At 37.1% G+C, this 144,179-nt stretch overlaps 11 protein-coding genes, 1 long non-coding RNA gene and 1 pseudogene across 21 annotated transcripts; 10 read left to right on the top strand and 3 right to left on the bottom strand.

The window, feature by feature from the left end:
- Positions 1-45,868: 45,868 nt before the first annotated feature.
- On the top strand, positions 45,869-50,060 carry LOC113358819. The gene is made up of 3 exons (XM_026602526.1): positions 45,869-46,820; positions 46,924-47,069; positions 47,127-50,060. The coding sequence occupies exons 1-3, from the start codon at positions 45,869-45,871 to the stop codon at positions 50,058-50,060; spliced, it is 4,032 nt and encodes a 1,343-aa protein (XP_026458311.1).
- A 1,129-nt stretch (positions 50,061-51,189) lies between these two features.
- LOC113335759 (cysteine-rich and transmembrane domain-containing protein WIH1-like) lies at positions 51,190-52,107 on the bottom strand. The gene is made up of 3 exons (XM_026581783.1): positions 51,924-52,107; positions 51,648-51,828; positions 51,190-51,548 (listed from the first exon to the last, which is right to left on the bottom strand). The coding sequence occupies exons 1-3, from the start codon at positions 51,937-51,939 to the stop codon at positions 51,503-51,505; spliced, it is 243 nt and encodes an 80-aa protein (XP_026437568.1). The 5' UTR covers positions 51,940-52,107; the 3' UTR covers positions 51,190-51,502.
- A 190-nt stretch (positions 52,108-52,297) lies between these two features.
- Positions 52,298-58,096, top strand: LOC113313283 (protein AE7-like). Of its 10 annotated transcripts, none has more exons than XM_026562056.1 (9): positions 52,298-52,636; positions 53,677-53,810; positions 54,439-54,491; positions 55,782-56,015; positions 56,576-56,750; positions 57,126-57,234; positions 57,332-57,431; positions 57,637-57,682; positions 57,775-58,096. In XM_026562056.1, the coding sequence occupies exons 5-9, from the start codon at positions 56,621-56,623 to the stop codon at positions 57,873-57,875; spliced, it is 486 nt and encodes a 161-aa protein (XP_026417841.1). In that variant the 5' UTR covers positions 52,298-52,636; positions 53,677-53,810; positions 54,439-54,491; positions 55,782-56,015; positions 56,576-56,620; the 3' UTR covers positions 57,876-58,096. The 10 variants fall into 10 exon arrangements, with proteins under 10 accessions (XP_026417841.1, XP_026417835.1, XP_026417827.1 ...); XM_026562050.1 differs by adding an exon at positions 54,599-54,697 and having other exon boundaries at positions 55,785-56,750; XM_026562042.1 differs by adding an exon at positions 54,599-54,697 and having other exon boundaries at positions 55,782-56,750.
- On the bottom strand, positions 58,023-61,386 carry LOC113313273. Its single transcript, XM_026562026.1, has 7 exons — positions 61,242-61,386; positions 60,817-61,011; positions 60,243-60,733; positions 59,574-59,774; positions 59,278-59,460; positions 58,947-59,126; positions 58,023-58,693 (listed from the first exon to the last, which is right to left on the bottom strand). Exons 2-7 carry the CDS (start codon positions 60,995-60,997, stop codon positions 58,439-58,441), a joined length of 1,491 nt encoding a protein of 496 aa, XP_026417811.1. The 5' UTR covers positions 60,998-61,011; positions 61,242-61,386; the 3' UTR covers positions 58,023-58,438.
- A 10,060-nt stretch (positions 61,387-71,446) lies between these two features.
- Positions 71,447-78,502, top strand: LOC113313256 (phosphatase IMPL1, chloroplastic-like). Its single transcript, XM_026562005.1, has 10 exons — positions 71,447-71,843; positions 73,239-73,306; positions 73,690-73,823; positions 74,248-74,336; positions 74,562-74,619; positions 74,712-74,764; positions 74,902-75,000; positions 77,558-77,671; positions 77,780-77,881; positions 78,256-78,502. Exons 1-10 carry the CDS (start codon positions 71,553-71,555, stop codon positions 78,352-78,354), a joined length of 1,107 nt encoding a protein of 368 aa, XP_026417790.1. The 5' UTR covers positions 71,447-71,552; the 3' UTR covers positions 78,355-78,502.
- On the bottom strand, positions 78,407-79,554 carry LOC113313266 (protein PHLOEM PROTEIN 2-LIKE A9-like). Its single transcript, XM_026562016.1, has 3 exons — positions 79,363-79,554; positions 79,179-79,270; positions 78,407-79,099 (listed from the first exon to the last, which is right to left on the bottom strand). Exons 1-3 carry the CDS (start codon positions 79,411-79,413, stop codon positions 78,685-78,687), a joined length of 558 nt encoding a protein of 185 aa, XP_026417801.1. The 5' UTR covers positions 79,414-79,554; the 3' UTR covers positions 78,407-78,684.
- A 654-nt stretch (positions 79,555-80,208) lies between these two features.
- LOC113313248 (protein PHLOEM PROTEIN 2-LIKE A2-like) lies at positions 80,209-81,097 on the top strand. Its single transcript, XM_026561993.1, has 2 exons — positions 80,209-80,369; positions 80,464-81,097. The coding sequence occupies exons 1-2, from the start codon at positions 80,313-80,315 to the stop codon at positions 80,947-80,949; spliced, it is 543 nt and encodes a 180-aa protein (XP_026417778.1). The 5' UTR covers positions 80,209-80,312; the 3' UTR covers positions 80,950-81,097.
- Positions 81,098-83,087: 1,990 nt separating this feature from the next.
- On the top strand, positions 83,088-85,884 carry LOC113313222 (annotated as a pseudogene).
- An 86-nt stretch (positions 85,885-85,970) lies between these two features.
- On the top strand, positions 85,971-87,201 carry LOC113313239 (peptidyl-prolyl cis-trans isomerase FKBP17-1, chloroplastic-like). The gene is made up of 4 exons (XM_026561983.1): positions 85,971-86,396; positions 86,576-86,701; positions 86,791-86,907; positions 87,005-87,201. The coding sequence occupies exons 1-4, from the start codon at positions 86,088-86,090 to the stop codon at positions 87,125-87,127; spliced, it is 675 nt and encodes a 224-aa protein (XP_026417768.1). The 5' UTR covers positions 85,971-86,087; the 3' UTR covers positions 87,128-87,201.
- Positions 87,202-87,343: 142 nt separating this feature from the next.
- Positions 87,344-89,025, top strand: LOC113313232 (zinc transporter 5-like). The gene is made up of 2 exons (XM_026561975.1): positions 87,344-88,336; positions 88,450-89,025. Exons 1-2 carry the CDS (start codon positions 87,695-87,697, stop codon positions 88,903-88,905), a joined length of 1,098 nt encoding a protein of 365 aa, XP_026417760.1. The 5' UTR covers positions 87,344-87,694; the 3' UTR covers positions 88,906-89,025.
- Positions 89,026-102,874: 13,849 nt separating this feature from the next.
- LOC113358815 (zinc transporter 5-like) lies at positions 102,875-104,628 on the top strand. Its single transcript, XM_026602515.1, has 3 exons — positions 102,875-102,896; positions 103,031-103,806; positions 103,907-104,628. Exons 1-3 carry the CDS (start codon positions 102,875-102,877, stop codon positions 104,360-104,362), a joined length of 1,254 nt encoding a protein of 417 aa, XP_026458300.1. The 3' UTR covers positions 104,363-104,628.
- Positions 104,629-129,267: 24,639 nt separating this feature from the next.
- On the top strand, positions 129,268-130,020 carry LOC113358808. Its single transcript, XM_026602500.1, has one exon. The coding sequence runs from the start codon at positions 129,268-129,270 to the stop codon at positions 130,018-130,020; it is 753 nt and encodes a 250-aa protein (XP_026458285.1).
- A 13,261-nt stretch (positions 130,021-143,281) lies between these two features.
- LOC113335756 lies at positions 143,282-144,120 on the top strand. Its single transcript, XR_003353468.1, has 3 exons — positions 143,282-143,487; positions 143,831-143,892; positions 143,989-144,120. It is a non-coding gene; the product is annotated as an uncharacterized LOC113335756 (long non-coding RNA).
- The last annotated feature ends 59 nt before the right edge of the window (positions 144,121-144,179 follow it).

Here is a 144,179-nt window from a genome sequence, read left to right as displayed (position 1 = left end):
TACTAGATGGACTTTAAAGATGTGCATTTCTCAAGTTTCTAACTTCATATCTTGATGTGTTTCTGTAAATATCTCATCATCAATTCCAACTGTAGAACCTCTCATCATCTTCTTCTTCATTGATCTCCATGTCTCTCTAATCATTTTCTCACTTACAATGACAAAACCAAAAACTTCTAGTGTTTTACCTATCATAATTGCAATCTTTTTTTTTTCCACTTTCCATCACTATAAAAGTTATCTCTACACCACCGGTACGCCTTGATGAAACGAAATATTACAACATACAAAAACATTTCTGAATATGTCACTGAAATCCATTAAACCATATATTATCGTTTCAAAAGATAGACGTGGTACTTTTACAACAATTGACGCGACAATTCAAGCAGCTCTTGATCTTAGTAATAAAAGTACTGTTGTTATTCTTGTTAAATATGGATGGTATGAGGAGGAGGATCTACAGGTGGGAAGTAAGAAGAAAAATCTATGGTTTATAGGAGATGGGATCGATAAAACGATAATATCCGGCGGAAAGAGTGTTGGCGGTGACAATATAACGAATTTTCACACTGCATCAGTTGGTAAGAAAATCATAAGATTGTTAATTGGGTGACTATTATTTTATTAGTGAGTGAATCAAAATTTTCACATTGCATCATTTAGTTAATATATGATCTTAAGTAGGTTATCATTAATTATTTTGTTTCGGATTGAGTGGAACTAAAGTTTATTCCTTCCTTACTCCAGTCCTAGAATTATAATTGTTTATGTTTATTTACGATTAATTATTTAAGTAGGATTATGATTGATAATCAAGTTTTTAGCTTCTTCTCCTTGTTTTGGTTTTTCTATTTAAGAGGATTAATTAAACATGTTATACATCATCTTAGAAACATGGTATTTTAACACGTGAGACACATTTTTATAATTATTTAGTATTTATGTAATTTCATAGTAAATACATTAATATAAGAATGGATTATCGAGTATAAATATTTTTTTTGTAATACTTATATGTTAATACACAAGGAATTAATAATGTATAACTCACACAACCAAAGATAACTAAAAAGTAACCACATAGTGATATATCTTTGGTTGCTAAAGGTGCATTGTTGATTAATATTTTCTTCTTGAATCTCTTGTAGTAGGCTCATCAAGCCCTTTCAAAGGTCTAGAATCATCTGAGAGCCTTGATGGGTATGCTCATTCTATATGTACATATAACTCCATTAAAAGTGCCGCTATTCCTAAACTATGATATATAAATTCTTGTAGGTCATCATGGATTATTGAACACCGGTTTTTTATAAATACAGAACTAATCACAATGGAAAAAAATAAACAAATGAAAATGCGGGAGTCTAACAACCACACTCAACAATTCGTTTGGAAATATGAGAGGACGTACTCCAATACACTTTCTACATAATCAACTAGACAGCCAGACTCAATCTAGAATAAAGTATATCAAAGAGTTTAATATCTCTATAACTCTTAATTCAATCCGCAATCATCAAATACAAAGCTGCGATCCCGGTTGAATAAGAGGAGCAACTTGAACGGTACCAAAGACCAATGTTCAAGTGTCAATCAATATAAATCAACAACCCAAGGTTGGATATTGTAATTGATTGATCTTAACGCACAACCTGTGATATTTCAATTATATAACAAAATATAATGCGGAAAAGAAATAACACAGAAACCATAATTTTGTTAACGAGGAAACCGCAAATGCAGAAAAACCTCGGAACCTAGTCCAGATTGAACACCACACTGTATTAAGCCGCTACAAACACTAGCCTACTACCAATTAACTTCGGACTGGACTGTAGTTGAACCTAATCAATATCACACTGATTCAAGGTACAATTGCGCTCCTTACAGCTCTGATCCTAGCAGGATACTACGCACTTGATTCCCTTAGCTGATCTCACCCACAACTAAGAGTTGCTACGACCCAAAGTCGATGACTTGATAGACAAATTTGTCTCACACTGAAAAGTCTATAGGATTGAATAAATCTGTCTCCCACAGAAATACCCAAGATTTTTTGTTCCGTATTTTGATAAATCAAGGTGAAAAGGAACCAATTGATAACCCGGACTCATATTCCCGAAGAACAGCCTAGAATTATCAATCACCTCATAATAAACTTAATCGACTAGAGAAACAAGTTATTGTGGAATCACAAACGATGAGACGAAGTTTGTTTATGATTACTTTTCTATCTTTCCTATCGGAGATATAAAATCTCGAGCCAATTATTTCAATTGCACTCAACACGATAGAAACAACAAGATCAGATCACGCAACTACAAAGATAATAGTTGGGTATGGATTCACAATCCCAATGAAGTCTTCAAGTCGTTAACCTACAGGGTCTCGAGAAGAAACCTAAGGTTAAATGAGAATCTACTCTAGTTATGCAACTAGTAACACACGGGAGGTGTGGGGATTAGGTTTCCCAGTTTCTAGAATTCTCCTTTATATAGTTTTCAAATCAGGATTTGAAATCCAAGTTACCTTGGTAACAAAGCATTCAATATTCACCGTTAGATGAAAAACCTAATTCAACCAAGCTAATATCTTTCAACCGTTAGATCGAACTTAGCTTGTTACACACAAATGAAATGTACCCTCATTTAGGTTTATGTAACCGTACCTAAACGTGTACACCAGGTTGGTTCACAAATAGTTAACCCAGGTTAGCCATATGATTAATCTCATATCAACCTTATTCATCTTAACCATAACCAGTTCAAATGACTCAAATGAAACTAGTTAAAGAGTTGTTCAATTGTATAAATAACACAATCGAAACCAAATCGGTTTGATTCACTTGAATCAATCATGAACATTATAGCCACGGTTTGCATTCCTTATGATTTAAATGTTTAAGTTCATGAACTGACCGATTTGACAAAGTAACCAGCTTAAGTATACGTACGGCTATGCATACTTAAGCAACCGGATTTTGAGTTTGTGAAGTTTCCAAACTACGCAGAAATTTTCGGTTCGAAAACTTCCGCCAGTATGCGTACGGGTACGAATACTTAAGGTGACTTGTTTAAGAGTTTGTAATTCCCAAACTTAGCAGATATTTTCGGTTCGAAAACTTCCGCCAGTATGCGTACGGGTACGCATACTTATCTTGACTCCTTCACCAATTTCGTATACACACATATGCATACTCTTGGTTCCAGGTTCATGGATTTATACACTAATGTGCAAACACACTATATATACTTATATCCAAAGATGGTTACATCCTCAACTCTTTATTTCAATCATTGAAACATTCTTCTATAATTACAATAGCCGTGTTCACACACTATTAGCATAAAAGCACCTTTCAAGATATTGAAATAATAATTATCGAAACATTCCAAGCCTACATCAAATGATTGTATCACACAAACCATGTAAGATGTTACTCGGAAATCTTATTATGATATAAGATAAACTTGGTCGAAGCGAAATCTTACCAACACATATTTCGAGAAATATGTAAGCGAGATATACTCAGCTCGAAATCCAAATGTGTACAGAGAACCATATCGTAACACGACTTATGTCTCAATATAGGAGATAGTAGAAATAGACTTTCCAAGTGATGCATGAGTTCAAGTCTCCACATACCTTTTTTCGAAGAAGTTCCACAAGCTCCCCTTAGTAGTTATTCGTCTTCAAGATATGAACGCCGAGAGATCTAAGCTCAACTACACTATCTATATCCTAGTCCGACATATCTATCAATAGGCTAGAAATCAAGACTTATAGTTTTGATCACTAACATTGACAAACATGCTTGAGATAGCAACGCATGCAAGTTCGACCAAGCAATGCTCTAATAATCTCCCCCTTTGTCAATTTTAGTGACAAAACTATCAATACATATGGATTACAAAATTGATAAAAATTGTAGCTTCCCATCCACATGATTGATCTCCTTGGCATCTTCAACGCGACTTGAAATCTTCGTCACTTCCAAGTACTCCATGATCCAAAAGGTTGTAAGTTCAGAATCATAGTTGTTGATGATCCGCAGCTATAACAATGAGAAAACAAAACACTCTCAATCATTGTTATACAGTGTCAGAGTATTATTACACAACATCAAAGTCCAATTGTATCACAACTTTGACGACAATACTATGGTGATATTCATCACTCCCCCTTAGTCAATACTTTATCTCAACATGAAAACCACTCCCCCTTACATAATGATCCGTAAACCATATGTATTTATAGTATCACACTACACATTAATTCTCCCCCTTTTAGTCAATATAAATTGGAAAAGGTACGAAAACTAGTGGGATCCTCATGAAATTTCCACGGAGATACTTCATGACTAAAAGAGAATACCATACCAACTTATTTAGATACAATCATAAATCTAAAGCTAAATGCATTCATCAAGGAGTTAATAAAGATACAAGATAACCCCTAAAATTCCACAACCGCACTCCCTACAAAGATTTGGCAGCTAAGCACAAGTTCAATATGAACTCTCCCCCATAAAATGTCATCCCCTAAGGAACAACAAAGGCGACCTTACTTTCACAAGAAAAGAAGGATTTCTTACAAACACTAGGATACTTGACATAAACATATCTACTAGAAACAAATGCAAACAAGACTTAACACTATTCTGGAGTTCTAAACTCAATTGCCCAAAAGATCAAGATAAAAGCAGGGGCAAGAGTTATGAAGATCTAATGAACTAGAACAACACCAATAGACTTCCGCAAGTGCTGAATCGTGGTAGTGTCTAATAGTTTGGTGAGAATATCAGCCAATTGTTGTTCGGAAGGCATAAATTCCATAGTGATAATACCATCTTCATAAAGATCTCGAATAAAATGGTACCTTATGTCTATGTGCTTAGTTCTTGAGCGCTCAACATGATTCTCAGTAATGCGAATCGCACTTGAGTTATCACAAAAGATCTTCATTATTCCAGAATCAATTCCATAATCGGTAAGCATTTGTTTCATCCATAGAAGTTGAGTACAACATGAACCAGCAGCAATGTATTCTGCTTCACATGTTGAAAGGGATTGTGAATTTTGTTTATTGCTATGCCAAGCTACAAGATTCATCCCTACATAGTAGAATCCCCCTGATGTACTCTTTCTGTGTTCCACACATCCTACCCAATCGGCATCTGAATAGGCAATAAAATCAGTTAGTATCAAAAGTGTAAGAAAGACCATACCCGACAGTGTGACTGATGTAACGTATGATCCTCTTTGTGGCGGCAAGATGAGATTCCTTTGGATTTGCTTGAAACCTAGCACAACAACCAACACTAAAACCAATATCAGGTATCGTAGCAGTGAGATACAAAAGACTTCCAATAATAGATCGATAAAGTTTTTGATCAACATTTACACCTTTCTCGTCTCTATGTAGTTTACCTGTGGTATGCATAGGAGTGAGTTTTGGAGTTGACTTATCAAGACCAAATCTTGAAACAAGATTTTTTGCATATTTTTCTTGATCCTTGTGTTGTTGAATTTGTAAACCTAAAAAGAATTTTAATTCACCAACATTGCTCATCTCAAACTCCTTACCAAGAGAAATTTGAAAATCTTTTGCAAGTTTCTCCGATGTTGATCCATAGATGATATCATCTACATACACTTGAGCAATAACAACATAAACAAAGTTTTATCAACTCCACCTCTTGAAAACCCTTTCCTAAGAAGAGAAGTAGTTAGTTTTTGAAACCAGGAACGAGGTGCTTGTTTTAACCCGTATAATGCCTTATTGAGTTTAAGAACATGATCAGGGAAATCAAGGTTTTCAAAACGTTTAGGTTGAGCGAGATAGACTTCTTCCTTTAAGTTTCCATTTAGGAAGGAGGATTTAATATCTATCTGAAACAGCTTAACCTTAAAGAAACAAGCATGAGATAATAACAAACGAATGGACTCAAGGCGTGCCACATGAGCAAAGGTTTCGTTAAAGTCGATTGCTTCAACCTGTGAATAACCCTGAGCGACAAGTCTAGCTTTGTTTCTGAGAATGGTTCCAAATTCATCAGACTTGTTCTTAAATATCCATTTGGAACCAACAATATTTATATTGGGGGAACAAGGTACGAGTTTTCATACGTCTTGTATTTACCCAAAAGGGATCACTAAGAGCTTCATCAATGTTCCTAGGTTCCACTTGCGATAGATAACAACCAAAATTGCAAATATTTTGAAGTTGACCTCTCGTCTTAGCAGTAGAGTCCTTACCACCAATAATATTTTTAGTATCATGATTACTTTGAACCCAAAGGTGTCGTGTGGAGACACGCTCTTGTTCAAGAGAAACCGCCTGACTAGAGATTTTCTCCTCATCACTAGAGACATCAAGATCAACAACCGTTGAAATAACTTCCTCTGATTTTGACGTTTCTTTGACATTCTCAATTGTCTCGGTTGGAGGCAATTCATTACGAGAGTCATCATGATGAAAGTTACTTAGATCATCAACGATAACATTAGATGATTTCATCATGACTTGGGTTCTGAGATTAATGACTCGGAAACCACAACTGTTAGATGCATAGCCGAGAAAAATACCCCATCGCTTTTTGTATCAAACTTCCCTTTCTGTTCTCGATCCTTTAGAATGTAGCACTTATTGTTGAACACTCTGAGATAGTGTAAGTTGGGTTTCCTACCGTACCACAACTCATAGGGAGTGTTTAAGGTCTTTGGCCATAAGTAAACACGATTGATCAAATAACAAGCCGTAAAAACAGCCTCACCCCAAAACCTTAATGGTAGGTTTTTGTTATGGAGCATTACCCTGGCCATTTACTGAATATTTCTATTCTTCCTTTCTGCAACTCCATTTTCTTGTGGAGTGATAGGTGGAGAATATTGTTGAATAAGAGTCACAATATTCAAATACCTTGGTATGTCTTTGAATTATGTGCCACGATCGCTTCTAATTTTCTTTAGTTTGCGACCTTCCTCATTATGGATTCTATTAACAACAATCTTGAACTCACTGAGAGTTTCATTCTTGTGAGCCAAAAATGCCACCCAGGTGAATCTATTATAATCATCTACCATAACCAAAGCATACTTCTTCCCAGCCATTGTAGATTGTTGAATTGGGCCAAAAAGATCTATATGAATTAAATCAAGTGGAGCTTTGGTGAGCATATTTCGGAATGATTTGTGTGGAACTTTCGTTTGTTTACCCTTTTGACAGGCACCACATACACCTACAACCTTAGCATTGATTTTGGGAACGCCTCTAACAAGTTATTTGTTAAGGATCTTAGTTAGAAGATGATAATTGATGTGACCAAAACGTTCATGCCAGAGGTGTGGAGATTCAACCTTAGTCAAATTACAACAGTTACTGAACTGAGTATCTAGAAGATAACAATTACTTTTGCCACGTGATCCTTGAAAAATCACTTTTCCATATTTGTCGACAATGTCACATCATTTATCATTGAAGACAACCTTATGGACCTTGTCACAAATTTGACTTATAGAAAGAAGATTAGCAGTCATACCTTTAACGTATACGACATCATGAATTTCAGGAACGCCAGGTAATTTGATCGTCCCTTTCTTGCTTATGTAACAGCAGCTTCCATCTCCAAAAGTTACGGATCCACCATCAAAATCACTTGAGTTGATGAACCATGAGAGATCTCCAGTCATGTGCCTGCTACATCCATTATCAAGGAACCATTGAAAGGGTGATGTTGGCTTTTGAGCAAAAACTTCCATACTAGCACTATTAACCATCTTAGGATTTCTTGTTAGTATTAAATGTCTTTTAAGAGATGACACAAGTTGAATAGCCTTTTTATGAAAACTACTAGCAACTTTTAGTCTTCTCTTGAAGGACAAGCACACATGTTGAAAGTGATTGTGAGAACCACAAAACAAACATGTACCAACATCATCAACCTTGTTTGAAGAGTTCTGAGCATTGTCAAATTTCACAAAGCCTAGACCTTTCTTATCACCTGACATACGGCAATTCTTCAAGGAAGAATTAGAGTTGTTATTTAAAACCTTTGAAAAAGACTTTACGGACTTCAAATCCTTAAGCTTTGTAATTTCTGCAACAAGATCAGAATTGATCTGGATTTGTTTATCTAACTTTTCTGGAGCTCAACAACAACTTCTGATCAATATTGAGAATTAGATTTTTTGATATAACCTTCGCAATGAGATTCATCAATTTCGTTTATCCATCGAAATTTTTTGAAACACAAGAACTTGATGAGTTTTTTTAAATCAGGATTCTCAACATTTTCGATGGTTTTTAGAACACACTCGATGTTGTGTTTATCCATTTATGGTGAAGCATTTTCAGAGACAATATCATCCATATCAGATCGCTACAAACACATACTTATGAGTTCTTTAGTGTGTTTGCCTGCTCTGATACCAATTGAAAGTGCGGGGGTCTAACAACCACACCCAACAATTCGTTTGGCAATCTGAGAGGACTTACTCCAATACACTTTCTAGAGAATCAAGTAGACATTCAGACTCAATCTAGAATAAATTATATCAATAAATTTAATATCTCTAACTCTTAATTCAATCCGCAATCAGCAAATAGAAATCTACGATCCCGATTGAATAAGAGGAGCAACTTGAATGGTACCAAAGACCAATGTTCAAGTGTCCATCAATGTAAATCAACAACCCAAGCTTATATATTCTAATTGATTGATCTTAACACACAACCTGTGATATTTCAATTATATAACAAAATATAATGCAGAAAAGAAATAACACATACACCAGAATTTTGTTAACGAGGAAACCGCAAATGCAGAAAAACCCCGGGACCTAGTCCAGATTGAACACCACACTGTATTAAGCCGCTACAGACACTAGCCTAATATCAATTAACTTCGGACTGGACTGTAGTTGAACCCTGATCAATCTCACACTGATTCAAGGTACAGTTGCGCTCCTTACGTATTTGATCCCAACAGGATACTACGCACTTGATTCCCTTAGCTGATTCACCCACTACTAAGAGTTTCTACGACCCAAAGTCGAAGACTTGATAGACAAACCTGTCTCACACAGAAAAGTCTATAAGATTGAATAAATCTGTCTCCCACATAAATACCCAAGAGTTTTTGTTTCGTATTTTGATAAATCAAGGTGAACAGGAACCAATTGATAACCCGGAATTATATTTCCAAAGAACAACCTAGAATTATCAATCACCTCACAATAAACTTAATCGACCAGCGAAACAAGTTATTGTGGAATCACAAACGATGAGACGAAGTATATTTGTGATTACTTTTCTATCTTGCCTATCGGAGATATAAAATCTCGAGCCAATTATTTCAATTGCACTCAACATGATAGAAACAACAAGATCAGATCACGCAACTACAAAGATAATAGTTGGGTCTGGCTTCACAATCCTAATGAAGTATTCAAGTCGTTAACCTACAGGGTCTCGAGAAGAAACCTAAAGATAAATGAGAATCGACTCTAGTTATGCAACTAGTAACAGACGGGAGGTGTGGGGATTAGGTTTCCCAGTTGCTAGAGTTCTCCTTTATATAGTTTTCAAATTAGGATTTGCAATCCAAGTTACCTTGGTAACAAAGCATTCAATATTCACCGTTAGATGAAAAACCTGATTCAACCAAGATAATATCTTTCAACCGTTAGATCGAACTTAGCTTGTCACACACAAATGAAATGTACCCTCTCATTTAGGTTTATGTAACCGTACCTAAACGTGTGCACCAGGTTGGTTCACAACTAGTTAACCGAGGTTAGCCATATGATTACTCTCATATCAACCTTATTCATCTTAACCATAACCAGTTCAAATGACTCAAATGAAACTATTTAAAGAGTTGTTCAATTGTATATAAAGTAAAACCGAAACCAAATCGGTTTGATTCACTTGAATCAATCATGAACATTATAGCCACGGTTTGCATTCCTTATGATTTAAATGTTTAAGTTTATGAACTGACCGATTTGACAAAGTAACCAGCTTAAGTATGCGTACGGGTATGCGTCCTTAAGCAACCAGATTTTGAGTTTGTTAAGTTTCCAAACTACGCAGAAATTTTCGGTTCAAAAACTTCCGCCAGTATGCGTATGGGTACGCATTCTTAAGGTGACTTGTTTAGGAGTTTGTAATTCCCAAACTCAGCAGATATTTTCGATTCGAAAACTTCCGCCAGTATGCGTACGGGTACGCATACTTATCTTGTCTCCTTCACCAATTTCGTATACACATATATGCATACTCTTGGTTCCCGGTTCATGGATTTATACACTAATGTGCGAACACACTATATATGCTTATATCCAAAGATGATTACATCCTCAACTATTTATTTCAATCATTGAAACATTCTTCTATAATGACAATAGCTATTTTCACACAATATTAGCATCAAAGCAATTTTCAAGATATTGAAATAATCATTATCGAAACATTCCAAGCCTACATCAAATGATTGTATCACACAAACCATGTAAGATGTTACTCGGAAATTTCGTTATGATATAAAATGAACTTGGTCGAAGCGAAATCTTACCAACACATATTTCGAGAAATATGTAAGCGAGATATGCTTAGCTCGAAATCCAAATGTGTATAGAGAAAATTATATCGTAACACGACTTATGTCTCAATATAGGAGATAGTAGAAATAGACTTTCCAAGTGATGGATGAGTTCAAGTCTCCATATACCTTTTGTCGAAGAAGTTCCACAAAATCCCCTTAGTAGTTATTCGTCTTCAAGAGATGAACGCCGAGAGATCTAAGATCAACTACACTATCTATATCCTAGTCCGAGACATCTATAAATAGGCTAGAAATCAAGACTTATAATTTTGATCACTAACATTGACAAACATGCTTGAGATAGCAACGCATGCGAGTTTGACCAAGCAATGCTCTAACAATAAATAGTATAAATAATAGGTATTCATGGATTATTGATTAATTAGTTATAGTTCGTCACTCAAACAAAAATTTTTGTACTGTGGTCCTCGTTTTCGAACATCAAGCCTAACAGAAAACAAACTTTTTTTTCTAATCAAATCCCGCCTCGTTTAAAAACTTAGCATAATACCAGTCCCAAGGCCTTCTGTAAAAGCGTGGGGTACAACAACCACACCCAAATTTCGATTAGCAATCTGTATGGACTAACTCAATTATACTTTTAAGAGAATCAACTAGACAGTCAGACTCAATCTTAATAAAAGTATATGAAGAGTTATATCTCACTTTATAGATTCAATACTTACTCAAGCAAATAGAAATCTTCGAGTCTAATTGAATACAAGAGAAATCACTTGAACGTTACCAAAGACCAATGTTCAAGGATCAATCAATTTCAATCAATAACCAAAGGTTGGATTTCCCAATTGATTGATTCAAGCGCACAACCTGTGATATTTCAATTATATAACAAAATATAATGCAGAAAAGAAATAACACAGACACCAGAAGTTTTGTTAATGAGGAAACCTCAAATGCAAAAAAACCCCGGGACCTAGTCCAGATTGAACACACACTGTATTAAGCCGTTACAGACACTAGCCTACTACAAACTAACTTCGGTCTGGACTGTAGTTCAACCCAAATCAATATCACACTGATCCAAGGTACAGTTGCGCTCCTTAGGTCTCTGATCCCAGCAGGATACTACAAACTTGATTCCCTTAGCTGATCTCACCCACAACTAAGAGTTGCTACGACCCAAAGTCGAAGACTTTAATAAACAAATTTGTATCACACAGAAAAGTCTACGATAATAGATAAATCTGTCTCCCACAGAAATACCTATGAGTTTTAGTTCTGTCTTTTGATAAATCAAGGTGAACATGAACCAATTGATAACCTGGACATATATTCCCGAAGAACATCCTAGTATTATCAATCACCTCACAATAATCTTAATCGACTAGCGAAAGAAGATATTTCGGAATCACAAACGATGAGACGAAGAGTTTGTGACTTATTTTATATCTTTCCTATTGGAGAAATCAATTCAAGCCAATCTTTACGATTGTACTTAGTACGATATAAACAGCAAGATCAGATCACACAACTACGAGAAAGTAGTATCGGTCTGGCTTCACAATTAATCCCAATGAAGTCTTCAAGTCGTTAACCTATAGGGTCTCGATAGAAACCTAAGGTTAAATGAGAATCGACTCTATCTTATACAACTAGTATCACACAGGAGGTGTAGGGATTAGGTTTCCCAGTTGCTAGAGTTCTCCCTTATATAGTCTTTCAAATCAGGGTTTGCAATCTAAGTTACCTTGGTAACAAAGCATCTAATATTCACCGTTAGATGAAAACCTGATTAGATTCAAGCTAATATCTTTCAACCGTTAGATCGGACTTAAGTACCCGGAATAAGTTTTTTTTTAGTTTACAAACTCCAGCAGAATTTCTCGGGATGAGACCTTCCGACAGTACGCGGACTCTAGTACCGATTTTTCTGAGCAGCAAAGTACGCATACTTTGGTTCAAGGAATAAGGACTTACACACATTTGTGTTACCACATAATGTTTATATCCTTCCATGGTTATATAATCTAAACTCTCATTTCAATCATTGAAACATTCTTAGAGGACGTTATATAGTTGTTATTCACAAACCATTTTTCGTCAAAGCCATTTTCAAGTGATTGAAACTTAACATGACTTTCGTCACTAGTAAAGATGAACTTGGCCAAAGCGAAAGCTTACCAACACATATTTCGAGAAATAGATAAGCAAGATAAACTCGGCTCAAAATAGAAAATGTGTATAATCATAGAATATATAGCAATACGACTTTTGTCTCAAGATAGGAGATAGAATAGATAGACTTTTGATTGATAGATAAGTTCAAGTATCCACATACCTTTTAGTCGATGAAGTTCCACCAGTTCCTTGAATAGTTCTTCGTCTTTTTATGATGATCACCATGGAGTCTTGAGCACAACTATACTTTCTATCCTAGTCCGAGACTTAGCTAATAGTAGACTAGAAATCAAGACTTATAGTTTTGATCACTAACATTGACAAACATGCTTGATATAGCAACACATGCGAGTTCGACCGAGCAGTGCTCTAACAATCTCCCCCTTTGTCAATTTTAATGACAAAACTATCAATACATATGGAATACAAAAATAGATAAATAAACTTTTGTAGCTTCTCTTCCACATGCCTGATCTTCTTGGTTCTTCAACATTACTCGAAATCTTCGTCACTTCCAAGTACTCCAATGATTCCAAAGGTTGTAAGTTTAGTATCATCGTTGTTGAAAATCCATAGTCATAACAATGAGAAAACAAGAATTCTCAATCATTGTTACACAGTGTCGTAGTATTATTACACAGCATCAAAGTTCAATTGCATCACAACTTCGACAACAATACTGTGGTGATATGTATCACTCCCCCTTAGTCAATACTCCATCTCACATGGAGACCACTTCCCCTTACATAATGATCCAAAACCATATGTATTTGTAGTGTGAACTACACATTAATTCTCCCCCTTTTTGTCAATAAAATTGGCAAAGGTACGAAAACTAGTGGGATCCTAATTAATGAAATTTCCATAGAGACATTTCATGACCAAAAGCAAGTACATATCAACTTTTTTTAGATGCAATCATATAGCCGAAGCTAAATGCTTTCATCAAGGAGTTTATAAAGATACAAGATAACTCCTATAATGTTCCACATCCGCACTCCCCACAAAGATTTGGCAATTAAGCAGAAGTTAAATTAAGAACTCTCCCCCATAAAATGTCATTCCCGAAAGAACAACAAGAGCGACCTTACGTTCACGAGAAAATAAGGATTTCTATGGACATGACAAATCACATGCGGATAATGAATTTTAATCGAAATAATCCTCAATTAAATTAACCACAAGAAAACCCATGATTAATCTAATCGGAAATGCTCAATATAAGAGAACTTACGGAGCTGCACAATATATACATAAAATATGGATCAGGGAAGATCAATACTGCGGAATAAACAAGGATTCATTCTATTTTCCATTACCAATTGCACAATGACATACAATAGACATAATCATTGTAAACAAAAGTTCATCCTATCTTCCATCAATATTTGCATAATGACATAATAAGCTTCAAACTTTTGTAATGTCAAAAGTTCATTCATTCTTTTATCAATACATGTATATCGACATACGAAAGACTTCACTTTTGACAAAGTATGGGACAATCATAGTTCACGGACGCAAACACACATATCCGATAAAAAATTGAAAAATATGAAACCATCAAGATTAATACTGCAAAAATCATCTTCCAAACAATTTTTTAGAATTTAAACAAATAAACCAAAAAACATGAAGATGAAAACGTTGGACATAGCTATGTGTAATAACAATAATGACTATTCCAAACTCTAGTTATTCTTCTAAATAAAACAAGAAAAGAAGATTTACTAGACAAATAAAATCAACAAGATAATAAACAAAAACAGACTCCTATGCCAAAGCCGAACACGAACTAAAGTCAAATAGACGGTTCAGTATCCTCATGAGTCTTGAGATCTTTGAGCTTGTGATTGACAGCATCCTCTGCATCTTCAGAGTGGATCTCCTCATTGAGAAGTTCTTTAACATGTGTTTTCATGAGAGCAAGGTCAGAATTAATCTCTTTCAACTCAGTTCTTACCACATCCAGACACTTCATTATATCAACAAGTTGATGTTTTGAATCCTCAAGGTTTTTGAGAAAGTCAAGAACCACTTCAGCCGAAATCTCTTCAACATCCTCAATATCCGAGTAGGAATCAGGAGATTGAGGAAAAGATCCTTCAACTTCAACAAAGTTCCCTTCTTTTCATCGAATTCGAAATATACCGCATTATCAACGAAGTCTTCAGGTAAATCCCAAGAGCAAGAAGAGGAAGCCATTGATAATAGGAATCCTAGAGTGAAATAATTCAACTCAATTCGAAAGGTATATAAACAAGTTCGGAAATATTTAGGGTTTACAAGAACAGTTTGTGGGAGAACCCCGAAACCCTACGTGTACCCGTAAGATTAGAGTCCACAAAAACCCAAAAAGGCTATTTTTGAAGAAGGTTTACACAACACCTTGTTTCTTGAAAAGGTCCATGCATCTTAGCTCTAGATTGAAAGCATAGCTAGGGCAAAAGTAAAACCAATAAAAAAAGAAAGAACAACCAGAAAATACTCATGTAAAAGTGCTAACTGACAATCCATCTAAGAACGATAAGAAATTAGCTATATAATAAAAGACACTTTGCCAATAAGTATACCTCACCAATTCACACTCAACCAGGATTTTCATAAGTGACATTTCAACCTTGTGATTAATTAACACAAGTATGAGCCTTTAGCTCATTAAATGAATTTTTTTCGGTTATCCTTCTTCCTTCGAGACTTTGGAGGAAAACCATTATAATGTGAAAAGTTGTCATAAAATTTATTGTTATCAAAATATGACTCATAGTATCGATTCTTACCTAAAGAATTTCGGCTAGATAAAGTTGACAGCCTGTTGAAGATTTCTTTATAACCTTCAATTAACTTCCTTAGGTTATTTCTTATATCATCATCTTTGCTCTTTTCTTATGATACCTTGTTCACATCAACTGAATCTGAAAAAGTGGGGGTACAACAACCACACCCAATATTTCGCTTAGCAATCTGTATGGACAAACTCCAATATACTTTCTAGAGAATCAACTAGACAGTCAGACTCAATCTAGACAAAAAGTATATCAAAGACTTTATATCTCAATCTCTCGATTTGATATATACTCAAGCAAATAGAAATCTGCGAGTTTTTATCAAATACTAGAGAGATAACTTGGATGGTACCAAAGAACAATATCCAAGTGTCAGTCAATTTAAATCAACAACCAAAAGTCCGAATATTCTAATTGATTGAACAACGCACAACCTGTGATATTTCAATTATATAAAAAAATATAATGCGGAAAAGAAATAACACATACACCAGAATTTTGTTAACGAGGAAACCATAAATGCAGAAAAACCCCGGGACCTAGTCCAGATTGAACATACACTGTATTAAGCCGCTACAGACACTAGCCTACTCCAAATTAATTTCGGTCTGGACTGTAGTTGAACCCCAATCAATCTCACACTGATCCAAGGTACAGTTATGCTCCTACGTCTCTGATCCCAGCAGAATACTACGTACTTGATTCCCTTAGCTGATCTCACCCACAACTAAGAGTTGCTATGACCCAAAGTCGAAGAATTTAATAGACAAATCTGTATCACACAGAAAAATCTACGTTAATAGATAAATTCGTCTCCCACGAATATACCTAAAAGTTTTGTTCTATCTTTTGATAAATCAAGGTGAATAGGAACCAATTGATAAACCGGACTTATATTCCCGAAGAACAGCCTAGTATTATTAATCACCTCACAATAATCCTAATCGACGTAGCGAAAAAAGATATTGTGGAATCACAAACGATGAGATGAAGTTTTTTTGATTTCTTTTATATCTTGCCTATCGGAGATATCAATCTCAAGCTAATTATTACAATTGTACTCGTACGATAGAAACATCAAGATTAGATCACACAACTACGAGAAAGTAGTATCAGTCTGGCTTCACAATCCCAATGAAGTCTTTAAGTCGTTAACCTGGTTTAGAAGAAGAAACCAAAGGTTAAAGGAGAATCGACTCTATCTTAGCAAAACTAGAATCACATAGAAGGTGTGGGGATTAGGTTTCCCAGTTGCTAGAGCTCTCCCTTATATAGTCTTTCAAATCAGGGTTTGCAATCAATGTTAGCTTGGTAACAAAGCATTCAATATTCACCGTTAGATGAAAACCTGATTTAGATTCAAGATAATATCTTTCTACCGTTAGATAGAAAACTAGCTTGTTACACACAAATGAAATGCACGTTTCTAGGCTTGTGTAACCTACCCAAACTTGTACATTTGTTGGTTCAACAATAGTCAATCAAATGGTTAGCCATATGATCACTTTCATATCAACCATATTCTTCTTCACCATAACTAGTTCAAGTGACTCAAATAAACTAGTTAGAGATTTGTTCAATTACAAGGAAATCTTATGTAACTACACAAGACACAATCAAAACAAAAATGATTTGATTCACTCGAATCAGCTCATGAACTATATATCCACGGTTTGCATTTGTATTCCTTAGTTTATATTAGAATAAGTTCACAAACATCGTGTTTAGATATAACCTACTCAAGTTCGCAGACTGGGTTCGCAGACTTAAGTTCCCGGACGAAGTTCAGAAACTCCAGCAGAAATTCTCGGGACGAGAACTTCCGCCAGTTCGCGGACTTGGCTCACGCCACCATGCCGGTTCTCTTGGTCAACAAAGTTCGCAAACTTCGGTTCAAGGAATAAGGACTTATACATATATGTGTTTCCACAAAAATTCTTATATCCTCCAATGGTTATATAATCTAAACTCTCATTTCAATCAGTGGAACATTCTTAGAGGACGTTGATATTCTATAGTTGTTATTCACAAACTATTTTTCGTCAAAGTAAGCAATTTCCAAAGTGATTGAAACTTGTCATGACTTTCGTCACTAGGTAAAGATGAACTTGGTTAAAGCGAAAGCTTACCAACACATATTTCGAGATATAGATAGGCGAGATAAACTCGGCTCAAAATAGCAAATGTGTATATTCTAAGTTTATATAGCAAAACGACTTTTTCACAAGATAAGAGATAAATAGACTTTTGAGTGATAGATAAGTTGAAGCCTCCACATACCTTTTAGTCGATGAAGATCCACCGGTTCCTTGAGTAGTCCTTCGTCTTGTATGATGATTGCCATGGAGTTCTTGAGCTTAACTACACTTTCTATCCTAGTCCGAGACTTTAGCTATAGTAGACTAGAAATCAAGACTTATAGTTTTGATCACTAACATTCACAAACATGCTTGAGATAGCAACGCATACGAGTTCGACCGAGCAATGCTCTAACAATCCCCCCCTTTGTCAATTTTAGTGACAAAACTATCAATACATATGGAATACAAAAAAAAAATAATAATAACTTTTGTAGCTCCTATTCCATACGCCTAATCTTCAACATTACTCGAAATCCTCGTCACTTCCAAGTACTCAATGATCCAAAATGTTTTAAGTTCAGCATCATCGTTGTTGAAAATCCGTAGCTATAACAATGAGAGAACAAAAGTTCTCACTCATTGTTATACAGTGTCATAATATCATTACACAACGTCAAAGTTCAATTGTATCACAACTTCAACAACAATACTATGGTGATATGTATCACTCCCCCTTAATCAATACTGCATCTCACATGGAAACCACCCCCCTTACATAATGATCAGAAAACCATATGTATTTGTAGTGTGAACTACATATTAATTCTCCCTATTTTTGTCAATAAAATTGGCAAAGGTACAAGAACGAGATCTTAATGAAATTTCCGAATGAGACATTTCTTGACCAAAAGAAAGCAAAAATATATCATCTTATTAGATGCGATTATAGAGCCAAAGCTAAATGCATTCATAAAGGAGTTTGTAAAGATACAAGATAACCCCTATAATATACCACAGCCACACTCTCCACAAAGATTTGGCAATTAAGCACAAGTTCAATTAAGAACTCTCCCCCATAAAATGTCATTCCCGAAAGAACAACACGAGCGACCTTAATTTCGAAACAAAAGAAGGATTTCTTTGGACATAACAAATCACATACAAGTATGAATTTGAATCCTAAAATATTCAATTAAACTAACCACAAGAGAACCCACGATTAATTTAATCGACAAATGCTCAACATAAGTGAACTTATGAAGACTGAAAAACATACAATTAGATTAATCACAAGAGAACCCATAATTAATCTAATCGAAATACACAAGCAAACTAATCACAAAAGTAATCAATTTAATTGGTCATGTGATCGAATTTTATATAGTGGTAAGAAGGTTTTCGTCCACTCAGACTTGTCATGTTGATTTTAAGTTTTAATAAAAGAAAATACTAAAAATAAGAAAATATATATATACAAAATAAAGTCACAGGATGAAGAGGGACCGGGACTCGGGATTTCACTGCTTTTCATGTTCATGGGATTCATAAATTTATCCTAGACATTTATAGATCAAAACAAAAGAAACAATGACTCTATTCTTTGCCAAAGTAGATTTCGTAAAACATCAATTGTAAATTACAAGCATAGTGTATCTAAAGCACCTAAGACTAAGCATACACTATCTAACAAGATAATAATTGATTAACAGAAATCATAAATCATTTAAAATTGGTGCAAAAAGTAAATAAGGAATTAATTAAATTACCCCAAGGATGAAATCCAGCTTCCTCCGTTGTCCCAGTGATGGGTTTTAGCTCATTAGGTTGGAAACACACTCAAAATATGGATTCATAACTCAAAAAGGTGTTACAAAGGTGAAAAGGATAAAAAGCAGCGAGTTTGCAACGCTGACAGACTGTTACAGACTCACTGTCACAACTGTTACAAAGAACTATTGCTTCTTGGGGTCGCAAAAGAACTATCGTTTAAAGATACAAAATGTGACGGTTAAGAACGACAGTCCCAGTTGGTTTAAAGTTCTTCGTTCTCTTCCTTCAATGGTGTAGGATCAGAATCTCACAGCAATAATCCCTCAGCGAAATTATAAGAACACAACACAACAGCGTCGCAGAACAATTTCAGAAATGACATAATAAACGACGTCAGCTAAATCATGAGAAAAATGTGACGGTCCTGCGAAAATTAGAGAGTTTGCGAGATTAACATTTATAAGGATGCGAGAATGTCGCAAGACATATCCGAAAATAAAGGACAGATTAGCTGTCATCCACTATGTAATTCCCTATAAATAGCCGCTCAGTTGTAAAGGAAAGGGAGAGATCTTTTCTGAGTGAGAAACAAGTAGATAGGAGAGAGAAAATCTAGAGCAATGGTTATTCTTGATTCCTTTATATTTTCTTGTAAGATTGATCAAAGATTGATCAATAAAATTAAGATTGTTAATCTAAAATGAGTTGAATGTTAATGAAATCTTGTGAGGGGTGTAGTGTAGGATTTCCTGCAGCTACATAATGGCGCTAGAAACAGCGACTGGTGATTGAAGATTGAAAATTGTTCTAGAAAAAAGTTGAAGATTAATATTGAGATTTGTGAAGATTTGGAGTGATTGATTAATAATTTTACATAATCTCTTGCAATTCATTAATATTGAAAAAATGGCTAGAAGAAGAAATACATCAGAACAACCAACTATTGTTAGAAGAAGCAAGAGAATTGCTGGAAGGGAAAGAAGTGAAATGGGAGAATCTACTAGAATGAGAAATAATATAGAAAATCAAATTCAACCACCAGTTCAAAAAACACTAGTACAAGGAAGGAATACAGATTATGATAGGGTGAGTATACACACTTGGCAATCAAATTCAGCAGAAGAAGTAGAAGAAGAGCAGCAAACCAGAAACCATAGACAGGTAGAGAGAAATCAAGAAGAATATGAAGGAATAATTCATGGAGATGAGGAAATTGGAGCGTTAGAAACGTTGAGACGAAGAATACATGAAGAAAGAAGAGCTGAGACAGAAGAACGTGCGAATTTAACAAGGCAAAATCACGAATTGAGGATGGAAAATATGAGACTACAGAGTAGAAGATCGTTAAGTATTACAAAATCATATTCAAGATCGAGTAGAAGAGAGATCAGGCGAAACTCACCCACAATTAATGCTAGAAATAACATTCAAGAAGAAATATCAAATCCTGATGAAGAACATCGCGAAAATAGAGAAAGGACTGATGATCGTTACGTTCCACAAAATGAAACTTTTGACGATAGGAAAAATGATAGAAATCAAGAGAATGGACAACGTCAGGGACAAAATAATCAAGATGGCGAAGGGAATCGAGAGGAAGGAAGGAGAATTTTACATGAGAGAGAAGCTCAAAGAAATCAACAAACAATCGAAGAAGAAATTGAAAGACATTATGCTGAACAAGCACGTTTAATTTGCGAACGTGAAAGATTGAGAGAGGAAATGGAAGAACAAGAGCTTAAGGAAACAATTCGCCAGAACAATCACGAAAATCGAGAAAGAAGATGAACACAAAACCGGAATAACGGTAATATCAATGAAGAGTATGATAGAGTACAGAGGATGGCTGAAAGACAACGAATGGAATTGATGAGAAATGAACAAAATCATGGAGGGGAAAATGAGAGACATCATCATATGTGAATTCAAGATAGAAATGAGGAAGAGAATCGCAGAAGAAGATGAGATGAAGATGATGAAGAAGAAATGCAAAATTTCGCGAGAGAAGAAAGACATGAACGCAAAAGAAGGGAGGCGAAATTAAAAAGACTAATGGATCAAAATTCAGGTGTAAACAAACAAATATTAAAAGAATTAGAAGAAATGAGAGGAATGCTAAATAATATAGCAGAAGTAGGCAGAAGACAATTGGATGAAGCTATAGAAGAATCTGCGAAAACTCCATTTACAAGGGAAGTACAACTAGGAGGAACACCACCAAAATGCAATTTGCCCGCATTAACCAGCATTTTTGATGGAACAACTTGTGCAATTCAACACATTAAAGCCTACGTGAGGTGCATGTTGCAATGGGAAAATCATGATGTTGTATTATGCAAGTATTTCGTATCCAGCTTAACAGGGGAGGCGTTAAAATGATTCGAAGGTCTACCAAAGAATACAATAACATCCTTCAATCATTTGCAGACTACATTCCTGAGGGCATATATAAGTAATAATTCTTCGCGACCTGGTATTGAAGACGTGTTTGGATTAAAACAAAGGATTGGCGAAAGTTTGAAGCACCTAACTAAAAGATGGAGGACTATGTGTAGCGAAATGGCTGGCCGTGTTGATGAGAGATATCTTATCTTATCATTTATCAATGCTATGTTTGCAACCAACCTATTGTATATCCAAATTTTCAGAGTCAAGAATACGATCACAATGACTGAATTGCGAGAACTTCAGGAAGAATTTATTGCTCTAGAGGAAAGGCAAAATTAAATGGAATCATACCCAGTTGCGAACCCCAGTTCACAAGAAGCGAATGCAAGCTTATTACCCAAACTAATAAACACAGTTGCGAGCACTTCGCAAATACAACAAGAGAAGGTGACGGACAACAATCAACAGAAACTGGTGGCTATGGGAAGCCGAGATCAAGAGGAGTATGAAAGAGAAAGAAATTTCTACAATCGTGGTGGAAATAACAAGATTCAAAGACTCGATCAACCGCAAGAAACTTATCGAGGTCAAAGACAAAACTATAATAGAGGACAAGGAGGTCACAAGGTAGTATGGGAAGAAATCAAGATGCCACCTTTAAATGCAAGTGTGGAGAAAATATGGGAAGCTATAATTTTGATGGAGAGTATACCAACACCATGGAACATGGGAACGGAACCACCTCCAAACCACATAAGTCATGAGTTCTGTTCTTATTATCCTTTTCATGGACACACTACAAATGATTGCAGAAATGTAAAAAGAATTATTCTGAGAATGATAGATCAAGGAAAACTAAACCACTTTTTGATAGGGAACCCACAATCTAAACCATTGCCACCACCACCAGAGCATCACAAAGTAAACACGATGAAAATGAAGGAAACATTCTTTATAGAAGTTGGTGCAAAAGCAAAGAATCTATTCTGTCACTCTATCGTACATTCATACAAGACAATTGAAGATTTTCATGACAATGTTTTGAGTAGAGTGTTCGCAAGAGATAATGATGGAAGAGAAATTATGAATATTGCGAAAATCTCGCTACTAGAGGAATGGCAGAAACAGATTATTTCTTTTACCTCAGAAGAAATCCACGAAGGTGAAGAGGTATATGATAATCCATTGGTAGTAAAATTAGAAATTAATCCAAAACTGAAAGAAATTGAGGATGATGAAGCTGAAGATTCATGGGCAATTAATAGGATTCTAATCGATACTGGAAGTTCTGTGAACATCTTATTTTATCATACTTATAAAACTATGGGAGGAAGAGATGATGATCTTATACCATCAACATATAAGATATATGGTTTTAATGGTACTGCCAACAAGCCTAAAGGGGAGGTTACTATGCGAACTCCATTGAAGGGAATATCTTCTGAAATCCTATTTGTGTCGTTGATGTAGAATCACCCTACAATGCATTAATTGGTCGACCTTGGCTACATGGGATTCTAGGTGTAGCTTCAACTTTCCACCAGTGCATCAAATTCCCTCACCCCAGCGGTGTAGGAATCATAAAGGGAGATTGGGTTGAAGGAAAGAGGTGTTACGAAACTGAGGTAGAATCCTGCGAAGGAAGAGCAAACAAGAAGGAAAATTGGCGACACAAAATCAAAGAGACACAAAGAAGTGAGAGGTTGATGGTGGATGCAATCGAAAAAAAAAGAAGAGATGTTGCGAAACTAATGCTAGCTCAGAATAAAAAATGGTGAACATACCACTACCAAGGAAAGTAGCAGAAAATAACAAAGAAGCAGAGGATGCAAAGGTAATGTATGAATGATTGATTTGTTGCGACACTCTCGCAATAAAAAAATTCTCAAAAATACATTTTATTGAATGACAAAATTGAGATTGCGAAATGCAAATACAATATGATGATGTGCAAGAATCTCGCAGAGATAATGAATTCTACAAAAGACAATCAGAGAACAATGACAAAAGAGAAAGGGGCGAACCTTTATGGCGTACACCCTAGTTCGCGAATACAATTTCGCAAGAGGCAAATGTAAGACCTAAAGTACGTCATATAAGGGGGTACCTGTTGCATGGCTCAGGGAAAGGCTACACCGCCACCGGAACCTGAGTCATGGAGATTTGGGGTCAATAAAGCCCATCCGGGAGAGGCACCTTGGATTCTCAGCTTAAGCATATGACTTAGGTTGGGCGACTAAGGTAATAAGGACTCTCCCAAGGAGTGCAGAATCTGATCAAGGCGCCGAGGTACACGGTTGAGTCAAGAGTGCCAGGGGCGTTGAGCGTACCTTGCCATTCTTGACAAGTCTTGGCTTATACTGCACTCGGCCCGAAGAAAACCCCACTTAGGGTGCAGTCTCGTAACCATAAACCCTATAGGTAAAAGGGATAAGAGGCTGCGAAAACAACTGGTTGTTGTTAAGACTGGATGGGAGGAGCTAACCTTGTATGGTAGAAGTACGCCTCCTTGAAGGGGCAACCAGGGGGAAGATAAGGGCGGCACCCTCCATTAGGGAGCTGATAAGTGTCTTAAGACGCAAATGTCATGAGGCTTTTTACTCGCAAGGGTATTAAGGCTTGTCATATTTGTGCACAATCCTGAAGAGGCAATAATACAAAGAAAAAGATAAGACGAGATCAATGGGTTTTCGCATGAAAGTGCGAAGACGTCCTGCGATTTCGTCGCAAGACGGCAATGTATGGGGCTTTATTTTCGCAAGAATATTTAGGCCTATATTGTCGCAACATTCCTGAAGAGGCCATAATACAAAAGAAAAAATTAAGGCAAGATCAATGGGTTTTTGCATGAAAGTGCAAGACGTCCTGCGATTTTGTCGCAATGACAAGAGGTGGCATAATAAGACCTTTAAGGAAGGCAAAATAAGACCACACAGGAATGAGATTTTGAAAAGAATCAAAATTCACTTCGCATATGATTGCGAAATTATACATAAACAACTGCGAAGTTGAGGCACAAAATAAGAAAAATCTGCAAAATCTCTCATTTGGATACAAATAACAGAGGCAAGTATGGGAATGAATGAAATTAGAAAATGTTATTTGTCTCCACATGATAGATTTACGCAAAAATTAAAAAATTAATGATTATATTGATTAACCATATTGCAAGGAAGAATTGTTTTAATGAATGCAGGTCAAAATGAAAGAAACTCATATATTAAGGAATATGGAGAACCAAAAGAATTCGCAAATATACAGAAAGGAGGAATAAATGTACAAGTATTACAGAAGATTAAAGAAAGAAACAAAGACTACTTCTTAGTTGATCCTTCATCATCTTCATCAGACTTGTTCCCTTCTTCGTCTGCATCAGAACTTTATCTCCATCAGAACCTTCATCACCATCAGATTCTTCATCATCAGCTTCGCTATCAGAAATAGTCAGACTGGAATGTTCTTTGGGATCTCCTCCAAGAGACAAGGATAATCAGAATGAGGAATACTATGGTCATCACAAACCATTTGAATAGTTTGATTGCGAAAATGCATAGCATCTTCTTAAAGTTCGCAACAGTGATCTTGATTTGATTCTTTAATCTAGAATACTTATCGTTGCGAGAAGAAAGATTCTTTGCGAGTTCCTCTTTTTCAGCTTCAAGTTCCCAATTCTTTCGCGATATCTACTTTCAGAATCTGCGAGCAAAAGGCAATCAATTAATAACTTGATGAAAATTCATAAGAAACAAAAGATTAGTGAAAAGAACAGTTAATAACCTTCTCTGTCAGAAATCATATCTCTAATCAAGGCTGTATGCTCAACTTGGAGACTAACATTTACACCTAAATCTTTTCTGGCATCGTCTAAGTTTTCGCAGCCCAAGCGAATTCATCCTCATTATTTATAAGAGACGAGAACGAATTTGGTTTTCTCTTTCAGAGCTCGGTATTCTTGCGGTTAGCTTCATCTCGTTCAAGTTGAACTTCAAGAAGGGTCTCTTGGAATTTCGCCAAAGCCTTAGCACCTTGATCAGAGATGCGATCCTTATCATCTATGAGACCGCTAATTTTGGTTCTTAGCTCATTGATTTTCTCTTTAGAATTAAGAAGAGACGCTTAAATCGGTTGGCTAAGCCTAAACTAGATCTATGGTCAATTCTAAGAGGCGAAATTTGGATCTCAGTTCATTCAGAGAAAGAGATGAAATTTTCATTTGAGAAACTATTTAAAGATTTATAAGACGCAAGAAGGGTATCATTATCCAAGGCATTAGGAAATGAACGAAGAATGGTAGCTTCATCAGAAAGACCATAAATGTCTGCAAAAAGGATCAATTAAATAAGATAAAACAACAGGATGAATGAATGAAGGGAAAGGAGAAAAGTAACATACCATAGAGTTGATTATTAGCTTGCTGAAGACTAGAGATTTTGTTCTTACGAAGAAGAATCAATTTCTAGTTGTTTGTTCTTCTCGCGAAGACATTTGACTTCAGCTTCCAGTTCCTCATTCTTTGTACGAAATTGAAGATTCTTCTTTTCAAGATTTCGCGTCTCCTCTCCAGATCTGAGGCAACAGCGAAAGAAGCTTTTCCAGCCTGCGAGAAAATATAAAAAGTATTAAAATAGAAAGAGATTTTGAGTTACAATAATGAAGAAGTAAAGGATGAAAGCATACCAGACTATTAAGAGAATGCAGGAAATTGGGAGTCACTGATCTAGAAACTCCACGAAGAGAATTATCACCATCCAATAAAGGAACATCGCAAATTGTAGCGAGAGCTTTGCAGGTATTAGCGAATTGACTATCTCCCATTCCTTGCAAAGAATCAGAAAAGAGGCCAGAGAGCTTAGCCATAGAAGATTCAGATGGAGAATCTTCATTTGCAGCAAGGTCATCATTATCCTCATCATCCTCATCACTCTCGGAGTTTTCATGAGAAGGAATATTTGAAGGAGAGGAAGAACGGACTTTTCTCTTCTTTGAAGGAGGAGCAGTTGGTTTTTCCTTGTGAAGATCACCTTTTCCTTTATCACCAGTCTTCACAACATTGGCAGACTCTTCTATTTCAGCAATAATCTTCACACACAGATAGAAATATGAAATAAAGTCAACAGTATACTGTTTAAAATCATAAGAGAATATTTCTTACCTCATCTGTGTATGAGCGAAGAGCTAACAAGGTACTAGCCTTCCCAGTCTTGTTATAATTATCTTTCAGTTTCTGGATCTGTAGAATGTCGCAAGAGTCAGCGAACAAAAGAATAAAGACAAATAAAGAAATATAAAGTGGGTAAAACTGGAAGATACATACCTCTTTCTCCTTCTCGGGCCAAGAGAATACCCAAGGTTGATATGAAGCGAGATTCTCAGGAAGAACATTTGACCCAAATGTAAGGTCCTTTCAGCATCAAGGGAAAAACACACCATTTATCATCTTTGGATTGGCGAGGAGTTGTGTTCTTACCAGAATGCCAATCAGTGTCTTGCATGAGTATTTTAGCTTCATCAATATTATCTTTCCTGCGGATACCCCAGCGAGTATTCTCTTTCTTCATGGAGATCAATTCATAATTTTCAAAGAAACTCGCTACTGTGTATTTTTCAGCAATTATCTCCAAGTCTGCGAATTTAGGATCCCTAAGTTCTTTGGAGTAAATAGATCCTTTACCAGCACCACGGTTAGCGAACTCTAGCATTAGACGGATGCAATCCCCACTCAATTGGAAGATAGCTCGCGAAAATCCCGAGTGAGCGAGAATTTCATAGAATAGAGGAATATCTGGGTCATAAAGAGGAATGGGGAGACCTGCGAGAATTTGACCTAGCAAAATTATGATTGATTGATCATCACAATGTTGATCAGAGAAAAGTTTGATAGAAAGAATTGACTTTACACTTTCACCAGGAATGGTAGAAAGTGTGAAACCTTTCTCAGCAAGATCTTTTTGGACGTCTTTTAAGTTTTTCTCTTGTTTATGGACACTTGGAGGCATATCTGAATATAGAGTATGGGAATGAATAAAAAGTAAGAAGATTGAAGAGGGAAGAATTACAGTAGCAGAAATTACGGAAGAACAATAGAGTTGCAGAGATGAGAGAATAAAAAGAGAAGAGAAAGTAAAAAGAAAATGGAAAGAAGAGTAAGAAGAATATATAAAGAAGATTTTTTTTACTCGAAGAAATAAACACCATTAATGCGAAAAGACGTGAGCGGTTGAAAAGCAGCGGTTACGGAAGACGTGTCAAGAAATAGATGGAAGAAAGAATACGTGTGATAATTGCAGAATATGAAGAGATGAACAGCTGCGGCATTTCTCACATCATTCTCTACTTCGCAGAAAAGATATGAGAAGAGTCAAGATGTAGGATCAGAATCTCGCAGCAATAATGCCTCACCGAAATTATCAGCAACACAACACAACAGCGTCGCAGCACAATTTCAGAAATGACATAATAAACGACGTCAGCTAAATCATGAGAAAAATGTGACGGTCCTGCGAAAATTAGAGAGTTTGCGAGATTAACATTTATAAGGATGCGAGAATGTCGCAAGCCATATCCGAAAATAAAGGACAGATTAGCTGTCATCCACTATGTAATTCCCTATAAATAGCCGCTCAGTTGTAAAGGAAAGGGAGAGATCTTTTCTGAGTGAGAAAAAAGTAGATAGGAGAGAGAAAATCTAGAGAAGTGGTTATTCTTGATTCCTTTATCTTTTCTTGTAAGATTGATCAAAGATTGATCAATAAAATTAAGATTGTTAATCTAAAATGAGTTGAATGTTAATGAAATCTTGTGAGGGGTGTAGTGTAGGATTTCCTGCAGCTACAAATGGCAGCAGCAGAGACAAGCTCTGCAACTTTAATTTTTCACCCTTTTTCGTCCCCTAACTCTCCATCCCTTCTTCTATTGCTTTTCAACAGTTTATATAGCCTTAAAGCACCGAAATATACCATCATAACTCCATATAATTCTCCATTTACTCGTTAGTAAAGAATATCTCCTTGGGAATATTTTCTTAACTTTCTTCTCTTCTCACGCTGTCAAACAGTGCTTAAACTTCCTTACTTAACTCCTTCACGCCTCTGCAGCGACCAAGCACTTTCCAAACATGAGAAACACACGAATTAGAGTCCCAGCAGTACACGAAATTCATAGCAAATCCCGTGAAAAACTCTCCCACGAACGTGTTGCGCTGTTTGTTTCAATCCCACGATGCAACCAACTTTAACCGAAACCATCGACCATACCATCCCTTTTTGGTCCAAACAGGCTCAAAGAAACCAAATCCAGTGCTCGAGTCTCATTCCAACGTGACCAAAATCTTAACAGAGTTTCCGCAGGAAGAAAACCCGGGAATATGTTCAACCCTTATATCCACCGTTCTAGCAAAATCTGGTATAAACGAAGATCATTACTATCTCTATTGGATCAAAATAGACAAGCCCAATGAGTTTCAGCCCTTGAATCTCCCTAGAACACGAATAAAACTTCAACCCTAATTTTGTCTGCGTCTGCACTATCTCCCGCCAAATTTGAAATTTGAAATGAAGAAGAAGATGTACCCTGATCCAAAACACGGGCGCCTTTAACAGCATGGGGTGCCTGGGGTGCCCTTATCCAAAATGAGGGTGCCTTTAATACTTTTCTCCGGGGGTCCAAATAGCACTTTTTGAACAACTTTTTCCACACAAATGTATTTCTCCAAAAATGCTTACAAACACATAAAACACCAAAATTAGTACAAAATCGAGTGCCAAAAATATATAGTATTGAGAACAAATTAGACACAAAATGTGTCTATCAAATACCTCCAAACTTATTATTTGCTAGTCCTCGAGCAAAACTAATAAAAAATAAAACCGAGTTAATCTCGGGAGGGTTTACCAGAGGTGTACCCACAAAACCATGACTTCTAATTGGTCACAAATATCCAAAGAGCTACGAGGACATACATATTCTCAACCTATCTCCAAGTAACTAGAATGCCATAGAAATTAAAGGTGCCAGCTCTAAAGCTGACTAAAGAAAATGGGAGACACATCCGCAACACTGCTAGATAAAGAGATATCTGCTACACAGCTAGATAAACATTATAAGATGCATCCTCTTTACAGCTGGATAAGATTAGGAGAGAGATAAAGATGAGAGGGACATCTGCTACACAGCTGGACTAATTACGTGTGATGAGTTGAACCAGTGCTAGAAAGATCTTGTGTCAGATTGAAAGCGTACTAACAAAGCAACCAAATGTATCTTTCTTCAACTCTCTCATAGTGCTCAGTAGAAACAACATTTTCTTCGGTCTTCAACTGTTGATGATAAAATATCGAACCTCATAGAACCTTGACAATTAACTCTTCTCTTCGATTTCTTGCTTGACTTAAAAATTTCTACTTCCCTATGGCCTTATTGAACAAAAAACTAATTATAGAACAAAAATAACGTAATGATGATTTTTTGTTTTTTTTTTGTTTCCTTTTTTTCATTCATTTTTTTTTGACACAAAAATTACAAGACAAAAAATTACATGGCCATGAGAGAAGGACTTTAAAAACTTGGATCTTCGCAACTTGTGATGTCTTGGTATCATGAATTTCAACAAATTATATCATTTGGTCTTATAACTTCTTGTAACTAAGTCTTCAACTTTGATTTTTGAATTATTCTTTTCTATTGTTGCTTCTAAACCTTAAACGTCTTCAACTTTCTTCATAGATTTTGATGTCGCTCCGCTTGTTGATGATGATAAGTTTCTACTGAGAGAGAGTCGTAATCCAGTAACTAAGACTACATTGTGAGGTTGTTTTGTCTTTCTGGCATTTTCTGACCTACTTGCCTTTCCATCATGGATGGTTAGGTCCATCACGGTTACCCTCTAAAAGGAATAAGTTCTCTCCTGAATTTCAAGGATCTCAATGTCTTTTTTCTAATGTCTCAATAGGTTGTTATCCCTAGCATTCCAATTTCTTTCTTTTCGGTGAGAAAAAATATGTAAACTTAGCTAACCGGATACTATGTGACGCTAGAAGTTTCAAAAATGCGACTAAAAAGTTTCTCCCATACTCCCAAACTTAAATCTAACATTGTCCTCAATGTTCTAAAGATGAAATTAAAAGCATGAACAAGGAGAAACTGTTACCAATTGAATCAAAAGAGATAAGGAAAGATATTACCGTGTCGCATGAATATTGGTTTACCTCCCAAGAAGTGCTAAGTTTAAAGTCTTCAGCCAGACTAAGAAAGGATTAGTCACCTTATAGAATCATAAAGTAATAGCCGGAATAACTGTGGATCACCAAAACCAAATAGGGCTATCACAAGTAAAAGGAATCTGCAACATGCAAAGAAAATTAACGGATAAAGAACGCCCTTGTATAGTTTCTTGTTTAAGACAACTACATCTAGCTGTGGTTCAGGTTCAAGTTCTATAACGATAAAATATTTTCATGGACTGCATTTCCTCGTAGCTAAGGTCCGATTCAGGTATTGGAGTCTGTAAAAACTCAAGTAAAAACTTGGAAGCACATAATAATAACCTAAATAATTGCAGATCCTTTAAGTCAATCAGTTGACCACGATGAAAGTAGTGGTCTTCCTTAAACAAATGTGTCGACCCTAATTTCCTAAAGTAATTAGGTTTAGTCTCAAAACTTAATAATTGACACATCTGAAACTTATACGTTCCCACAATTGGTTGAAAAATATTTGGTAGGAAAACAAAGTCAATTTGGGTACTATCGCCTGGGTAAACCACATCAACCATATGATGGGTTTCTAACAACTGAACTTCTTCCTGGACATTATTAGGTTTGGGAGATCTAGTATGAAGGTAATCTGACACAATGGTTGAGGCACATATATCAAGTCTCAAGTGAGGGACCTTTCTAAGAGTTAAAGCACATGGAGAATGATAATCACCCCCAAACTTAGAGTTTTCAGTGTCTCTAGAAAGACTAGTCACAACTTCCCTAATTTCTAGGTCATCAGATTCCTGGAAATGGTCAATTAATTCTTCTAAGTCAGGTTCATCCTCACTCATATCTACGAGTTCACTTCCTTTGTCTAAAACTATTGTTTCTAAATCGCTAGACTCAAAATAAACTCGTTCCTCTAAACCTTCGTTGGATTCGTGAAAAGGAAATACTACATCGTCTAAAACGGGGGTATTTCTAGTCAAATACTCATCCTTTTGAATAGGTAAATAATTATTAAAATTATTTGGATTTGTACTAGAAACAACACTATCATTATAAAGCTCAATCGGAGTAACAAATTCCTGATCACTATGCCTACATATTTTATGTTCTTCATCAATACCATCCTCATCATAATCATCATTATAATAACATGAAAATGATCGAACTTCATCTAAACAAGTAGTGTTACCAATTCTAACCTCGTCATCTTGATTATGTGAATAAAAACTATCCTTATTTTCAAGGGTGGTATTGGGAACACTACATTGGAAATTAAGACTATCCTGAGCAAGTTTTTCCACAATCCTATTTGCACTCTCAGTAAATCTCTTGAGGGACTCTTCTAGAGAAATCTTAGTTGACTGCTCTACGGACTCTTCTGGGAGAAGAATATTATAAGTCTCTTTCATAAATAACTTCCGTGTTGACTCATTGAAACTCTTGAGAGACTCTTCTAGAAAAATAGAAGGATTATTTTTCTCGTATGACCTGTGGGTATGTGGATAGTAATTGGGATCACAATGGTATGGACCATAACCTTCAAAAGTTTCGCGTTCCCAATCACTATTCACACTATGGTCATAAAAAGGATAATGTCCAAGCTGCTCAGTCGGATACTCGTTGTATTGGCTACTATAATACCAGTTTGACATCCTAACTGCAAGGGAATTCTAAACAAGCACAAAGAAGGTTGACTCGACCACAACAAGCCTATTTTATCTAGAAAACAAAAAGCATGATGGCTCCAATTAGATTGTTTCTAGACCAGCTTCTATTTTTTCGAAAAGGAATTCGTTACAATCTGAGCAAACCCCTCTGGAATCAATCCGAGTCAAAGTAAGTTGAATAAAGGCGAGGGAAGCTCGGTGGAGCTTTCATACACAAGGCCTCACCGGTATTACAAGGCCGCACAGTCACGCATTCAACTCACAGAAACCATCATGAACTTCGAAGTATGCTTAAAAGAGTAACCAATATATTTCGAATGACTTTCCTATTAAGCTCGTTACCCTATCAGTCTCGTTCTAGTCAGTATTTTAAGCTTACGTTAGCGTAGGTTACGTGTTCCTAAGGCGGGCAAGAAGGAAACGGTGATGAAATCCGAGTCCTTATCTTGATTTGGCCAAGCTTTGCCCTTTACTAGAAAATTAAATCCTATTTCAGGTCCTCAACATATATGCATACAAAATCATCCAGTCAACCCGCTGACAGGGGATTCGCGGGTGTTTAGAATTCTTACCTCCCGTTCCAGACGGGGGATGAACCGTTGAAGTCGACTCGGGCCACGACTCCTATGTCATGTACGAACCCGAGGAGCTGAGGGGATATCTTAATCGCCGTCCTTCTCTGCACACAATTTATATTTAAAACTACACTTTCGTAGGGTTTTAAAAAAAAAAAGTCCCAAAGTTCAATGTCCGAAAGAAAAGAAAAAATAAATGTCCAAAAATAAATTACAAAAATAAAAACCTTAATTACAGTTTCTAAAAAAATAAAATAATATACAAAATCTTCTTCTTCACTCCTTTTGGATTCCTCTTTTCTTTCCTTCTTTGGCTTCACTTTTGTTTTCAGCACTTTCTCCCTTTTTCTTTAGCTCAGCTCCAAATCTGAAAACAAATAAGAAATACCAAAAGGTGTCAAAAAGAACAAAAATAATAAAAATAAAAATAAAACCTAAAAACAAATCTGTACACAAGTCTGCGTCGGCGGCGCCAAAAATTGATCGAATTTTATATAGTGGTAAGAAGGTTGTCGTTCACTCAGACTTGTCGGATTGATTTTAAGTTTTAAGAAAAGAAAATACTAAAAATAAGAAAATATAAAGATACAAAATAAAGTCACAGGATGAAGAGGGACCGAGACTCGGGATTCCACTTCTTTTCATGTTCATGGGATTCATAAATTTATCCTAGACATTTATATCTCAAAACAAAAGAAACAATGACTCTATTCTTTGCCAAAGTAGATTTCGTAAAACATCAATTGTAAATTACAAGCATAGTGTATCTAAACCACCTAAGACTAAGCATACACTATCTAACAAGATAACAATTGATTAATAAAAATTATAAATCATTTAAAATCGGTGCAAAAAGTAAATAAGGAATTAATTAAATTACCCCAAGGATGAAATTCAGCTTCCTCCGTTGTCCCAGTGATGGGTTTTAGCTCATTAGGTTGGAAACACACTCAAAATATGGATTCATAGCTAAAGAAGGTGTTACAAAGGTGAAAAGGATAAAAAGCAGTGAGTTTGCAACGCCGACAGACTGTTACAGACTCACTGTCACAACTGTTACAAAGAACTATTGCTTCTTGGGGTCGTAGAAGAACTATCGTTTACAGATACAAAATGTGACGGTTAAGAACGACAGTCCTAGTTGGTTTAAAGTTCTTCGTTCTTTTCCTTCAATGGCAGCAGCAGAGACAAGCTCTGCAACTTTAATTTCTCACCATTTTTCGTCCCCTAACTCTCCATCCCTTCTTCTATTGCTCCTCAACAGTTTATATAGCCTCACAGCACCGAAATATCCCGTCATAACTCCATATAATTCTCCATTTACTCGGAAGTAAAGAATATCTCCTTGGGAATATTGTCTTCCCTTTATTCTCTTCTCACGCTGTCAAACAGTGCTGAAACTTCATTACTTAACTGCTTCACGTCTCTGCAGCGACCAAGCACTTTCCAAACATGAGAAACACACGAATTAGAGTCCCAGCAGCACACGAAATTCATAGCAAATCCCGTGAAAAACTTTCCTACGAACGTGCTACTCTGTTTGTTTCAATCCCACGATGCAGCCAACTCTAACCGAAACCATCGACCATACCATCCTTGTTTGGTCCAAACAGGCCCAAAGAAACCAAATCCAGTGCTCGAGTCTCATTCCAACGTGACCAAAATCTTAACAGAGTTTCCGCAGGAAGAAAACCTGGGAATATGTTCAACCCTTATATCCACCATTCTAGCCAATTCTGGTATAAAAGACGATCATTACTATCTCTATTGGATCAAAATAGACAAATCCAGTGAGTTTCAACCCTTGAATCTCCCTAGAACACGATCAAAACTTCAACCCTAATTCTGCCTGCGTATGCACTATCTCCCGCCAAATTTGAAATTTGAAATGAAGAAGAAGAGGTGCCCTTATCCAAAATGAAGGTGCCTTTAATATTTTTCTCCGGGGGTCCAAATAACACTTTTTGAGCAACTTTTTCCACACAAATGTATTTCTCCAAAAATGCCTACAAACACATAAAACACCAAAATTTGTACAAAATCGAGTGCCAACAATATATAGTATTGAGAACAAATTAGACACAAAATGTGTCTATCATCATGCTCGACATAAGAAAACTTACGGAGCAACAACTAAATAACCAAACAAGATGATTAATTTAGTTGAATATGCTCGACATAAAGTACCTCACGGAACAACAACATAGCTAATCATAAAAATAATCAACTTGGTCGTTTAATGCTCAACATAAGACACTTTACTGAGCCTCACAGTAATACATAAAATATGGATCAGGGAAGATCAATACTGCGGAATGCACAAGGATTCATTCTATTTTCTATCACTATTCTCAGCACGACATTCAATATATAATCCTTGCAAACAAAATATTTTAACCTATCTTCCATCAATAATTTACATAATAGGCTTAACTTTTGTATTTGTCAAAAGTCTATTCATTCTTTTATCAATACATGCATATCGACATACGAAAGACTTTATTTTTGACAAGGTATGGGACAATCATAGTTCACGGACGTAAACACACATATCCCATAACAAATTTGCAACATATAAAACCATAAAGATTAATACTACAAAAATCATCTTCTAAACACATTTAGAATTTAAACCAATAAATCTAAAAATATGAAGATGAAAACGTTGGACATAGCTGTGTGTAATCACAATAATGGCAATTCCAAACTCTAGTTATTCTTCTAACAAAAACAAGAAAATAGAAGATTTACTAGGCAATAAGACCTTTGAAGAATTCTTTATAGTCCCCGAACTCCTTGTCGTCAACAACCATTGGGACATAAGGTTCATTAAGGTAGGAGTTTATATCAATAAACCTTCTCGGCTGATGTTTTCGAACCAAGGCCTTCTGAATCTCATGAGTCTTATACACAAAAGCCTTTATTTGTTGAATCTCCTTTTGCATCTCCTTCAACTCTTCCAGAACACCAGAAAACTTCTGAGAGTTTGAAGGAACGGCTCTTGGCTTCCTCACATTCCTTCTTTTTCTTTTCAAGGTAGGAGGTAACGGAGATTTCTCTTTTTCCTTCATGATTGATGGCTTAAAAATCATATTAACATCTTTTTCATCAGAAGACATCATGCTTGGAGTATCCATACGAATGAGTTTGTGAGAGGAAATCACAAATTGAACTCAACAAGTAGTCTTGAGATAAAAGAGGTTTGGGGGAAGGAAAAAGAATGTAAGGTTTCGAAACCTTTAAACAGGTTTGTACACATCCAACTCACAACCCTATAAAGAGTAGAATTATCGATAATAACCCTCCTTTGTTGATAGACAGGGAAGAAGAAAAACTAAGAAAAGAAGAAAGAAAACTTTTCCTAAATCCTGAAAGGTACAAAATCATTGTCTCTTTTGATCAGGCACATGAGACAAGATTTTCAAAACAACACAATCAAGTTGCGTTGAGGTGAATAATGATTTATCCACCATTTTCCTCTTGAGAGGAATCCACAGACCTCTGTCTATCAAAACGACTCGACCATACCTTTTTCTCTAATGGTCTTGGTTTATCCTTGGAAACTAACTTCTTAGACGAAGATAAAATCCTACATACCTCAGCGGTCTTCTGAGAAAGTTTAAGCTTATTTGCTAGTTGATTTGCTCTTCGTTGAAGTTTGTTGACGTGCCTCAATTGGTGTTTGTACTTGTAACACCTTGAAAGTTCGTGACCCTTTAGAGAACAATACGAGAACGTCAAATTGGGATAAAAGTTAGGCTTCTGAGATGTGCACGCAGCTAGACACATGGTGGAACCTGAAACATTACAAACAGAGTTTCCAAGAAATGGGCCAATTTTTTCTTCCAGATTAGTTGGATTCTCTTATGAAAGAATATTGAGATTGATGTATGCATTGGTACAGTTATCAAAATCAATATTTTCACCAAGAAGTGCAACACTTGATTTCTCGTCTTCATTGGAATCATAGTTGTCAGACATTTCATCAAGAGTTGCAGCAAGACCTCTGTTCCCGGTGTATTTTCTACGATTTGGGCACTCGTTTGCAAAATGACCAAATCCCTTACACTTGAAGCACTGAGGCATATCCTCATCATCAATTTCATATGATTCCCTGTTTTTAGGAGGAATACGATTATGAGGTTTAACTGATGCTTTAGGCTTATCTCTAGAGAATCGTTTACTTCTCTTCAACAGAAGATCCCTAAACTGTCTTGTGATCATCGAGAATGACTTGTCAAGATCTTTATCTGATGAATCTGTCTCAGAGTGTTCATCGTCAGAGATATACACTTTTTTACTCTTATCAAGTAATTTAGTGTCCTTTTGTGCTTTGAACGCAACATCCTTAGTTTTGGATGAATGTTCGTGATCAAAGATCTTAAGCTTTCCAACCAGTGTATTTCTGGAGAGATTATCAAGGTTATTTCCCTCAACGATGGCATGCTTCTTATATTCGTATCTAGATGGCAGTGATCTGAGAATTTTCATCACAATGTCATTTTCAGGAATAGTCTTACCCAATGCAAAAGATGCATTAACAATTTCAGACACTTTGTGATTAAACTTATCAAATGTTTCTTCATCTGCCATACGAAGGTTTTCCCAATCGGAATTAAGGTTTTGAAGCCTAGCTTCCTTTTCACTGGAGTTACCTTCGAATACGGTTTCTAAGATATCCCACGCATCTTTAGACCTCGTGTAATTTGACACATGGTGCTGAAGATTTGGGGTAATGGCATGTATAATGGAACTCAAATCGTCGTAATTTTTCTTTGCAGCATTTATCTCGGCAGGGGTGTCCTCACCAATAGGCTTGGGAACGTTTACTTCTCCAACTGCCACGACGGGAGCATTATAGCCATTAACAACATATACCCATGATTGAAAATCACGTGCTTGAAGAAAAGCTCGCATAGCAATTTTCCATCATAAGTAATTAGAGCCATCGAAGACTGGTGGTACGTTAATTGAGATAGCACCTCTGTCCATAGACTCAGATCCCTACAAACACAGACTTGTGAGGTCTTGAACGTGTTTGCCTGATCTCATACCAATTGAAAAAGTGGGGGTACAACAACCAAACCCAATATTTCGCTTAGCAATCTGTATGGACAAACTCCAATATACTTTCTAGAGAATCAACTAGACAGTCAGACTCAATCTAGACAAAAAGTATATCAAAGAGTTTATATCTCAATCTCTCGATTTGATATATACTCAAGCAAAATAGAACTCTGTGAGTCTTTATCAAATACTAGAGAGATTATAACTTGGATGGTACCAAAGACCAATATCCAAGTGTCAATCAATTTAAATCAACAACCAAAAGGTCGGATATTCTGATTGAATGAACAACGCACAATCTGTGATATTTCAATTATATAACAAAATATAACGCGGAAAAGAAATAACACAGACACCATAATTTTGTTAACGAGGAAACCGCAAATGCAGAAAAACCCCGGGACCTAGTCCAGATTGAACACACACTGTATTAAGACGCTACAGATACTAGCCTACTCCAAATTAACCTCGGTCTGGATTGTAGTTGAACCCCAATGAATCTCACACTGATCCAAGGTACAGTTATGCTCCTACGTCTCTGATCCCAGCAGGATACTACGTACTTGATTCCCTTAGATGATCTCACCCACAACTAAGAGTTGCTACGACTCAAAGTCGAAGACTTTAATAAACAAATCTGTATCACACAGAAAAGTCGACGGTAATAGATAAATCCGTCTCCCACGAATATACCTACGAGTTTTGTTTCGTCTTTTGATAAATCAAGGTGAACATGAACCAATTAATAAACCGGACTTATATTCCCGAAGAACAGCCTAGTATTATCTATCACCTCACAATAATCCTAATCGACGCAGCGAAAAAAGATATTGTGAAATCACAAACGATGAGACGAAGTGTTTGTGATTTCTTTTATATCTTTCCTATCGGAGATATCAATCTCAAGCCAATTATTACAATTGTACTCGTACGATAGAAACAACAAGATCAGATCACACAACTACGAGAAAGTAGTATCAGTCTGGCTTCACAATCCCATTGAAGTCTTTAAGTCGTTAACCTGGTTTAGAAGAAGAAACCAAAGGTTAAAGGAGAATCGACTCTAGCTTAGCAAAACTAGAATCACATAGACGGTGTGGGGATTAGGTTTCCCAGTTGCTAGAGCTCTCCCTTATATAGTCTTTCAAATCAGGGTTTGCAATCAATGTTATCTTGGTAACAAAGCATTCAGTATTCACCGTTAGATGAAAACCTGATTTAGATTCAAGCTAATATCTTTCAACCGTTAGATCGAAAACTATCTTGTTACACACAAATGAAATGCACGTTTCTAGGCTTGTGTAACCTTACCCAAACTTGTACATTTGTTGGTTCAACAATAGTCAACCAAATGGTTAGCCATATCATAACTTTCATATCAACCATATTCTTCTTCACCATAACTAGTTCAAGTGACTCAAATGAACTAGTTAGAGAGTTTTTCAATTGCAAGGAAATCTTATGTAACTACACAAGACACAATCGAAGCAAAAACGATTTGATTCACTCGAATTGGTTCATGAACTATATAGCCACGGTTTGCATTTGCATTCCTTAGTTTATATTAGAATAAGTTCACAAACATCATGTTTAGATATAACCTACTCAAGTTCTCAGACTGGGTTCGCAGACTTAAGTTCCCGGACGAAGTTCACAAACTCCAGCAGAAATTCTCGGCACGAGAACTTCCGCCAGTTCGCGGACTTGGCTCACGCCACCATGCCGGTTCTCTTGATCAACAAAGTTCACAAACTTCGGTTCAAGGAATAAGGACTTTTACATATATGTGTTTCCACAAAAATGCTTATATCCTCCAATGGTTATATAATCTAAACTCTCATTTCAATCAGTGGAACATTCTTAGAGGACGTTGATATTCTATAGTTATTATTCACAAACTATTTTTCGTCAAAGTAAGCAATTTCCAAAGTGATTGAAACTTGTCATGACTTTCGTCACTAGGTAAAGATGAACTTGGTTAAAGCGAAATCTTACCAACAAATATTTCGAGAAATAGATAAGCGAGATAAACTCGGCTTGAAATAGCAAATGTGCATATTCTAAGTCTATATAGAAAAATGACTTTTGTCTCAAGATATGAGATAAATAGACTTTTGAGTGATAGATAAGTTCAAGTCTCCACATACCTTTTAGTCGATGAAGATCCACTGGTTCCTTGAGTAGTCTTTCGTCTTGTATGATGATTTCCATGGATTTCTTGAGCTCAACTACCCTTTCTATCCTAGTCCGAGACCTTAGCTAATAGTATACTATAAATCAAGACTTATAGTTTTGATCACCAACATTGACAAACATGCTTGAGATAGCAATGCATGCGAGTTCGACCGATCAATGCTCTAACAAAATCATTATCTTTCTTTTTGAAGAAGGAAAATTTCTGATCTTTTCTCAGACGGTTTTTTTTAAGACGTCTGTTATGCTTCTGAGCATTTGAGGAACTCATTGAACTGACTTGTGGTATAATACACAGGGTGAGTACTGAAACCACTTGGTTTAGACATACGAATGTCAGTTACACCTTTGAGAATTAAGTCTAAGGTGTGTTGAAATCGGACAAAGAGATTGTTATTCAACTTAGAGTTTCTCTTTTGCATAACAAGCCCTTTTGAATCACAAAAGAGACATACTTTCTTATCAAAAGAATGATTGGAAAGTTTCGTCTTAACATCATCGTTTGAGGATTTCTTCCTCTCATGTGATGTGCAACATCCTTGATTAATGGAGTTTGTAGGCACATCCTTTTTAATAGGAAGGGATTCCAGTTTTACTTCTGAAACTGGAACTCTTTTAGTTTCAATAGAAGTACATGGTATAGAGGATTTTTGAAACAATCCTTGAATCGAGAGTTTATTCAAGCGATGTTCAATTTCCAAAACATCATTTTCAAGGCGTGCCTCAAGTAGGATACGTGAAGACTGTACTTCAGTGTTTTTGGAATTGCAGTCTCTTACTACATCAAGAAGGACATTGACATGGTTTTTTAACCGATTAAATCTATCAGCTTGAATTCTAACAAGATTTAGAATCAGTTCACTCTCTTCAACTGTTTTCCTTTCATTAATAGATATAGACTCTTTTGAAGGGTAATCGGTATAACACATGTCAGTGTCAGTCTGTCTCGTCAGAACACTAGGTTCGTCTATATTTGAGATTGACGAATCTTTCTCTTTAATAGATACAGTCGAGACATGACTTTTATTTCTGGTGATGCGTTCATCAGAGATAGTAATCTTTTCCATAGAGTCAGATCGCTATAAACACAGACTTGTAAGGTCTTTAAATTTGTTTGCCTGCTCTGATACCAATTGAAAAAGCGGGGGGGTACAACAACCACACCCAATATTTCGATTAGCAATCTGTATGGATTCACTCCAATATACTTTTAAGATAATCAACTAGACAGTCAGACTCAATCTTACTATAAGTATATCAAGAGTTATATTTCACTTTCCCGATTCAATACTTACTCAAGCAAATAGAAATCTACGAGTCTAATTGAATACAAGAGACATCACTTGAACGGTACCAAAGACCAATGTTCAAGGATCAATCAATTTCAATCAACAATCAAAGGTTGTATTTCCCAATTGATCGATTCAAACAAACAACCTGTGATATTTCAATTGTATAACAAAATATAATGCGGAAAAGAAATAACACAGACACCAGAAGTTTTGTTAACAAGGAAACCGCAAATGCAGAAAAACCCCGGGACCTAGTCCAGATTAAACACACACTGTATTAAGCCGCTACAGACACTAGCCTACTACAAATTAACTTTAGACTAGACTGTATTTGAACCCTAATCAGTCTCACACTGATTCAAGGTACAGTTGCGCTCCTTACGTCTCTGATCCCAGCAAGATACTACGCACTTGATTCGCTTACCTGATCTCACCCACAACTAAGAGTTGCTACGACCAAAAGTCGAAGACTTTAATAAACAAATTTGTATCACACAGAAAATTCTATGGTAATAGATAAATATGTCTCCCACAGAAATACCTACGAGATTTTGTTCCGTGTTTTGATAAATCAAGGTGAACAGGAACTAATTGATAACCCAGACTTATATTCCCGAAGAACAGCCTAGTATTATCAATCACCTCACAATAATCTTAATCGACTAGTGAAAGAAGATATTGAGGAATCAAAAACGATGAGACGAAGAGTTTGTGACTTCCTTTATATCTTGCCTATCGGAGAAATCAATCACAAGCCAATCTTTACGATTGTACTTAGTACGATAGAAACAGCAAGATCAGATCACACAACTACGAGAAAGTAGTATCGGTCTGGCTTCACAATTAATCCCAATGAAGTCTTCAAGTCGTTAACCTACAGGGTCTCGATAGAAACCTAAGGTTAAATGAGAATCGACTCTAGCTTATACAACTAGTATCACACATGAGGTATGGGGATTAGGTTTCCCAGTTGCTAGAGTTCTCCCTTATATAGTCTTTCAAATCAGGGTTTGTAATCTAAGTTACCTTAGTAACAAAGCATCCAATATTCACTGTTAGATGAAAACCTGATTAGATTCAAGCTAATATCTTTCAACCTTTAGATCGAAACTTAGATTGTTACACACAAATGAAATGCACGTTTTTAGGTTTGTGTAACCGTACCCAAACATGTATATTTAGTTGGTTCAACATTAGTAAACCAAATGGTTAGCCATATAAGCACTTTCATATCAACCATATTCTTCTTTACCATAACTAGTTCAAATGACTCAAATGAGCTAGTTAGAGAGTTGTTCAATCTTTTAGATCTTTATAATAGACACAATTGAAGCAAAAACGATTTGATTCACTCGAATAAATTCATGAACTTTATAGCCAAGGTTTGCAATTATGCATTCCTTAGTTTATATAAGTTTAAGTTCACAAATAATCGTTTTTAGAAAATAACCAACTTAAGTACGCGAACTGGTACGCGGACTTAAGTACCCGGAATAAGTTTGTTTTTAGTTTACAAACTCCAGCAGAATTTCTCGGGATGATAACTTCCGACAGTACGGGGACTTGGTACGCGGACTCTAGTTCCGGTTTTCCTGAGCAGCAAAGTACGCATACTTTGGTTCAAGGAATAAGTACTTACACACATATATGTTACCACACAATGTTTATATCCTTCCATGGTTATATAATCTAAACTATCATTCCAATCATTGAAACATTCTTAGAGGACGTTATATAGTTGTTATTCACAAACCATTTTTCGTCAAAGCCATTTTCAAGTGATTGAAACTTAACATGACTTTCGTCACTAGTAAAGATGAACTTGGCCAAAGAGAAAGCTTACCAAAACATATTTCGAGAAATAGATAAGCGAGATAAACTCGGCTCGAAATAACAAATGTGTATAATCATAGTCTACATAGAAAAACGACTTTTGTCTCAAGATAGGAGATAGAGTAGATAGACTTTTAAGTGATAAATAAGTTCAAGTCTCCACATAACTTTTAGTCAATGAAGTTCCACCAGTTCCTTGAGTAGTTCTTTGTCTTTGTATGATAATCGCCATGGAGTCTTGAGCACAACTACACTTTCTATCCTAGTCCGTGACTTAGCTAATAGTATACTAGAAATCAAAACTTATAGTTTTGATCACTAACATTGACAAACATTCTTGAGATAGCAACGCATGCGAGTTCGATCGAGCAGTGCTCTAACACCTTCAATTACGAAGGCTATGGTTTTGCTATCTATCTTTCTAGAGAAGACAACCCTTACTAACTCAAATATTTGTTTTCCTCGACCCCTAAAGTAAAGGTCGATTTAGATAGATTCCTCTTTATGACCAGAAACCCCTAAAAAAACTCCCAAAGGAACAAGCTTTGTAACAACATATTCCGTTATGTAAGGCTTCACTCGGCTAAGATCACCCATATATAAACAACAAACATTTCTTTTTTATATTTTAGAAATAACATAGGTATATAATCAGAATTAACAGATTATTAGTTTCTTTTGTACTTTAAAAATAATATAAGTACGAATAGTATTTTCCAAGATCTTGAGTTTCTTGAAATATCTACCTGATGAAGAATGAGTATGAAGCAGGCTCAAGAGAAAAAATAAAGATAGATCAGAGATGGAGGAGGAGGAGGGGATATGAGATATATATACGATTAGGTTAGGGCAAAGCCAAGCCCTAGAGATTTCTTTTCTATTTGCAGCAAAAGTTATTAAATTTATCATATATATGAAACCATCACATTGAGAAGCTCACACACCATTTGCTAAAGTGATACTCCTACTATGTATTCCTAAGTGTTTGAGGAGGATATATTTTGTTTGTCTCTTGCATTCGACATGGCCATGTGTTACGAAGTATAACTTGGATTGATTAAGATAGATTTGCATGTATTAATCATTAATCATGTTTCCTTATTTTTAAACTGACAACAGATTGATCAGAACTTATCGACACTCGTTGTAATTAATTACTCATAGCTGATCATGTGATTGTTGGAATTACTCTCGCATAACCTAGGTCCTCTATGTTTATGAAGTAACTAAAAGTAAGATGCCATAAGTAAAAAGTTGGATACAAGAACGAGGAGTTTACCAAAATAAACACTTCTAAATAATTGGTTTTGTCTTGCTTAATTTTTATTTTTTGAAGGAATAAGGAGCATAAAATCCCCAGACTTATATTGATAACTAGATACAATTACATTATATTCAGCTACACTCATAAATTGAAATACATGATTAGTACAATAATCATGAACAAAAAAAATCAAAAACAAAATTCTGCACCAAATATATGTAGACCAAGGGAGAATTGAAATCTTCTATCGGTTTATCACCATTTTGTTGGATACTCTCTGAGAAGATATGATGCTTTCATAAAAGAAGTAATATGTCCAAATTTCATACCGAATTTTGTAATCTCTGGTCATCACATCCGTAAATGGTTGAATGAAATATTAAACGAAATAGAAATCCCTCCATGTGGTATGAGGAATCGTAATGACAGATACTTTCTATACGTATGAGAATTAAAATATATAATACAAACGTATTGATCATTGCTACAATGCAATTTATTTATTCAAAACATAAAAACAACTAACCTTCTCTACCCGAATCTTAACAAAAACAAGATCCGGGTAGATTTGGGAATAAATGAATGTAGAAGATGAAGGTGACATATTTTTGGACGAAGATAACTACCTAGTGAGATAATATAATTTTGATGTTCATGCTCATATAACCTACTTTGTATTCATTTTCAATATGTCATTTGTTTACATAAACCTTTGTGTCGTTTGGATATTATATCGAGTCTAGTGATCACTTAAACTTCAAGATTCAACGCAAAAGGTCGTGACGTATTTTTTCGATTCAACTTCTGATTCGTGGGAAACCTGAACCAGAAGTTAAAGAAAAATATAGGATAAATCAGATGCTCTTTGGAAGTTTATTGTTGAAGAAAAATATGGTTTTTCTAAACAGACAAATGGAACTTATGGATACTCAGTATGGAAAGTGTTATGCAGAGGGAAGATTTTTTTCATTCAAAATTTGCAATTTGAGGTGAATAATGGAATGAAAACTAGATTCTGGGAGGATAAGTGGATTCTTGATGAGGCATCATGCAATGTTTTTCCTCATCTCTATGCAGCTGCAAGATCCAAGTTTAAATCTGTAGCAGATATATGTGTTGGCAATCTTACATATTTTTTTCAAAAGATGCTACTTCCTAGAAGAATATATGTCCAAGCTAATATCATAGGCTTAAGGAGACCTAGATCCAAAGATAAATTAAGAAGTTTAGTTAAAAATTTTAGTCCTACATTAGTTTGGGTGGTGGAGCCAAAAGTGAAATGGAATTCTAATGACTGCAAAAGTCTTAAACTAGCAGGTATGAATCAAAAAGTAATTCGTAATTCAATAGATGGTATTAAAGGAAATATTTGGCTTTTCTGGAGTGCTTCTATAACTGAACCAAAGGTGATTTCAATAACTAGACAGGTGATTACTGTGAATGTTGGTGGTGTTCTAGTTTCTGGAATTCATGCAGCTTCACTTACAGTTGATAGAAGAGAATTATGGAATGAATTAATGGTAATAAATTCCATGGATTTACCTTGGATGTTAATTGGGGATTTTAACACAGTTTTAAGTGCAGATGAAAAAATAGGGGGAAGATCTCCTTTAAGAGCAGCTATGCAAGATTTCCATGCAGTGATCAATTTTTGTAGTTTAGTTCAATCTCCAAGTTCGGGTCTACAATTTACATGGAGTAATAATAGAGCAGGTGTAAAAAGAATTGTTTGTACTTTGGATAGGGCTTTGTATAATGTCAAGTGGATTGAGAAATATCCTACTTGGTGTTACAATGTTGTAATAAGAAATATATCTGATCATAGTCCGCTTTTGGGGTCTTGTGTAATGATGCCTAAACCTAAAAATATTCCTTTTAGAGTTCTAAAGATTTGGCTGGAGCATGAAGATTTCAAAAGACTAATCAATGAAGTTTGGAATGAAGATTTGCAAGGTAATCCTGTTTTTGTTTTTATGAAAAAAAATGAAGAATATGAAAGTAAGAATTAAGGAATGGAATTGGAGTGTCTTTGGGGATGTTAGATACAAATTGGCAGATGCTGAAAAAGAAGTTTTGAATTCTACAATTCTTTCAGACCAAGACCCAAGTAATATTTCACTTTTAAACAATCTGGTGGTGGCAAGAGGAAAACAAGAGATATTAACTAGGCAACATCATTCAATATTGCAACAGAAGCCAAGAGTGAGTTGGTTAAAATAGGGCGCAGATAATACTAGATTCTTTCATACTTCAATCAAGATTAGAAATGCTGCAAATACTATAATTGAAATTGAAGATGAAGATGGATCCATCATAAATGAACAGTTGTTGATTGCAAAATCTCTTGAGAATCATTTTAAGGAGAAATTCAAATTCAAGGAAGTTAACTTCATGGAAGGAATTTTTTATACAATCCCAGAGGTTATAAATGCAGAAGACAACATGATGTTAGAGAGCATTCCTTCAGGCCAGGAAATCAAAAATGCAATTTTTTCTCTAAATGCTGATAGTGCTCCTGGGCCTGATGGCTTTCCAAGTTTTTTCTACAAGTTTGATTGGGAAATAATTGGAGAAGGTGTTATAAAAGCTGTGCAATCCTGTTGGAGAAAAGGTATTATTCCAAGAGGACTCAACTCTAATTTTCTATTCCTATTACCTAAAGTAAAATGTGCTAGAAGACCAACTCAATTTAGGCCTATAGGATTGAGTAATTTCAGCTTCAAGATATTTACAAAGATAATGACATCAAGAATGAATGGGTTGATGGAGAAATTAGTGTCTGAACAACAAGGAGCCTTCATAAAAAACAGATGCATTCAAGAACAAATTGTTTTAGCATCTGAAATGATAAATGAATTAGATACCAAGAGGAGAGGTGGAAATGTAGGATTAAAATTGGACATAACACAAGCATATGATTCATTAAGATGGGAATTCTTATTTGAAGTTATGGTAAAATTTGGTTTCTCTCAAAAGTACATAAAATGGTTACATCAATTGTTCACTTCAGCTAGAGTTTCTGTCTTAGTGAATGGAGGTCCAGTTGGTTTTTTTGAAGTGAGTAGAGGGTTGAGACAAGGTGATCCATTATCACCAATTTTGTTTGTATTAGCTGAGGATGTTTTGAGCAGGAGTTTAAGCAAAATGGTTGAGGAAAATAGGATTGCTCCAATGGTTAACTACAAAGGAGTACACCCTACCCACATTCTATTTGCAGATGATGTCTTTCTTTTCTTCAATGGGCATAAAAGGAATATACAAAAGGTAATGAAATTATTAAGTGATTATCAATCATCCTCAGGCCAAGTCATAAATCAAATGAAGAGCAAGCTTTTTGTAGGAGGAATAACTGAAGCCAGGAAGTACCAAATTGCTAATGAGCTTCAAATGAATCTTTCTTCATTCCCAGACAAGTATTTGGGAGTAAACTTGAAACCAGGAGCTGTGAGGTCAAGTACAGTTTGGTGTGTGGTGGAAATGATACAAAACAAACTAACTGGTTGGATTGAGAAGATGTTATCATTCAAGGACATACTAACCCTTATCAAATCAATTTTGTGTAGCATTCCCATTTATAACATGTCAGTCTATAAGTGGCCTACAAGTGTAGTGAAAACTTGTGAGAAACTTATAAGAAACTTTCTATGGACAGGGGATCCATATGAGAGAAAATGTATAACTTTAAAGTGGAATGAAACATGTTCACCAATGGAGGAGGGTGGTTTGGGCATAAGGAGAATGGAAGTAATAAACAAGGCTTTACTGATGAAATTAGTATGGAAGATACAAAATTCTGAAGTTGAATGGGCAAGATTTATGAGAGCAAAGTATATAAAGGCAGATGGTGAATGGATTTCAGGTTATAAAAAGTCTTCAGTATGGCCAGGTTTGAAATGGGTACTAGATGAAGTAAAGTTACATACTAGATGGATCACTGGTTCAGGCGAGCAAATATCAGTATGGAGTGATGCTTGGATAAAAGATAAACCACTTAATGAGATATATGAAGAGGATGAATATATGATGCAGAACAAAAACATGAAAGTTGCAGAGTTGATTGTTGCTGGTGAGTGGCTGATTCCTTCTAGAATGCTTCAATATTTTCAAGTAGAAGAATTACCTGTTTTATCAAAAACAAAAGATACTAGGGTTTGGAATGGAACTATGTCAGGTGAATTCACAGTACACTCAGCTGTTGAATGTATTAGAGAGCATTATCAAAAGGTGACATGGGCAAGACATGTTTGGAATCCTATTCTTCATCCAACAACAGCAAGCAATGTATGGAAGATAGTGAGGGGTATCTGCTCAACTGATGAAAAAAGAAAAAGCAAGGGTTGCAGTTTAGCATCAAAGTGCTATATGTGTGGTGTTGATTCTGATAATCTTGAACATATATTATGGTTTTGTAATTTCAGTCAGATAATATGGAAATGGCTAGGTGGTATCTTCTTGTTCTGCAACCCTGAATCATATGAAGATGTTATGAACTTTGCAAAGAATAAAAGTGGAGCTGTAAAGGATATATGGTTACTGGTTGCTTCCATTACAATGATGGAGCTATGGTTCTTAAGGAATAGAATTTGCTTTGAAGAAGAGAAAGTAAACTTGGGTAATTTCAACAGAAGAATAAAACAGTATACAAAAGTCTGTGCAGTGAGAATAAAAATCTATATGTGGGAGTGTAGCTATGATTACATGGTCTTTAAGAATTTTGATCTTAAACATCAACCAATAAAGCCTCAAAGAATTATTGAAGTGAGTTTCTTCTTACCTGCAAGAGATCAGATACTCATATGTTTTGATGGGTCATCTAGGGGCAATCCAGGTGCAGCAGGATATGGTTTTGTGTGCAGAGATGAAATGGGAGGTTGTATATATGCTGAAGCTATTGGCTTGGGAATTGCAACTAATTACATTGCAGAATTAATGGCTATTACAGGCGCAGCTGAATGGGCTATACAGAACAACAAACTTGATATATGTATTAACTCTGATTCTAAAGCAGCAGTGAGTGCATACATATCAGGAAGACTGCCTTGGTTCATGCAGGTAAGATGGAAGAGATTAAAGGATCTATTGAATAATATCAAACTTGTACATAGCTTGAGAGAAGTAAATTTCTCTGCTGACTCCATGGCAAAGAAGGGTGCAGGATTGGTGAGAGGGGGAAAGATCATTTTCAATTCATAACCAAGTTTCATCCCAGTTTTGGAATCACCTGAGCAAATTTACTATAGGTTTTGCTAAAAAAATATTTTCTTATGTTTTTACAGTTGGGCTTTAGGAGTGAGTTTGCCTTATTTTTTCTTTTGATTTTTCCATTTTATTGGGCCTTGGTGGCTCTTTTTGATGTAAACTCTTTAGTTGGTTGTATTTGGCCATAATGAGTAATAAAATGGTTTTGATTGAGCAAAAAAAATACTAAATCATTCAAGACAGTTTATCTAATTTTAGTCTCAATCATGAAGTTGAAGAGAATTTACAATGGGCTTTGAAATTGCATTCTGTTAAAATCAAGTTATCATAAACCGATGCCATCAACTGCCAGACCAAGTCAAGACATTTTCACTTTCTTATGAGAACAAAATTATCCCCCTAAGGTTGGTCTTTTTATTTTGTCCATCAACCGCTTTAGAATTTCGACAAGAGATTCCTTAATTCGGAAAGGTATTTCAACTCCTGCTTCTTGTTTATTTTGCTATAAAGACGAATCTGCAGCTCATTTGTTTCTTTATTGTGAATTTGTTACTCATTTGTGGCAACACTTGATGGAGAAAATGAATTTTTCACTATGCGTTCAACTGTACCAGCTGCACTTCTGTTATGGCAGATGAATTTCGATACACTTCAAAAACGAAACCTATGAAATTTTTTGGCAACTGCAATCCTATGGCGTACCTGGAAGGAGCGTAATTCACGTGTATTTTCTACAAAACTGTAGACAACTCAACAAGTCATTCGTAAGGTAAAGTACTGCTTATTCAAATGGGTATTAGTCATCAAGGAGCTTGAAGAAGTGTCTTTTGATACTGTTGTACCTGGAAGGAGCGTAATTCACGTGTATTTATCGTGGTTCAAATATTTTTTTACCCTTTTCTCCGATCAATGAAATTTTTATTTATCGATCAAAACATAAAAGCGAAATGATATAGCCCAATATTTTGTTTTTGCTTTTACGCCAAAGCATTTATCGCAAGAAAATTCTTTTAGTGATTAGAGATCAATGTCTGGAATGCAGAGAGAAAAGCAGAAATCAATTCTATATATAATTGTTTTTGACCATTACATTCTTTTAGTGGTTAGAGACTAGTAGCCGGAATTTAGAAAGAAAAAACAGAAATCAATTCCGGAAATAAAAAGATTTTTCTTGACAAGAAGTGAAACTTAATATTTCGGAATATGTTTCTATGATAAAAATTAAAGTTTTAACCGATGACTATTACAATAACCAAGTACTGCCAGCACAACTGAATCATATCCCATAGGTGCTGGCTTTAGTATTCCAGTTTCGAACTACAAAAATTACACGTTTACCGACATTTCAAGTACAAAATTATAAATCAAGGAGTCAAAAGAATCCTAAAGGCTGCTGCTCCCGGCGGAGAGCATACCGTATATATGAATAAACTTGATTAAAAGCAAGCCTCGAACACACAACAACAGCAAAGGGCTGAACAACTGTAAAATATTTTAACCCAAGAAAATCAAATAAGATTAATTAGTAACTAAATCAAACAATATGAATTAGTAACTAATTAAATCATGAGAAATATTTACCATCCTTCCCAGAACCCTTGACCTGATCTGTTGGTGGTTGCTCCGGGAGCTTGAAATTGTCCCTGACCACCGGCATACTCAGCTACTGGATATCCGGCTGGAGGTGGTGCAGCGTAGGCACCAGGAGGTGGATATCCCTCCACCGTTGCTGCTGGGTAGGATCGAGGAGGAGGATATGCAGCTATAATTTCAAGAAGAAAGAACAGCACTGTTAAAAACTGTGAGATCATGGTAAAATTGAAGACATAGAAAAGATATAACAACAAGTTAACCAACCTTGAGCTTGAGCCATACAATCTTAAGGATCAAAAATATCAAACTTGTCGAGTGTTCTTAAGGATTAGATTTTTAAGAACTGGCTGAGGATATATTTAGAGTTGCTGTACTTCACTTCTTCAGCCTATATATGGAATTCAAGAGAGAATAGAATCGAAGAAGAAAGAAGGTGATACTTGGTAGGGAAGAAAAAAATGCAAAATATCTTAAAAGCCCATAAATGAAGAGGATGAGATCGAGAATTGGACCGTGTCGGTTGCCTGTCTCTGAATTTACCCTCTAGCTAGCTGACGCGTGTAGTCAAGGAAGGCTGCCTGAATCTTATCATGGGTGCCAAAATCATGTACCGTTTCCCTATCAAGCTCTCAGTACAGAAAAAACAAAGAAAGGAATCAACAGATATCTTCAACACCTCCATGAAAATTAAGACAAGAAGAATATCTCAATTTCATTCAAATATCTCAAAATGGGTTCGTCTCTATCCGATTCAACAGCTATTTACCTAAGATTTTCTCCAAAACCCAATCTCATTTTCCAAAAATTGCATCATCTAAATGTGAATTTTTACCAATCAGAAGATCCTCGTCTATAAAATCTTTGTTGTCTGAGCTTCCTAATGAGAAAAGTTACTCTAAAATCGGTCTTCACTGGACCAATTCCTTGAGAAACAACTCTTACTAGTAGTTGAGCTTGCTGCAAAGACTGGTGCTGAGGTAACGAAGATTCATTGGTGTTTCAATGTACAACTCAATTTAACTTACTATATTTCTTGTTTAGTTTTATCAATTTGGGATCTTTTTTTGTTGTTTGTTATGTTTAGAACACTGAAATGCTAGTAATGATTCTTTGTGATGTAACTTAACTTGTCTGGTGATAAGGAACACTTGATTGGACTGGAATTTTTAGAGTTCTTTAATTCAAGAATGCTGGGTGTGACTTTGAACACTCTGGGTTTGGTTGGAGCAGTACTAAGATGAGTAAGATTGATCAAGTTGCTAGTGAACTGGCTAGGGTTCTTGGATTGGTCTTAATTTGCAGTAGAGATGAACCCTTTTCGGTGAATGCCATGACCCAACGGTCAGATTGGCATAGGACTATCACCACGTTAGAGTGTTAACAACTATCTAGAACCAAACTCTACTTTTCTGACATTTAACTATATCTGAAAGTTGGGTGTGATTCTTATGAATCTGATGTGGAATTTGAACTATTTGATGTTAAAGTGATTGCAACAAATCAAATACATTGCAATGTGAATCACGGGGTTTGGTGGTAAACTGTAGCCTAGAGATGTTCATGTTTGTTGTGGTTTATCATCTGAATTGTAAGATTGCTTTGCCTAGTATACACTATGTATTCAATAGTTGCGTTTTAGTTTCCAACCATTACCCCTCTAAGCCTTCTTGGTTAGAGTGGAGATACCTATTTGATCCTCTAGTTGTCACTTTTAAATGTTCTTTCATTTTATTCACTTATTCTTTTCCCGTCTAAGCAAACTAGTTGGAAGTTTTCTTTGGCAATCTGAGCATAACATGTATTGATGTATAATGTTTAGATTCGACATATTAATTTTTTGTTGGCTTATGTGAATTAGCCTGCTATTAGTAAGAATCAATGAACCATAATGTCTCAGTCATGTCTTTCCGTTTTCATGAGTTTTCTGCTTGTAAAATGCATCCTTTTATTTTGTTTTCTATTTTAAGAGTAAACCATGATAATGACCACCGTGTTCCTTTTTCTGAATCATTTGCAGCACAGACAAAATGAGTGAGACTGCTATTTTGGGAGTTGTAAATGAGAACTTCAATGATCACCTTATTTTCATGGAAGAAGGTGGACTAATAGGAGATTCATCTTCTGATTATCGATGGTCCATTGACCCTTTAGGTTGGCTACCTCTCTGTGCTTAAATCCTGTGTATCAACTATTGTGAAATAACATATATGTGCATATCTGTTGATTCATTGGTTAATGAACTCTGTGTAGTTAGACGAGATATCCACTCTCATTAGCATGTTTCCACGTACTGCTTTTTCAGTGAATCACCATCATGGAAACCATAGAAAGAAACTGCCCAAGGAGGCAAAATTGCTGGCCGTTGCACTTAGTTTACTTTTTCTTTGAGAGGCTTCTAAACTTATAATGCTTAGGGTATGTGAATTTCTTACATGTTATGGAGATCACAAAAGGTCATCCGTGGATCAGTCTGGGTCTAACATCCCTGTGTAACCTATATGTATTCTCTGATTGAATTGTTGTAAAACTTTAGATTTACTATTTCAATTCAGCTCGTCGCTCAGAAATTCTATTCCCATGGTAACTTCATTTTTGTTTCAGAAGTACATTTATAATGTCAAGAGTTGTTTTTCCAGGTCAACTTTATTGGAGGTCCATTGTGTTGGAATACCCGTACATTTTCTGCATCAACCGATATGGATGTTACTTACATGTTGCATTCTCATCTTCTTTATTATTTCTTTGTTAACTGTTTGTATTGGGCAATTGATTTTCTCAGGTGGTGAGGCCTTCTGCAATGGACAGAAAATTCATGTTAGCCAAACTGATCAGGTGGGTACTAGTTGTTTAGACCCTTTTATCAGTAAGACAGTAACTTACGAATCAATTCTATCATGTTCCTTTTTTAATTTCCATATGAGTTTGGTTATTCTATCTAGGTGGTGAGATCTCCTCTAGCGACTAGATTTGGGTATGAACATGATGATGCGTGGGCGGCAAACAGAAATTTATTTAATGATTTTACTGATATTAGCAGGGTGCGTAACCTTCTTTAGAGTTATCTAAATAAAAACATAGCAAAAATTAAAATCAAATCTTAGGCTTCCGCGGAGGGGCCATGCTAGTAAAATCACCCTTTCTACTGCCAGGCTGCCAGCCTTGTGCTTGTGCTCCTTTGTGTTTTTTCCAAGTATGGGTGGTGTTAAGCTACCTTCAAGAATGTCTGTGGCAGTAGCAAAGACAATTCCAGGATCACTTGCCTTCCCTGGTTTAACATTCCCGCTGCTCCCGAGCTTGAGCTGCTTTCATTCTCTCCATTGACAGACAGGCTTATCAGAACTTTGCATCTGCTTTAATTTCATTTCTTCTTGATATATAGTGTGATGGATTTTTCCTCTTTCCTTTTCCCTGTGCGTATCCCGTGAATGCCCTGCAGCTTATTCTTCTTGTTGTCCATGTTCCTGCTGCACCATTCCACAGTTTCCACAAGTGTTCCACGTTCTTTTAGAAGTTGAAGTACACCTGATAAACCTTTACTAACTGCAGCTTCACAGAAAGTTGCAGTCTTTTATTTCCTGATCAGAAGACCTTAGCATTTCATCTTCTTCCATGATAACATCTTCACCTTCTGGTTTATGAGCCTCTTCATCAAGTTGAGGACCCCAGACAAACTCCTCTGTTTCCCTGATTTGTTACTTGCAGTAATGGCTGAAGCAACTGCCTGAGCACATTCTGTTTTCTTAAAGCTCTAGTCTTCTCTATTGATTTGTATAGCTCATCATCTTCATCTCCAAAAACATGGTTTTCAGCTTCATTCACTACAAAAATTGTAACTTGCTCGCGGCGCAGTGCCTTACATGCTTCCTCGGCCCTGACTATAGCAGCTTTGCATGCATCACTCCTCTTCTCAGTTACTGGTCTTTGGCAGATAGCATCTTCCTATCTTTCCTGGAACCATGATGCCCCAACACCCAACCCGGCAGAAAATCCAACTTAATGTATGATGTATCCATATAGGACAGGATTTTTTAAGATTTTTTTTTATGGTCTTAACGTTTCCTTTTATAAATCATGATCTCTATAAATCTCCGAATTACTAACCCCCATAACTACTGCATGCAGCAGAGCAGAGTGACGTTTCCTCCTTCTCCTTCCCCATCCATCTGAACCACCCACCACCACTGCCACCACCTTCTTCTTGTTCTTCTCTGACAAGCAGCAAAGAAGCAAAACCAACCATCAGCTCCAGTATTGTCCCAGAGAAGAAGACATCAAACACTCTCATATTTATTATTAGGGTTGTATTGGTTAGGCGTTCTAAACCTATCAAATTTCTATCAAAATCTGACTAAAACGGTATGTTCGATCATCTTAATCTTCCTATTATATGGTGTCGGTTCTGGTAAGTTTGTGCAGCCCTAATTATAACCAATAAAAGATAGCTTACTATGGAAATTGAAAGTGTTTAATTTTTTCTAGGGTTTCATCAATTCGAGGTTTAGATATTGCAGAAACCATTTATACAATTTCTGAAATGTGTGTACCAGAAAGTTCGACATGTATGATATAGATAAATATGCTGTATTTGGTTTTTGGGTACGATGATACAGATTCGAAACCCTATTTGATAAATCTATAGAACACAACTGTACCTTGCATTCTGTCATTTTCCCATTTATCTTTGGCTCAACTTCTACCACTATCGTAAATTTGATACTTTTGTGTCCTTATATCAAAGTTTTGCTATAACACCTGAGTTTCTAACAAGTTTTGGAAATTTAGACTTTTGGATGAATTTTCTTCTATGAAATCTTTTACATGTTGGACGCGGTCTATTTATATTTATACATTTTGCATTGATAATTGCTGCCAATGTCATCAATATAAAATTCGGTTAACAGATTTTTGTTTTTCAGGTACATAGGCAGTGGACCCTTTGAGTTCCACATTCCACTTCAGAAATGGTTCAGGAGTTATCTAACATGAACCCTGTTGTTTATGAAAGAAAAGAATGCCGTGTACGTTCATGGGTAGTGCCTGCTGATTTTGACGAATATACTGTTGACCCTATTGATCAACAAGAAGTTTTTGATATCCTAAGTTTCGATAATTTAGCGTTCTTGTTCTGTTGTACTTGGTTTAGTAAATGGAAAGCTTAATGGTAAATATGCTAAAAGAAAATTTGATAACACGCCTTCTTTAGGTAGTTATTGTTGGCCTCCTTCCTGAATTTAATATAACATATCAGAATCAAATACTACCTCCGTTTATAAAAAAGTGATAGTATCTCTTTTATATAAACGGAGGGAGTACTGGATAAGGGATATTCCATTCAACTTACAGTTCGCCTGTAAAAAACTATAGAAGAAATTTTGGGTTCTTTCAAGTGGATTCGGGCGCCATTTTTTTTTAATATTTTTCTTGTGGACGATGTAGCAGCTATATTTTTTTCCTTGACAGTCTTACATCATATCAGAGATATAAAAGATCCAGAACATCCTAATTATACCTTGGAACAACTGCAAGTTATCACGGAGGATTCTGTTGAAATAGATGATAAGCACAGCCATGTCAGGTGACTGCCACTATTCTTTTCTTTTAACCTAGAACTCTTTGGAGACATTTCTTGTTGAAGTTACAGTTGAAACATCGGTATTCTTATTTTGATGCAGGGTCACGTTTATTCCTACAGTAGGAAATTGCAAAATGGCTTCATCTATTGGACTTTTCTTACATGTAAAACTTAAGCGCAGTCTACCTTCTCGTTACAAGGTGGGACACAAAACTGAAAAACCCTTATAATTGTGATCCTCGATTTGTCTGAATATGATTTTACCTTTGCAATATTGTCAATATCTTGCTCAGTTGGTTCAGCATATCCGTTGATGACATGCATTGTGTAAGATTACGTCGAATTATACGTATTTAGTTTGACAGCCACGTGTACTGATCCTCTAGTTCTCTTCAAATACTTTAGGTGGATATTAGGGTGGCACCAGGAACTCATGAACTCGAAGCTGCAGGTATTCGTTGCTTACACTCTGTTTACTTCTGATTGTTGAGTAGAGTATTTGATGTCATTACTGAGAGTCATTTTGTATTTGATTAATTGCAGTAAACAAACGAATAAATGATAAAGAACGGCTGGCAGCAGGATTAGAGAACCCTGTCGTGGGACGGACTGTTGAGCGGTGTTTGGCTCCTACGTATGAATGAATCGGAAAGAAAACGTCGATGATCTAACCGTTGAAGTTGTCAGAAAGATTTATCTTTTCTCCGCACAGGTTCTTTAGTCAGATAATTAGACAGTTCTTAATGCTAGTTTATTTCAGCATGGTAGATATATGCATATGGATTTTTTCGTGGAAACAAAACGTGCCACCTTTATTTTTCTGGAAATGTTAATTAAGCAACAAAGCAGATAAACCATTCTGAACACAAAATGATGCGTGTTTTAAATGCTGAGATCATCAGCAAATATTGATTAGTCATAAATTGCTCCTATCCTCCTCTCCATCCCCCAACTTTATACAACATACAAAATAACAAAAAGTGAATTAAAGCTTAAGAGTTTCTAGCTCGTAAGAATTCTGCAACTGAACTCATCTGGCAGGTGTACCTTTGACCCTCATTTCCAGGACAGTACACCAGGCTGCTGCTCTTTTTTTTTCTTCTTCTGTTCTTTTGGGTGGATGGGATTCTGCAAAATACACTGATTCTGATGATATGTACAAGTTGGGATTTGGTTGGTTTCTGACGCATGATTTACGAGAGGCCCGCTAAATTTGAAGCGGGTCACTGACAGAAAATTGCTGATCATGGGCGCTTGCTCCATACAAGTCCAGGACAGCAGTATCAGGACTGAGAGCCATTGTCTTCCCACCAGAGCAAGAGCTGCTGCTATTCATAAGGACTGTAGCAGAGTCATCGTTCTTATTGTTGTCAGAGAAGTCTATGCCCACAGTGATGTCTCCAGCTGACATAGAATCGTCAACAAAGGTTGATAACCATTCCATATCAGTCATTTCACAATCCTGAGAAGAGCAACCAAAAAAAAAAAAAGTGCATTAGATGACAAGTTAGCCTCAACAAGTCACATATAAACTCAGTTCTTCATTCATTACAAGACGATCATGGATTGTGAAGCCATTTATCAGTTGAATGTGTAGGTGGACGGGTAACTTAAGACTAACATATTCCTAACTAAATAAATTATTGCAAATTAGAAGAAATATTGTCTAGGGCTAAATATGATTGTTGGGACCAAATAAGTCCAAAGAAACTCACCGGATCAGGGAGTACAAAGGAAAAATCTGAGCAGTTGTTCGGCATACCACTGCATGGATCAACAAAAGATTCTGGTGGTGCTATCGGAGGAAACATATCTTGAAAGGCATTGCATTCTACAGTTTCTACTCCACCGCCTTCGATATCTCCCTTGACACATTCATCTCGCTTTTTAACTTCCTGCACCACACAGGTTTGGTAGTATTATTTACAACTCCTCAGTGATGGTCGTTTGAAATTGAAGATTATAAATGGATACAATAATTAGTGAAAATCAAGGGCGAAAAGCGTGTCATGATTGTTGGGTCCAAATACAACCAAAGAAACTCACCGGAACAGGGAGTACACTGGAAAGATCTGAGCTGTTGGTTTGCATATCGTTGCACGGATCAACCGAAGATTCTGGTGGTGCTATCGGAGGAAACATATCTTGAAAGGCATTGCATTCTACAGTTTCTACTCCTCCACCGCCTTCAATATCTCCCTTGCCGCATTCATCTCCCTTTTTAACTTCCTGCACCACACAGGCTTGGTAAGTATTGTTTGAAATTGAAGATTAGAAATGGATAAAATAATTAGTGAAACATGTTATGATTGTTGGGACCAAATATGACCAAAGAAACTCACTGAATCAGGGATTATCACCGAAAGATGTGAGCTGCTGTTTTGCATATCGTTGCACAGATCAACAGAAGATTCTGGTGGTGGAATTGGAGGGAACGTATCTTCAAAGGAATTGCATTCTTCTTCTTCACTGAATTCGCAATCTTCCATGCGCCAATCATCTAATATCTCTACTGATTTTTCATCATCTTCCTCTCCAATTTCCTGCACCACACAGGTTTAGTATGATTCAAACTCTTCAAAGATGGTTTTTTGAAACAGAAGATTAAATTACATACACCAATCAATTGGCAAGGATAGTAGAACGGTAGGAGGATATGGTATTATGACACAAGCACACATGGGAACAAGTGAAACAGACGAGTTTCGCAGATTGATTACTCACATGAAGGTTTTGATTCATAGTGATATTCTTAAAAGCATATCACTCCGAATCTTGTATTTTGTTCTGCTATAATGAGACACAACTCAGCAGATATCGTTTCCAATTCCGTAGGTGAGAACTTCTGATTGCAAGTACCTCAAAATGTTTTCACATTCAGTTCCCCAATTCCGTAGGTGAGGACGCAATCACCTCGAATATTGCACTTTAAAAATCACAACTTCCTTTCTTAGAGCAAAAGATGAAAACTATCGGTGCGTGCAGAATAAGTAAATTTATAAACTTCTTACCACAATTGAAACTTTGCGCGCCTCCTGCAGATCATGGTTACTCCTGTGCTCTTTGACGCCAAGGGTTTGCTTCTGCCGGTTAAGCTCATAATCTTTCTCTTCCAGTTCATTGTGCAGACCAATCGTATCAACATGGACCTGAACCTTGTCCAGACTACTCATGTTTTGCACTCCTTCATGCCTCCCTTGAACAGTGTTTACCTTTTGTGGAGCCTGGTGCAGACCATTCGTATCAATTTGGAGCTGAACCTTGTCCTGACCACTCCCGTTCTCCACTCCTTCATGCCTCCCTTGCAGAGTGTTTACCTTTTCTGGAGCCTGTGCCGCACCTTTAAGCATTCTTAAAACCAGAAGTTGCTTGTTCTTGAAATCCAATTGGGCGTCACGTTTCTTGATTTCCTTAACCTGCTGCTCGATTTCTCTCCTTTGATTTTCTATTTCTCTCTGCAACCTTTGATTTTCAAGCATAGTAATCTTCACGTTTCTCTTTTCTGAATCAAAATCAAGAAACTAAAAGATTAACTGAAAGAATCTCAAGAATGTAATAGTAGCAAGCTATAACAAGATAGTTTACCTTCCTTATAAGCTTGATCTAGGTGATGTGTCTCCTCCTTCATTTCACTAAGTGCCGTCGAACCTTGTTTCAACTTTTTTGCAATGTATTCCATTTTTTGATTCTTTCCACCAATTTCTGCGGATAATTTAAGAATAACATCCTTCAGTCTCCTTAATTCTTCCTGTGAGTCTGTCGCCATTATTCAATTTCAACCTGCAATGATCACAAAATGTACCAATTAAGCCAAGAATTCAAAGATTAGGGCACATCAACCCAGGCTAATATCAAGTCCATTTCTTACATTTTCTTCTTTCTTTTAAGAAATCATCAAAAAAGTAAACCCTAATTTCGGGTCTCAACTACTTAGCTCCACACAAACGAATCCCTAAAACCTTAACAAAACCTTGAAACATAACTGAAAAATGGACATCTTTTTGACATACCTGGTACAAATGCCGGCCGGGGGTAGAGCTCCACAAGCGGAATACATGTCTTCTTCTTCTCTCCGGGGAAATTTAATAATTCATGAGAGAGAAATGCAACGGCTTCTTAATGAGAGAGATAATGCAGCAGTTTCAGCAGAAGAACAGTACAGCATTATTGAATTGAATTAGTACTGGTGCGGTACAATATAGGGAGCCAGTCACGGATGAGGATGGCAGACATTTGTTTGGTGGGTTCTCGACACGTGTCATGCTTTTTCTTAACGGGATTTTGTAATAATCTTTTGGATATCTCGTTGCAAATGGCGGTAGCAACGGCGCTTTAGTACATGGATTGTAATGTGTTTCAAGTGTAGAAAAACGGGCTCCGAGTCTTCAGACCTCGTGAGTGCTGTTTGGTACGACCAGGGCCGGCCCTGGCATTTTGCTGCCCCAAAGCTTACCCAAAAAATGTTGTCCCCCAGCAAACTACAGTCAGGAGCATAAGGTGGTGTACACACTATGTTAGCCTCATTTTCTGTCATATTTAAGCCTATAAATACATATATTAAGTTCTCAAATGTTTCCACAAGCTTGTCAAATATCTCAACATAACATATATTCAAAAAACAATAATAATAAAAGTTCATTCGATTCGAATAATAACACATATTACCATCTATTCGAAAATGACTCTTCTTACATTCCTGGATGCGAAATCAGAAAGTACAATTTTAAAATCAACTGGCATAGCCATGTCATTTTCAATTGCTAACATAGATAATCCTACTAGTCTTTCCTGCGACATAGTTGATCGAAGATACGAGAAAATCAACTTTAGCTTAGAAAAACTTCTTTCCGCGGAGGCGACTATGACTGGAATCATAAGCAATATCCTATAAGCAATCCATGCATTAGGGTAACAACCACCCATTCTTATTAAAAATTGTAAGACATCGATTGGCTTACTACACGAACTAGATAGTACAATTCGCATGACGATTAGTTCCATATGTAATTCTCTGCCATCAATATCACTAGATCTACCATGCTTCAAATAAGCTTCAAGTGCAACACATGCACTCATCAATTCATCCTCACTCATATATTCCAACTTGTTCAAGTCATAAAAAAACCCAAATATTTCTTCGTACATTTGAAATTGTTCAAATCTGGTTCGGAATGAAGACATAGCACTATCTACTATATATAAGAAGTAATTTTTTCTAAAAAAACTCCTCACCTGATGTTGGTTCGGTAGTACGGGTGGTACGAACTTCACGAAATGTAGGTTCAGTTCCCATCGCTCTTGCAATCTCCTTAGCTTCATCCATTGCCTTTTGAAACCCATTTACTCTAAAGTCTTTAAAAAACTCAATAAGACCTTTCATTTGTTGTATAGCAACACCGATGTCCATATCTTTAGATTGCAATGACTTACTCACATTATTAATAGCAAACAGAAGTCTATACCAGATAGTCAAGCTAAGATAAAATTCAAAATTATGCAAGTCAAAACTTACTAAGCTGTCGGCAGTGCTGACTTCTTGAGAGATAGGGGATGAATCTCGCAATCTCTCTAAAGCATTTCGAATTTTTGGAGCTTGCTATCTTATTGCTTTGACACTTGCGACACGGCTTTCCCACCGTGTGTCTGACAACGGCTTATGTGTCCATCCCTTCTTTCCAATCTCCTCTTTAAATATATCCCACCGGTTTGTTGAAGCTGAAAAAAGTGTATAAATACGTTGTATGGATCCAAAAAAAGAACTTGCTTTAGGACAAGACTTGGCCATATCTGAAAGTATGAAATTAAGACTATGAAAAGCACATGGTGTGTAGAAAGCTCTTGGATTGATCTCGAGTAATCTTGCCTGCCCACCTTTATGTAGAGCTGTCAATTAATAACCCGGCCCGTGGGTTGACCCTAACCCGGCTTGTTTCAACCCGGCTCGGCTTGGCTTGTTGTCTAAACGGGCCGGGTTAGGGTTGCCATATATAGCCCTACAAGAAAACAAGCCGGTCTAGAGTCAACCCGCGGGTTACCTGCCAACCCGTTAAATTATGTTACTTTGACGAAATATAGAAAACCTGGACTTGATATTTCTTACAATCAGTTCATTTCTTACTTTCAAGATGTTATATCATATATATCTAAATCTTTATTAACTTTAAGTATACACAAACAAGCTGGTAACAAACATAGATCTATCAAATAAGATGCACAATAGAACAAGTCTAGAATTTGAAGATCCAGTGAATACCCATTCTTTTAATCCATTCAAATCATGCAACCATTATATTAAATCCAAAGAAAGAGAGAAACATACATATAAGGAGAGGATAAATATGTTGGTTTGTATACGATTTTTCCCATACAAATATTAATCAACTGATTGAATAAATAAAAAAATGATAATCAACTGATTATCAAATTCCTAGAAAAATCTAGGTCTAAGCAAAGTGAAAGGCGGAGAATCTTGATCTAAAAAGGTAAAGAAGCAAAGTAAGAAAAAATGAAAAAGAGAGGAAGGACTAAGGAGGGAGGTGGAGGAGCCGAGGAAGGAAGGAGACAGTGATGCGGCAGAAGAAATGAGAAAGGTTTGCTGTAGGGTTTTTAACTCTTTATTTTTGGTGAAAAAAAATACCGTGTAAATAGATCATATATGTGATTGACGGAAAAATGGGCAAAGCCACTTTCATAGTCCAGTGGTCTGTATGCTATGTGACCACCTAATTGACCTGGGTTCGAATCTCCACATTCACAGCTCATTTTTTTTTTTAATTCGAACAATGACCAGCCAACCCGTCGACCCGTCAGGGCTGACCCGCCTAGGGTTAGGGTTGGGGTTTTTGGCTTGTTCATGAATAGTACTAGGGCTAGGGCTGACCCTAACCCTACCACGGGTTGGCAAGCTAGGGTCGGGTTGGCCCTATCTTGCCCCGTTTGACATCTCTACCTTTATGTTTTCCTTTAATGTTTGCTCCATTGTCATACCCTTGTCCTCTTATATCATCAATGTTTAACCCAAGATTAATTAATGCATCTTCAAGTTCAAAAAATAAACCTTCTCCTGTTTTATCTTCCACTCGCAAAAACCCAAGATAATATTCTTCGATTCTTGTTGTTGAAACATCTACTCATCGGATGATAATAGACATTTGTTCCCTGCGAGAAACATCAGGAGTACAATCAAGAATAACTGAAAAGTATTTGGCTTCGTGGATTTTCTTGACAATAAGCTTTCTCTTTGCATCGGCAAGCATTGAAATCAGTTCGTTTTGAATCTTGTGGCTGAGATAATGAGTACGCATTTCATTCTTTTCAATGCTCTCCAGATGATACTTTAACACGGGATTATATTTTCCAAGTGTCTCTATGAATCTTAAGAAGTTACCATTGTTTTTTGTATAAACTTTCTCATTATCGCCACGAAATGCTAAACCATTCTTCGCTAGAAACAACACTCCATCCTTCATCCTATCTAATACTTCTTTATAATGTTTTCTCTCTTTGTTGATCTGTTCTTGTATTATTTTGTCGATAGTTTTTTCCTTTCTCAAACTTAATTCCAACTCAAGCCAATCAGACATACAACACTCCACAGTTTTCATGACTTGCGAGTCTTCCACTTAGGTTATTCCAATCATTAAACCCAGTACTGCACAACTGATAATTACTTTCCCTTTTCATGAAAAATTTACACCAAAAACAGAATACCTTGTCCAAAGTTTTCGAATACACTAACCATCTTCTATCTTGTTTCTCAAAATTGCTCAATTTCCGAAAGTAATGATAGCTAGAGAAACAATCGTTCTTGTCATCTCTAGGGAATATGATATTGTCAACTCTTACCGGACCCTTCTCTACCAAAAAATCAACAAGTTTTTTATCAATTGTTTCCCAATTACCTGGATCAAGCATGTCTCTATCTGTTAACTTATCACCACAATTTCCAACTTCATTATTTTCTGCTGTTGTGTTTACATCATCCTCATTTCTATCTCTATTATCACCATCAGCACCTTCATTCTCATTATTCACCTCATAGACACCATCATTCATACTGTTAGCAGCACTTCCATAATTCTCATTGTCATTAACACCATTATCAGCAACACCAACATTCACATTCCCATTAATCCCCTCATTAACACCATTATTAGCAACACCAACATTCACATTATCCTCCTCAATCCCATTATCATCATCCCCATCACTTACATTCCCTCATTCATGCTATTATCAGCAATACCATCGTTCTCATTCACCTCATTCATACCCTTATCAGTTGTAGCATCATCTTCGTTGGTGGCGTTCCCAACTATTGGTTGATTCCTAATCAAAAACTTATCAAAAGAACCTACAAGAGATTTAGTAGATGCCAATCTCTTTTTTTGGTTCTTCCTATTTTGACATCCAGATGATTGTTTTCTTTTCAGAGGCATACTTGCCATTGATTCAACAAAGAAAAATGCTCAACAAACAAGAACAACAAACAAAAAAATTTGACTAAAAATTGGGGGTTCAATTAAAAAAAAATTGCCCTAAAATATACAATTAAGTAATGTTAACTGAGAATCAAAAGATAACATTTAAAATCAATCATAGAACATACATGATAATCTATTCTTATGATTGAATTGGGGGTTTAAAACTTTTTGCCCTAAAAATATACTTAAGTTATACTAACTGAAAACTAAAGATTAGATGCAAAATCAATTATAATATAAATGTCAATCTATCTTATGCTTCATGATTTAATTGGGGTTTTGATTCTACTTACCGTGGAGATGGTGGTGTCGCAACAATGGTTCAAGTGGAAGAGCCGAAGAGCCAGAGGATCAGGGAAGGAAATAAGGAAGAAGTCGAGATTTTGATAGAAAAATCGAGAGAAAAAAATCTATCTGTAATATATGATATTTATTATATATTTAGCAATAAGCCTTTAAAGTAAGTCCTTATTCATAATATGCCCCCTACTTCTCTTCATATACATCCTTTTTACTTTCTGTACTCACGTTTTAAACCTTCATTTTCATTTTTTTTATCACAAACCCCCTATAGATAAAATCCTATTTTTGCTGCCCCCTTTCGCTGCTGCCCCAAATTCAACCTTCGTTGACTTTGCCTCAGGGCCGGCCCTGGGTACGACTTTTGACCAAACACCAAAATCAAAAGCCAAAACCGCAAATGCCACAAAAAAAAGGAAAACGAAAGGTGGGCCCGTCCTTCTGGGAAAAGCAGTGGTCTCGTTTTTGTGGTTGTTTGAGAGAGAGAGCGGTTTTTAGGAAGTCCAAAATCCCGTCTTAAAAAACTTTTGAAAGCGGAAACGGAAGAAAACGATTTCGAAATTCTGAAATCATGACCAAACTATATCAGAACTGTTTGGCATAAAAACGAGATAAATTAGTAATACCAATATTCACGCTGAATGTTCGCTTTCCATTGTGGCTTTGGTTATCCGGCCCTAATTTGAATTGTCAATATTTTCAGCTAAGTGCTTCTTTAATGGTTGGTGTGCTTGTTTTATGTGTATAAATATTGGAAGCAGAAATATTTCATATCCAATATCCAAGAATATGATTGGTAAATGTTCCACACAGAACTGTGGAGATGAGAGTCTCTATTTATATATGTTTATAATTAGGGTTACAATATACAATTTCACAAGTCAGTTTAATTAACAGAACAACAGAAGTTAGACATTAGTATTTTGTGGAGGACTAGACTTAGTTGTTGAGTCGTTGTTGTGGTTTTCTAAGATAGTCAGCTGAGAGATTGCAAGGAATCTTGTACAACTACCCTTGACCTAAGTTGAGTTGGAGTTTTCGAATGTTCAACTTGTCCCGAATGAATTGAAATCTTGGTGAAGCTAAGCCTTTTGTAAATATTATCTGCAAGTTTGTCTTTGGGGGAGATAAACTTGACTTGAAGCTCTTTACTTGCAACCCTTTCTCGGACAAAGTGGTTATCAATTTCTATATGCTTGGCCATTGCATGAAAGACGGGGTTGGCAGCAAGATAAGTTGCACTAAATTTTCAAACAACGGTGTAGGTGTAGAAGTTTTATCCCTAGTTCCTTTAACAACGATTGTATCCATATGAGTTCTGAAGTTGTTATTTCCACACCTCTATATCCTGCTTCAGTGATGGGTTTTGAGACGGTCTTCTACTTATGTGCACTCCATGATATGAGATTACCTCCGAAGTAGGTACAGTAGCCACTGGTAGAGCGTTGATCATCCAAGTTTCCTGCCCAGTCTGGACAAACCGTAATCCACTGTACTTTTCAGATACTTCATAATGCATTTGATGAAGTCCCAATGATCAACACATGGATCATGCATAAACTGGCAGCTACGAAAATATATGGATGAGTTAAATGCATATACTGAAGAGAACCTAGCTACAACATTGCGATATAGATTTGGATATGAGAATTTTTCACTTCTTTGTTTCTATAGTTTCGCTTGATTTGCAAGTGGTGTGCATACTGGTTTTATGCCATTGGTGCGTTGGAGTAAGTATGTTATACACTTACATTGTGAGAGCATAAGATTAGTACCTTGTTTGATGATTTCAACACCTAAGAAATATGGCAGAGTAACAATAAAAAATATACGCATTACTGCATGCGTTCAAAGTGTGTCGACATCCTTTCTTTGTAAGTCTTCTTTCATACTTACTCACTTGAAACCGATTTACCACACTTCCAAACAAGTTTAGAATTGGTTCAACTGACTTTCAAGAGCTATGCGATTGATTAAGAACTTCTCAATCACAAATCATGGGTTTAACGGTTCTACCAAAACAAGTTTCGGTTCTATCTCCATGTGAGTACTGTGCATAGTCACACTATCTTCCTAAAATTCGCATGACTAGGTACTAGGATCGGTTCCCCACATATATATGGTATCTAAATCATATGTGTTGCACATGTCCATAGGATTGTTTCCCCTTTGCCTAAAAACGTGTTGCACATGTCCATAGGATCGGTTCCACTTTCTGCTATAAACCTTGTTGCACCCCATACAAGGGTCGATTCCCATTTGTGCATTGTTGCACCTCTCACTAGGATCGGTTCCCCTTTACCCAGTGTTAGGCCTTACAAACTGCACAAACTCGATAATACCAACATGTGATTACTTAAGATTTGTTGCACTAATAAAAGTCATACCAATACAAAAGTCAGGCCTCATGTGAATAGTTTTACCAAGAACACAAACAAGTCATGAGCGGTTATACTAATCACACATATTGGTCATTCATAAGATATGCAATGAAGAACAGTCCCAATAATGCCTGGCGATTTCCTTTTCGGTTCACAGACAAAATTCATGAACTTACTTCCTTAAAACACATGTAGCAACATTGTTTCCTAGGATGAAATCCTCACCTCATACCCATACATAATCACAATTGCATTCATACGATTATGTTGATGTCTTATCTACAAAGTTTAATGGTTAAGCAATAAACCTTTCTATTGAATTCCTTAATACTATGTCTATCTAGAGTGTTCATGCTTCGCAGTTTTGTTTTCAATGCGACTTGAAAGATACGTTAGGGAATGAAACAGTTCAAGTCAAATATCACTAACCTCAAGTGAAAGGATGATGTTGTGGTTGTAGCTCCGTACTTCTTCACTTCTTCAAGTCTCCGCAATACTTGTAATGTCTCATATCCTAATACTTTCAAGCTAACCTATTCGAAGTTGACTCTAGTACATTTAATCAAGCGACTCTGAAATGAGTTTTGGTTCACTAAAATATGACAACCAAACTTGACATACCAACGCTTGGTGGGTTTAACCGATCTATGCTCTAACACCAACCTTCTACAACTATTACATCCTCTCAATAAGGTCACGGACTACTCTTGGGGCACGACAACTATTGCATTCTTGATGACAGAGTTGAGAAAGGCGTCGAGGCTTAGAACTAGCCAAATTGTCGGGAACGTGAGTCTATTCCAGGTATTTTCTCAACTCTATTAATCCATTGCTCGTTATGTTTTTTTTTTCTAATTTAAGAATCAATTTCTAATACTTGGTTTGATATCTATGTAGACATGAAATTATGACCATTATCCCGATCTGAAATTGGCAGTTGTGAACACAGCGTGTGTGAGAGGTACACCGAGATGAACAAAGTACAAGTTTACAAAGAACCGTTCAAGGAAAAAGGAGCAGCAATTGGTTAGCTTGAGGGAAAAATTAGACTCAATTAAGGCCTCAGAGGTATTCTTTGATCCGTATAAGGAAGATCGAGCTAGTGGACATATAACGGGTCGTTCCGAGTTATCCCATTATTTTGGACCATTGTGGCACCCCACAGGTTATGTGATGTACAATGGCTCCAGGGTGATGCGACAACATCGTTATTTCCAAACAGTACCATGGCATCACATAAATGGCAAGTTCAAGTTGGACATGGAGCATAGAGAGTCTAACCAGGACACCATCAAGGTAGTTTACTCTGGTACACCATCTGTTACTGAACATTGGGATAAGAGGCTGTACCACTTGGCGAACACTGGGAGAGCTGTCAACCGAGGTGATGAAAATTCTCTAGGATATATGGAGTGGTACCGGGAGCATTCACATCTTCGTGTAATCCGTGAACTTAAAGCAAAGACGACCTCTACGGCTTCCATTTGCAAATGTATCGTCAAAAATAAAAACCCCCAGGTTATGATAAACTGGTGCGTATGGTTATGACTTTTCCCTCTAATATTACGATTCAATTTTTTAGGTGAACTCCATTTGATGTTTTGTCAATTAAAAAAACAGGTAAATAGGTTCAAGTTTTTGTCTAAACGGTGCGCTTATTGCATAACGGCCGGACAACCTATGCCAATTGAGAAGATAAAAAAGCACAGAGAGATGATTTATAATGTTGATAATGAAGAGTATGCAGCTGAGTTTGGGGAGAAAGTGAAGAAGAACCCTCCCAAGAAAAAAACATCAAAGACGAACGAAAGATCTCAGGCTTCTTCAAGCTCTCATGCTGAAGGAAATATTGAGGGAGATGAAGGTGATGCTGGTGATAATGCGGGTCGTCCGGATTGTGTTAAGTATTCTAAAACTCCAGCTAACAATACTAAGAAGAAAACTAGGTGATAATGCGTTGTTCCATGTTATGGATTATGTTGTTTTAACAGTTTCTTTCGGATTATGGTGTTTTAAATACTTGTTTTGGATTATATGTTCTTAAGTTTATGGGTTATGAATGTATTTTGAGTTATGTTTATTACTTGATTGTTTGAAACTGCTGAATTTTTCACCATAATCGGAGGATACATATCAACCTTACCCGCCGTTTCTGGTAAATTTTCAAAAAATTGTCAGATATGTGCATAATCGGTAGTAATGTTATCAACCTTAACTACCGATTCTGGTGTTCCAAAAAAATTTCAGACAGGTCCACAATCGGAAATACAAATATCAACCATTTCTACCGATTATAGTGGTTTCATTTTTATTGTTCTTCTGAACCAAAATACCATTATAATCGGACACAATATATTCTCATTGTCTACCGGTTAACGTGGGATTTAAAATCGGTAGGTTAGGTGAACTTCATAAGCTACCGATTATGGTAGTTCCCAAATTCGAAAAATTGAGATTTTTTCAAATTTCATTTTTGGGGAAACTTCATAATCGGGAGACATGTTAACTCCATGTCTACCGATTATGGTAGTTCCCAAATTCGAAAAACTTGAGATTTTTTCAAATATCAATTTTGGGACAACTTCATAATCGAGAGACATGGTAAATAAATACATTCAGATTGTAGGTTTTTTTTCTTCAAAATAACAAAACTTTCAAACCACATATGTATACAATACCCTCCGATTATCCTAACATCTACAGATTAAAAAAATTAAACTACCGGTTGTGGAGGGTATATTTGCCATTTCAAAAAATCGTAAATAAAGGATGACTTCATTTTAGGATTGGATGACCCTATTTTATCTTATCAGTTGCTCCTAATTCTTTCAAGGTCGCCCATAATGACGCCAAGTTATAGAAGTCATTCTTTTTTTTTTTTTCTTTTGACTTCTTTTTTTTCTTTCGACTTCTTGGCTATAAGTTTCTATGAGTATGGTCTTCCACCGCTTTGGAAGCGAAAGCCCACTATGACCTATCTAGGAACTATCTATCAAGGATCATAGAAGGCTGCCCAAATCCTATTCTCGGGTGTTCATGTACCATTTCACTATCAAGCTCTCAGTACAGAACAAAGAAAGGAATCAACAGATATCTTCAAAACCTCCATGAAAATTAAGACAAGAAGAATATCTCAATTTCATTCAAATCTCTCAAAATGGGTTTGTCTCTAATCAATTCAACAACCATTTCCCTAATATTTTCACCAAAACCCAAACTCATTATCCCAAAATTTCATCAAAATGTGAATTTTTATGGAGATAGGTTTTGCAAAAATCTATCCTTTACAACAACAACACCCAGAAGATCCTTGTTGTCTATAAAATCAGTATTATCCGAGTTTCCTAATGAGAAAAGTTACTCTAAGATTGGTGCTCAATCAACTGGACCAATTCCTTCAAAACAACTCCTTCAAGTTGTTGAGCTTGCTGCAAAGACTGGTGCTGAGGTAACAAAGATTCAATTTGATTCAATGTAGAACTCAATTTATGTATATATTACTGTGTTTCTTGTTTGGTTTATCAATTTTGGGGGTTTATTGTTGTTTGTTATGTTTAGAACATTGTCATTAGAGTTTACAAAGGAAACCTAGTAATGATTCTTTGTGATGTAACATGTCTGGTGAGGAGGAACACTTAATTGGACTTGAATTTGAGAATTTGTTTAGCAAATAATGCCGGGTGTGACTTTGAATACTCTGGGTTTGGTTGAGTTGCTAGCAACCTGGCTAGAGTGCTTGCATTGGTGCCACCAAGTTGCTAGCACTCAAACTTAGTGCCCCTAATTTGCAGGATGGAGGAGGCTTTTGGGGTGAATGCCATGACCCAAGGCCAAGGGTAAGAAAGGTGTGGAACTATTACCACGTTGGAGTGTTAAGAACTGTCTAGCACCAAACGCTGATTTTCTAACGTTTGACTCTATTTTAAAGCTGGGTGTGATTCTTATGAAATTCAATGTGGAATTTAAACTTTCTTAGCTATTTGAGTGTTTGAAGTGAATACATAGCAAAGTGAATCACGGGGTTTGAAGGTAAACTGTAGCCTAAGGATGTTCAGGGGTCGTTGTGGTTTATCATCTGAATTTGAAGATTGCCTTGCCTAGTAGATACTGTGAATTTAATACTCATGTTTAGTCTTTAACCATTACCCCCTCTTGGTTTAAGCGGTGTTAGCTACTTGATTCTCTAGTTGTCACTTTTGAGCGTTCTTTCTCTTTGTTCATGTTGAAATTTTTAGATGTTTAGAACACTCGGATAATATTGCGGAGATATACGAGCATAGTATTTTGAGTTGCTCGTAGAGAGATCCTAGTAAACTAGAGGTTGTTGGAGCAAGACTAGTTTTCTGAAACTTAAACTTCTGATTAATATTTTGCTCAAGTACAGTAAACAACCTACCAGCACTTCCTCTAGAGCATTCGTTTTATCTCTAGATTCTTAACTAAAACTATTTGACTGACTTTTACTGACTCTAGAGAATTCATTCTCTATCTTTTTAACTTGACCAACTAGTTATCTTTTCACACTAAATAGCCAACCTTACTGACTTCACACACTCTAAACTTTTTCTAGACTATTCTAACTTTTCTAGACGTTACAAATTACATTCCAACAATTCACTTAATTCTTTTCCCTCCTAAGTAAAGTAGCTGGAAGTTTTTCTTTGGGCAATCCGGGCACAACGTTTATTATTTTGTGTATGCGCCTCTTCGCCTAACAGATTCTTACTGTTTCAATTCAATATCTTAATTTTTGATATATATATTTGTTGGCATTTGAGAATCAGCCTCCTATTAGTTCTGACATTCTTACTTCTCTTTTCTTGTCCTTTTTTTGTTTGTTAAGGTTGTGATGGAGGCAGTTAACAAACCTCGAAACATTAGTTATAAAGGGCTCACTGACTTGGTGACGGAGTAAGAGAATTTTAACTTGCTGATTACTATGTGCAACTACTAACTTGTGTTTCAGTTCCTAAGTTTTTTGGACATAACAATTGGTAGTGTATTTTGGCTTGCTTTTATTCTTTTGTAGAAGCGGTTTTTTATGGGGAACTTATTTGTCTTTGTTAACTCAGACTATGAAAATATATAAGCATCTTATGTTTGGTAAATCTGATTTCTATTTTAAGGCAAGTGACATATCGAGATCACTAAATGCTAGTTATGCTCTTGCCAAGTATGTAGGCTTCTAAATTGATAAGAATCAATGAAACATGATGCTTCAGTAATGTCTTTCTTGTAATTTCTGCTAAGAGTAAACCATGATAATGAACCCCGTGTTTCTGAATCACTTACAGCACTGACAAAATGAGTGAGACTGCTATCTTGGGAGTTGTAAATGAGAACTTCAAAGATCACCTTATTCTCGGGGAAGAAGGTGGACTAATAGGAGATTCATCTTCTGATTATCTATGGTGCATTGACCCTTTAGGTTGGTTACCTCTGTACTTAAATCCTGTGGATCAACTATTGTACAACAACTTAAGTCAATTCTTTGGTAAATGAACTCTGTTAAGTTCATCGAGATATCCTCCCTCATTAGCATGTTTCCACGTACTGCTTTTTTCTGTTAATCCATCATTCAAACCTGTACTTGACAGAGAGTAGAAAATAACTGCATAAGGAGGCATACTATGTTTACTTTTTATTTGAGTTTGAGAGGATTCTGAACTTATTATGCTTTTGGGTGATGTGAAATTCTTACATGTTAAGGAGATCAACATCACTAAAAATTGTATGTGGATCAGTCTGGGTCTAACGTCTGCTTGTAACCTATATGTATTCTCTGGTTGAGTTGTTGTAAAACTTTGTAGTTTCAACATCCTTTAAAATCCTAATCTTTTTGATAACCCCAGATGGAACAACAAATTTTGCGCATGGCTATCCCAGCTTTGCAGTATCAGTAGCAGTTCTTTTCCGAGGAAAGCCAGCTGCTGCTGCTGTGGTATGAAAACATCCCCAAGTAAATTAGGTGTATTCTAAATATGGTTTCCAATCGATTATCTGCTGCATAACATTCTAATATAGAAGATAGAAGATTTTGTATTGCATCCGGCTGCATGGATAATCAAACAATAGAAATCTACTATTCTTGTCGCCAGAATTTGTATGCCCATCATGACTTTACTTCTGTGTCGGTCTGCATTGATGTCAACTATTCTTTTTCCAGGTTGAATTTGTTGGAGGTCCTATGTGTTGGAATACCCGTACATTTACTGCATCAGCCGGTATGGATGTTATTTATTACATATATTGCAGTCTCATCTTCTTTATTATTCCTTTGTTAACTGATTATGTGTTGGGCAATTGATTATCTCAGGTGGTGGTGCCTTCTGTAATGGACAGAAAATTCATGTTAGCCAAACTGATCAGGTGGGTATTGATTGTTAACTAGTTGTTTAGATCCTTTTATCAGTAACATACAAACCAATTCTGTCTTGTTCTTTTCTTAATCAAAGTTCCATTTTATAGTCTTTGTAAAAAAAGTTTGGGTTTGTTATTCTATCCAGGTGGAGAGATCTCTTCTAGTGACTGGATTTGGATATGAGCATGATGATGCATGGGCGACAAACATAAATTTATTTAAAGAATTTACTGACATCAGCAGGGTACGTATACCTTCTTTTGAGTTATCTGTCTGCAATTTCTATCTAAAATATAACAAATATTAAAATGAAATCTTAGGCTTCTTCAGAGGGGCCATGTTAGTAGAATCACCCTTTGAACCGTGTTTTTTCCGAGCATGGATGACATTAAGCCACCATCAAGAAGGTCTGTGGCAGTAGCAAAGCCGATTATCAGCAAAAAATAGATAAATAAATAAGAAAAAGTAGCAAAGCCGATTCTAGGATAACTTGTCTGCTCTGGCTTTCCATTCCCGTAGAGTCCAATATATGGTGTTTTCCATCCGAGGTTGAGCGTCTTTCATTCTCTCCATTGACAGAGAGGGCCTATCGGAGAATTGGCTTCTGCTTCAACTTCATTTCGTCTAGATACTTTTTAATGAATTTCTCTCTCTTCTTTTTCACTGGAAATTTCCCGTGGAAATTGTGACATAAAACCCGGTATGCTTCTGCTGGTGTCATAATTCGTCCAAACTCATCTCTCCTGTCAATCCGAATTTCCTTTGGCTTGCTGTCACCGTGAATGCCCACCTGCTTATTTTCCTTCTTATCCGTGTTCCTGTCATCCGGTTCCGCAGTTTCCCCAAGTGTTCCACGTTCTCTCAGAAGTTGAAGCATACTTCCTAAACCTTTGTCAACTGCAGGTTCATGGAAGATCGCAGCTAGTGTTGTATCCTCTTTCTTCTCATTCTCCATGGTAACTAACCGTCCATTTTCATTAGCATCTTCTGCATCAATCAAACCATCTGCATCGAATTCTTTTATTTCCTGATCAGAGGACTTCACTATTTCATCTTCTTCCATGATAAAATCTTCATCTTCTGGTTTATGAGCCTCTTTATCAGATCGAAAACCCCAGACAAACCTCTCTGTTTCTGTGAAGACAATCTTATCGTCTTGTGTAACTTCTGCTTCCGTTGTTTGGTTTTCCAATGATTTGTTGCTGGCAGTAATGGCTGAAGCAGCTGCCTGAGCAGCAGTTGCCACATTCTGTTTTCTTAAAGCTAGCTTTCTAGCCTTCTCTATTGATTTATATAGATCATCATCTTCATCTCCAAAAACAAGGTTTTCAGCTTCATTCACTGGAAAAGTTGAAACTTGCTCGTGGCGCAGTGCCTTACATGCTTCCTCTGCCCTGACAATAGCAGATTTGTATGCATCACTCCTCTTCTGCGCCTCAGATCTCAGTTGCTCCTCTTTGTCAGATTGCAACTTCCCATCTTTCCTGGAACCACGATCCCCCACACCCAACCCAGCAGAGATAGCTTCCAATTCAAGGGCATCCAAATCCAGCTTATCTTTCTTTCCCAAAGATTTTTGCTTCTTGGGCTTGTTAATTCGAAGCATCTCTTCTTGGGTGTAGTAATCAGATGGTATTTTTACTGGAGTAACTAAACTCTCAAGACGGCTAGTTGAGGAAACACCAAATGGTCTTTTATGAAGGTCCTCCAGCTTTTTCTCTGTGTCACCTAAACGCCCACTTTCATCGAAAGTTACCCCCTCATCTTCAACTGGATCATCATACTGGGGGAGAATTTTCTTTGCAGGCATTGTCCCATCGTCGAACATATCTTCATATTTTCCAGTTCTTTTCTTAGCAGCCTTGTGGGCATCATCTCTTCGTTTCTGCTCTCCAAACTCCACATTCTCAAGCATGTCATTCTCTTCGTTAAGGTCACCACCAGCAAGTATGCTCTGATCTTTCAGAGTCAAAACTACAGCTCCCCCTTCAGCTACTTTATCAAGCCCATGAAGAACTTTTACTCCAGCAAGATCCTTTGAAGTGTGCCGAGCCGGGACATCATCTCCTTTTTCCTGCTCTAATTGTACAGCTTTCTCTTTCTCAGAATATCTTCTTTCCTCAAGCTTGCGGCTTTTATGAACCCATGACAGAACTTCAGAGACACTTTCAGATTTCCTTTTCAGCCTTTGTTCTTTCATGTCTTCAGCTATCTGTGAAGTTGATAGCTGTGATCCAGCAGCAGCTGATTCGCCTTTTTTCTTAAGCTCGTTCTCTCTAGCCCTAGTGCTTTCCTTATCGTTTCTATCTCGACCTGGCACATGATGCTCCTCTATATACCTCTCCCTACTAAGATCTTGATCTTTTGTTCTGTACCTGTCTCTTTCGATATCTCTGTACTTGTCCTTACGATCATAATTTTTTGTTCTATCATCTCTCCGATCCCTGTTTTCATAACCCTTCTCCTCCCTTCTACTACTACTACTCTTCCTCCGATCATTGCCCATTATCTGAAGAACCCTGAATCCTGTTTCTGTGGTTTGCAGACTGCAGAAGAAGAACCAAAAGAATAAGGGTTTTGCTTGCCTGATCTAAAAAAAGTCATGCCAGAAATCAATCCATGTTCTTATATTTATATACTCTATTAATAGTTTTCTGACTAGGAAAAGGAAACCGACTTTGTTTTCCAAATATAGTTATCGGGTAGTCGGGTATGTGATTTATGGGCCCAAGAGATATGTTTTGGTTGGGCCCACATCGTTTTAACATTTTTTTTTGAATAATTTGAATGTATGTACACAGGGTGTGAGGCGGCTTGGTGCTGCTGCTGTGGACATGTGTCATGTTGCGTTGGGGATTGTGGAATCTTACTGGGAATATCGTCTGAAACCTTGGGATATGGCTGCTGGAGTTCTGGTAATGTCGATTTGCTTACCTTTGTTTCAGTCCTGCAGTTTGAGGAAGTAGTGAATTTTGTAAGCAATCTTAGAGGAGTTTCTCGGTTTCTTTTTCGAACAAACACAGATAGTTGAAGAGGCAGGTGGGATTGTTTCACGCATGGATGGTGGAGAATTCTGCGTGTTTGACAGATCTGTTATTGTATCCAATGGAATACTCCATTCAAAGGTCAGCCACTGTTTTCTCTTTTTAGTACTATGATTTGTGTGGATACGAAATTAAATTGCACCTGACTGCCTATGTCAGCATTCTGCTCGAGTCCTGTTCGTATAGTTACATGAGAATGCTGACAGTGTAAATAATGCGACTGCGCTTGGTATCACATAAAAATTTGACTGGAATTTGATTAAGCCTTTGAATAGAGAGGGTAGAACGATTCTTGCACCTGTTTGATGACAATTGGATCCTACTTTCTTTTAGATTAGTAGGTTTAGAAAGTTGATCTGCGCATTATGTCGGTTTATTCTCAAGGCTGTGCAAACTTATTTTGAAGTTCATTCCTCCATTGTGCAAAATGTTTTAACTTGTTTGTTACATAACAGCTTCTGGAGAGAATAAGTCCGCCAACAGAGAAACTGAAGGACAACGGGATTGATTTCTCCTGGTGGTTTAAGCCAGAGAATTACCATACCGATCTTTAAATCTCAGTGTCAGTTATCTTTTGTGTTAGTCTTCATTTGTATAGGAAGTTTATAGAGTGAAAAGTTATTTATACGGTACACATTGACTTCACTGTAACTTTCAAGATTCCAGCGTTCTACCCATCAGCAATGAATGCCAGTCTTCATTCACTAACTTGGCACGGGACGCTGTCCGGTTCTAAACGTTGCATGGTATGTTAACCTGGTCTAACAATAAGGTCCATATAACAATACTATTATTATATAGAGTTGCTGCAGATTACGCAGTCATGTTATTACATAACAGAGATTGTTTCGAACTATTGCCTAGTTCAAGCCCTAGCTGAACTATTAGTTGGATGCTATCTTGTTTTTGGGTTCAGCAGGTTTAATGATAGCTTCATAAATCTGCAAACCACCTTTCCATCTGCCTTTCCAGACTTCATACAAGCCGAAATGAAGTTCTTCATCTTCTTTACAATCATCAGGGTCTGGAATCTCAATCTGAAGGGGTGCTCCTTCAGGGATTTCAAAATTTGTCGAATCATCTTTATGAGCTATATTTGCGCTCCTCCAGATATACTTCCCTTTCTTTCCAATCTTGGCCATTATATACACTGGCATTCCGCTCCATCCAAATGCATCTTTTTTCATGCCTATCCTGAAACTGACATTGTATTTTCCTGGTTTCGCAAAATCCTTGAGCTTGATTGAACCTGTTACCTCTAACCAAGATACTTGTAATAGTTCAGTGTGTGGATCCTTCCTACAACAACAACAGCAACAACAAAGTGATTCACCATGATATCTAATAAGAGTATAGTGATTCGCTCGTACGGTCTTACCTAGTGTCGTTATGATCCGGTACACTCCAGTATCGCTTGTCTTTACCCCAAACCACACTAAGCTCCCATGGTCTGATATGAAACTCTACTTGCTGTTCATATGCACCGTCCGTAATGAATCAATCAGCAAGTGTTAGCAAACTTAAAAAAACTGCAACTTAATTGGAAAGAAAAAAGTTCATACCTTTTCCAAGACCTTATAAGGTTTAGCCTTATAATGAGGGTCTGAAGTCATCAGAGTAAAGGACTAGACTCCTTTACCAAGAAGTGTATATGAATGAGTTTCAAGACTCATATATGGTTGCTTCAGTATATTACAGTGCCATGTATTTAACTTAAAGGATGGGAAATAAAGAAAATGCATTCAAAGATTCTTGGTTTTCCTTTCTTTCTTTTGAAAAAGTAAGATATTCCATTTCCAGACACAGTTATTTGATTTCAAAGGCATGAGGATCTTGAGAATGACACACACTTATACCTCTCTTTTCGAAGTTGATTTCACCCTAATTAAGTTCCCCCAGAATGCCTTGCCAAACAAAAGAATACGGTGGTTTTGGCGAACTGACATTAGCGGTGTCACAAGCATCCAAGCTACCTAGTTTAATGGATATCCTTTTCGCGAATAATTTGGTTTCCATTATCCTACAAAAGTTACATAGAATATATTCCTATGTATCATGAACCGGCCATTTATCGGGTAATCAGCATCACGTATCGTCCTGGACCTCGTTTTCCATGACCAGACACCTACATTTTCAGTATTCGCCACCAACATGGAAGCTATCACTTTTCTCTTCTTTATTTGTGCTAAAGATGATATATTCCTCTATATCTCAACAACTTTTATTCTTTGTTGTGTTTCGCAATGTCATTACAGGCCACATAAAATGCAACTCACATCAAGATGTGCAAGTTTTATTCTTAGCTTAGCTTATTGGGTTAGTAAACTTTACTAACAAAAAGAAGAAACCTTTATTTCCCATCACCGCATCTTTCTTGAAATTTCTACAACATTTCGTATCAAGATCCTTATCTTCACAATCCTTCAAATCCATCCTATATATAAAGGAACCGGCATTATATATATATATATATTCAATAATCCAGCGAGAAAACGAAACAAAACTCTCAAGCATGGTACTCCCTCGTATGGCGCATCAACGAGGAAAACTTCAAACAAATTTCATTAAGGTATATATAATATATGATCTGTTCTTCATTATTTCCTCTGGATTTTCTTTTCTTCTTGATCACCTGATGTTATGAAATGCGTTAATGCATGCAGGAGACAAGTACTGCCGGACTCCAAACACTAATCCTATATCCTGATGCTCTCAATGTAATATGGGGTGGACCTAGCTCGAACAACCGTTACTGGAAACGTACAACTATTGACGGATCACAAGCACTTGAGCTCGTTGGAGTCTACTGGCTTGAAGTTAGTGGGCGATTACCATTGAGTGAACTAACACCGGCAAAGAAATACAAATTGTACTTTGTCATTCAAATGAGCCAGAATTCATCGGGTTGGGATAATTACGACGTGTGGTTTAATATTCGAATAGCAGGACAAAGATCACAACGGCAAAAGATGAGATTTAATAGACTTACTCGAAGTGATTGGCATAATGTTCCTGATAATGGTCTTGAATTTACCGTCCCTGAGGAAAGTAACGCTGCATTAACTTTCGCAATGTATGATATCGAATGCGAAGAACTTAAAAAAGGTCTTCTTATTAAAGAAGTAAGAATTCAGGAGGTTGGTCAATAGGTAAACCAGCTTTAAGATCAAGGAATTAGAATAAATATCCATATCTATATCTACGCATTGTTTGCTTAAATTATTTACTTAAACTTAAAAAGTCTGTATTGTATGTTCCTGGCTAGTAATTTCAAGTATTGGCTTTTCTTTTATCGTATGTTCTGTACTGAAACTAATAAAACGACGACCGGGATAAAACCCCATGTGATACAACATGTTTTTTTCATATCATATCAAAGAACAGAAGATGGGGGAATGAAAGATTTGACGCCTTTTGGCTTTTGGGCGCAAGTATATGTATGGGGTTTCAGTGTGCATGTATTAACGCCATAGAAAAAGCTGTAGTTTTTGAGAAACATGTCAAAATATATAACAGGTTTCTAGAAGATGATGACGATGCGGCTTCTGCAGAGATTTTATTTTGCAACTTGCACAAGTTGCGTCATGGTGTGAAAAATACTGTGAGAACAGAACCTTACCTAAAATTTGTTTTGCACGGCATTAACTAAAGAAAGCCTGCAAGTTGGTTTTGTGGGGAGGAACACGTGAATGCATTCTGTTAATATATACACTATACACTACATACCAAGGCCGAGATATATCCCATAGTGCATGCATACACACTGCAGTCGGCAAACTACTGTACGTTTTTAAGCTGCATATAACATTACAAAGAAAAGGCGCGACTAGCACAAGTCTAATTGTTTATGTTGCCGACAACAGGTACGGCAATCCATCAGTTGTTTGTATATATATACAGAAGCGCAAAACGTTTTCGAAGAGATGCTAGTGTAACTGCCACTACTAGCATCCTTTAGACGAGGTATTAAACAATGTGATTCTTTTACGAAATGCCAGTGTGCTTTATTATAGCTTCATGTTAAAGTCGATTTGTTGAACTTTTTGATGCACAAGATAAGCACTTTAAAGTGAATAAGTAGTTGTTTAGTTTCATCAATCATAAGATTGTTTGCATCAGCTGAATTAGTATTTTATTTTGAGTGTGGTTAAACCTTACTAACTACCTTTAGGTTTGTTTAATTACCTTAAACTAATAGTAACTACCTTTAAGTGACCACAAGGAGTAGGCTATCAAACAATGAATATTTGTGGTTTCTTTGACTGAATATCCCACCAACAGTTCTGGACTGGACTACCTGCATCTCTGTATTGTTTATCCCCATCCACTTGTGTGGATCTTGACGTGCGCCCGCGATCCAATACACCTATAGCTAGCTAGGCCTAGACTGTTTTGTTAATTCTGTGTAGGGATCATCTTTTTTGGCGAGAAGTGTTATACCAACTGAACTTTGTGGATGAGATTCAACATCTTGCCATCACAAAAGAGTTATAGAAGCAAAAGTTTGGTACCACACACCACATGTGAATCATGTGTGTTTGTTTCTCTTATCCTCTTTGCAAACTTAAAACCTTGTCCGATAGCAACTAAACCCATGGAATCGACTATTCACTGGTCTGACTCGGACTTGACCCAGTCAGACTCGACACATGACGTTTTTGTTAGGGTCTGACTAGCGATCTGAATTGAACTCGGCATGTGACTCACCTCAAGCCAGATGTGAAATCGTTTATTTTTTCATTTTTATGGTGTCTGACTCGAGGTATGATTTGACATATACATTTGACTTGGAACTGCTTGAATGAGGTACCATTTTGTACCTGACTCGCTAGACACATATTTGACCGGATTCAAAAGATTATATAAATCTATTAAAAAATAGTTCTCGAGTCAGATATAATGAGTCAAATTCAGATACTTTAATAATCTAGATCCAGACGAGTCAGTTGAGTCAGGAAAAAAAAACAACAACATATTTATCTGGTTAGAACATTACCCGGTCTGACTCGAACTTGAGTGAAGCTTGACGGGGTTAAGTGTGTTTTGTATATTATTGAAGGTTAATTTACAGGACATGGATATATTTTAGACATATTGAGTTTCTGGGGTGAATGGTCCTTGCAAGAAAAGTCTATCAAAATATAAATAATGTGACGCAATTGAATGAAGATGTGATTGGTAAGAGCATAGATCAATCTCGCCAAACCACCCCACCCTCACTTCTATGCACGTTTTATTTCTTCTCTTACACTATAAAAAAAGTCTCTACGATCTCTACATCCCATTTTACAAATTCAAAACCAAGAATATCAAAAACATAACACAGCTCTCTCCTCCAAGAAGAAACATTCAGAGCTTAGAGAGAAATGGTGTGTTCAAAGAAGCCAAAGATAGTTCTTGTTCCATATCCAGCACAAGGTCATGTAACACCCATGATTCAATTAGCAACAGTTCTTTACGACCGCGGATTCCAACCTATTATCGTCGTTCCCGCCTTCATATACCGCCGGATCGTCGCAAAACTCGACGAAAGGAGTAGCAAGATTATATTCATGTCGATTCCAGATGGTTTAGATAAAGAAAATTATGATTTCTTTTCAGTCAATTATTCTATGGAAAATGTCATGCCAACTCATCTAGAACTCAAAATTCAAAGTCTGCAAGAAGATGATGATTATCGAGGAAATGTTTGTTTAGTTGTTGTTGATTTGTTAGCTTCTTGGGCTATCGAAGTTGCTGCCTGCTGTACTGTTCCCGTTGCCGGATTTTGGCCAGCTATGTTAGCTACGTATAAGTTGATTGAGGCTATACCTGATTTAATACAGCAGGGTTATATTTCCGAATTCGGTAAGTTCACTGTTCACCACGTGATGCTTGAATTTCCATTGAACAATGCAGTACCATATAGGATTACGGATGGCCATTTGCCCAACCCCAGACTCATCCCCGTGGGTACCCGTCCTGTTTGGGTAGGAGTTTTATCCGCATAAATGGGGATGGATATATCCGAAACCTAAGTTACGGGGATGCGGCGGGGATGGAATTCAAGGTCCCCACTCATACCCTCCCCGTTGCTTCCATATTATAAGGGTTTCGACTTTTATGCAAGAATTTGTATCGAATTTCATACTTCTACCACTTGGTCGAGCTTTTTTACATTTATTATATGCTTTATCGTTCTTGTATATTCATCACTTTCGTTTCTTTGTTGTGATCAGACACATTTTTTGATCGTTCTTGTATTGAAAGAACAAAGTAGAAATTATAAAGTATGCGAGTTTATAATCAACCCCTTATTTGAGTTGATAATATCTAGAATATGGGAGTTTATATGTTTAGAATCACATCTAAAATGCAGTGATACCGATTTTTAGTAATTTTGTTTTTATACGAAAGTATGAAGCTAGTAGTCGGTGGTATGATTCTCCTCTTCGACTGTTAACACGTGCATCCAACGTGTATAATTATGTATAATTGTACAAAGTCGTACTAATGTATTTAAATAATTATTGATTATAATCAACCCCTTACTTGGTCAACTTCTATTGTCATGTGACCACATGCCGGGCGGCTCATGAGTAATCACTCGGGTCATAGTCAACCATAAAATCATTTCTAAAAACCATGTGCAAATACTCCTCTGTTACACTAAAAATAGGCTTGTTGGATTTATACGCCACTTTTTATTTTAAAAGAATAAAAGCATGTTGAATATTTCCATCTTGCTGCATCATAATTAACCATTTCAACTGGAGAATGCTCAAATTACTTCTACGAAAAAAGTCAGTGGTTTAGTATTTGTCAATTAATTGATCCTCAAAATTAAGAAAACATATATATTTTTATTACCGGCTAATTTGACTTTGTTTTCTTATTTTTTTCTAGGAAATCCTCAAAATCAAGAAAACGTATGTTGTTTACAGGGCCAACCATTGTTGACCACGAGACATTTATACCATGGTTAATAGGAAATCCATCTTCACAAAAGCAAAGATTTATGTTTTGGTCTAGAATTCTAGAGAGATCAAGGAATCTTAAATGGTTACTAGTCAATTCATTCATGGAAGACAACTTCGACAATTATTATAGCTATGATAGTCAAACTATTAATCAAAGCCATCACCAGAAAATTGACTCGGTCCAACAGTCGTCGGATCATCCACGTATCTTCCGAGTTGGACCTTTGACTGGTCATGATACAAAATTGACTAAAGCTCTTACATTTTGGGATGAAGATAGAAGTTGTCTAGATGGGTTAGCTAAACAAAAGAAATCATCGGTAATTTATGTTTCATTTGGGAGTTGGATAGGTCCGATTGGTCAAGAAAAAATCAGTGAGTTAGCACTCGGACTTGAAAATACAAAAAGTCCATTCATATGGGTACTTGGATCCACATGGAGAGATGGATTACCCGACGGGTTTCTGGACCGGATACGCGACATCGGCAAGATAGTTTCATGGGCTCCACAAAAGGAAGTACTACAACATTCAGCCGTTGGATGTTATCTTACACATTGTGGATGGAATTCGACGGTCGAAGCGATACAGTGTGGGAAAAAGCTACTTTGTTATCCTGTAGCCGGTGACCAGTTTGTTAACTGTACGTATATTGTCGATGTTTGGGGGATTGGTGCGAAAATGAACGGTATCCGAAAGAGTGATGTGGAAGAAGGTGTAAAGAGGGTGATGAAAGGTAAAAGAAGTGAAGACATGGAAGACAAAATAATGAAAATGAAGGTGAGATTGAATGGTGAGGCACTTTGTTCAAGAGCTGTTTCTAATCTTACTGACTTCCTTGACCAGATTAAGAAGTCAACAGTTGTTGACTCCCCCGACAAACTTATGTTTTCCTTGTAGTTATTCCTCACAGCATGTGTGTTTCGGTTGCTCAATTGTTTCCATGTTGTAAAGTGATGGTGAAAATGATTCCTTTTATTATTATTTTTTTTTTAATGTAAAGAGAGTATTGATTATGGTCTTATACCATGGCGCAATCTGTACAAAGTTGCTGCAATAGGATTACCAAATTTTTAAAAAGAAAATATTCTTCCTGTCCGTGATTCACAAGATTGGTAACTTCTCGTGCCATAGCAGGCTAGCAGCCTTGTGATTGGCAGCGCTGCCGATCCTTTTTCAAGCCGGTAGAGCGGGAGGGTGCATGATTGTTAATGGGTTCAAATCCATCCAACGAAAGGGTGTCTCTTTCTACATTTTTATTTTTCGAAAGACTACTACTATTCTAAGACTGAAATTCTATCGCTTGGTACATTTTCTAGAAGAGAAAAAATGGTACAGTGCAGTGCATTTGTCTTGCCAACATCATCTTCTTCACTTGTAACTCATCAACTTGATGAATCTACGTATCCAAAAGCTACATCTTCTTCTTCACTGAATCTAACAAGGAGATTACTCCTTTCCAATTCAATTACTTGTGCAACGTCAATTTCTCTATTTTCTTTCCCATTTATTGTTTCTTCTTCTTCACCATCAAAAGCAGCTTCAATTACTGAGTTCGTAGAGCTTGAAGACTCAGGTGGTGTTAAATCATTAGACCTTCGAACTGGTGATGGTGCTATTCCCATGGTTGGAGACCAGGTATGGAGATTTCTTGTTTCTTCTTCTTCTGTTTTTTTTTTTGGAATTTTTTGTTCCATTCATTTTATTTTCACATTATCTCAATCTCCAAGGCACGGGTCCATTCAGTTTGACCCAAAGCCTCTGAACAATAAACTTTTGTTTAGTTTCTGATTTCTTATATAAAAACATACGAAAAGGTTTCGATACATTATTATGGAAGATTAGCAGCAAAACAAGGATGGAGATTTGATTCCACCTACGATCACAAAGATGAAACTGGTGCACCAGTTCCTTTCACTTTCACGCTTGGATCATCTGACAATGTAAACCACCTCAATCCTTCCATCGCTTAATGTCGTCTGAAGCTTTAGATAGTTGATTTTTGACATTGGAAACGGAATTATGTATGTAGGTAATCTCAGGAATCACAGCAGCAATAAAAACCATGAAAGTAGGAGGAATACGTCGAGTAATAATCCCACCATCGCAAGGTTATCAGAACACATCACAAGAACCCCTCCCACCAAATGTACGTAACACATATACATATACTTGTTCAAGCATCACATAATTCATTTCGACCTGGAACTGAGCAATGACATTAATTAATTATCTGGTTTGTGCAGTTTTTCGATAGGCAGAGATTGTTCACGACGATATTTAATCCAACACGTCTTGCAAACGGAGAAGGCTCTACCTTGGGGATTCTCATATTCGACATTGAATTGCTCAGTGTTAGACACAATTAGGCTTCATCAGTTTGTGGTTCAATCTTGTAGGTTTCACTTGAACATTAATCAATAGTCTAAATGTTGTATGGGTATGGATCATGGTCATGGCTACCAAAAAGTACTAACAACAATCCCCGTCTCACACGCAAATACTTGACTACACATTATGACAACATCTTTAGCTAATTAATCGAGGGTCAATATTTAGCAGTCATTGACAACTCGCACTTGCCAGAGTTTCGGCAACACATTAAGTTTCGGCAACAGAGTTATTTTTAGGAGCCGATGATTTTGTTACCTTTTTTTTTTAACAACTCGATGTTATTAGGAAAGAGTGACTTCATTATTTTACTTCTACTATTGTAAATGACCTTCTTTACCTCTCGTATTTCCAACTTTTAGATACAACCACGCAAAACCCGAACCCTTTTTGGTAAATAATCATGTCTATGTCTACATCATGCTCACTGAATTCAATTTTGGAATCATCACTTGTATATATAAGCGTAAACTTGTTTCTCAGTAAAATCAATCAGCCTCTTCTCTTTTCAATATACTTGTCGTTCTTTTGCTTTTCTGTTCAATATGAAGCTCAATTCTTCTTATAAATCACTTCTTCTGTTACTGCTAGTAGTTCTGGTTCAATTTCTCCATTACCCAGTTTTCGTCTCTGCCGAGTGCACATGCGAACCAGAAGATGAAGAAGGTGTTAACAAAAGCCAAGCACTTAAACTCAAATTCATATCTATTTCTGTCATTCTTACTGCAAGTGCAATTGGTGTATGCCTTCCAATATTAGGACGAAACATTCCGGCTTTACATCCAGACAGCAATGTTTTCTCCGTTGTTAAATCGTTTGCTGCTGGTGTCATTCTAGCAACAGGTTTCATTCACATATTGCCGGATGCGTTTGACGATTTGACATCTCCATGTCTGAAAGAGCACCCATGGCATGATTTCCCGTTTACGGGTTTCATTGCCATGGTGTCCGCTATGTTGACATTGATGGCCGATTCTTCAGCTACCGGTTATTATAGGAGATCAGAATTGAAGAAAAAATTGAGTCATAATAGAGATGAAACAAAAGTTGGTGCGACTCTTGGAGATGATGAACAGGAAGCAGGATGCAAAATGGAGGTTAATACCCACACAACACACGGTCATGCACATGGATCATCGCTATCGTCCTCAGCTGATATGCTTCTGCGACACAAAGTCATAACTCAGGTTAGTGCATATATTTATTCTTTTAATTTATCACAACAAAAATTATAAAATAGTTGCAAAATTAGTTTGGTTAGTGCCTAAAATTGGAATTGTGCTAATTTTGGGTGTTGCAGGTATTGGAGTTGGGAATATTGGTGCACTCTGTGATCATAGGTGTAGCAGTGGGTGTCTCACAAAGTCCTTCCACAATCAGGCCTCTTATGGGAGCATTAGCTTTCCATCAGCTTTTCGAAGGCTTGGGACTTGGCGGATGCATAGCACAAGCAAAATTCAATGCCAAATATGTTATTTGGATGTGTGCATTCTTCGCGCTAACTACACCAGCTGGTGTCGGAATTGGAATTGGAATTACAAATGTTTACAGCGAAACTAGTCCTACGGCTCTGATAGTTCAAGGAGTTATGAATGCGGCTGCAGCTGGAATTTTGATTTACATGTCATTGGTGGACCTTTTAGCAGCTATCTTCATGGACCCTAAGCTTCAAGAAAGGGGTTGGCTCCAATTTGGGTCGTATGTTTCGCTATTTTTAGGTGCTGGTGCTATGTCGCTCATTGCCAAATGGGCCTAAGAAGAATCCATTGCTGATCATGATTTTTTTATTTTTGATATGTTCCTCATTGATCATGAATTTTAGTGATGGTAATTTAGACTTAAGCAGAGAGAATAGAATGATGTATAGAGGCCTAGAAGTTTGTGGTATGTTTCTTTTAAAAATTTTGTTACTAGTAAATGGGGTTTCGTGGTGTCACCACTTTCTTCAGATTTTTCTCACTTTCACTTGACCCCCACAGCTCCGAATAATCTCGATCTCTTATTTCACATTATCTCAACAGATGCAACTATTAGCCACCATTAGAAAACATGAATTGGTAATAAAAGCATCACCAGAATTTCCATTGTGCGTTTTTGGTCGAATCAAGGTGTACAAAACCTTCAATTCAATTACCTTGTTAAACAAATTTGTATTCCAACCATTGGAATATCCTAAACGCATTGTATTCGCCAAACACGTTGGGAAGTGTCGAAATAATTGTTTTAAAGAACCCAACCTTGACGGCCCAAGTACAACATTCTTATTTTGTGTTTATCCTCTCTTTTAGCCTAAATTTCCGACAATTTCATCAATAAGGAGATTTGTGAAACCAATAACATCAACATTTTTTAAATTTCTTCATCAAAAAGATATCCAAAAACTGTATTTGTGGATCTTGAAGGCTCAAGTGGTGTTAACTCATTATACCAGGTTTGAGCTTAACTCATATGACCTTCGAATCAGTGATGATGTTATTCCCATGGTTGGAGACCAGGTTTGAGCATACGGGGTTCCTATGAAATTTGGAAGTAGGTGGAAAACAGTAGGAATTTTCGGAGTATTTTTAGAATATTTGGTTTCATTATATTATTTTCTTCCAAATTATCTCAATCACTTATTTCATTTTGGATGTGGAGACATAAGATATTTGTTTCACCGGCTAGGTCCATCATTTTATAACAACTCTAACAATTTACCAATATCACTATAGTATAATGGTAAAGTTATTGGGTGATTGTACTTGTGATGGATTGGAAAAACTCGCCTCTGGAGTCACGCTCGGCTAGAGCTGTCAATTTATAACCCGGCTTGCGGGTTGACCCTAACCCGACTTGTTTCAACCCGGCCCGGCTTGGCTTGTTGTCTAAACGGGCCGGGTTAGGGTTGTCATCTACAACCCTACTAGAAAACAAGCCGGGCTAGGGCCAATCCGCGGGTTACCCGTCAACCCGTCAAAATTAATAAATATATCCCTCAATCCCACCAACTCTTTAAAATCCATGATTTGCAACATATATTAGAATTAGTTAATTTTAAATCAATAAATAAAGCTAATTTTGGATCTACCCAAACAAATATAACAATTTTTAAATTTTAAACAATCAATCAATAAATTAAATTACAACTTAGATTCATCAATCACATATTTATTCGGGATGTCCTAAATTGATAAAAGGACTAGCATAATTTAAACAGTGAGTTAGTCTTACTCACATTAATTTAAACTTATAAAATGATAAAAAAAAGTAAAATGCTTAGTTGATGTTAGGGTTCTCTGCCTAAGAAAACTAAAGCGCCGTAATCAGCTATATCGTTGATTAAGTGGCAATAAAAACGTCCACTTTACAACTCAGTGGTGGGGCTTCTAGTTAAACACCAAATTGACCTAGGTTCGACCTTTACTAAATGAATAATCCTAAACAATCCTAAATTTTAAATTTAATTTTTAAATTGATAACATTAACAAGCCAACCCGCCAACCAGTCAGGGTTGACCTGTCTAGGGATAGGGTTGGGGTTTTGAGCTTGTTCGTGAATAGTACTAGGGGTAGGGTTGACCCTAACCCTAGTACGGGTTGGCAAGCTAGGGCCGGGTTGACCCTAGCTTGCCCCGTTTGACAGCTCTACGCTCGGCAGAACAAAACTCACAAATGACATTCGGGAATCCTAAAGTTCACAATTTGGCAAGCGTCATCATGGATGACAAACAATTTACAGCATAGTACTGTGAGGATCAAACTCAAATGCTAGAGCAGTCGGATGCAAGCCACCTTCCCTAATGGTCTTCAAGGTTGCCACTTATGTAGCTAAAACTAGCCGATATGAAAACGCACATCGTTCCAAATGAGAGGTAATCACCTCTCAATTAGATGATAAAGTGTTGGACCACTAATGTTATCACTCATTGCAGATGCCTATGTAGCCTCACCTATATCTCGAAAGGATCCAGCGAAGGCCATAATTCATCCATGTCAGGATTAGCAACTAAAGCCAACTCGATTGTGTTACAATGACAAAGCCAAAAAAAGCCTAGTTTGTATAGGTTAAGGGACATTCCACAAAAATATGCAAAAAACCTGCATAAATGATTCTTTCTTTGTAATGCATCATTATGATGCATTCTCAATTTAGCAAGACAACGACAGTGATGCCTATGCATCATGAATCTCTCCCGAGTAAGAATCGCGTGATAATGATGCCTTTGCATCATATATGCTATATCGGCCAAGCTTTATATCTTTAAGGATGCATTTCTCCTTAAGTAACCTTCAACTGACACCCCCTCCTATATATGATCTCATAAACATAAACTAAATGCAAATGAGCAGTTTGAATGGGACCTCATGACAAAAAACTTAGGGGTTGTTCCTATTTTGATTGAAGGTGAAGATGAGATGATTGTCATGGATAACCTCAGTACTAGCAAAGTGTTATGAACTTTTATAGGACCAAGACAAAACTTGCAGCTTTGACAACTATGTTCAAAACAAGAATATCTTTGTTAAGGTAAGTTTCATGTTATGTGCAGTTTTCAACAATTCACCACCCACCAGAGACATGCTCAGGCATAGAGGAATTACCTTGGATAGTTTTGATTGTGTCAATTCTGAAGATGAATCTACAGATCATCCACTGCTGCTTTGTAGCTTCTCTTTTGAGATGTGGGATTATTTTTTTAATGCTTTTCACATATTATGGCCTTTGCCTGCTACTACAAAATCTTTTTCCTGCATGGAACTGGAACGTGATGAAAGGAAGGTGCAGGGATATGTGGAGAATACTGCATTACGTTGTTTTTTTGAACTTATGGGAAGAAAGAAATAACAGATTATTTGGGGGCAAACCAAAAATCTTAGTGAAATATTTCATGGTCATGTGGAGCTATGACACTGATACTTTTGAGTACATTGATAGCAACGCCATTCTTCATAATTGGGAGATGCTTCTCCATATGTAATTCGTTTGAAATTTTCTATCGTCTTGTAATCTGATCTTTGATCATTGTACTTTCGCTTTGCCTTTCTTTTAATATAACCTTTTTTTCGGAAAAAAAAAGAGAGAATTGGAAGACGAAGGTCGTTGAGAAATTTAAGTCTTTGAAAGAAGGCTCCAGTTTTCAACCTTTATTTAAACCTTTAGATAAAGATCTACGTAGAGAAAAATTCTTGCAAGTCACTAACTTATTGTGTGCTTCTTATGGAAATAAGGAAAAAAAAGAAAGATTACTTGTAATGACATTTATGGTGTGGGAAAAGAACCTCTACCATTGCCACGAAGAAGTCCTAGTTTCGCTGATTTTTAGTGTTTTAATTTGAGTTGGTGGGAGTTTAGATTAGTAAGATAACACCCGAAATACCTCTTTTCTTTATGTTAGAGCAAGTCTTATGGTGGAATCCATCCATCTTCCATCTTCCAATCCACCTCAACATTTGGAATTATGGATGGAAGGGCAAGTGTAGTGGTGGAGTAGCAGGAACGCTATTTTAAATAGTGTAAAATGCTAATAAGAATAGCGCCGAAAAAAGCTAATATGATTAGCGCTGAACGCTATTCTCAATAACACCCAACGCTATTAATATTAGCGCTCAAGAATTCATTTATGCAGACGACACTCGACCATTCTCTTCTCTTCTGGTTCTTCTTCTCAACAACAAATAAAAACGAAAAAAAACCTAAAATCCCCCCTTTTTGATTTCTCAAACCATGATTCAAACGAACGAAATTGTTTCAATGGGTTTGTTCTTTGAGACATAAGGAATCTAAGCATACTTCAATTTCTCAATTTGATTGAGAATACAAAGAGAGGTTAGTTGAATTGTAATCTGAGTTTATTTTATGGTTTGATAAAAAGTAAGGGTTTACATGATATGATTGTTGATTGTATGCATAATACTCGATTGTTTGATGAATGATAATCAATTTGAACCTAACTATGACGAATTTGACATGTAAATTAGGGTTTAGATGATGAACATTATGTATTGTGTGAAATTGCCATGAGATAATGAAATTAGCATGAAGTAACATGTTTTAGTTTACATTATGTAACAATTTGAGTGCGTTGTGTGACTATATTTTTTTTATTTGATGATTTTGTATAGATTATGGATATGGATGTGTATATGATGTTGATTTCAAAGGATTTGGATGAGAAACATGTTGCTACAAGTATAAAACCACTTGATAAAAACCATGATATTCAGTTTAGAAGTAATTTGGAGGACCTTGAGGAATTGTATGATCTGTGGTGATTCAAGAAAGAGCTAGGGAAGTTCTTCGAAATTCCGGGCTTGCAAGATTTTTTGAAATTAGAATTAAGAGAGGTGGTGGTATACCACCAATTCATTTCATTTCCCAAATTCTGAAATTGGTTTCACCCTTTTAGATTTTGTTCACTTATCCGGAATTCCTGTTGGAAATGGTCGTGAAAGATTGAAACACGCGCTACAAGTAGATGGAGTCGTAGAGAAAATCAAGACCTAGAGGATACCTACTTTGGACCTATGCATGGGTATCAAAACTATAGCAAGAAGGCAGGTGATTTTCCTATTAGTTGCCTCACAAAATATTTTAAGGAGAACGCAATTAATGATGAAAATTGGGAGATTGTGACTCGATACTTCTTGTTATGGGTGATGGAGTTGGATTGGTTAGTAGGTTTATGGAAGAACCTATACAATCACATTTACATTCTGCAAAACGCATTCTGAGATATGTTAGAGGAACAACTAGCTTGAGAATTCTCTATAATGTCTCAGAAGATCCAAAATTGGTTGGATTTACTGATAGTGATTGGTCCGGTGATACAGAAGGAAGAAAGAGCACATCAAGTTATGGATTTCAGTTGGGAACTGGTTTTTTCTCTTGATCATCAAAGAAGCAACAAGTTGTTGCATTATCTACAACGGAAGCTGAGTATATAGCTGCTAGCAATTGTGCTACACAAGCTGTATGGTTGAGAATGATGCTGAAGTCATTGTTTCAAGAACAGAAGACACCAACAACAACAGTTTGTGATAACAAGTCTACAATTTCATTAACTAAGAATCCTGTGTTTCATGGAAGGAGTAAGCACATTGATATTAAATATCATTATATCAGAGAGCTTGTAAGTAAAAAGGAGATAGTTGTGGAGTTTGTTGAAAGTGAAGAGCAAGTGGCTGATATTTTCACCAAGTCTTTGAAGTCTAACACTTTCATATACTTGCATGGAAAATTGGGAATGATTAGCAAAGAGTATCTTGGTTTAAGGGAGGATGTTGAAGAATAAACCAAGATACTGTGAAGAAGACAAGACGGATCAACAAATGTTGTTGATACAGTTGATATGGATCAACTGTAAGAGTTGACAAGTTACGAGTGGATCAACAAGTGTTGTTGATCCAATAAGGAAACACGCTCATCATGTTGGAAACACGCTCAAAAGTTGATTTCATTTATGCTCAAAGGGTTACAAATGATGAATAAGGGAGAATTATAATAAAAATCGGGTTTGCAATGCTTATAACTATTGCAAAAGCCGTTACAAAGAGCCGTTACTGTACTGTTGCGTTTTTTAAGTCTGTCTCTGATCTGCGACCCACGGTATGAGTCGCTGACACTGTTTAAAAACGACGGTTGTGGCGAGTCTGTTCTTCGTGTTCTTCAGTGTTCTTCAATGGCAGCAGCAGCAGGTGGTCTCTCTGCAAATTCGATTTTTTTGACTCTGTGGTGCTCTAAACTTCTCCCAATCTCTCCGTGCCTTCTATGATATCCCAGCAGCCTATTTATACTCAACAGCCCCCTCGAATCTCGAGTTAAATACCACAAATTCTCTATTATTCGGCAGTAAATAACAAATATTCTCCAGATATTTTTTTCTTCATTCGAGCATCTGCAGCTGTCCAACCTTCCTTATTTTCCTTCTACACGCCTCTGCAGAGTCCAAACTCCATCCAAACACGAGCAGTACACGTTTCAATTTGTTGTAATCCCGTGATGGAGTTTTCCGTCCACGTACTCCCTGTTTTATTCACCACGGCAATTCCAGCCAAATTGGGTCGAAACAAACAACCATACCAGCTTTGTTAGGACATATCACAACTACCCATTAAGTTTCAGCCCTTTAGTCTACCCAGAACTGCTTCAAATTTTGATCGAAACTTCATCCAGTTTCAGTGCTTCTTTTTCCCGCCAAATTTAATTTTCAAACGAAGAAGATGGTGTCCCCCTAACCAGCTGTGGGGTGCGAATAGCAGCTGCCTAGTTTGGGGGTGACCTGGGGTACCCCTTAGTAATTTAGGTGCCCCTTAACCAAATCTGGACTGCGTATAGATTGTCCTCCGGGGGTGTTCCGAGTGATTTTTCGAGCCGATTTTTCCAACAATATTTATTTTCCAAAAATACCTAAAATACACAAAACACCATAATAAGGACGAAAACGAGTACCAACAATACGAAACATTGAGGACAAATTAGACACATAAATGCGTCTATCAAATACCCCCAAACTTATTATTTGCTAGTCCTCGAGCAAAACTAATAAAAAAATAAAAATAAAACCAAGTTAGTCTCGGGAGGGTTTACCAGAGGTGTACCCACAAAACCATTACTTCTAGTTGGTCACAAGAATCCAAAGAGCTATGAGGACATACATATTCTCAACCTATCTCCAAGTAACTAGAATGCCAGAGAAATTAAAGGTGTCAGCTCTAAAGCTGACTGAAGAAAAGGGGAGACACATCCGCAACACTGCTAGATAAAGAGATATCCGCTACACAGCTAGATAAACATTTTAAGATGCGTCCGCTGCTTTACAACTGGATAAGATTAGGAGAGAGATAAAGATGAGAGGGACATCTGCTACACAACTGGACTAATTACGTGTGATGAGTTAAACCAGTCCTAGAAAGATCTTGTGCCAGATTGAGAGCGGACTAAAAAAGCAACCAAATGTATCTTTCTTCGACTCTCTCATAGTGCTCAGTAGAAACAACGTCTTCTTCGGTCTTCAACTGTTGATAAACTATCGAACCTCATAGAACCTTGACAATTAACTCTTCTCTTTGATTTCTTCATTGACTTATAAATTTCTACTTCCTTATGGCCTTATTAAAAAAAACTAATTATAGAACAAAAAAAACGTAATGATTTTTTTTTCCATTTTTTTTTCATTTTTCATTTTTTTTTTGGAAACATACAAGACAAAAAATTTCATGGCCATGAGAGAAGGACTTTCAAAACTTGGATCTTCGCAACTTGTGATGTCTTGGTATCATGGATTCTAACAACTTATATCATTTGCTCTTATAACTTCAACTTTGATTTTTGAATCATTCTTTTCTATTGTTGCTTCTAAACCTAAAACTTCTTCAACTTTCTTCATAGATTTTGATGTCGCTCCGCTTGTTGATGATGATAAGTTTCTACTGAGAGAGAGTCGCAATTTAGTAACTATGACTACATTGTGAGGTTGCTTTTGTCTTTCTGGCATTTCCTGACCTACTTGCCTTTCCATCATGTATGATTAGGTCCATCACGGTTACCCTCTAAAAGGAACAAGTTCTCTCCTGAATTTCAAGGATCTCAATGTCTTTTCTCTAATGTCTCAAAAGGTTGTTATCCCTAGCATTCCAATTTCTATCTTTTCGGTGAGAAACAGTATGTAAACTTAGCTAACCGGATACCATGTGACGCTAGAAGTTTCAAAAGTTCAACTAAAAAGTTCTTCCCCACCCCCAAACTTAAATCTAACATTGTCCTCGATGTTCTAAAGATAAAATTAAAAGCATGAACAAGGAGAAACTGTTACTACTTGAAGAAAAAGAGTTAAGGAAAGATATTACCATGTTGCATGAGCATGGGTTACCTCCCAAGAAGTGCTAAGTTTAAAGTCTTAATCCAGACTTATTAAAGGATTAGTCAACTCGAACCGTATAACAGTAGCCGGAATAATTGTGGGTCTTCAAAACCAAATAGAGCTGACCAAAGGAAACTGCAGTAAACCAAGAAAATGAACAAGACTAGCATGCCCTTACCTAGTTTCCTGATTAAGACAACTACATCTAATTGTGGTTCAGGTTCAGGTTCTATAAAAGGTTCTAAATATATTTCTTTAGGATGCAACTCCTCAAAAGTGAGATCCGAATTATTAGGTCCTAGAGTCTGTAAAAACTCAAATAAAAATTTAGAAGCACATAATAATAACCTAAATAATTGAGGATCCTCTAAGTCAATCAGGTTTGACTTACAAAATTGACCATAGTGAGGGTAGTAGTCATTCTTAAAAAATATTCTCTCTCTTTTTTTTTTAATTTTTTCTTTCGCTTTTTTTTTTTTTTGCTTTGTTTTTTTCCTTCTCTTTTAGCTTTAATCTTTGATTCCAAGTCTTTAGTATCCAACTTCAAAATATAATTCTTGACCCAACCCAGTAGGTGTCGTTGATTGAAGATCAACATATTCGTTCCTCTGATTCAGAGGGGGAGGGAATGTATGTTCGTCAGCGGGAATTTTTCCTTGACCGCCAGGGGTAATCTCTTCTTCGGCATCTCCACCGCGAATATCTCCTTGACATACAGGGGAAATCTATGTCTCGTCATCTTCGTGATTATGAGGAGAAGTCTCTGTACGATCCTCATCATCGGTAGCTTCTTCTTCCTCCTCGACAAGTTCATCGTTCACTGGGCTGGTAACCTCATCGGGAACTTCAGTCTCCTCAACAACAGCGGTGGAAGATTGAACCAGACCTATGTTTTTCTTCTTCGTTATCTAAAGACATAGTATGGTGTTATCACGAAGACAATTATCCTAACCAATGAATTACAAACGAGGGCAATTTTTTCCATACTCTGATCAAATCGAACTAAGAAGAAAATAGGCAAATATACACATTACAATCTCGCAAAAAGTCATACCTTGACATTAGCAACATCCTTCGGAGGAAGGGTAGCGTCGGAACTTTCCTCTTCGTCTACATTAGAAGCATCGAAGGCGTACTCAAAGTTCATACCATCAAAATTTAACTGCCAAGGGAAGAAGTTACCTTAACGAGCTGGAGCACTATCACGAGGCTGACTATCAGCAACAAGACGCCATCCATGCTGACCAGGTACCCAACCATAAGCCCAAGGACCGACGACCATAATAATGGTGGCATGCCACTCATAGTCATGGTTACGCTTGAGCCGATCACGAGCAGGGAAAAAATTTCGTTGAGAAGTTCCTTCAGTCCCAGGGACGTATCAGAGCTTCGAGTCACTCACCTCACTCAGGAGACGAACCTCACCATGGGAAGCAAGAATATTACAAAGACCAACGCTCCATGGCTTAAGATTCCTACTATTAACATAGTCACCGAAGGAAGCATTAAAGTTTTCAGGAGTATACCAATTTCTCTCAGCCGGGTTGGGAACGTAGCAGGTCATCGTCGTCTCCCCTTTACTCCGGAGGTAGCACTCCTTAAGCGATCGAAGGTAATTCCCAGTCAGTTGTACCACCGAGCGACAATGAGTATGTGGAGTAGAGCCCTTACGATGAGCCAAGACGTCATAATAAAAGGAGTCACCTGACTTATACAAGGGAAACATAAGGCCAGCCTCGAAGGCCCCCACGGTTGTCAGCAGATGAAAGTCACCGTACATATAATTCTTAATCAAGTCATAAGTTAGATCATCATCGGGAGCATAAAACTTAACGTCGAAATCTTCGAGCTCATAATTTACCTTGAAATCCTCGAGATCTATGTGTTTAAAAGTAACCTTCTTCTTACCAACCGTGACGCTTCGTATAACTGGGGCAACATCAGAATCATCGGCTTTATCCGACGACGGCCTCTTCGGGGGACTCATATCCAAAGCTTTCCTCTTAGTTTGCGGATTTCTCGATGGGTCAGCCTTCGGCGCAGCACCTTTGGCAGATTTCCCCTTCACCGGAGCAGTAGATGGTGGGACCGTAGACTTCTGAGAAGGCTTCGTAGTAGGGGCAACAGAATGAAGACGCTGTACATCTAGCGGATCAGCACGTTGAGGAGTAGGAGATGGCGCATTCTACAAACAAGACGATGATTGAATAAACAAAGTGATGAAGTTCATAAAACGAAATTTTGTAGACTTGGGTAGTTCACCAGAAGTATCACCAGAAACTCAGAGATAAGTAACCCAATAAAATCTAAAAATCCTAAAATCCACAAACTCGAGAAACCCTAATCCAGTTGCGACCATCAAAAACAAGCTTCAACAATCAACGAGGAATCCCTAGGTTTCATGATAAAGAACAAACAGGGGCAAGTATATATACTTTCGTATATTTGTTCTTTATCACGAAATCCAGGTATAGTAGAAGAAAAAGAAAATTGATCGAAAGCAAACAAGAGTTGGAAGAACTCCACACCTGAATCAGAAGTATCAATAAGAGGATGAGGATGATCTGCAAACACCTGACGAGCAGCGACATTGGTGGACCTCCAAGGATCTTACCAAAACTAAGCAACACTAGCAGGAGTAAAGAACTAAAGAACAAAAGAAGAAAATGAAGAGGTTCAGAGAATATGAACTGACAAGAGAATGAAGAAAGAATAAAACTTATTTCAATAACATCCTCTCTCGTAGTTGTAGCAGAGATGATAAAACTGTCCCATGATTCAAGAAGGAGTTATTGCAAGGAGTGGGAAACGTGCCCTAAAATATAGGGGAAGTTATTGTGGAAAGATGAAGAAGCTATGAAGACAGTTTTCTTCTTTGACTGACATCCAAAACAGAAGAAAAGGGGCAAATTGTATACACATAATTCATCATTCACCACGTGTCAAAGGAATTACACGTGGAGGACGCACATCCTGAGGCATCAAGACACGATGCCACGTCTCTACACCCAAGGGGCATCTGTCATCTGCTCATATTCATCATCAAGCGGATCCGAAGGCTAAGAACCCAGGGGCATTGAAGTATCGAGCCACTGAGAAGTACTTAAGAACACCCTAGGATCTACTTTACTCTATCTCGAGGAGGACCCAAGATCAACGGTGAAGATTGCAGTTACTGACACGGATGTGATGGGAGCCACTGACACCTGTCTGGCGTGTGCAGGAAGCCCAACCACCCGCATTAAACACTCTAAACATAGAGTACATGTCAACTAACCTGTGGAGGAGAAATAGGTGACCCATCGTTACCATACGTGACCGCTGGAGGCATCGGTTGAGAATGAAGATACCAGCGGGATCGGCACAAAGAAAAAGAAGATAAGGTCGCAACTGTCCCTGATAGTGGACCCCATGTTTTATCCCTATAAATACCCCTCTCCACTAGGGCTGTTCATGGTCGGTTTTGGTTCGGTTTCTAGCCAAACCAAAACCGAAACCAATACTATTGGTTTCTAAAAATCTAAACCAAACCAATCCATTAACCATTGGTTTGGTTTCCAAATGGTTCCAGTTGGTTTCGGTTTGTCCCAGTGGTTTTTGGTTAACCAATAATTATGTCAAACCAAAAAAAAAAACACAAATTTACAGATAAAAAAATCGTAGTTGCCGATAGTATTGGTTTACACAAATTTACAGACAAAAAAAATACAAAAAATATCAAGAATAGTTAAAACTTGCTCTAATTCTAGAGATCAAAAGAAGATATATAATATATCTTAATTTAGTTATTGACAAATAAAAAAGAAGGAAGACGGGAAGAAAAAAGTCGAGTAGTAGCGGCTGTAGTTGGGGGTGGAGAAGGGAGGCGACTGAGAGAAGAAGAAAGAGAAAGAGGGAGAGTATCATAATGAAATATTAGATTTAGGGTTTCTATTTATCCTCTAAATCAATGGGTAGAATCTACTACTTGTAAATTAACGGTAGAAACTAAGTTTAAAAATTAATCGGTTTTCTAATGGTTTTTGGTTCGGTTTTAGAGGTCAAACCAAACCAAAACCAACACTATCGGTTTTCCACTTTCTACACCATAACCAATCCATTAGTAAATGGTTCGGTTTGGTTTCTTCCTAATTGGTCTGGTTTGGTCCGGTTCCAGCGAAAAACCGAAACCATGTTCAGCCCTACTCTCCACTGAGAGAGAAGAGGTCGACCAGCTTTTAGTGAATATAGGAGATCTTAAGAGAGAGAAATAGGAAGAGTAAGTATGAGTTTCAGTTCCCCCTTAGCTTCGTTATTCACACAGAGTCATTTGACTATCTTTGTAATTCCTCAATACATAGTGAAACTCCAACCCCCGTGGACGTAGACCTTAGTGCTGAACACGTAAATCATTGTCTCATTTACATTCAGTACTTTGCTTTCTGTTTTATTATTATGCTTTAATTGTATGCATAGCTTAATCTTCTCCCATATGACCAGACAATGATGAGCTCGAAGGCTCAGAGTCCGACAGGCTTCGAACTTACATCATTTTATGCGTGTTTCACTCCTCCCAATGATTTTGTATGGAATGCGAATAATGTTTGTGAACACCGGGATACCATAGTTATTTCCGTGTTCACATCTTCATCAAAAAAATCTCCAAAAAATGAATTTGTAGATCTTGAAGAGTGGTTTTAACTCATTATACCGGGTTTGAGCTTAACTCATTAGACCTTGGAATCGATGATGATGTTATTCCCATGGTTGGAAACCGGTTTATGGAATATTTGATAACAGCGTGACCTATTTGTGAACCGGTACTAGTAAGTGAGATTGTTTCTGTAAATACCCAACTTTTTTTACTGTTCGACACTGCTCCCTAATTCTCAAGGCTGCTAATAGGGGTACTAAATTGCTTGGGATGTACCAACCCAAAGACAATAGATATTTTGTCTTTTGTGCATTTTGGTACACCCCACGCAATTTGGTAGCCTGTTAGCAATCTTGTCCGACTTTATATTAGTTGACGATATGGTCTTTGACTACCAAAAAGTGGTGCCAATAGATTGAACGGAAAAAAAATGTTCGTTATGTGTCACACTCGATCGAAGAAAATAAGGAAGAAAGAAGAATTGCAACTGGTTTTACACTTTCCACTAAATTCCTACGAGAAATTATTGTATCGACTATATGGTGGTGGCCTATCTATAAACCTCCATCCAAGTCTAATGCACCATCGCAACTTGAAGTAGAGTTTACCCTCACTGCAGAAATTCCATCTTGGTTGCTGAAAAACTTGCGCGATACTCCAGTTTAGTGTTTACTATCCAACTCTACTTCGAGTGAAGCAGAACCTCAAGTAGAAAGAGCGTTTTGGAGTAGTTACTAGTTACCACTACCACTACCACAATAGGCTGTTTTAGGACTGAATTAGGCCTAAACTAATTCAACTACTTCCTTAAGATTTGCTCCAGTGGAGGAGGGATTCTTAAAAGGACTGATGATGCAAATGATGCCCTGATCACTATAAATTAATTGGGAAATTGAGGATCGATCGTACGTGAAGGGCATCCCTATTATTAAGGGAAGAATTCGGTTCATTGAAATTTCTTTTTCTGTGTGGTGTATGCTCAGTGATAAAAAGGATGGTAGATATTGAACCAGAAATAAACTATCCAGTAGTGTCGACATTCCATTAGACTTGACTCATGACTTATCAAGAGAAATCGCTTAATCTAAGTATTATGACAACATCTCTAATTTGTTTATGAACCAAAGGTCAGTATTCAACAGTACCCTTTTGACAACTCAAACTTGCCAACACTTTTTTCAGTTGATTCGATATTTTTGATGATAATTGTTATTAACGATACCTAAATTTAATTAAACTGATACTTAGGAAGGAATGACTTCATCATTTCACTTCAGTCAGCTGATTCATATGGTAAATGACCTTCATTACCCCTTATATTTCCAGCTCTTAACTACAAACAAACAAAACCCCAAACCCTTTTTGGTAAATAATGATGTCTATGTACCCTTGTGCTCACTCATTCACCAGAAATTGGTATCATCGTTTCACTGGTATATAAAAACTTCTCCTTCTCTTGTTTCTTAGTGCACTCAGGCCTCACTCCTCAGCTTATTCTCTCTTCATTATACTTCTCTTCTTTTGTCATCCTCTTGAATATGAAGGTCTTTTCTTATAATTCAGCACTACAGGTAGTATTACTAGTAGTTCTGGTTCAGTTTCTCCATTACCCGGTTTCTGTTTCTGCTGAGTGTACGTGTGAACCAGAAGATGAAGAAGGTGTTAACAAAACCCAAGCACTTGTACTCAAAATCATATCCATTGCTGTCATTCTCTTTGCAAGTGCAATTGGAGTGTGTCTTCCTGTTGTAGGCCGAAGAATTCCAGCTTTACATCCAGAGAGTAATATTTTCATCGTTGTTAAATCGTTTGCGGCTGGTGTCATATTAGCAACGGGCTTCATTCATATATTACCCGATGCTTTTGAAGATTTGACTTCTCCTTGTTTGAAAGAAAACCCATGGGGGAATTTTCCGTTTACGGGTTTTGTTGCGATGATGTCTGCTATTTTAACATTAATGGCTGATTCGCTAGCAACAGGTTACTATAGGAGATCAGAATTGAAGAAAAAATTCAGTCATCATGGTAGAGATGAAACTAAAGCTAATATACACGCTATTGGAGATGATGAACAAGAAGCAGGAAATAAATTAGAGGTTCATACACACGCAACGCACGGTCATGCACATGGATCATCACTAACGTCCTCAGTGGATATGCTTCTGCGCCACAAAGTCATAACTCAGGTTAGTACATGGAATTCTTTTTACCGGCAACAAAAATTATAAAATGGTAGCAAATTTGGCTTGGTTTATAAAATGGTAGAACTGTGCTTGGATGTTGCAGGTATTGGAATTGGGAATATTGGTGCATTCTGTGATCATAGGGGTAGCAGTGGGTGTCTCTAAAAGTCCTTCAACAATTAAGCCTCTTATTGCAGCATTAACCTTCCATCAGTTTTTCGAAGGTATTGGACTCGGCGGATGCATAACACAAGCCAAATTCAATACCAAATATGTTGCTTGGATGTGTGCATTCTTCGCGCTAACCACACCAGGGGGTATCGCACTTGGAATTGGAATCACAAATGTTTACAGTGAAACTAGTCCTATGGCTTTAATAGTACAGGGGGTTGTGAATGCGGCAGCAGCTGGAATTTTAATTTACATGTCACTGGTAGACCTTTTGGCAGCTATCTTCATGGACCCTAAGCTTCAAGAAAATACAAAGCTCCAATTTTCTTCGTATGTTTCACTTCTTTTAGGGGCTGGTGCTATGTCTCTCATTGCCAAATGGGCTTAAGAAGAGTTCATGTTTTTTTCAACCTTTTTTTTTTTTTTTTTTTGAAATTTTAATCATGAATTTTTCCTTAACCAGAAGCAGAGAGTAGAATGACGTATAGAGAGGCCTAGAGGGTAACAACTGCAGATTGTCATGTTTCTTTAAAATTCTTGTTCCTGTTTTTCTTCTCTGTCCTTCATTATCCCACTTGCAAATGGGCTTTTGGTGGTGAAAAAATGACTTACAAGTCTAAATTCAAACACTAATAAATAGTATTTCTGGCAAAATCTGAAAATGATTTTGTACTTGAACAAATAGCAAGGAGCGCATGAGTTTAATATGTCGACATTTCAAGTGTTGACCTTGAGACTACAAAGTAGAAATGAACACGAATTAAGGATGTTGAGTTACAATCCTAGGATAATGTCAACATGATAAGAACATTTCTTGATTTGTAGTCGACTCTACATTTCGTGCTAGCTAGTTTCAGCTTCATCTTGCATAGAAATTAACATAATTAGATCAGTAATACATTACTCCATGTTTTTCCTAGATGGGCAATTATTATCAGCACCATGAATAAGCTTCTTCAAATGTGTTCGAAGGAATCGAAACTTTAGAAGTGGTACCAAATAAATCCGCAGCACATGCTGATTAATCCGCATGGGCCAGCGACGGCCATGAGATCATCGTCCTAGGCAGCGACGGATCCAGGAATTTAAGTTAAGGGGGGGCTAAATTTTTTTTTTTCCGTGAACTATTAAATTCATTTAACAAGTTACTAGACAGCCGTTTGCACGGCGGTATGCTGACAGAAGTCTGAACCCTGCATATCTCAAACAGAAATCGATAAACGTCTCGAATCTTGATGATTAAAGTTTAATACACTTCTGAGAGTAGAGCTGCAAGCTCCATTGCCCGCCCTTGTTATGAATACTCACTTTATTTTTATTTTTTTGATTGGTCAAAAAAGAATATACTAAAGGGTATACATGCCGTGTGCAGGCGCATAAGTTTTCTTTTTTCACACCCTGTTTTTTAGTAGTACTTATTATTCGTTCGATTCTTCTTTAAATGAAAACCCAAATACAAAACATATGAAGGATATTGGGAAGTTGTGTATACAGCACAAATGAAGGCGGGATTAAGCGACTCTCTGCAGTTTGTGCAGTAAAGTGGTGATCAGGTCAAAGATTATTTAGGAAACTAATTACATAAATTATCTACATAATCTTTGACTTGATCACCACTTTACAAGATGGTATCAGAGTCGAAAGGCTCTCGATCTCCAATTGCTACCGCTTTATACTTTTTTCAGTAATTTTCTGACACTATTCATGCTAGTTATATATATTAAGTAACTGCAATTTGTGCAGTAAAGTGGTGATCAGGTCAAAGATTATCCAGAGCACTAATAACATAATTATCTAGATAATCTTTGACTTCATCACCACTTTACAACATGCTATGGGCTTTCTAATTTTTTAAATCACTTATATGTAAGACTCGGACCTTATGCTTCAAAAAAAAAAAAAAAAAGCAAAGTTTTTTGAGTTGAACTGAAGTTTTCTTTTGGATTATATTTAACTATCAATGTTAACTAGTTAGCTCCTTATCTAGACGTACTTAGAGTGGTCATGTATATAAGGCTTGATGATGCATTTCAAAGCACATAAGATCGACATGCATTTATCAACATAAGCATCCACTATCCCTGGTCCAGCAATACTCATTCACATAGACAAGATTGCTGATAAAAGAAAAGGATCATTGATCGATCAATCGTCTAAAACTGAGACGTGCCTACAATTGACATCATGGTTTATAGGTACCGAAATATTTAGCAAGAGAAAACAGATATTTGTTACGAGTCACACTCGAAGTGTCAAAAAAGAAAAAGAAAACAAAGAGCATAAAAAAAGAAAAAGAACTGAAACTGGTTTTACTTTTACTCTTGTTATTCATTGAAGTAAGTACGCATACTTATATGGTAGTGCCCTCGTTGCAACTTGAGTTCTGGTTTTTAGTGTCACAAGTCAAGCATGGCAGTATCGGAGACAAGAAGAAGGGCCAAGTCAAGTTGCAAAATGAAGGAAGGCTAGGCTCAGTGTTTTGGCGCGCATTTTTATGGTCCAGGCCAGGGAGGGAGAGGTTTACATCATATTTTTGATTTTTACATGGGCTGGGACTGATGATGCAAACGATGCCCCCCTTGAGTCAAATGCTAGCTCTAAATTCATTTGGATCGTACACAAGTGAGTGTATCCTACTAAAAATTATTGTTATTAACGATACCTAAATTTAATTATGCTGATATTTAGGAATGAACGAGTCGAATGACTTCATTATTTCACTTCACTTATGGTGGGTTTGTTTGCACCATCCACCGTTTCCAGGAACTTATAATCCTATGGGATTCATGTAAATTTTGTGCGTGTTTGGTAATTCAATTAAAATCGATAGGATTTATAGAGTTTCATTGTCTTAAAGTCTTTGTACCAAATTCTTTGGACCCATAAATTCCATCTTTAAAATTCTACATTCAAACACACTATTAACTAATTCACATGGTAAATGACTTTATCTACCCCAGATATTTGCAACCTTTACCTATAAACTCACAAAACCACAAACCCTTAGCATAATGCTCCTGACACCTGCGGGAAGATGGAGCTTTTAACGAGAAAGAGGCGCTTAAATACGAAATAGTTGCATTCGTATTTCGTATCGATTCTAGCTGCTGCTGCAATTGGATCGGAGTACTTGAACATGCTTATAAACTATGCAACACATGCTAATTCGCATGGGCCAGCGACCCCCGGGAGATCATCGTCCGATGATAACACATGGCCTGAACATATGTGATATAATATCAGCTCCTAGGTAAGATCTTTTTTTTCTTTTTCGGTGGTAGTCCCTAAATGATTCGGCACTTTTCTCTCTCTTTCACACCCTGTTTTTCAGTACATATTATACGTTTGATTCTTCTTTAATAAATGAAAACAGATAATACAAAAGACAGAAAACTATCCTAAGAACCAGGCGAACTTCATCTTTTTGTTGTTTCTGGTGAAGCCGTCTACCCGAAGAGGAAAGTACCCTAATTAGGCGAAATCTCTTATGACCGCTCGTTTAAAGATTTCTGTGGGTACAAGAAGTTCTACGAGTACCATTGGTGGGAAACTAGATAATTGCAGTTTATTTTAGTTTTTGATTGATTTGATTGACTAACGATTGTTAAACCTTGATTACACCTAGTTTGTTTATTCTTTAAAATCTTCTCTTCTGATATAAGATTCACTCAAACTAGATCGAAGTGTAGACGGGATCTTTAGAACTGTTTGTTGATCTAAAGACGTCTTGTGATAATCCATTGTTAACGGACTTCGTTCTGTGCGTGATTGATCGCAAGAGATTCAAGTGGTGTTGTGCAGGTGTTTATTGAATATTAAAGAAGATTTGAAGACAAAGAAGATTTCTGATTTAGTTTCTATATCTTTGGGTGTGCACAAACCTTGATCGGCTGAGGTCTAACTAGAATCATATTTATTCGATTGGTTAGTTGTGTAAGATCGGCATCACCTTATAGTTTCTTGTTTGATTCTATATTGATTGATTGCAAATGTGAACTCTGCTACTTCGGTAGTTGTTGGATAGATTGATCTAACCAGGCAAAGGAGTTTATTGGTTAAACGGAAGAGCCTTTGCATATGACTTAAGATATTTTCATCTGAAAGAATCAAAAGAGTTGTTACCAAACAGATTTGTCGTTCATTTACTGTTTGGAATACGATCCAAAGGAATTGTTCCAGTGTGTGCACTTATTGAATGTCGGAAGCGCAGGGATACTGAAGAAACTAAGTGAACTAGGGTTAGTTGCTTGGTTTCAACTATACGAAGTTGGTTTAGATTTTGTATAGCGGCTTACTTATGAGAGTGTTCCTCGTAACAAAATTAAACCAACTTCGTATAGTTGAGACTAAGCAACTAAACCTATAGTTCACCTAGTTCCGTCTGTATTCCCACGCCTCCAACTTATGAATAAGTCACGTACTTGGAACAATTCCTTTGGTTCGTAATCCAAACAGTAAAGGAACAAAAAATATGTTTGGTAGCAACTCTCTTCAACCAAGTGATATGAGTTCGACAAAGTCTCTTCTGTTTATCTCAATAAACTCCTTCTTCAGGTTCTTAGATCTATCTTATTCTCAACTACCGAAGTAATTGTTAAGATGTTGCAATCAATACTTTTAATCACAAAGAATATATTGATGCCGATCTACACAACTAATCAATCCAATCTACCACAAGGATAAACCGATTATAGTTGGATACTCTTATACCGAAACAAGTATTGTGCACACCAAAGATTATGAACCCCAAATCAGAAATCTTCAATATCTTCTTTGTCTTCAAATCTTCTTAGATCTTCAATAAACACCTGCACACAACAACTTGAATCTCTTGTGATCAATCACGCACATAATCGAGTCTGTTAAAAATGGATTATCACAAGATCGTCTTTACAATTACAAACAGTCTAAATATCCCTGTCGAAACTTCGATCTAGTTTGAGTGAATCTTATATCAGAAGAGAAGATTCTCAAGCTTAAAAAAACTAGGTGTAATCAAAGTTCAACCACCGTTTGTCAATCAAATTAATCGAAAACAAAAGATAAACCGCAATTATATAGTTTCCCACAATGGTACTAACAGAGCTTCTCAATCCCAAAGAAGACTTTAAACTGAGCGGCCGTAAGAGATTTCGCCTAATTAGGTTACTCTCCTCTCCGAATAGGCGGCTTCACCAGTAGCATCACAACCGAGGAAGTTTGTTGTCATGAAGGATTATTTTGCTAGAAATGCAAACTTCAAGTATTTATAGACAAGGAAGTTTGGACACCAAGGAATTTCCAAAACCGAAAATATTCTCAAGATATACAATATATTCCAAATTCGGTTTCCAAAATTCCTGGAAATGCTCTGTCCAAAATATTGATCGAAAATCTCTTTGGAAAATCTTCAACTAGTAAATGCACATTACTAATTCTCATTTTCCTAAAATAAAATTAAAGACCTTAAATAAAAGATTCTTAACTTATTTATCTTTCGGTCCTGGGATTTTCTTCCTTTAGCTATTAAGGAATAACTTTGAACAATAAAAGATAAACATTACTGGACGTGCTCAAAGTATGTCGACATCCTTACTTTGTAAGTACTCTTTCATACTTACAACCTTGAAACCGATTTGCCACACTTCCAAACAAGTTTAGAATTGGTTCATCTGAATTTCAAGAACTATGTGATTGATCAAGAACACTCAATCAAAAATCATGGGTTTAACGATTATACCAAAACAAGTTTCGGTTCTACCTCCATGTGAGTATTGTGCATAGTCACACTAGCTTTTCAAAATTCGATTGACTAGGTACTAGGATCGGTTCCCCACATATATATGGTATATAAATTGTATATGTTGCACATGTCCATAGGATCGGTTCCCCTTTGCATAAAAACGTTTTTCACATGTCCATAGGATCGGTTCCCCTTTCTGCTAAAAACTTGCTGCACCTCATACAAGGATCGATTTCCTTTTGTGATGTTTTGCACCTATTACTATGATCGGTTCCCCTTTACCCAGAGTCGGTCACGCAAAATCACAAACTCGATCATACCATCTTAGGTGATTACTTAAGATCGGTTTCACTAATAAAAGTCATATCAATACATAAGTCAGGCGTTTGTGAATATTTTTACCAAGAACACAACCTAGTCATGAGCGGTTATACTAATCACACATACTGGTTGTTCACAAGATATGCAATGAATAACAATACCAATAACGCCTGGCGATTCCTTTTCGATTCATAAAACAAGTTTATGAACTTACTTCCTTAAAACACATGTAAAAACATTGTTTCCTAGGATGAAATCCTCACCTCATACCCAAACATAATCACAATAGCATTCAAACGATTATGTCGATGTTTTATCCACAACGTTTAATGGTTAAGCAATAAATCTCGTATTGTATTCCTTAATACTATGTCTATCTAGAGTGTTCATGCTTCGCAGCTTTGTTTTCAATATGCATGACTTGAAAGATAAGTTAGGGAATGAAACAGTTCAAGTCAAATATCACTAACCTCAAGTGGAAGGATGATGTTGTCGTTGTATCTTCTTACTTCTTCACTTCTTCAAGTCTTTGATATACTTGTAATGTCTCATATCCTAATACTTTCAAGCTAATCTATACGAAGTTGACCCTAGTACATAATCAAGCGACTCTTAAAATGAGTTTTGATTCACTAACATATGACAACGAAACTTGACATACCAACCCTTGGTGAGTTCATCCGAGCTATGCTCTAACACAATGGATGGGTGACGTCCTACCCGCATCTAATCTGTAAAAACGACCGGGTTTAAAAACTCACCCGCGTGCTGAAAATGCGGGGTCTAACAACCTCGCCCAATATTTTGATTAGCAATCTGTATGGACTAACTCCAATATACTTTCTAGAGAATGGGATTTTTACAAAAATAGGCCTGTTTTTTGGTGCTTTTCAAATCTAGGCCACTTTTTTTATTTATTGCTAGACTAGGCAAGTTTTGACCAAAAGTGATGGATGGAAAGTTAGCACCGTTAGGTGTAACTAAAAAGACCTAAAAGTCCTTTGTATCACTAATTTAATGTTATATCGTTGATTTAACTCAACATGAAAACTGTACACGTGGGATCGGATATACCATGTGGATTGCTTACGTGGGATCGGATATGCCATGTGGACTGATTACGTGGGAATCATGTCACGGGAAAAATTTGCACATATCACCATTCACAGTTCCATTAGTTGGCCCAATCTCCTTCAATTCAAAATCAATCCATGTAAAACCCTATTTTAGATTTACACGAGAAATTCAACTAAGCTGAGCTGCCATATTAGATTTCCATAAACCATTTGCAGCTCAGCTGCCACCAACTGCTCCTGCTCTCCACCTGATTCTACAGTTGAGATCCCTATCATTACCACCAGTTAATCGCACAAAGCTGCCAACTTTAGCAGCAACAACTCCTTGTCATGCTCTTAATTGTACTTCTTTCACAGCCATTGCCAACTGCACTCTGCCACAGCCACAAAAACACCTGCAAACCAGCTTCAAGAATAACATAATCTCCATTGCAAACCAGCTTCAACAAAAACACCTGCTGTACCAGCCCTGTATCCTAGACATACATCTAATCATGGCAACAACTCAGCCCACAGCTGCAATCTAACCAAACCATTTCAACCATCTTTGTTTCAAACGGCAACAGATCTTCTTCCATCCATACTTTTGCAACAAAGCCACTGCAAGCCTATATTCCTTCATCAACACCAGTTTCACCCTTTTCTTCCAAATAAAAATCCCATAGTTCCATTGCAACCATCTTTTAAGCCTGCTTCAACAACAACCAACCATCAACAGTCCCCAATGAAACAAAGAAATGCGCTCAAACACTGACGAGCATTAGCAAGCCCAAGACACCAACGAAATCTTATTAATCTACCAGCCTGATCTCCAGACATTCCAATTAAGCAAGCACAAGACAAAGGTGTCCTTTCTAGTCAGTTTGGCATCAAATGTCTAATGTGAATTTACAAAAATTCACACTTAGTGTCTGAAATGTTATATCTCATTTACTTAGAAATCTCCTATAAAACAGTATTGCTATTCTTGCACAATCCATACAGTCTAAACAACAAAATTTCAACTACAACAAAATAGAATCGTTGTTTTTCACTAGTTGACTGGTCATGAAGACAGACTTTGAAAAAAAAAGTATCAACAAAGTTTTAGTATTTCTTTACCTTGGACACTTGAAGTGGGATACACATCATCCTTGTATTGCGCCCGAACAAAGCTCAAGAGAAGCAACTCCTAGAATGGAAAACACATATAGTCTTCAATATCTACCAGCTGCAACACCTCAACCAACTATCACCACATCAAATTCACTACCTTCAACAGCATTCACTACCTTCTACAGCGTTGTAATCTCATCATTTCCGCAGCTTCAACTTCAGTTACAACCCTGCAATTACAGCTTGCCCTCAGCTCTTGTTAGTTCATCTCACCACGGCATCACTCCGCTGCAAACCACCTACCAACTCAAGAACCCATCTGCTCATTCAACACCAATTGCACATTTTGCTCTGTTACTCACCTCATGCCCTGTGTTGTTCAACCTTGCTCAATTCACCACCGTTACCATCTCATAATCTCTACCAGTACCCATCTTCAAAACCTCTTCTTCTTGATAATTCGAGCACAACAGCAAATCACATCTCCGACCAATGGCATCTCCATCAGTTCATGTTGGTTTCTCTCTTCAATCACATCGATCTAATACTCAATTATAGAAGAAACCCGTCTTTGATTCTCCTCAGATTAGATCCAAACACCATCAATACTTTCTTCACAAACTGAACCTTAATCTACTTTGCTTCTCAATTTCTATCAAACCCTTTTTCTCGAATTCCCATGTTCAATCAATTTCAGAACCATCATCAATTTCTTCCTACAAATATTTTCATTGAAACCCTAATTTAATTCCAAATCCTCTCTTCACTAATTTGAGTAGAAGAAAGAAAACAGAAGGAGAAGAAAACAGAAGAATAAGAATGAATGAGATCGATTTTATCTCTTCTGGTTTCAGATACTCATGTCGTCACTATCATGGACGTTCAATTAATCCTCGAGATGTCGTCTTAGTTAGATTAGGCTCTCAGATAGCAACACGTGGACATCTTATCTAGTGTGACTGACACACACGTGTGAAGGACATTTCAGTAATCTTACCACATGTATGAGATCTCCCTATATGATATTTTGGCGAGATATTGACAAGTAAACGCGATAAATTGACCTAGATGGTTAAAGTGTATGGAATCCGTTTAACTTGCCTAGTTTTGCAAGAAATAAAAAAAGTGGCCTAGAAATGAAAGTGAGGGTCCAGACCAGGCCTACTTCTGCATATAATCCCTAGAGAATCAACTAGACAGTCAGATTCAATCTAGAGAAAAGTATATCGAGGAGTTAATATCTCTCTATTGATTTGATTTTACACAAGAAAATAGAAATCTGCGAGTCTTTATCAAATACAAGGATAATAAACTTGGATTGTACCAAAGACCAATATCCAAGGATCAATCAATTTCCAATCAACAACCAAAGGTTGGATTTCACAATTGATCGATACAAATGCAAAACCTGTGATGTTTCAATTATATAACAAAATTTAATGCGAAATAGAAATAACATAGACACCAGAAATTTTGTTAACGAGGAAACCGCAAATGCAGAAAAACCCCGGGACCTAGTCCAGATTGAACACCACATTGTATTAAGCCGCTAAAGACACTAGCCTACTACAAACTAACTTCGGTCTGACTGCAGTTGAACCCTAATTAATCTCACACTGATTCAAGGTACAATTGCGCTCCTTACGTCTCTGATCCCAGCAGGATACTACGAACTTGATTCCGTTAGCCGATCTCACCCACAACCAAGAGTTGGTACGACCCAAAGTTGAAGACTTTAATAAACAAATCTGTATCACACAGAAAAGTCTACAAGGATAGATAAATTTGTCTCTCACAGATAAACCTAAAAGTATTGTTCTGTCTTTTGATAAAAATCAAGGTGAACAAGAAACAATTGATAAACCGGTCTTATATTCCCGAAGAACAACCTACTATTATTAATCACCTCACAATAATCTAAATCGTATGGTAGCGAAACTAGATATTTTGGAATCACAAACGCTGAGACGAAGATGTTTGTGATTTCTTTTTATCTTACCCTATCGGAGATATAATCTCAAGTCAATTATTCAATTGAACTCGTACGATAGAAAATGGAAAGATCAGATCGCTCAACTACAAGAGAAGTAGTTTCGTCTGGCTTCAAAATCCCAATGAAGTCTTTCAGTTTTTAATCGACAGGGTCTTGAGAAGAAACCTACGATTAAAGGAGAATCGACTCTATCAAACCAATTAGTATCACACATGGGGTGTGGGGATTAGTTTTGCACAATTGTTAGATGTCTCCTTATATAGTTTTCAAATTAGGGTTTGCAATCTAAGTTAGCTTTGTAACAAAGCATTCAATAATCACCGTTAGATGAAAAACCTGATTTATCCAAGCTAATATATTTCAACCGTTAGATCGAAACTTAGCTTGTCACACACAAATGAAATGTATTCATTTAGGTTTGAGTAACCGTACCTAAACGTGTACGGATGAAGCTCAATGATGAGCAGTTGATGTCCTCTTATTACACCATCTACGGGTTCAACGGAGCACCCACAAAACCATTGGGAGACATCGTGTTGCAGGTGAACGCCGTTCCCATGAAAGTAGAAATACGGTTCAGCGTGGTGGATGCCCCATCCCCTATAACGCCATTATTGGCCGAAAATGGGTACACAAACTCAAGGGAGTGGCAGCAACTTACTACCAATATCTCAGATTCCCTACACCCGAGGGAGTAAAGGAAATGAAGGGAGATCGAGTCTCTGCAAAGGAGTGATAGTCCACTCAAGATCGTATCAACAACGAACAGGAAGAGCAGCGAAAAACCCGAAGGACCAAAAATAAAGAAGCTGCGAAAGAAAATGCCATAGACCTGTTCCTCAAGGAAACCGCGGGGAAGGGCTTGATAAAAAATGATAATGTTCTTAACACAGAGGCCAGTACTTCAGCAGCCAGCGAAGGACAGAAACATACCAAATAGCAATTAAAGAACGTCCCTGTCCTTGGGGAGCCGCAGCCGATGTTCACACCAGTGGAGCTCGTAAAAGAAATCAACATAGGAACGGAAGAAAATCCGAAGATGATCAAAATAGGGACCATAATGGACGAAGAAAGAGAAGCTTGCTTAACCAAACTACTTAAAGAATACGCGGATGTATTCACCTAGAAGTTAGGAGACATGCCGGGGATTGATCCAAAAATAATCCAACACGAGCTACACATCAAACCAGGCACTCCACCTTTCAGGCAGAAAATAATAAAAGTTGCACCGGAGTATCATAAGGCAGTAGAAAAAGAGCTCCGGAAATGAAGCAGGCTTCATCAAGGAAGTCAAGTACCCAACATGGATCTCAAACATGGTCATCGTTTCTAAGAAAAACGGAGGGGTTAAAATATGCATCGACTTTACCAACCTCAACAAGGCATGTCCAAAAGACAGCTATCCACTACCGAGCATAGATCAACTGGTTGAAGCAGTGGAAGGGTACGAAGAGCTATCATTCATGGATGGATATTCTGGTTATAACCAAGTAGCCCTGGCAGAAGAAGATCAACAATATACAGTATTCTACACCCCGCATGGCCTTTATTGCTACACTAGAATGCCCTTCGGACTTCGAAACGCAGGGGCAACTTACCAGAGAATGGTCGATGCTATCTTCAAGCCATGGATTGGTAGTACCCTAGAAGTCTACGTTGATGACATGCTCGTCAAAAGTAGGTTGCGCAAAGATCACCACCAAGACCTGAGAGATATTTTTGAAGCAATGAGGAAACATTACATGAAAGTAAATCCAGAAAAATGCACCTTCGGTGTCACCTCAGGGAAATTTATCGGATATCTGGTAACAAAAAGGGGCATTGAGGTAGACCCCGCAAAGATTCAGGCCATATTGAAAATGCCATCTTCGAAGAATTTGAAAAAGTGCAAAAGATCAATGGATCCTTAGCAGCCTTGGGAAGATTTATTGCTCGATCCTCGGACAAATGCAAACATTTTTTCAATATTCTCAAAAAAGGGAGTAAGTTTGAATGGACCGCAGAATGTGAAGAATCCTTCCAAAAAATCAAGGAATACATGGCTTCAATTCCGATCCTACAGAAACATGATCCCGATGAGGTTTTGGAACTGTACATAGCAGCGACAGAAGACGCAGTTAGCGCAGTGCTAATCAAAACCAATACGAAGATAGAAAAACCTATCTATTATGTCAGCAAGACCCTCAATTCTGCGGAAAGGAATTACACGAAGATCGAACAACTCATCCTGGCATTAGTATGGGCTACTCAAAAGCTGAGAACCTATATCCTAACTCACTTCATCCGCGTCCCATGCAAAGCACCATTGGAAGCATTCCTCAAAAGTGCGGGGAAAGTAGGGAGAATAGCCAAGTGGAACACCCACCTAGACCAATTCAACATCATCCATGAAATTCAACACTCCCAAAAATCCCAAGTATTGGCGGATTTCTTGGCAGACCTCCCCCTGGACAACGAAGAAGAGATTAGGGGCATACCATAAGCTGAAGAGGAAAACAAGGATCCAGTTGACGTCCTCGAACCCATGAGCCAAACACGATGGGAAGTTTTCGTCGATGGTTCCAAAAATAAGGAAGGGGCGGGAATAAGGATTGTCATCACCACCCCAATCGGAGAAAGGATCGTACATGCACTCAGGTTGGAATTCAAAGAGCGTACTAACAACATCGTTGAATACGAGGCATTCGTACTTTCCCTTCTCTTGATAATAGAGATGAGAGTAACTGATGTAACACTGACAAGTGACTCGCAGCTTTTCATACGGCAAATAGGGTTCGAATACAATGTATACGACGACACCTTCTCAGCTTACATGGCCTTGGTCCAAACATTGGCATCACAAATTCCGAACATCAAGTTTAGGCACTTATGCAGGAGAGATCTCAGGCACGTGGATGCCCTAGCATATATATCATCCATGCTGAAGGACAAGAATATTGAAGCTATCAAAATAACACGCGTATACGAGCCTTCAATTGCATCACAATTCTCCTTTACTACCAATCAAGATACAGTAGAAGAAAATATCGAAGACCAGGTGGGAGAAGACATCCATAACGATTTCGACGAAGAAGATATCTTGTAAAGAGCAAATCAAGACGAATATTTCAGCAACGAAGATGATTGGATAATGGTGATTCATGCGTTTCTCAAGGAGGGAACTTTACCCGCGGATCATAAACAAGCCAGGAAAATACTCTCCAAAGTAGGAAGATATGATCTTCGGGATGGGGTCCTGTACAAGAAATCTTTCCTCGGACCGTTACTACGTTGCTTATCCAGGAAAGAGGGGCATCGAATTCTAAACGACATACATTATGGTGACGCAGGGAATCATAGCGGCATGAGATCACTAGCCGACAAAGAAAAAAATGCAAGGATATTACTGGCCCACAATGATACAAGATGCCGCAAGAATGTCCCGACGATGTGAAGAATGTCAGCGTTTCGCCAAAAAGATACACGCACCAACAACAACGCTAAACTCTGTGGATAGTCCGTGGCCATTTGCAAAATGGGGCATAAATATCGTTGGGCCTTTCATCGAAGGGTCAGGGAAAAGACGATTTTTGATAGTAGCCACAGACTACTTAAGTAAATGGGTGGAAGCTAAAGCCTTATCCAGGATCAGAGACGTGGATGTGTTCACTTTCATATTCCAAAACATCATTTGCAGGTTTGGCATACCAGCGGAAATCGTGTCCGATAATGGTAAACAATTACAGGGGAAAAATATATACATGCTCTCAAAATAAGGAAGAACAAGTCCACCCCCATATACCCTCAGAGCAACGGACAAGCGGAAGCTACTAACAAGATCCTCGCCCTTATACTCAAAACGCAATTAGACGAACATAAGGGGCGGTGGTGTGAACAACTACACAATGTATTAAGGGCATACAAAACAACACGAAGATATGCCACCGGGGAATCCCCATTTCTCCTCACTTATGGAGCTGAAGCAGTTATCCCAACAGAGATCCTCATGCCAACCACAAAGACCGAAGCGTGGGAGAAAATCTCACAACATACATGATGTTAGAGAGACTGGACGACCTGGAAGAAAGGAAGGAAGCAACATTCCAAAAGATGGAAAATTATCAACGGAGATTAGCGAGAGAATACAACAAAAAGGTTAATCTTCGAAATTTTGTAGAAGGGCAGTATGTGCTAAGAACAATCCCGCAGTATCAAGGAGAAAAGAAATGGGGCAAGTTAGCACCCACATGGGGAGGACCTTTTATAATACACGACATGGCGGTAAATGGTTCCTACTATCTTCGCAATCTGAAAGGCGGGGTCTTCCGACACCCTTGGAATGCTAAATGGCTCAAACCGAACTACTCATAGGAGCAGCGCAGATTTGCATCTGCGTGAAGAATACCAGAAGAAGAAGGCAGCGTAACCGCTCTACATGTTTCTATCTATGGACGAGGAGTAGCAGGCCTCAACCTATCAATCAAACAAAATTTTTGCTAAATATTCAAGCAAAAGAAATGGCCAAAAGCCCTGCTGGGTGAACGCATGTACATTACATAATAAATTAACAATATTGGGGAAAGTAGTTAATCTAAAATCTCTTAGGGCTCCCCTATCAGTGTCTATGAGTGTAATACCAGGGGGAAGGCACCCAGCAGAAAGAGATACCCAACCAATTTTAAGGCAGCGGGTCGACGGAATGGGTGCATGTAAATATTTCAAATAAGCATCACATATCCTAGAACGCTGCCTCGGCCCCCACCGTTTGGGAATCCTCTGGCCCATGATTCGCCAGCGGGGTGACAGGTCTCAAGACGATCACGAAGGTATTTACCTTCGATGTCGCACCCAAACACTCATAACTTTTTACAAAGCAAATTATTTCTAATTTAACGCTTCACAATACTTAAAATAAAAATGAATTGATGACGCAGGTATGCCAAAAGGATGATCCATTTCATAAAGAGTTGATTACAAGTTCAGCAAATAAGATAGAGAAAGAAACACATCAAAAAATGATCTGAAATTATATAATCAACAAGGATCAACTTTCTATGACTAATAAAAAAAATATACTTGGACGATACATCTCCATCAACATGATTGTCTTTGTGAGATGAAGGTACGCTACCACCTGAAGAAGGCCCAGAAGAACCAGGCAAGGGCGCGGGTAGGGGACGACGCGGATAATTCTTGACTAGACCATGTTCGGATTTAAGATCAAGTTCAATCTTGTCTAGGACTTTTTTGGTCTCCTCATCCAACTGACATCGAGATTTATATGTGATAACGGCGGTCCTCTAGTGGACCTGAGACAACAATGCAGATAGGCGTTCCGCCTCTTTGGAGGCAATCTCTGCTGATTCCTCACGAGACGCGGCCTACCCTTTGAAATAGTTGGCTTGTCCCTCATGCCGCACTAAGGCAGATTGAGCTTTTTAAGCTCATCATTTGATGCGTGAAGCAGTCCCTCGAGCGCTGAAAACAAGAAATACCAAGGGGTTAAAACAAAGAAATAACCGAATCACACTCAATAAAACGAGGTTATACTTCGACATTAGCCGAAGCCTCTTCATACTCATTAACAACTGCGTCCCGTGCCTCATCAAGAAAGTCATACTCGTCGGATAATTTCTTATAATCCATTTGAAGGTTCGTAAGAGCAAATTGACTCGCATCTAAGTCTACCTGCTTCATTGAATCCAAGTGACGAAGATGGTTGAATTCATCATTCATCTCCCACATCCTTTTATGTAGTCGATACACATTTACTTCAAGATCTCTCTCAGACTCCACTTTGCGGGAAACGTCAGCTCGAGACGCTGCTAGGGCTTTACTAAGAGCGCCGACCTCATCCCTAGCATTATCTCTTTCTTCGGTAAGATGCAACATACTATCCCTAACCTCGGGGCCTAAGAAAGAACGATCCTTTCGTAACTCTCCTTCCAAAAGGCGCACTCTAGCCTCTAAGTCCGAAGCATGTCCTCGAGCTTCCCGCAGGTTATCAAGTGTCCATGTCAACGTACCATTAAACAGACGACGGTCATGGTTGTACTTATTTTTCATATCAACCATCAGTGTTCGCTTTTCACGCCACTCAACTGCTAAGGCGTTGTGCTCATCAGCATGGGCGTTCCATTTTACGGCTTCGCTTTTCAACTTACCCACCAACTCTGCAGTGCGGGATTTCTGTCGTTCCCTTTCTTTCCAAAGCCATATCAGCTCGGGGACTCCACCCACTGAATATAGGGTGGGAGACTCAGGCAGAGCACCAAAGTACAAATAGGGAATCACGAGGAGTGAAAGATCGGTAAAATACGAACCTGTGAGGGACGAGACATTTTTACGAGTCTTCTCCAATTCGTTGCGGACTATAGCAAGTTCCGAACGAAGACTCTCCTCAGCGTTACCCAGCTGTTCTTTTTCCTTCAGATGGCCCCTCAGTTCATTTATTTCCACTTCAGCCGCGGATAATTCCTCTTCTCTATGACGAAGCTTAGCCTCCAACTTTAAAGACTTTGCTTTGAATAATTGGTATAGAACATGGTTACAATGTTCGCTCCTCATCATCTATGTCACAAATAACAAACTTTATTATACCAAAGGGATCGGATATCATGAAGAATACAATGTTCGGATATCATGAAGAAAAAAGTACAAGGATTTACCTCTAAGACACGCTGCTGGGGAAAACCGTATTGGTACCCATCAGTTATGGCAATCATATCAGCAACAGAGGAGGGAGGGTCAACCACTAGGTTAGCTTCCGAAGCTCTCATATTCTTCTCCCACATCTCAGCAACGCGGGCTTCAGAAGACAATTGCATCATCTGACGAGTATAAGCGTCGGAATTCTTCTCACCAGTGAACACTGGGTCAGGGTTAGGGACGAACATCAGGTTCTTATTCTTAAGTCAAGACAAAATGGCATCTTCACCTTCAGGCATTAGCGAGTAAGGTAAATCCTCTGAAGGAGACTCAACCGCAGGCTTCCCCTTGGCTGTTATCTCCTCATCCGCGCAAGTCTCGACATCACCACCCTCAGCATGACCACCTGCGTTTTCAGCCTGCTGACCAGTGGCACTTTCTTTACCAAGATTCCTAAGCATATCCCAATCATCATTTGGGGAAAGCAATGAGAAGTCTTCGGCAAGACCCATGGAAGCGTTTACATCAAAGGATTCCCCCGCGGAATATATCCTACCAAAAAAAATTCAGGGGAAATAACGGGCAGAGTACCCACACCCACAATATTATCGCCAACAGGGGCAGATCCCCCTCGCCAGTACCACCTGCGGTAATATTACCCTCAGACTCACCATCACCACCCACCACCCGCGACAACTTCTTCTTCACCATTACCACCTCGTCATCAGGAGGAGAAGTATCAGTACGTCTTCTCCATCGGACATTTCTTCATCCTCAGCATACCCTTCGTTCACAGGACTGTAACCTCCTCATAAACCTCAGCCTCACCGGTCACACACAGTAGAAGATTGTTTGGGTCCAATTTTTTCTTCTTCGACACCTACAAACCAGTACACGTCCCAACAAAGGCTCATTTTCTCCCTCACTTAAAAAATTTTTTTTCAACCAAGGAAAAGGGGAAATAGAATAGAGAATATAGAAGAAACTGTACCTTGGCAGTAGCAGCACTCTTCGGTGGATGGGTAGCACCAGAACCCTCCTCCTCATCTCCATCAACGACATCAAGAGCGTAAGGAAAATTCATGCCCGCGAAATTCGGACGCCAAGGACAAAAATCTCCATAACGAGCAGGAGGAGTTTCACGAGGCTTGCTGTTTTCAGAAGGACGCCAACCGCGCGGACCAGGAATCCAACCATAAGCCCAAGGCCAACTATTTCAATGACAGTAGCATGCCATCATAATCATGATCACGCTTAATCCTTTCACGAGCAGGAAAGAGTTTCCGTTTAGCAGATCCCTCAGTACCAGGAACATACTTCAGCTTGGCATCACTCACCTCACTCAAAAGACGAATTTCACCACGAGGAGCAGCAATGTTACGAAGACTAACACTCCACGGCTTACGGTTCCTACTGTTGACATAATCCCCAAAGGAACTGTTAAAATTTGAGGAGTGTACCACTCTCTCTCAGCAGGATTTGGAACGTAGCAGGTCATCATAGTCTCCCCCTTGCTCCGCAGGTAACATTCCTTCAGTGCACGAAGATAATTCCCAGAGTTGTGACACGGAACGATTATGAGTGTTTGTGGAAGAACCTTCGCGACTAGCAGCAATCATAATAAAAGGAGTCACCCGACTTATACAGGGGAACATGAGACCCGCCTCGAAGGCTCCAACCGTAGTCAACAGATGGAACTCATCAAACTGATACTTAGAGAGGAGTCGTAAGTGATATCATCGTCAGGGGCATAGAAGCGAACCTCAAAAGCTTGAAGCTCATGTTTTTCCTTGAACATCTCAAGATCAATATGCTTGAAAGTGACCTTCTTCTTACCAACTGAAACTGCGTATCACGGGGCAGTTCTTCTCGTCTGCGGAATCTAACGTAGGACTCAATTCTGAAGCTTTCCTTTTGGAAGGAAGATTTTTAGACGGATCAGCTTCGACATAGTACCCTTGGAGTACTTCCCTTTGAAAGAAACCGTTGGAGGAGGCGGCAAAGAACTCTGCAGGGCACTGAAGGAGGAGCCATTGAACGAAGGGGGAACATCCAATGTTTCATTACGAGGAGGAGGAGCCCGCGTACTCCTAGAATCATCACGAGGAGGAGCCTGCGTACTCCTAGAATCTTCACGAGGACGAGAAGGGCGCGGTTAACACATACCTAGACCCAGAAGGACCCTTCGGCAATCCCCTTTCTTAGTAGGCAAAGCCTTCGCACCAGAGGAATGAAACCCTATGACCACGAGGATCCGATTGCGAAGATTATAAGAACCTTCCCCAAGTGGAGATCTTCAGAATTCTACGCGGAGGGGATCTTGGCGGACTAGACGGCGGGGTCTGGTAAGGAGCCCGCGAACGATCAAACATAGCTACAATGAAACACAAAAAAAAATTAGAGGAGAATACGAGGGGATCACTAAAGATCAAAAAACCCATAAACTAATGGTTCATCCGGATTAACATCAAAAACCCTAAAATCTGAAAATAACCAGAAATACCCCATCAGACTCCAGAGATGATACTTAGATACAGACTTATAGACTTTGTAACAAAGAACAGGGGCAAGCATATATGCTTCGACACATGTGTTCTTCATCACAAAGCCAAAAGTACAGCAGCAGAAGACAAACGGGTAGATACAACAACACAAAATAGATGAATCAATGATGGAAATAATGAAAAACCCCATACCTATATAAAAGAGGACGACAAGCACCAATCACAGTCGAAGATAGAAAGATCAGAGATATCAAAAGCAAGTTATCTTTGATACAGGGGCAGCAGCAGTCGAGAGCGAAAGAGTCAGAAAATTGAATGTTGTTATCTTCCTCACAAGGACGACGATAATAAATGACTAAAGAACAAGAATAGAAAGAAAAAAAAAACACATGAAGAGGATGAACACTGATAAGAAGAGGATGAACACTGATAAGAAGAGGATGAAAGTTATTTTCACATTCTATTTCCTATTTATAAAGCTAGAGAAGACAATAAATGTCCCTCGTACCAAGGAGCAGTTAATGCAAAAGTGGGAAACGTGCCCGTATTTATAGGGGAAGTTATTTCAGGAGAGATAAAACGTGTATCACGATATTTCTTCTTCTAAACTGCAAAATACGCCCAGGTCAGAAGAAGAGGGGCAAATTGTATGTACACATTTCATCATCCACCACGTGTGCAGGAAGAGATACGTGGAAAGCATGCAAAGCGAGACATCAAAACATGATAACAAGCAGTCATAACAAAGAGGAGCACCAGATAATACCCCTTGGGTGTTTGTACATCCTATCCCGAGGAAGATCCAAGATCAACGGCTGAGAAAGAGTTTGACTGACGCGGATGTGACCAGACTAAGAGACACTTGTCTGACACAAGCGGACGTCCAACTTCCCGCATTAAATACCAAGAGATATACACGTGTCAACCAGCTCGTGGAATAAGCGAGGATAGATCTTCGTATTCAAGCTTAGACCGCAACATATGCCGAAGACCTCTGCGTAATGGGCACAAAGCACAAGAAGATAAGGTAGCAACGGCATCTCAGAAATAGGACCCACATTTCAAACCTATAAATACCCTTCTCCACTAAGAGAGAAGGGGTCGACCAATCCAGAGCAATTAGAGGAGAACATAGGAGAGAGAAATAAGAAGAGTAAGTAATCCCCCTACTTTCGTAGACCTATGTATACTCTAAAGTCATTCGACTATCTTTGTAACCATTCAATACATAGTGAAACACCAGCCCCGTGGATATAGGTTTTAGTGCCGAACCACGTAAATCTTTGTCTTATTTATATTTCAACACTTTACATTCAGCGTTGTACTTCATGTGCTTTATATTTATACTTGATTCTCTGTTTATTACTTTATACGAACATTACTTATGATAATATTCGACTAGACAATGACAAGCTCGAAAACTTTGAGTCGATGAATCGATATAATCATCCCCTTTACACATACAACGTACAATTTTAGAATTAAAGTGTATGCGAATATTGTTTGTGAACACGTGGATGACTTCGTGATTTATGTATTCACAGAATTCTATCAGTGTTAGCTAGCTCCTTTTCTAGACGTACTTAGATTGGTCATGTATATATGGCTTGATGATGCATTTCGAAGCAAAGAAGACATGCATTCATTTATTAACATAACATAAGCATCCACTATCCATGGTCCAGCATTGCTCATTCACATAGACAAGATTGCTGATAAAAGAAAAGGATCACCTACTGGCTTCTATCTCCTTATTATTGACATCATGGCTCACAGCATTTCCGACAGTTGGTCAAAAAAATCCTACGTGGATGTCATTGTTAGACCCCCATTTATTTAGATTTTATCCCTGGACCCTTTATACTAAAAGTCATCTCCAGTAGTTAAGGTTATACAATGTATTTTAGATTTAGATAGACATCGAAAAAAATATATTTAACTTGATTCCATATTAAAAATTATTTTTTTAAAATAAAATTAATGGCATGGAATTAGTTAAAGGTCATCCCGGTGTAGTTAAGGCTTTCTTTAACACCTTCGTGTTAAGTATTTGATCCCTCCTATTTGTAGGATCTAACCATTGGAGATGCTTTTATACTAAATGGAGGTCTAACATCCTCTGTGTCATTCAAAAAAATATTTTCAGCCTCTGCTGGAAATGTTGTAATAGTACCCAAAAATTTTAGCAAGAGATCGTGAAGAAGAAAACGGATATTTGTTACGAGTCACATTCCAAGTGTCAAATAAACGCTATTATTATTCTGAGAATAGCTATCGACATCAATCCATTGTAGTCCAGCCAGGTTACGATACCTGTTTTTTTCTTTAGCAATTTCATTCCCGGCAATGGACTTTTTTTTTATATTTTTTGAACAATTTTTTATTTGTTTGGCCTTTAAAAAAATTATTTCCGTATTCATTTTTGGTTTGGAGGAATTATGGATCTTATTGATCAGAAAAATAAAATAAAAAACTGTGTGTTCTCATCTGGATCTCTGCCGAAATTGAGATTGAAAGACTCGCCTAGGTTGAGATTGACTACATTCTGCTGTTTTAGCATGGATGACTGCTAATATGTTGCAGTACAATGGTTGTTTTCTTTTTTCTTGAGCTTATTTACCACCGACATCAAAAAATTTAACTATATATTTTAGTTATCATGAATAAGTGTCTCATCAGGTCCTTTAGTAATTTCTCATTTGAAGACACTTTGGCATTGTCTTGCTACATATTTCCTTGCTTATACCTGCAGCGTACGTGTAAAAGCAATTAGATGCAAAACCAGTTAATAAGGACTGCTGCATGCTCTGGGATTTTAGAGCTCAAACTGTCAAGTGAATTAAACCAAGGGTATTCACGATACATGGATTATGGATCAGATCCGTGTATAGTAATGATACTTATCCATAATCCATGTATATGAACGCACGTGGTAATGTTATGTATTCCTCCTCTTTGATTTCTTCTTCTCCAGGTTTAGAACTCCAATAATTGTCAAGTGAAGAGGCCGTAACTTTCCTGGTACATTAAACCAAGGGTATTCACCATCCACGGCCTATGGATCAGATCTGTGTTATTGTGTACAGTAATGGTACTGATCCATAGTCCGTGAATATGAACGCCCGTGGTAATGTTGTATATTCCTCCTCTTTGATTTCTTCTCCTTCTTATGAATGGAGTTAATGGAATTTGAGATGCTACTACTGCAAAACTAAATGGTGCAATTTCATTGTAGGCATGCAGAAAAGTTATACGACTAGCTCTCGATGAATACATTACCAAGGGTGTTCACGATCCATGGACTGTGGATCGCATTTGTGGTGTATACATCAATATGATGATCCAAAATCCGTGGATGTGAACTCCCATGGTAGTGTTTTTTGTATTCCTCCTCTTTGAATTCTTCTTCTTCTTATGAATAGTGAATGCAACTCGACTTGAGATGCTATTACTTCAACACTAAATGATATATGCAATTTCAATGTAGGCATTGAGAAAAGTTATACACTAGTATGTTTTTTTAGTTTCGCTTCTCTTCTCCTTTGCTACTGGAAAAATGTTTTAATTTATAGGAAGAAAACTCACTTGTTGTGCATGTTCCACCTAACAGCTGATAATGCATGTTCCACCTAAAATTCAACTAATGCATTCACGAGTTTAAGGGAAATTTTTCTTTGCATCTCTAATATCAGGATACACTACAACAATTGGGATGCATGCATGACGTAGACAAGATTGCTGATAAAAGAAAAGGATCATTGAAGGATCAGTTTCACTTCAACATCAATCAATTGTCTAAAGCAGCTGAGACGTGCCTAATGACTTTTATTGTTTTTTTCTCGAATTTCGACTTATTAATTGACATCATGGCTTATAGGTACCAAAACGTATAGCAAGAGATTCCAAAGAAAACAGATATTTGCTACGAGTCACATTCCAAGTGTCAAAAAAAAAAAAAAAGAAAAAAAAAAAAAAAACTGGAACTGGTTTACTTTACACTTGCCATTCACTGAACTAAGTATACGGACCATATGGTGGTGCCGTCTTTGCAACTTGAGTTCTGGTTTTTAGTGTCACAAGTCAAGCCAAGTTGCAAAATGAAGGAAGGCAAGGCTCAGTATGGTCCAGGAGGCCAGGGAGGGAAGTTTACGTCATATTTTTGATTCTTACAAGGACTGGCACTGATGATGCAAATGATGCCCCCCCTTGAGTCAAATGCTAGCTCTAAAATTAGCAACCTACTGCAGTAGGTTCATTGAAATTTATACACGGATTTGTGTGGTGTATGATTCATAAAAACAATGGTAGAGATTCACTTTGATAGGGTAAATTGGAACTTTCTTATTGAAACCTTAGAGCTTTTGGTTTCTCTGAAGAAGAACGGTGCACTTTAGTTCATCAATGCATCTCAACATCTTCTATAATGGGAATCCTTGTGATGAGTTCAAACCTTCCATGGGCATAAGACAAGGGGACCCTTTGTCCCCTTATCTCTTCATCTTGTGTATGGAAGTCTTCTCTAGACTACTTAATCACTTAGAAACTCGAAAAAAAACTGCAGGGTATCAAACTAACACCTTGAGCCACACCAATATCTCATCTGTTCTTTGCAGATGATCTACTTTTGTTTACAAAATCAGACCTCATCAGTTGCAATAACTTACTAGAAGCTATGCAGATGTTTAGTAAAGCTTCAAGCCAGGCAATTGACTTCACAAAATCAGGACTTTTCTTCAGCAAGAAAGTACATAGCAAACACCAGGGCATAATTTGTAGATTAATGAAAATAAAGAAGATAAATATAAATAATACACATTTAGGCATCCCCTTTCCATTGACAGATCAAAACTTAAGGCTTTCGATAACATAATAGAAAAAATGGAACAGAGAATAAAGATATGGTTAGGGAAAATTCTGTCACAGCCTAGCAAAATAGTTCTAAATAAATATGTCCTCTCTAGCATGCCCATTTTTAGCATGGGATGCTTTGTCTTACCGAAAAAGGTAACTAAGAGGATCAATGATATTCAAAGAGACTTTTGGTGGGGGAAAACACACAAATTGTAAAGGAATCTACATAAAAGCTTTTGACTTCTTATGCAGACCTATAGAACAAGGAGGGTTGAGATTTAAGGAAGCAAATAAGGTTAACCAGGCCATGATAAGTAGAATAGCATGGAGACTAGTTAGTAATCCAAATGATTTACGGGCACAAATTCTAAAAGGAAAATATTTCAAAAAAAGCTGGAGCTTTACTATCCAAAAAGAAATCAAATGCTTCTTGGATTTGGAACTGCATTCTACAAGGCATAGAACACATAAAAAAATATAGCATATGGGAGGTGGAAGATGGCTCTTCCATAATTTGGGAAGACAGATGGCTTCCAACCAGAAACGAAACTCCGGCAAACACTGTCCGTAGGACAAATACCCACATAACACTTGTGTCTGAGATCATAAACTCAGACACAAAGAAGTGGAACATTCAGTTACTCCATTCTATTTTTGATACCTCTATAGTGCAGGAAATTCTTAACATCAACCTATTTACTACAAGATCTGGACAACTGAGCCAAGACAAATTAAGATGGACATTAACCAGAAATGGGAAATTCTCTGTCAAGTCTTTATATTCCAAGATCCTTAATCCTTCCATTTTGGTTTCTCATGAATCAAAGAAATTCTGGAAAGGCTTATGGAGTATGGATACATCTCAAAGAATAAAACTGTTCATATGGAAATGTCTACAAGATGCATTACCAATAAAAACAAAGATTAAATCAACTATAGATGAAGACAACAATTGTGTTTTCTGTCAATCACAGAGGGAAACTACTTACCGTCTGTTTTTGGATTGTGCATATGCAAGAGATGTTTGGAATCTACCTCCAATGCCTTCACAGGGAGTACTTCTTAACTCTTACAATGCTAATAAATCTTTCTTAGATCACTACAATGAATGGAAAACATGAAATCTACATTCTATATCCATGGCATTGGCAACAACTAAGTGTTGATTTATATGGAAAGAAAGGTGCCTTAGATTCTTTGAAAACAAAGAAAAGAACCCCAGAACAGTTAGCAATAGATATTACTAGACATTTTGCTTGTTGGCACCCAGAAAGGAATCAGAAAAATGCAATCAGCAGAAAGCAACAGACACTTAATAACAGTTGGACTTTGCCTTCTACAAATACAAATAAAATAAACTGTGATGCATCATGGTTATCTGAAATCACTAATGCTGGATTTGGTTTTATATTGCGTAATTGGACAGGAACCTTCAAAGCAGCAGCAATGGGAAGTTGCAGGACCTTCTCACCAGAAGAGGTAGAAGTTGTATCTCTTCTCAGAGCTACTCAATGGGTCGTTTTGCACAACATACAAAATTTGGTAATTGAAGGGGACAATCAGGAAACAATCAATTACCTACAAGGCAAAGATTCAACAGTAAAATGGCAATGTTTAGCCACTCTAGAAGAAGTAAAGTTATTAGCAGATCAATTAGTTTCTTTTTTAGGTTTTCAGTATGTAGACAGGAGAGCAAACAAGGTGGCAGATTTGTTAGCAAAGAAGGGAAGAAGCACTAGCAATACAACCTTTTGGAATGATCAATCTCCTAGTTTTTTAATTCCTTCAATTTCTTTTGACACTGTCAAAGCCTATGAAATGTGTAACTTAAATGATAATATCTCTGTAACTTTTTAAGCAGATGTTAATCCTAAAAATTCAGTCATTTGGAAGAGCTACTTAACATGAGTTGGTCTCTAAAGAGACCGAATTCGCAGATTAACGAATGCCAGTAATCTATTTCTTATTTTCAAAGAAAAAAACAATCAAATAGTGTCGACATTCACAGACTTGACTCACGACTAAATTATCACTACCTCACGCAAAAACAATTATATTGTCAAACATCTATCCAGTGTGAAGTACTGTGAAGTACCTTGAAAAGTTACTTTTCGACTTCGTTAAGTAGTAGAAAAACTAGAAGTTGGTTAAGTCACACAATGTAAAATTTCAAGATGACCTTCACAATTTTTTTTTTCTTTATGAAACAAAATCTTTTACTTTTGATTTTTGAGATTAATTTCTTCCACTTGTAATATCACACGTAGTACTCTAGAAATTATGGTAAAATTCTCTAGCTGGGCATCTTTAATTAGAGGTCAATATTTAAACAATCCTTGATTATTCAAACTTACAATTTTTCTCTTTTGCAAGAAAACAAAAGTTATTTTATGATCGTATTTTTGATGCTTATAATGGTTCGATTACTAAATTGTTACCCTTTTTTTTCTCTGTCTATTTAATTAGGAAGGCCATTTAATTGTGCAAATCAACAATTACTTATTGCGCTAATTACGTTGAATATAGCATGGGATTTTTCACATTATACTGTACAAACCCAAGTCAAAAACCAATTAACCCTACAAAATCTCTAACATTATATCCACATTTTTTTAATATAAAAGAAGATATTTTATTTCTCAATTAGAATGGAGTACAACATCGAGGTCTTCTTGAATAACCTCTTTAATCCAATTAGGGACATCATGAGTCCAAATATTTCTGCTAAAAGAAGAACTTGCATATTTTGCAAGTTTGTGGGAAATATTATTTGCCTCACGAGGTTCAAAAGTTTTAGAGCATAGCTCGGTTGAACTCACTAAGTGTTGGTCTGTCAAGTTTGATTGTCATATTTTAGTATCAAAACTCATCTAAAGTCGCTTGATTATATACTAGAATCTTCGTTTAGGCTAGACTAGAAAGTTTAGCAATGTTGAGACATACAAGTATTACTCCGAAGACCTGAAGAATGTGAAGTAACAAACTACAACGACGACATCATCCTTCCACTTGAGGATAGTACTATTGACTTGAACTGTTTCATTCGTAACGTATTTTTTAAGTCGTGCTATATTGAAAACATAATTGCGAAGCAGTATATATTGTACATATTGTATAATACTCTAGTTATGTGACATGATCATAATAGTATGATCATAGTATTAGGGAATTAGACTACGAAGTATAACGCTTATCTTTTGAACTTCGTAGATATGACATCGACATAATCTTGTATATATTTTTATGATTATGTGAATGGGTTATGATGCAGATTTCCTCCTAGAAAACAATGTTTTACATTTGTTTAAAGGAATTACACTCATGAACTTGTTTCGTGAATCGAAAGGGAAAACATTAGGCTTATTGGTCCGGCTATTCATTGCAAATCTTTGGATGACCAATATGTGTGATATCGATGGTAGAGCCGATCTTAACTTATGTTATGTATCTTGGTATAACTAATCTCGATGCCTGATTTATGATTTGGTATGACTGGTTTTTATTAATTGGTGTAACCGATCCTAAGTAATCACTTGTGATGGTATGATCAATCCTTGTAATTGGTGTGAACGATCCTAGTAATTGGTGTGACTGATCATGAGTATGTGTAATTGATCCTTGTAATTGGTGTAACCATTCCTGGTAACTTGTGTGACCGATCACAATTAATACCATGTGTAGATGGAACCGATCCTAGTTACTGGTGTGACCGATCCTAGTTACTGGTGTGACCGATCACAAGTATTTCCATAATTAGGTATAACAGATTCTAGTGATTGGTAGAACCGATTGAACCCATGTATGTGATTTGGTATTTGATCAATCACATAGTAGTATTGGAAAACATGTGAACCAATTCTGAACTTGTTTGGAAGTGTGATATAACCGATTCCAAGAATACAAATCCATGTAAATATGAAATAAGAATTTGAAGTGAAAAGATGTCAACATACTTCGAACACGAACAGTAACTCTTAGCATTTATTGTTCAAAGATATTCCTTAGTACTCAAGGTGATTATGTGCCGAAATAAATTGAGAATCTATAAATTAAGGTTTTTGGCTTTAAATGCTTTAATTACCAGCAATTAAATGCATATCTATAGAGAATAAAAATTAGTAATGTGCATTTACTAATTGGATATTTTTTATTGAGAGATTTCGAAACTATTGGACAAGCATTTATATTGGAATTATGAAAACCGAATTTTGCCATTTGCATATCTTGAGAATAATTTCGGTTTTGGAAATTCCTTGGTGTCCAAACATCCTTGGTCTATAAATACCTAAGTTTGCATTTATAGAAAACCATCCTAAGACCGGGTCTTATGGAGATGCCCAAGGTCTTCCCAACTCCAAAAACCGTCACCTAAAGTCCCTCTTCCCGCAAGCCTTCCCTAGTCTGCGGGAATCCCAGCGGGAAGACACCAGATACGGCTAACCATTAGTCGTTTTAAAAAAGTGAAAAACGGAAAATCATTAACTGTTTCAGTCTTAAAACCCTTGCAACTTAGTGGGACCATGAGAGATTTTAGCTTAAAAATCGATTAACTTGTATAAGTCGGATAATCATCATCCGTTGTGGGGAAATTTAGTAGGAACAACAGAGAAATAAATGGGTTTTAGGATTTGGTAGACCCAACTAATTAGAAAACGGATTATCATCGTCTGTTTTTTTCTTAAATCTGGGAATAACCATAAGAGCTAGGCTCTTCCCAAGTTTACGTGGAAAGGCAATTGGGAAGAAGTTGGGCATCTCCATAAGACCCGGTCTAAGATCCAGACAAACTTCATTTCTTGTTAGAGCACTGCTCGGTCGAACTCGCAAGCGTTGTTATCTTAAGCTTGTTTTTCAAGTTTAGTTGTCAAAATTATACGTCTTGATTTCTAGTCTACTTATAGCTAAGTCTCATATTAGGATAGAAAGTGTAGTTGAGCATCAGACTTCACGACATTCATCGATTGAAGACGAAGAACTACTAAGGGGAGCTTGTGGAACTTTATCAACAAAAGGTATGTGGAGACTTGAACTCATGTATCACTCAAAAGTCTATCTACTCTATCTCATATTTGAGACAAAAGTCATATACCTATATAGACTTCGATTATACACATTTGATATTTCGAGCTGAGTTTAACTCGCTTACATATTTCTCGAAATATATGTTGGTAAGCTTTCGCTTTAACCAAGTTCATCTTATATTCTTGACGAAAGTAAAAATATGATCATGTGAAAATCATCTTGTAACATCTTACATGATTTGTGTGAGACAACCATTTTATGTAGACTCGAAATATTTCGTATTGATCATTCGATACTTGAAAATTTCTTTGAAGCTAATCTTTTGTGTGAGACAGATATTGTCGTCTTCCGAGAATGTTTCAATGATTGAAATGGGAGTTTAGAACGATTAACCATAATTGGATATAAACACAGTATGCGTACTTGCATGTGTGTAGTCCAAGACCGACAATCTAGTATGCATACCCGTATGCGTACTAGTTGGTCAGGTGAAGTCCGGGAGCTATAATATGCATAGCCGTATGCGTACTGGAGAAATCATTTGAAGTCCGGAAACTTTAGTATGCGTACCCATATGCGCACTATATTCAACTGAGTTCGGATGTGAACGACAGTATGCGTATCTGTTTGCATACTGGCAAACACAATCCAAGTCCGGCTACTTAGGTATGCGTACCCGTTTACATACTCGAGTAGGTTATGTTCTAAAATCAATTTGTTCATGAACGAATATATTTATATTTTAAGAATGCAATCTTTTGCAAACCGTGTATATAATAAAATCGATTTTTCTTCAATTGTGTCTTGTGTACTTCTATGAGAATACAAACAATTGAACAACTCTAGGATTAGTTTCATTTGAGTCATTTGAACTAATAATGGTTAAGATGAATATGGTTGATATGAAAATGCTCATATGGATAACTTTGGTTAACTATTGTTGAGCCAACAAAGGTGCAAACATTTAGGTACGGTTACTCATATCTAAATGAAGTCACTTTTCATTTGTGTGTAACAATCTAAGTTCGATCTAACGGTTGAAATATATTAGCTTGAGTCTAAACAGGTTTTCATCTAACGGAGAATATTGAATGCTTTGTTACCAAAGTAGTATTGATTGCAAACCTTGATTTGAGGACTATATAAGGGAGAATTCTAGCAACTGAGAAACCTAATACCTACACCTCCTGTGCGATACTAGTTGCGACTAGAGTCGATTCTCCTTTAACATTAGGTTTTTCCAAAACCCTGTAGGTTAACGACTTGAAGACTTCATTGGGATCGTGAAGCAAGACCCAACTATTTTCTCTGTAGTTGCGTGATATGATCTTGTTGTTTTCTATCGTGATTGAGTACTATCTTCTCTAAGATTTGACCGAGAATTAATCTCGGATAGGCAAGATAAAAAGTAGTCATAAACATCTTCGTCTCATCGCTTGTGATTCCACAATATCTTGTTTCGCTACCATACAATTAAGATTATTGTGAGGTGATTGGTATTTATAGGCTGTTCTTCAGGAATATAAGTCTGGTATATCTATTGGTTCTTGTTCTCCTTGATTTATCAAAAGACGGAACAAAAACTCATAGGTATTTCTGTGGGATACAGATTTATCTATTCAATGGATTTTTCTGTGTGAGATAGATTGGTTTATCAAGTGCGTAGAGTCCTGCTGGGATTCAGAGACGTAAGGAGCGCAACTGTACCTTGATCAGTGTGAGATTGGTTAGGGCTCAACTACATTCCATTCTGAAGTTAACTTGGAGTAGGCTAATTCCTGTAGCGGCTTAATACATTGTGGTGTTCAAATATGGACTAGGTCCCGGGGTTTTTCTGCATTTGCGGTTTCCTCGTTAACAAAATTTATGGTGTTTGTGTTATTTCTTTTCCGCATTATATTTTTTCATATAATTGAAATATCACAGGTTATGCATAAGTTCAATCAATTGTGAATCCAACCTTTGGTTGTTGATTAAATTGATTGACACTTGGATATTGGTTTTTGATACCGTCCAAGTTATTTCTTATATTCAGTCGGGCTCGCAAATTCCTATTTGTTTGATTGCAGATTGAATTGATAAATTGAGATATAACTCTTTGATATACTTTTCTTAAGATTGATTATGACTGTCTAGTTGATTCTCTTGAAAGTATATTGGAGTTAGTCCACCTAAGCCGAATATTGGGTGTGGTTGTTTGACCACCGCTTTTTCAATTGGTATCAGAGCAGGAAAACACTATAAACCTAATAAGTTTGTGTTTTACTGATCCCTAAATTCTGTCCCTATGGGAAATTTCTTTGGGAAACTTGCTCTAGACATCTGTAACGCGCGCCAGAATTTCTTAAAGACTGTTCAGAGCTTATTATCCATTAGATCTCTGGTCTCTCATGATAATCTCGTTCCATCTAAGACTTTGGAAAACTTAGATGATGATAAACAATCTAAAGGAAAAATTAAAAGTTCTTCTAAGAAAAATCGTTCGAGAAAACATGGTCAACGTTCAACCTCACTAGATTAACTCTTAATCTTTTTGAGGAATACTATCGTGAAGGATCAATTTACAAAGATATCTTTACATCTTTTGATAGCGGTTTTAAATTCTTAGAAAAGCTTAATTCGATTGAGGAAAATAATCGTTCTGATAAAAGTTTTATACCTGTCAAATCATGTGTTCATGATGTACGAACTATGCTTACTACCAAATTGATAAAAAGATTTCTGGTGAGTTTTGTGTAGGTTCTAATTGTCGGAAACATCATTCCCTGGTCACAAGAAAAAGGATTCAAAAAAATTCTATTAGCCCCGAGTATCGTCATTACTATGATTATACTGAAAAATCGGGGGTCTAACAAGCACACCCAATATTTCGCTCAGCAATCTGTATGGATTAATCCAATATAATTCTGAGAGCACCAACTAATAAAGCGAGCTCAATCAAGAAATACATCAAAGAGTTTGTATCTCTGTTTCTTAATGAAATCAGCAAATCAAACAAATAGGAATTTGCGAGCCCGATTGAATATAAGAAATAACTTGGAGGGTATCAAAAACCAATATCCAAGTGTCAATGAATTTAATCGACAACCAAAGTTGGATTCACAATTGATTGAACTTACGCACAACCTGTGATACTTCAAATATATAAACAAATATAATGTGCAAAAGAAATAACACAGACACCAGAAATTTTGTAACGAGGAAACCGCAAATGCGGAAAAACCCCGGGACCTTGTCCATATTTGAACACCACATTGTATTAGTCCGCTACAGACACTAGCCTACTACCAAGCTAACTTCATTCTGGAGTGTATTTGATCCCTAATCAATCTCACACTGATCAAGGTACAATTGCATTCCTTACGCCTCTTGAACCACTCCGGATTTTGAGAACTTGATTCCCTTATCTGATCTCACCCAAAACTAAGAGTTTCTACGACCCAAAGTCGAAGACTTGATAAACAAAACTGTCTCACACATAAAAGTCTATTTAATGGACAAATCTGTCTCCCACATATATACATATGAGATTTGTTCTGTCTTTTGATCAATCAAGGTGAACATGAACCAATTGAGAAACCAGACTTATATTACCGAAGAACATCCTAGTATTATCAATCACCTCACAATAATCTTAATCGATTAACAAAAAAATATATTGTGGAATCACAAACTATGAGACAAAGATGTTTGTGACTACTTTTAAATATTTCCTACCGGAGAATAAATCTCGAGCAAATCTTAGAGAACATAGTACTCAACACGATAGAAAACAACAATATCAGAACACACAACTACAGAGAAAATATTTGGGCTTGGCTTCACAATACCAATGAAGTCTTCAAGTCTTTAACCTACATGGTTTCGTGAAAAACCTAAAGTTAAAGGAGAATCGACTCTAGTCACAACTAATATCACAGAGAAGGTGTGGGGATTAGGTTTCCTAGTTTCTAGAGTTCTCCTTTATTTATTCGCCAAATCAGGGTTTGCAATCAATGTTACCTTGCACTTTATCGTATAAGTTGCGTCTCTTCATTTTAAACACATTGTTTGAAAAATATGGTTGATTCTTGTGAAAGACATGTAATTTGTGATATGATACAAAACTTCAGAGGAATTATTGGTGGGGGAAAATGAAAAGGGATTGAAGGAGTGTGTTTAAAAAACTGGACTGCTATATGTAAAAGTCTTGAAGAATGAGGATATTAGGTATTAAACTAAATGGACACAACTAGGGAAAATGAAAAGGGATTGCTGGAGTGTGTTTGAAAAACTGGACTGTTATATGTAAAAGTCTTGAAGAATGCGAATATTAGGTATAAAAAACGTCTAAAACTTCAATCTAGATATGATAGCTAGGATGGGATGGAACCTAAGTCAGAACCCTAAATCTCTTTGTGCTATAATTATGAAAGCCAAATATTACCCGAACTGCGACATTCTTCACAGCTCTTGATGAAATCAAAAAGTGTTTTTTCTGGGAATTAGGAAATGGTAGAAACATTAACATTTGGGATGAGCACTGGATACCGGAAACTTAAATATCGTTTCTGAGAAATCACTCAACTACTGAGGGGTTAAAAAAATCAGTGACTTATTAACTGAACACAAACTTGGGATCTAGATAAACTGGTCAAATGTTTCGATACTCGAACGATAGAAAAATAATAAAGAAAATTAAAATTCCAGTGGAAGAAAAAATGGATACTCCAAGATGGACCATAAACAAAAAAGGTACGTTTTAATGCAAACACAAAATGGAGTAGAATATGGAGTATGAGGACTACTTCTGTTGTAAAGAACTTTATTTGGAAGGCACCCTACTCCATATTCCCCAATAGTATGAGAGTGGCAGCCATCATCCCTAACATTAACAAAAAATGTAAACTTTGTAATGAGAGTCAATAAACTCTAACTCATTTGTTCCTGCATTGCAACTACGCCTCCCAATATGGATGTACTTTACTTTCGACTGGATTTCATTAGAAATTATATAGAGTAACTTTCCATGACTGGTTAACCAACTGCTTTGCAAACCCTGACAGGGGATATTATGACATAGATTGGCATGTTTTATGTATCACAATAATTTGGTTCATATGGAAAGCAAGGTGTGATGTAATCTTCAAAAAAAAGACAGAATAGTGTAAAAATTGTGAACAATATAATCAAATTCATAAATAGTTATAACAACTTATATACAACTGTATATAAGAAGACACCAACGTAATAGCACAAACGAAGACCGGATTAAGTGACTGCAGTAAAGTGGTGATCAGGTCAAATATTATTTGGAAAACTTATTTCTCTCCAATTGCCAGGATTTTTACTTTTTTTCAGTAATTTTTCGTAGACCCTAATCATGCCAGTAACAATCCTAAGTGACTGCAATTTTGCAGTAAAGTGGTGATCAGGTTAAAGATTATCCGGAGAACTAATAACATAATTATCTAGATAATCTTTGACTTAATCACCACTTTCCAGCATGGTAAGATTATAAATGCTCGCAAACTGGTTGCTAACACTTTCTACTTTCTTTAATCATTTACTGTAAGACTAGCGACCGAACTGATTAACGGGATGCAAAATAATTTTTAGGGGTGCAAGGTAAATTGGGCTTGGGATCCAATTGGGTTGGGTGGGAAACTGGACAACCATGCTATACACCGCCTCCAGCTCCCTTGATCCATGTTGGTAACAAACTAACAATGTTTTTCGAATTCAACTCAAGTTACTCAAGTATTTGATATTGGATTATGTTTAGATGTAGACCAGATTCTTACCCTGGTAGACAAGTCTAAGCCCATTTTTTTCTTCGCATCTTCCAAATATATGCCTATCGTCCATGTTTTCATCCATGAGCGTTTAATCATCAATATCTCGGTTAGACCTCGATATATCAAACTAAGTGGCAAGTCATGCATAATCATATGCATCTCTTGAGAAAATTCCCTGACCTATATGAATTAGGCGTTGCTTGGCCTTTGGCCTTGTAACACAAGTTAGTGATGCAGATTTTTTTTATGCTAAGCGCATCCTCTTGGAATGATTGGTCCTTGGCATGAATGTTTACTTTTTCTTAGTAGCTAGGCTTGAGTTCCTTGTTCTATTCGAGTTGTCTATTCAAATGAATTTTGGCCATGCTTGATCCCTTTGTGGTACGAGAATGGTATGTATGCCTACCTAGCGGTCCAACACTTTGTTGCCCATATCATCTAATTGAGAGATGATTTCAACAAATTTTCTTGGTAAGAAACAAGTCGACGTGCATTTGCTTGGTAAGAAACAAAATTTTACAGCCCTGATACTCAAGGGAATGGCGCATCGGAAAGTCATACCTAAGTATGATGTTGGATACTGAAATTCTCCTGGTCTATGGCAGTTGTGGCACATAATAATGGAACCACAAGAGATATTGCTTGAACTATTTAGCGGGTTTTATAATATCTTAACTTTAAAATAAAATAAAATTCTGCACTACTAATTCCTTTATACAGGAAAAAATGAATGACCCATACTTTTTTTTATGGACTGAGAGAATAATAATATACTGTTAAAAAAGGATCGGAAAATTTCTACTAAGAAAATTGTGATCAGGAGGATTTCTAAATGTGAAAGAGTTTTATCCTTCTAGGGAAAACTTATAAAAAATGTGAGGTTTTTTTCCCCTAAGCTGCTGAAGTTCATCATCTCAATCTCCACTGTTGGACACTTCTTCACTTGAACGAGTATTTTAATTGGGTTGGAGTGAAAGTAATGGCTGCTGGACACTTCTTCACTTGAACGAGTATTTTAATTGGGTTGGAGTGAAAGTAATGGCTGCTAACGGGGGCAATCATATTGTTTGAGAATCGACTCTAATCGCAACTAGTATCACACAAGAGGTGTGCGGATTAGGTTTCCCAGTTGGTAGAATTCTCCTTTATTTAGTCTCCAAATCAGAGTTTGCAATCAATGTTACCTTGCACTTTGTTGTATAAGTTGCGTTCTTCAGTTTAAACACATTGGTTGAAAAATATGGTTGATTCTTGTGAAAGACATGTAATTTGTGATGAGATACAAAACTTCAGAGGAATTATTGGTGGGGGAAAAATGAAAACGGATTGAAGGAGTGTGTTTAAAAAACTGGACTGTTATATGTAAAAATCTTGAAGAATGAGGATATTAGGTATTAAATTAAATGGACACAACTGGGGAAAATGAAAAGGGATTGCAAGAGTGTGTTTAAAAAACTAGACTTGATATATGTAAAAGTCTTGAAGAATGCGGATATTAGGTATAAAAAACGTCTAAAACTTCAATCTAGCTATGATAGCTAGGCTGAGATGGAACCTAAGTCAGAACACTAAATCTCTTTGTGCTATAATTATGAAAGTCAAATATTACCCGAACTGCGACATTCTTCACAGTTGTTGATGAAATTAAAAAGTTTTTTTTCTGGGAATTAGGAAATGGTAGAAACATTAACATTTGGGATAACCACTGGATACCAGAAACTTAAATATCGTTTCTGAGAAATCACTCAACTACTGAGGGGTTAAAAAATCAGTAACTTATTAACTGAACACAAACTTGGGATCTAGATAAACTAGTCAAATGTTTCGATACTCAAAATATAGAAAAAAATAAAAAAGATTAAAATTCCAGTGGAAGAAAAAAGGGATACTCCAAGATAGATCCTAAACAAAAAAGGTACGTTTTAATGCAGACAAAAAATGGAGTAGAATATGGAGTATGAAGACTACTTCTGTTGTAAAGAACTTTATTTGGAAGGCAGTCCACTCCATACTCCCCAATAGTATGAGAGTGGCAGCCATCATCCTTAACATTAACACAACATGTAAACTTTGTAATGAGAGTCAAGAAACTCTAACTCATTTTATCCTGCATTGAAACTACGCCTCCCAATATGGATGCACTTTAATTTCGACATGGATTTCATTAGAAATGACACAGAGTAATTTTCCATGACTGGCTAACCAACTGCTTTGCAAACCCTGACAGGGGATATTATGACAAAGATTGGCATGTTTTATGTAGCATAATAATTTGGTTCATATGGAAAGCAAGGTGTGACGTAATCTTCAAAAAGAAAAAACATAATCGTGTAACAACTGTGAACAATATAATCAAATTCATAAATAGTTATAATACTATAAACAAACAAGATCATCATAATATAATGGAAGATCTCTTTTACAGTTCTCGGAATGATGTAGTTCTTTAGATTAGTAAATATCTAGAGGAAGGAGAAAAAAGACACATGACTCTCAAAATTAACATTGCTCTGACTTGGATAGACTCTAGAGATAAAGATGGAATTAGAATAACTTTGGTTGATCATACAGGTACATTCAGAGAAGCTAGAGGTCTCTGTGCTGACAGTACAATCATAAATAAGCTAGAAAAGGATGGAAAGAAAGCCTCATTCCAATGGGCAACATGTTGGAGTGGCCATAGAATATCCTTCAGGAGTGATACAGAACCAATTTTGGTGTTGCGGGTAGAAATGTATGCAGAAGCTCGCAGACAAAGATACTTGATCAATGAAGATTTTGGAAACACCAAAAAATGTGATATAAACATTTTAGCCCAATATTTTAGTTTAGTTATGAGAGTAGATGTAATTTGGGAAACAAAACTATCAATTTTTTGTAATAAATATGCAATCAAACATAACTGGTAGATCATAGCCTATGGGCGATATTAACTTATTTAAACATTTAATAATGGAATAAAGATGTAATGGTTTCCCGTAACTTCAATTATGGAAGTCACTTATGCGGTCGTCCTCCCTTTCTAAAAAAATAAAATAAAAAGTTAACAAAATTTTTTTGTTTTCTTGAAGCATGATATTAAATAAAAGGAAAAAAAATTACAATTTCTCGTGGGTATGTGGTATCCACGAAATCATGAAATAGAATTTGACTAATAAAAGATGAGATTTTCTGGTCCCATATTTTAGTTGATAAACTCCCCGTTTGACTTCCATCTTCCGCATGATTGGATAACCTTTCTGCCGCTTGATTTCCTTCCTTGTAGTCGCGTTGAATAACAGCCTGCGAGATCTGTCGAAATCTGATTTTTACTTCTTCAATCATTCCCGATATGGGGGGGGGGGGGTTTCTCTGAATCGGTTTCAAAGAGAATGTTTCTGCAGTTAAGGCTGTCGTAATTCCTATTGGCTGAGCTAGAGTCAATAAAGTTCGTGCATCAAAATCTCAGCATATGAATCCTGCCCCTGCAAATCCTGGGTGACCTCTGGCTGCTCTATCTGTGTTAATCTTAATCCAGTTGATGTGCGGAATGGACCATCCTACCGATGTTGTTGATATCCTTTTGTTTCTCCTTAGGTGGTTAAATAACGGTGCATCTCCTGGTATGATTGATGGTGAAGAGTGTAGTGCTCCGTAGAATTCTTGTTTCGGTTTTTGTGCCCACGCTAGGATTTCTTCTTAGGTTGTTTGCTTTTGTTGGTATATTAGATTATTCCTAGCTAGCCATAAGGTCCAAAATAGAAAACAAAAAGAGGAGATTACATATGTTGACGTAGGTTGTTGACGGATTTGTGAAATGGTTGCCTGAGGCATTCTGGTGAAAGATTAAGGTGTTGCGGGAAATAGTTGTCGTTGGACAGTGTATTGGAAGGTGACTTGCTAATTCTGGATCAACGTTGCATCTGCTGCATATGTCTAAGTTGGTCAAATGGATGTGATGTAAGAATGAGAAGGATGATAATCCTTCATTGATGGCTTTCCACAAAAAAAAAAAAAAACTGAATTTTTGATGGACATGATAAAGTCCATAGGAATTTGATGGGTGATAGAGGAGTGTGAGTTGGTTAATCATGAGTTAGACATTTGTATCCTGATGAGGTAGTGTAGTTTCGTGGTGATTAACAAGTTACTTAATGACTAGTTTGTTTTTTCTAATAAAATCTTTAAAAAGATCAGCAAGTCGTAAGACGTATTCCGAATACAACCGCCGGGTGCCCAGACACAGTAGTAGGCCTATGTACAAAGTTGGTCCATCGAAAATACATTTCACCCACAAGTCAATACTATCGGCGTTGTTTAGCACCAGAGATCTGGGAGAGACTAGAGAGTAGACAAACAACATTGTTTCGATCAAACCCTAATAATTTCTTCAAATCCACTTTCTAATCTATTGATCTCTTGTTCAATTCTTCTTCGAATGGCTTCAAATGGAACTGAAAATAGCTTGGAGAAGATTAAAAAGCAGCTCGCATCAAGTTCTGGCAAGAATCTATTGCAAGGTCCAATCCTTAAACGTTCTGAAACGGTAAATAATGGGTTTCTTTGTTTTTCTTTAGGTTTTTTCATTTGAATCTATATGAATTTCTTCATTTTTGAGCTCAATTTGATGACCTAACGCTACTAATTTGATTTAGCTCATAAGATAGATATTCAGCATGAGAGCACACCAAACTTCATGCTAGCTAATTTACCTGCCTCACCCTTGGGTTGACTGTTGAGATATATGCCCCTTTAAATTGCCTTGTAGTATCTGAATTTGAGTTTCTTCCATTTGAGGAGGCGGGGCATTGGTTGATTCACTCAAGTGTTGGACATTTTTTGTTCTTATTGTGGTTTGTTTCTGACTTGTGGTTTCCTGTAATGAACAGTTGAGGAAATGGAATGAGAGATGGATGATCTTAGACCCAACCACTGGAAAAATGGAATACAAGTATGATGTTTTTTCGTTGTTTGGTAAAGTTTCAGTAGTGTGTTATTCTAACTAATTACTCTATTGTGTTATAACAATCTGTTTGTGATGCTATAGCCTATAGGACTCGAAGAAATGAGACGGTTGTCAAGGGGTCTATTATGTTTGATGCAAATAGCACAGTTACATTATCCCCTGTGAATTTCCAGTGAGATAAGTTCCCTTCTCTACATGCTGCAGTGGACTGCCAAAGTACGATGGTTGTTATTTCTGTATCCTCACGAACTAAGAGCTTATTTACCGTATAC

Source organism: Papaver somniferum, chromosome 1 (assembly GCF_003573695.1).
Source record: "Papaver somniferum cultivar HN1 chromosome 1, ASM357369v1, whole genome shotgun sequence".
Classification (NCBI taxonomy): domain Eukaryota; kingdom Viridiplantae; phylum Streptophyta; class Magnoliopsida; order Ranunculales; family Papaveraceae; genus Papaver; species Papaver somniferum.
The sequence above is the reverse complement of the archived record's forward strand: the minus strand, read 5'-3'. Positions and strand labels throughout refer to the sequence as shown.

Bases quoted from the DNA above. Each gene is read 5' to 3' on its own strand.
- LOC113358815 (XM_026602515.1), top strand. From the start codon at position 102,875: ATGACTTCATCATTTCACTTCA. The intron at 102,897-103,030 runs GTCAGCTGATTC...CTCATTCACCAG, and splicing joins GACTTCATCATTTCACTTCA to AAATTGGTATCATCGTTTCA. The intron at 103,807-103,906 runs GTTAGTACATGG...TGGATGTTGCAG, and splicing joins GCCACAAAGTCATAACTCAG to GTATTGGAATTGGGAATATT.
- LOC113313239 (XM_026561983.1), top strand. From the start codon at position 86,088: ATGGTACAGTGCAGTGCATTTGTCTTGCCAACATCATCTTCTTCACTT. The intron at 86,397-86,575 runs GTATGGAGATTT...ACATACGAAAAG, and splicing joins TTCCCATGGTTGGAGACCAG to GTTTCGATACATTATTATGG. The intron at 86,702-86,790 runs GTAAACCACCTC...TTATGTATGTAG, and splicing joins CGCTTGGATCATCTGACAAT to GTAATCTCAGGAATCACAGC.
- LOC113313266 (XM_026562016.1), bottom strand. From the start codon at position 79,413: ATGACTTCAGACCCTCATTATAAGGCTAAACCTTATAAGGTCTTGGAA. The intron at 79,271-79,362 runs GTATGAACTTTT...GCATATGAACAG, and splicing joins CTTATAAGGTCTTGGAAAAG to CAAGTAGAGTTTCATATCAG. The intron at 79,100-79,178 runs GTAAGACCGTAC...TTGTTGTTGTAG, and splicing joins CCGGATCATAACGACACTAG to GAAGGATCCACACACTGAAC.
- LOC113335759 (XM_026581783.1), bottom strand. The intron at 51,549-51,647 runs GTAAATATTTCT...AATATTTTACAG, and splicing joins CAAGGGTTCTGGGAAGGATG to TTGTTCAGCCCTTTGCTGTT.
- LOC113313283 (XM_026562093.1), top strand. From the start codon at position 56,621: ATGGTTCAGGAGTTATCTAACATGAACCCTGTTGTTTATGAAAGAAAA. The intron at 56,751-57,125 runs ATATCCTAAGTT...TGACAGTCTTAC, and splicing joins TGATCAACAAGAAGTTTTTG to ATCATATCAGAGATATAAAA. The intron at 57,683-57,774 runs GTATTCGTTGCT...GATTAATTGCAG, and splicing joins TCATGAACTCGAAGCTGCAG to TAAACAAACGAATAAATGAT.
- LOC113358819 (XM_026602526.1), top strand. From the start codon at position 45,869: ATGAAAACTAGATTCTGGGAGGATAAGTGGATTCTTGATGAGGCATCA. The intron at 46,821-46,923 runs GTAATCCTGTTT...ACAAATTGGCAG, and splicing joins TTGGAATGAAGATTTGCAAG to ATGCTGAAAAAGAAGTTTTG. The intron at 47,070-47,126 runs GTGAGTTGGTTA...ACTTCAATCAAG, and splicing joins TATTGCAACAGAAGCCAAGA to ATTAGAAATGCTGCAAATAC.
- LOC113358808 (XM_026602500.1), top strand. From the start codon at position 129,268: ATGAATGGAAAACATGAAATCTACATTCTATATCCATGGCATTGGCAA.
- LOC113313256 (XM_026562005.1), top strand. From the start codon at position 71,553: ATGGGTTTGTCTCTAATCAATTCAACAACCATTTCCCTAATATTTTCA. The intron at 73,307-73,689 runs GTAAGAGAATTT...AATCACTTACAG, and splicing joins CTCACTGACTTGGTGACGGA to CACTGACAAAATGAGTGAGA. The intron at 74,765-74,901 runs GTGGGTATTGAT...TATTCTATCCAG, and splicing joins ATGTTAGCCAAACTGATCAG to GTGGAGAGATCTCTTCTAGT.
- LOC113313232 (XM_026561975.1), top strand. From the start codon at position 87,695: ATGAAGCTCAATTCTTCTTATAAATCACTTCTTCTGTTACTGCTAGTA. The intron at 88,337-88,449 runs GTTAGTGCATAT...TGGGTGTTGCAG, and splicing joins GACACAAAGTCATAACTCAG to GTATTGGAGTTGGGAATATT.
- LOC113313248 (XM_026561993.1), top strand. From the start codon at position 80,313: ATGGTACTCCCTCGTATGGCGCATCAACGAGGAAAACTTCAAACAAAT. The intron at 80,370-80,463 runs GTATATATAATA...TAATGCATGCAG, and splicing joins TTCAAACAAATTTCATTAAG to GAGACAAGTACTGCCGGACT.
- LOC113313273 (XM_026562026.1), bottom strand. From the start codon at position 60,997: ATGGCGACAGACTCACAGGAAGAATTAAGGAGACTGAAGGATGTTATT. The intron at 59,461-59,573 runs GTGAGTTTCTTT...TGTGTGGTGCAG, and splicing joins CGGTGATAATCCCTGATTCA to GAAGTTAAAAAGGGAGATGA. The intron at 59,127-59,277 runs GTGAGTTTCTTT...TGTGTGGTGCAG, and splicing joins CCAGTGTACTCCCTGTTCCG to GAAGTTAAAAAGCGAGATGA.